Source organism: Canis lupus, chromosome X (assembly GCF_011100685.1).
Source record: "Canis lupus familiaris isolate Mischka breed German Shepherd chromosome X, alternate assembly UU_Cfam_GSD_1.0, whole genome shotgun sequence".
Lineage (NCBI taxonomy): Eukaryota > Metazoa > Chordata > Mammalia > Carnivora > Canidae > Canis > Canis lupus.
The window spans coordinates 106,310,208-106,438,539 of NC_049260.1; the positions used below are offsets into that span (position 1 = coordinate 106,310,208).

General features: G+C 40.1%; 2 protein-coding genes, 1 non-coding gene and 1 pseudogene across 13 annotated transcripts; 1 reads left to right on the top strand and 3 right to left on the bottom strand.

The window, feature by feature from the left end:
* Window positions 1–17,041: 17,041 nt before the first annotated feature.
* PABIR2 (PABIR family member 2) lies at window positions 17,042–37,343 on the bottom strand. The gene is given in 10 exon segments (NM_001313831.1): window positions 17,042–17,996; window positions 24,709–24,805; window positions 27,483–27,547; window positions 28,229–28,314; window positions 28,609–28,710; window positions 29,018–29,072; window positions 29,155–29,198; window positions 29,499–29,555; window positions 33,997–34,075; window positions 36,233–37,343. Coding segments are annotated over 10 exon segments (828 nt in total). The 5' UTR covers window positions 36,331–37,343; the 3' UTR covers window positions 17,042–17,851.
* Window positions 21,813–21,952, bottom strand: LOC119868675. Its single transcript, XR_005386647.1, has one exon. It is a non-coding gene; the product is annotated as a small nucleolar RNA U109 (small nucleolar RNA).
* Window positions 37,344–39,142: 1,799 nt separating the features above from the next.
* Window positions 39,143–117,137, top strand: LOC611751 (protein FAM122A-like). 11 transcript variants are annotated; one of them, XM_038588363.1, is made up of 14 exons: window positions 42,256–42,332; window positions 42,443–42,498; window positions 42,642–42,828; window positions 49,372–49,450; window positions 52,486–52,566; window positions 65,050–65,118; window positions 74,767–74,810; window positions 74,899–74,953; window positions 76,819–76,908; window positions 77,298–77,386; window positions 78,003–78,064; window positions 83,781–83,872; window positions 107,981–108,043; window positions 116,770–117,137. In XM_038588363.1, exons 2-14 carry the CDS (start codon window positions 42,489–42,491, stop codon window positions 116,785–116,787), a joined length of 939 nt encoding a protein of 312 aa, XP_038444291.1. In that variant the 5' UTR covers window positions 42,256–42,332; window positions 42,443–42,488; the 3' UTR covers window positions 116,788–117,137. The 11 variants fall into 11 exon arrangements, with proteins under 11 accessions (XP_038444286.1, XP_038444284.1, XP_038444290.1 ...); XM_038588358.1 differs by lacking the exons at window positions 42,256–42,332; window positions 42,443–42,498 and adding an exon at window positions 39,143–39,290 and having other exon boundaries at window positions 78,006–78,064; window positions 116,770–117,135; XM_038588356.1 differs by lacking the exons at window positions 42,256–42,332; window positions 42,443–42,498 and adding an exon at window positions 39,143–39,290 and having other exon boundaries at window positions 116,770–117,127.
* On the bottom strand, window positions 58,891–62,450 carry LOC102155645 (annotated as a pseudogene).
* Window positions 117,138–128,332: the final 11,195 nt, after the last annotated feature.

Below are 128,332 nucleotides of genomic sequence, written 5' to 3' on the forward strand. Positions count from 1 at the left end.
ATTTCCCCCACTCTTCAGCCCCTGGCAACCACCATTCTACTCTGTTCTATGAGTTTGACATTTTTTTTTAGATTTCACACATAAGTGATACCATGCCAGTATCTGTCTTGCTCTATCTCTTGACCAATGTTCCTGAAATGTAAATTCAAAATCCAAAATCCACAAGCGATGCTAAAGACACTGGGAAACCAGAGAAATTTACACTGGATAGATGTGGGTAGTCCCAAAACTCAGTGATCTTTGATAGTGACAAGGTCAAAGACAGTATTCACAGTGATTTGTACAAAGTTTTCTTATAAAAGAAAAACAAATTTAAAAGAGGGCATTCAGTTATATACAAGGTAATCAAAGTGGCAAAAATAATCTCTAAAGTGAGCATTTACTAGGCAATTTGGGTTAAAATGATATAAAAGGAATATTGTAAAAAAAAAAAAGGAAGATTGCTTGGGCCAGTATATCTGCTTTTCTTGCACTTGAAGAAAATTTATAGATGAAGAAACTGCTTTAAAAAAATAGAAAGAAAAAGGAAAGCCTCTTTTCCCACAGCCTTCTGCCAAACAGATTCTGTTGCTAGGTAAACATAAGCTACCAACAATTTATGTACCAATATATATAGCAAATTATAGCTGAGAGGAAGCTCGCTAGCTTATGAAACAGATGGTAGATTTGTGTCATGGCCCAAGAAAGAACAGGGCATTGCCACGATGAGCCATTGCAACTCTCTGAGAATTTCCTAGCTTAATAAACACTGACTTTTTATGTTGTGAAGTCGGATGAGAGTGGAATCCTGTAGAAGAGAAGGGAATAGGAAAGAATGGCAAAGATGATGCTGAGAGTTGGAATTATTGGGTTTTTATAAAAAGATTTTATTTATTTGAGAGCTGAGAGAGATTTTATTTATTTGAGAGCAGAGCAAGAGAGAGGGGAAGAGAGAGAAGCAGGTTCCTTGCTGAGCACGGAGCCCAATGAGGGGCTCCGATGCCAGGACCCCGGGATTATGACCTGAGCTGAAGACAGACACTTCACCAACTGAGCCACCCAGGCAACCCAGAATTACTGGTTTTAAACTTTGTGTTTAGGGATGCCTAGGTGGCTCAGCGGTTGAGCATCTGCCTTTGGCTCAGGGCATGATTCTAGGTTCCTGGATTGAGTCCTGCATCAGACTCCCTGCATGGAGCCTGCTTCTCCCTCTGCCTAGGTCTCTGCCTCTCTCTCTCTCTCTGTCTCTCATGGATAAATAAATAAAATCTTTTTTTTAAAAAAAAACTTTGTTTAAATACAGGATAACAGCAGAAAGGGAACCAACACAGCTTGCAATATATCCCTCAGACTTGCCATGTGGGTTGATGTCAAATTTCATAAAACCCAACTACATCAACCCTACTGCTCTAGTACTAGAACAAATTTAAGAAAGCCTGGTCAAACAACCAGGGGTGGGAACAAGAGAGTATAATCTTCTGTGAACTCTGTGACTAGAGAATATATCCATGCTTATGAAAATGTTGTAAAAAGAAATTCAGCAACTTAAGGCCCTTGCAGCTCACATTTCTCATCCAAACTAAACTGGTGTTTGTGTAATAAGCAACTGGTTCACAACTGGACTTCAACTGTTCACCATCATCTGGAACAAACTGCTGAACCACACTCAGATCCACACTGACATCTGCAGGTAACTGAAACAGGACTTCTATGAATTGATTTCTAGACACAGATTCTCAAACCATGCATCACTGTAGTGTGTCAACTCGTATAACCTAAATACCCTGAATGAGTATTTCTTTAAAAAATATTCACAATGTTTAAGCCTTTTGATAGCCTCAGATATTGTGTTTAGAGCCTGGACTCAATTAGGTAGGGAAAACCCACAAACTTAGAGCAATTTCTACCTGGGATATTTAGGGTGATTTTTATTTTCACTTTAAAATGTTCTATTTTCCATTGCTTTTCATTTATTCTCCAACAACGATAAAGTACATTTACAGTAAATTATCACTACCTCAATTTTAACTTCAAACCCTTCATTTGTTGTCCCAATTCAATTTGTATTCACATTCATCAAAACCTTAAAAAAAACAACAACCCTGCAGAGTGTTGTTTTACTGTCTTCAACTGCTGCTAAGCAGCGTGCTTATTTATATAGGCTAACAAAACTCTTAAATATGCACAAATAGATTTGTAACAGAGTCAAACTTCTCGTGTCTAATACATGTGATTTTTCACCTTTCAACTGAGCGAAATTTCCAAGTAACATTTATTGGATAAATCTATAATTACAATATTAGAGAAAATAGGATCTACTACCAAGAGGCTCCTTTTACAATAACTGTCTGGAGGAAAGACTGTTTTTCTGGGCTTGAAAAAATCAAGTGACTCATTCAAGATCTGAGGTCAAAATCAACATTTGAAGAAAGCCTCATTCTACGCGTGAAAAAATTAAGTGGAATAGAAAAACACAGGATTTCTAGTCATAGAGAAGAAAGTACAAGTGCTGAAGGCTCATTAGCAAATTCCATCAACATGCAATCCCCCTACTTAAAATTGTGCTGCATATCAAATGTTTATTGACGTATTTATTTTTGAGTGCCTGGGATGCATTTTCTTGAAGAACCGAAGTTATAGCTGTTCAAGTTCCCAAGTGAGCTCACAAAAGGAAAGCTAAAACACTGGAGGTTTACAGCAAAACTGTAGGGAGCAATTCTAGCAATGAGATCAAACAGATGTAGGAATGATCTTAGCAATAAATTACTCTCCAGTTTTCTTGTTTGGGTGCGTGAGAAAATAATTCTAGAAAGATAACAAAGCAGGACTTTTCCCAGCACTTTTAATTGTTAGCTCATTTCCCTTTCATGCTGACAACTCCTCTTTTTGATTTTATGCTGATGGGCCTTGCTTAACGCTTTACTTTTAGGTAACAAATGGACAAGAGATGGAAGTCTGGGAGAAAAAAATAAGAGAGAGATTTTGCTATAAAAGCCAGGTAGAGGGAACCTGGGTGGCTCAGTGGTTGCCCGTCTGCCTTCGGCTCAGGTTATGATCCTGGGGTCTGGGGATTGAGTTCCACATCAGGTTCCCCACATGGAGCCTGCTTCTCCCTCTGCCTGTGTCTCTTGCCTCTCTGTGTGTGTCTCTCATGAATAAAAAAATAAAATCTTAAAAAAAAAAAAAAAACGGGTAGAGGGACACCTGGGTGGCTCAGTGCTTGAGCGGTTTGCCTTCAGCTCAGGTCATGATCCTGGGGCCCTGGGATCAAGTGCTGCATCAGGCTCCCCACAGGCAGCCTGCTTCTCCCTCTGTCTATGTCTCTGCCTCTCTCTCTGTGTCTCTCATGAATAATTTTTTTTAAAGTAGGAATTGAAACAGAGTGGAGAGAAGGAACTAAAGAAACCATGAATGTTGCCTCCATCTGATTCACCCAGTCATTCATTTGACTATGAAGTGGCAGGACCCATAGTTCATTCAGTCAACTGTTCAGCTCTCTCCCCAAGGGAGCCACGTGGTCAAGTTGACTGCGTATTTTAAAGTTATATTTACATCTCCCTTTGCTATGCGTTAAATTGAATATCTTTTCATACATGTAAAGGTCATTTATTTATTCTGTGAACTGTGTATTCATGTTTTTACCCATTTTCCTTTTGGCATTTTTAGCACTGTATCCCCCCCCCCATGAAATTCCAGAGTTCTCTATGCATTGGGGAAATAGTATTCACATAGTATATGGTAGAGGTATTTTTCTCCCAGTTTTGTCATCTTGCTTTTGACTTTGCTTATGTGGTTTTGCCATGCAAAAGGTTTTTACTTTCATTTTTATGTAGTTATTTTCCATCTTTTTCATTACATCTGGATTTGGAATCCTATGTAGAAAGGCTTTCCTCATACCCAGGTTTTCTTCTAGTACTTGTATGGCTTTATTTTTTTATATTCATATCCAGTTGGAGTTTACTTCAGTATACAGTGTGAGGTGTGGAACCAAATTATCTATTTTATGTGGTTATCCAGTTATCCCAATAGCATTTATTAAAAAGTTCATCTTTGCCCCAGTGATTTGGGTATTATTATATATTAAATATATAATAACGATATATTCATTTAGATATAATATATGTTTTATATTTATTATATTATTAGATTATATATGGTATTTATGTATTTATTATATATTAAAATTACATATATACCTGTATCTACTTCTGGACCTTCTGCTTTATTTCATTGATCTGTCTGTTCATGTGCCAATACAATAATAGTAACAGGTTATAACACATTGAATACTAATTTAACAAAATAATTTGAAGTGATATGCAAAAAGAAGAGGGGCAGCTTTCTTTAACAGAATGCTAGCTAATAGATGTGGAAGGAATGACAAAAATAGGAAAACATCATTTTGTAGCCACCATGAAAAACTGACTCAGGGAACACCTGGGTGGCTCAGTTGATTAAGCATCTGAGTCTTGATTTCGGGTTTTTTTTTTTTTTTGTAAAGATTTTATTTATTCGTGAGAGACAGAGAGAGAGAGGCAGGCAGAGACAGAAGCCGAGGGAAAAGCATGTTCCAAGCAGGGAGCCCAATGTGGGACTTGATCCCGGGACCACAGGATCACACCCTGGCTAAAGGCAAATGCTCAATGGCTGAGCCACCCAGGCATCCCTTGATTTTGGTTCTGGTCATGATCTCAGGGTCTTAAGATCAAGTTCCATGTCGGGCTCCAAGCTCAGAGGGGAGTCTGCTTTTCTCTCTCTCTGCCCCTCCCTCTGTTAATGCTCTCTCTATATAATAAATAAATAAATCTTTAAAAAAATCTGGGGTCACCTGGGTGGCTCAGTGGTTGAGCGGCTGCCTTTCGCTCAGGTCGTGACCCCAGGGTCCTGGGATCAAGTTCTACATCAGGCTCCTCACAGGGAGCCTGCTTCTCCCTCTGCCTATGTCTCTGCCTCTCTCTCTGTGTCTCTCATGAATAAATAAATAAAATCTTTAAAAAAATAACCCTGAAAAAAAAATAACCCTGATTCAGATAGGCATCACTAGTGAATGCTAAAACTATTTGGTGAAAAGTCTTTGCAGAATAGGGAATGGGTATTATTCTGTACGTTAGTAAACTGAACACCAATAAAAAAAAAATAAAAAAATAAAAAAAAAAAAAAAAAAAAAAAGAATAGGGAATGTACATGATCACACCTAATTTAAAATGTCAATTTATTCATTACAAAGGGGAAAGAGTGCCCTTCCAGTGGAAGAATCTGGAGAACACTGCTTTGACCAACTGATCAAACTTGGCATCACTAGTGGACCAACCAATGTCACCTACCTCCTTATGTGGTGCAATAGGACTCACCTATATAGTATTCTTGCTTAAAACGTTTGTTTCACTAAATCTGATCATGAGGAAACAATCTGAAAAATCCAAATTACGAGACATTATGCAAAAATAACTGGCCCAGGCACTTCAAAATAAATATTTCATGAAAGATGAAAAAAGTGGGAGACTGTTCTGTATTAAGGAAAACTAAAGGGGCACCTGGCTGACTCAATCAGTAGGGCATAAGACTCTTGAACTTGGGATTGTGAGTTCAAGCCCCACAGTGGGTGTAAAATTATTTTTTTTTAAATTTAAATCTCGGGACACCTGGGTGGCTCATCGGTTGAGCCTTTGCCTTTGGCTCAGGGCGTGATCCTGGAGTCCTGGGATTGAGTCCCACATGGGGCTCCCAGCATGGAGCCTGCTTCTCCCTCTGCCTGTGTCTCTGCCTCTCTCTCTGTCTCTCATGAATAAGTAAATAAAATCTTTTAAAAATGTAAATAAATAAATAAATTTAAATCTTAAGAATAAAACAAAGTGACATGACAACTAGATGAATTTACGTGACCTTTGATCCTGAATTTTGGATTCTCAACTAAAAAAAGAAAAGCTCTAAAGGAGATTCTTGGGGCAATTTGAGCAATTTGAATATGGACTGCAAATTAAATAAAATTATCTTATTGATGTTAAATATCTTGGTTCTGCTAACAAAATTGTGATTATGTAAGCAAACATCTCTGTTTTTCGGCAATGCAGGATGGAAAAGTATCTGAAAAAGTGCCTTGATGGCTGTAACTTAATTTCAAATGGTTCACAAAAATATGTGTGTACATACTGGTGGGGGGAAGATGAGAGAAAGGAAGAGAAAAAGGACATGAGAGAGAACAAAGGTAGCAAAAGGTAAACAAATGTTTAATCTTTAAAAATCTTCTTTTAAAAAGATTTTATTTACTTTTTAAAAAAATATTTATTTATTTATTTATTTGTGACACAGAAAGAGAGAGGCAGAGACACAAGCAGAGGAAGAAGCAGGCTTCATGCAGGGAGCCTGATGTGGGACTCAATCCCAGATCCTGGGATCATGCCCTGAGCTAAAGACAGACGCTCAACCGCTGAGCCACTCAGGCGTCCTAAAAGATTTTATTCACTTATTTGACACAGAGAGAAGAGAGAGCATAAGCAAGGGGAGCGACAGAGGGAGAGGGAGGGAGAGAGAGAAGGAGAAGCAGACTCCCTGCTGAGCAGGGAACTTGATGAGGAGCTCGATCCCAGGGCCCTGAGACCACAACCTGACCCAAAGGCAGATGCTTAACTGACTGAGCCACCCAGGTGCCCTTAATCTTAAAAAAACTTAACGAAATGTTTAATTTTTGTGAAGGGTATATAGGTGTTCATTGAGCTATTCTTTCAACTTTTCTTTTTTTTTATTTTTATTTATTTATGATAGTCACACAGAGAGAGAGAGAGAGGCAGAGACATAGGCAGAAGGAGAAGTAGGCTCCATGCACCAGGAGCCCGATGTGGGATTCGATCCCAGGTCTCCAGGATCACGCCCTGGGCCAAAGGCAGGCGCTAAACCGCTGCGCCACCCAGGGATCCCTCTTTCAACTTTTCTATAGGCTTTACAACCTTTTTCTAAGTAAGAAGTTGAAGTATTTTTTAAAAGATCTATTTATTGGGATCCCCGGGTGGCTCAGCGGTTTAGTGCCTGCCTTCAGCCCAGGGTGTGATCCTGGAGTCCTAGGATCGAGTCCCACATCAGGCTCCCTGCATGGAGCCTGCTTCTCCCTCTGCCTGTGTCTCTCAGGAATAAATAAATAAAATCTTTTTAAAAAATCTATTTATTTAAGAGAGAGAATGAGAGTGTGGAGGGGAGGGGGAAAGGGAGAGAGAATCTTTTTTTTTTTGAGAATCTTTTTTTTTTTTTGAGAATCTTTTTTTTTTAAGATTTTATTTATTTATTCATGAGAGACACACAGAGAAAGCCACCCGAGCCACCCAGGTGTCCCATAGAGAGAGATAATCTTTTAAGCAGACTCCACGATGAACGTGGAGCTCCCCTCAGGGCTTGGTCTCAGGACCTGAGCCAAAACCAAGAGTTGGCCACTTAACCAACTATGCCACCCAGGTGCCCTGAAAAAAAAGTTTTAATTGAACTTGGCCATATCTATCAAAATCGCAAGTACACATACCCTTTGACTTAGTGGTTCCACTTCTAGGAATTTATCTGACATATGATCAGTATTATTCACTGCAGCATTGTTAAATAATAACGAGATTGGGAATAATCCAAATTTCCTCCAAAATGGAACCAGCAATGGGAAGCCTGGGTAGGCTCAGTGATTGAGCACCTGCCTTTGGCCCAGGGCATGGTCCTGGAGTCTCAGGATTGAGTCACACATCGGGCTCCCTGCATGGAGCCTGCTTCTCCCTCTGCCTATGTCTCTGCCTCTCTCTCTCTCTCTCTGTCTCTCATGAATAAATACATAAAATCTTTAAAACAAAATGGAACCAGCAAAATAAAATGGAATTAAAAAAAAAAAAAAACAGGGCCGCCTGGGTGGCTCAGTGGTTGAGCGTCTGCCTTTGGCTCAGGGCATGATCTCGGGGTTCCAGGATCAAATCCTGCATCAGGCTCCCTGCATAAGGGGAGCCTGCTTCTCCCTCTGCCCATGTCTCTGCCTCTCTTCCTGTGTCTCTAATGACTAAATAAAAATAAAATCTTAAGACAATAATAAAAATTAAAAATAGGGGATCCCTGGGTGGCTCAGCGGTTTAATGCCTGCCTTGGGCCCAGGGCGTGATCCTGGAGACCCGGAATCGAGTCCCACATCGGGCTCCCTGCATGGAGCCTGCTTCTCTCTCTCTCTCTGTCTCTCTCATGAATGAATAAATAAAATCTTTAAAAAAATTAAAAATAATTTTTAAAAAAACAACAAAGAAGCACTTTGAAGACTAATATGAAATAATCTTCAAAATATATGATATACTGTTAGGGAAAAAGAGTGTATCTACCTATAGCATTGTTTAATGGAATAAATGACCTTACCTCTTCCCTTCCCTAAACCCACATCCCTTGTAAGATGACTTTATAGCTCCTCACATCCCTGAATCTAGGCTAGCCTTGTGACTTGCCTTGATCAATTAAATTTAAGAAGTTATGGTGTGCAGGTCCAAGCCTAGGCTCCCAGAGGCCTTGTGTGCTTCTGTTCCTGGGAAAACATGGCACCACAATTAAGAGTAAGCTGGAAGGTGACAAGCGCTGTGGAATAGAGCTGAATTATCACAGCTAAGACCATTCTAGACCAACTGATCAACTGAGATCAGCTGAGCCTGGTCCTGAACAGTAGAACTTTCCAGCCTGCCCATAAACTCCTGAGAAAAAAACGAACAACTATTGTTATAAGGCACTATGGTTTGGGGGCTGGCAGTGGGGGAGGGAGAGAATACATAGTCATAGCTCATAAAAACAATGATATCGTCTGTGTAAAACTTTGGTAAAAAGAAAATACTGATATATTTGTTTGCATATGCAAACTCTGTAAGGATACATGAGAAACTGAAAACTGTTTTGGGGAAGATAAGCTAGGGTGGCTGGGGGATGAGGATGGGAGGGAGACATTTCACTGCTCTTTTGTACCTACAGAATTTTGAAACGTGAATGTATCTCCAATAAGTGAATAAATACATGAATAAAATCTAGTTTTTAAATTTTATCATCTGAAACAGAGAAAGAGAGCACAATCAGGGGGAGCAGCAGAGAAAGAGGGAAAAGCAGACTCCCCACTGAGCAGGGGGCCTAACGTGGGGCTGGCAGATGCTTACCTGAACAGAGCCACCCAGGTGCCCCTAAAATCTGTTTCTTTTACTCAAATCTTTCTAGAACCCTTAAATCATCTCTAGTGGGTAATGAGAACTCTCATACCCTACAGGAGAATTTATAAATTGGTAAAGTCTTGAAGGTATGGTTTTAAGCAGTGCCTATAAAATATGTAAATGCATATGCAATGCACAAGTTGTCTCTGGAAAAAACCCCACCAGAACCTGGTAACACTGGTTGTTTCTGAGGAAGGATCTTATGGAACTAGAGGTCAAAAGGAGAAGGAAGACTGACTTTTTTTCTATATGCCCTTTTTCCTATTTGAATTTTTTACACTGAACTTGTATTACCTTTACAAAAGGAAAATAATGAATAAAATGCACATACACTTTGACCCAACAATTTATCACTTCTAAAACTCTCTCCTGCAGAAATACTTACAGAAGCGAAAATAAATGTATGTTACTACTTATGTACACTAATAAATTATCAAGATCCTAAATGACCATCAATTAAGGATTAGATAAATTATGGAATGTTTGTACAAGGGAATAATATACGGTTGCTAAAAATGAACCCATAAACCATCACCCGGGTCAACATAGAACATTCCAGAACTCCTAAAGTACTCCCTAATGCCTACTTCAGCTATTCACCCTCTATGAATTATCACAAACAACATAGAACATTCCAGAACACTTAAAGCGCCCTCTAATGCCAATTCCAGCCATTTAACACTCTGTGAATTATCACAAACTGAGCAAACCCATTTAACCATCACCCATGTCACAGAAAATTCCAGAACTCTTGAAGCGCCCCCTAATGCTCACTTCTAGCCATTCAGTCTATGAATTATCACACACTGAATAAACCCATGTAACCATCACCCAAGTCACACAGAACATTCCAGAACATTCCACAGACCATCCAGTTTGTGCTCATTCATGAAGCAGTACCCTCTTTTGTATGTATGCTATAATAAAAATCTCTAAAGTATGCATGCTTATCTATTACAAGTACATTTCAAATGTATAAACAGATTAATTATGTATACAAATCAAACTATTAAATTACTGATAAGAAGGCTGCGGGGGAGGAGTTTATTTATTTTGCATACTTCTATGAGGTTTGAAATTTTTATAGTGAGTTTTTCATAACCGATCATTTTAAAACAAATAAAAAATAACGAAGTAAAATACACATACAAGAAAGAAAATAATTTTAAGTACTGCTGTGAGACATTAGTTTTGTCCTTGAGGAGAAACTACTCATCATTCAGGATTATAAATCCTAGAATTCTAGATCCACCACCTGCATCAGCCAGCGTCCCCCTCCTGCCACTCTTGACCCATAGGTCTTGGAGGGAGATAAATGCTTGAATAACAGGTTCAAAGAAACACTTCACCAGCCCAGGCTTTTACCTCAAACTCCAGTGTAGTCACTAGATGACTTGAAATTCTATACACCAGAAATTTCCTTTGCCCAAAGTAGACAGGCCTCAGTGACCAGAACCTTCTTTCTCTGAGGCTGACCTTCTGAGCTTAGCTTTGGAGCCCTAAATACTCTTCCAATCAGAAGACAGGTAAGGAAAGAAACTGAAGGAAAACCACACCTAGGAAAGGCAAGAAACCTTTTAGGGTAACTGAATAGTCTGAGTTTGCCCAGTACCTGCCTTGTTTTCGCACTGAAAGTCCCCAGGAAACATCTCAGTTCTGAGCAAACCAGGACCTAACATACCAGGCCTCACGTGCTCTTTAGGTTCCTTTTCCCTTAGCCCCAACCAAGTTCTCCGTCGACCCTCAAGGCGAGAGAGGGGTGTCTCCCCCTCAGAAGCTAAAGCAGGGGTGCCAGACTTATCTTACCACACCTCACAGGAGAAAAGCAGAATTAGAAGCCCAGAGAGAGAGAGAGAGGATCCGAGAGGCACCCAAGGAAAGCATTCCACACAGATTTAACAGCTTTTAACCTCTTCATAGCATCGGTTCCACACACCACAGTGACCCCAGGCTTTCCCTGGTTCTAAATTCTGATTCGGATTTTACTTCGAAGATTTGGGCCGTATCTAGGTGCTTTTACTCCTATGAACTCACTTTTTGTTCACGTTTTAAACAGACGAATTTTAAAATATTGTTTGTTCAATTTACGCCAGCAGAAAACTTCACATCACTATCAGAAATAGGAAATCGATACCATGTGCCACAAACAGAAGGTACATATGAGGTATTATACACTAATAAAAATTACCTAAAGGTGGTACTTCTGCTCCCAGGCTCCTCATGCAAGTTTTCCTCAGGAGTGTCTGGAACACAAGAAGCTTGAGGCTCCTCCTAGAGGTCAGACTGTGTGGTTAACACTTCCTCAGGGGTTGCTTCCCACTCTTTCTTCCTTTGGGCTCCCTCTACAGATCAGAGTGATTTTTAGTTCGGCTCCCTCTGTTGGTTAGAGCATGTGGTTACCTACTCACTGTTGGGCAAAATTTTATTGAGTAACTGTTATGTTGTGGACACAGTGCTAGCCACCAAGGGTACAGAAGAGAAAATGGGAGCGATTTGAAGTTGTAATTGAGCAAGAGTTGGAAGAAAAGGAATAAGTTGGATTTGAGTACAGACTGTGCTGCTTGTCTCCATTTCTTAAAAGCACCCACTCCCCCACCCCAGCTCCCTTTATTCCACCACATCAATTGGACTTTGCCCCTTCCACCTCACCAAAAGTATGTTAATGAGTCCCTAGGGGACCTAAAGATCAGACCCAATGGGACGTTTCTGGCCCTCATCTTAAGTAACCAGGGAGCCGACTCCTTCCTTAGCTCTGCTGACGGCATTAGCTTGTTTCTCCAGGTTTTTCTCCTACCTCTCTTGCCATCCCATTTCTCCTTCAGCCTGTCTCTTACATGTTGGCGCTTGTCAGGATTTTGTCCTTAACCCTCTTCTCCATGAATCTCGCTACTTTCCATCCACATGCATAGCTTCCACCTCCATAGTCTGACTCTCAAGTCCTAAAAACCGGATGTGGTCCCCGTTTCTCCAGCCTCATTTTCTTCTATTAGCAAATTACTTCCCTCCCATGATAGCACCTGTGCCCTATTTCCCTCTACCTGACTCCCACCAGCCCCCCGGTCTGTTCTCCAAGATTCAGCTTCATGTCACCTCTTCCAGGAAGCACTCCAGAAGTGCAGTCCAGGTTATATTAGGTGCTCTCCTTCTGTCTGCCCCTGCACTCAGTGCTTCACACACCAGCGCTTCCACTGCCTAGTGTAGCTCCCTTTACAGCACCAGGCTGGTCAACTTGAAGGCAGGAACATAATCTGCATAGTTTCCAGCCCAGGGCTCGGTAAGTAGTTGCAAAATTGATGAATATAAGAAATCCCTGAGCTGTGAATAATTCAACACACAGGAAGAGGAGCTTAGGGGTGGTAGCTGGGAGGGGTGCAAGCTAGGAATATTTAAAACCTGAGTATTTGAGCCCTTCTTCCCTTTGCCTTCTGTGGAGACAGCCAGGGCTGGTGGGACTGGAGGGACCTCAAGGTCAGCATCAGGAGATGGCTGGGGCTGGGGAGGAAGCCAGCGTGGCAGGGGCAGAAATCACTTACATACAGGGGAAATGAGCAGTCATGCTGAGGATAAAGGGAACCAGGTCTGTCACTATCAGAGAGCAGAGTTACAAATATGGATAGGGTGGATGCTAGAAGGAACCTTATGGTGTTGAACTGGAATCAGAGGTAGCTGTTTGAACTCATTTTTAATAGATGAACATATATATATATATGTGTGTGTGTGTGTGTGTGTGTGTGTACACACATCCACACATATTTTCTCTATGCTGAGAAAGCCTTTAAACCACAATGCCCTAATAGCAATGATTACACCTAGTGCCTACACCTTGGCTTTGAAATACCATTTTCCACTAAAAGGAATCGGGGCTTCTTATAGAAATGTCTGATCCCAAGGCAGGGGCAAGGAAAGTATGAATCTGGGTCATCTTAAGCCAGGTAGCAAAACAGTGCTCCAAAAACCCTGAGATTTGTCAAAAGGACACAGGAGCCTGCTTGGAGGGATTCTCAACTGTCCAAATCTGAGATGTGAATTATTAAAATAATGAAAATGATTTTTAAAAAGATTTTATTTATTTATTCACGAAAGCTACAGAGAGAGAGGCAGAGACACAGGCAGAGGGAGAAGCAGGCTCCATGCAGGGAGTGTGATGTGGGACTCCATCCCAGGACCCCGGGATCATGACCTGAGCCGAAGGCAGATGCTCAACCGCTGAGCAACCCAGGCATCCCTGAAAATGATTTTTAAGATTTTATTTATTTAGAAAGATAGCACACACATGTGTGAGTGGGGGGAGAGGGAGAATCTCCAGCAAACTCCACACGCAGTGTGGACCCCAACGTGAGGCTCAGTCTCACAACCCTGAGATCATAACCTGAGCTGAAAACCAAGAGTCGGCTGCTTAACCGACTGAGCCCCCCAGGTGCCCCAATAATGAACATGATTTAAAACCCACTGATGAAAATAGGAGTCCAGAAGTCCACACTGATGCAAATAAATGGTGAAGAGAAATGTTTAGTTAGAATGCCAACTAATAAATGTGGAAAAAATGATAGAATGAGTCACCATTAGGCGGCCATCCTACTACCATAAGGCACGAACACGAAAGATCAATGGATACTAAAACTGATGAGTGAAAGTGTGAGAAAACAGGATATTTATATACTGTCAAAGTATCTCCATACCAAATATTTTTATTAATTTCAAAGGCAAAACATTAACTGCACAGAAATCTGGCAGACACCACCTTAAGTGAAGGATCAAATTTACCATCACCAGTAAAAGGACAGTGACATCACGTGCCTCCCACAATAATACACAGAAGGCAGCATCGCTTCTGTGGTACTTCTGCCCAGAATGCATAACCTGAATTTTAATAACTAGGAAACAACAGTCAAACCTCAATCAAGGGACATTTTCCAAAATTGGCCATAACTTTTCAAAAAATATGAAAATCACCAAAGGCAAGGCTGGAGGTGCTTCAAGATTGTGGGAGGTCAAAGACACCTAATAACTACGTGTAACATATAATCTTGGGTTGATTCTTGGGTCAGAAGAAAAGACTTTTTTTTCTTTTTGGCTAAAAGAGCATGATTGGGACCACAGGCAACATTTGAATGGAGTCTATAGGTTAGATGGTCGTTGTTGTTTTTTTTTTAATTTTTTTTTATGATAGTCACAGAGAGCGAGAGAGAGGCAGAGACACAGGCAGAGGGAGAAGCAGGCTCCATGCATCGGGAGCCCGACGTGGGATTCGATCCCGGGTCTCCAGGATCGCGCCCTGGGCCAAAGGCAGGCGCCAAACCGCTGCGCCACCCAGGGATCCCCTAGATGGTCGTTTTGTATAGCAAAGGTGATTTCCTGATTTTGATAGTTCTAATGTGCCTGTGTAGAATGTCCCAGTCTTTAGGAAATGTGCACCGAAGCAGGTAAGGCACATAAAAGTAATGGGGTATCGTTTCAGTAACTGCTCCGTTGGTTCAGATGTGAATACTTAAGTACTTATTCACACCATATGGAAGAGAGGGAGAGAATGATAAAGTGAACGTGGTTAGGTGCTAACAATCAGGCAGCCCGGCTGAAGGATGCACAGGAATTCTCCCTGCTGTTCTTGCTATTTTTCTGTAAGTGTGAAATAACACCGGTTCATGTTTTTAAGAAACTGAAAAGAAAAATGAGTGTTTAGAACCTGAGTCATGCATAAAAGGCTTTAAAAAAATTTCTAACCTGTCAATCCCCCCATCTTCTTTCAAAACAACCAAGTCTTATGAATATGTAAAAAAAAACATGAAAAGAATAAAAAAGAAGTAAGAAATATGTGTGGCCTTGGCAAAAACTGTCTAAATTGTCCAATTATACAAAATGCTCATGAAGGTTTGACATTACATGGAGAGGTTCCTTTTTTTGTTTTGCGTAACAGACCAAACTTCAATAAGGTTATTCTTCTGTGTTCCCAATACATTTTACTCTGAACTTGACTGCAATTAGACACAGAGAACGCGATACTGGGACACGGAGGCAGAAAATAGTTCTTAGTGATGATAAAAGAGAGAGACTTGAAAAACTTTTATAGAATTTTATGCATGTGTACACACTTTATTAAATTTGCATTCTAAGATATACACAAGGTCAGCATTTCACAAAACTTCCTATTATTTATTCCAAAAAGCAGTTATCATGAAACAGAGTATGATTATATAAGTTAGTCAAGCAAAAAGAGTATCTATAGGATTTTCTTATCATATCATCTCTTGTACTTGCTTTCAAACAGAAGCCTGAAATAGGATATATTAGAATAGGAAGAGAGAATTTTAATTTATAATAATGACCACTTTTCAAATATTAGACTTTATATAAAAATAAAGGAGTACTGTCAACAAAGCTCATCTGAAGGTTAGCGTCTCTATCTTTTATTTATTCCAAAACAACCCCTGCATAAACTTAACTTTCTAGTCAATTTGAACAATAAAAATGAACCTCGGTTTAAACGATGAAGTGACTCATCTCATCTCCTAGTTCTTACACTATTGTAACAACTTCATTTTCCTGTCCCAATTCTCACCCACCACTGAATTTTAAAAGAAATTTAAATATCATCACATTTCCAAAGGTTGTTTCTTATGAGTCCTAAATTAGAGCCAAGAAATCATGGCCAGAAGTATCCCTTTAAGGCAAAGAAGACAGGAGGGCGAAGGTGGATAAATTATAAAGATGTAAGATAAAACCATCTCTTGGCATTATATAGGCAGAAACATCTGAATGTGGTTCTTTCACAAACAGAATAAACACACTGAATACCATCGAAGTGATTTTTCTTTAAAATGGCACACTAGAGAACACTCTTCATAATATATACATTGATATTAGGATTTAAAGTTTATGGACTTTTCACAGGTGAAAGCAACACAAAAAATAAAGCCATTAATGGCCATCGTGGTGGTTATTACAGTTTAAAATAAACACCACGTCTGATGCCAGAACAGAACTACTTACTGCAAGCTATGTGATGCTCTCTTGTAAGTCAAAGAGGACAGATTTCCCTTCAAGCTATACAGTATTACTACTCTGTTGAGTACCGTCAAAGCGCATCATCTTCCTTTAAAATTCAAGAATCTTTGCCTTCAAAGGACACAAAGGCAGTAGTTTTCATTTCTTACATTCATTTAAAAAGTGGAATATTATGATCCTAGCAGGCAAATTTGCATATTAAACACAGACAATCCAACTACGATGTCTGAACATTAAAAGATATCTATCACATCAGACATTTTTACACAGTTTTAAATAATAAATAACAATAGATTACACTCAGTTTTTTTAAATAGCTCTATCACGATTTTCCTCTTTTAAAAATTAAATAACTTATGGTACCTCAGACTTACTATCGTATACACTGTTCACAGCTCAAACAGCTTCTGAAAAGCAGAATGCACAGTAACATTGACTTTTTCAGCTCCTAAAAGTTTCCCCGATATTAAATGGCCCTTACTATGAGGCAGCACAGACAAGAACTGGATTCTGACTCTGATGGCAACATGATAACCAAAACACGGTCCGCAGCGGCACTCACTCACCACATTGACGAAACAAACAAATCCAATGACAAAAAAGTAATCAGAAAAAAAGCAGCAATCGAAACAGTATGTAGTGACCAGACACATAATCTACCCTACATTATGACATCCATCTTTACAGCACAACACTGTACCCCAAGGCACCTCAGGCCTCATAATATCACCCGAAACAAGCTGTCAAGCTCCATGTATGCTTTTCTACACAGTGCTTTGTGAGTAAATAACATTATTCATTCATTTGTAGATGCTCCACACATCTGGTCAAGGCAGGAATTTCTTCTCCTTGATAACACCACCTAGAAACATTAACAATATTTTATATATTCCTTCGGGCAACAAAAAGTTTGGGAAGAAAAATATCAACTGTGGTGGCTAAGGCCTAAGAACCTGTGGGTGAGTAATCCAGGCATCCTGTCAGTCCATTTACATTCTCTGCACTAAAATCAATCCTCACGTCATACACTCCAACAGCAAAGAAGCGGTATGGATAGTAATGAAAGCGACTATGTGTTTCTTCCCCTCTGTGAGAAATGGCAAGTAAGCAGCTCAAACAGGAAAGGGAAACAAAATAATGTACTTTAAGCTGATGCAGAAAAATAATAATTTAATATAATTGAAAGCAATCCATCTATTATTGTGAAATAAAGAGATTTGAAACTATGTAGTCAACAGAGAACAAAAAAAGGAAAAAAAAAACAAACCACAAATCTCTCAAGCAAGAGAATTTCTGATCAACTTTAGCTGTTGTGTCACTGCTGGGAAAAAGAACCTCTGTCGAAAATACACATCAGTGCTTTCCTTAAGCGTATAGATTCTAAAATAGGTGCTCTCTGAGGCACTGAGGAAAAAAAACATATGCTCTAAGCAATCAAAAATGAGTATTTGAGATTTAGTCACTAGAGCCAAAATGAGATCAGCAATAAGAGACATAAGTAAGATCACTACACTCGTAAAATTGAACTTTAGAGAAGAGAGATGCCAAAAAGTACGGCATTGAAATGGTTTAGGTCTGCCACACTTTAATCCTCATTATGGATCAAAGTTCTCTGCGTTCCTCACTGAATGTTTTATGTAGGAAACAGCAGTTAAAACACTGAATCAGAAATGGGTAAGTCACTTGGGTGAGAGATCATCCATCAAGATGAACGGAGAGCATGAATTGGAGCATGCTACTGGAGACTCTGCGGTTGTGCTGCCTTTAGCCAGTGAGTCTGAGGATAAGCCACTGCTGCTACTACTGCCATCCAAAATATCTGAACTGAGGACAAAGCAAAAAGAATTATAAGCAGATGCATCTATCAGGGTAAAGGTAAACATAACATGCAACGACATAGTTTCAAGAACTCACAAATCAGTAAGAGCATTTGTAAATAATAAAAAGCATAAGCAACAGCAATGAACTACATAATGTACTACTATATTTGGGTACCTGCAAAAACAAGGTCACAGAAATCCAAAGTAAGACATTCAAGTTCTGCTTCACTTTAGTGCTCTCTTGGAAGCACCAGAATGTCCAAAATACAGGAAGCATTCCTCTTGATGTGTCATGATTTTCGTGAGGGTGTTCCCTTACCTTCAGCTCAAGAGATTGCTATCCTGAGATTTATCTTCTTCCCTTCCCATCAGCCTTCGAGTAAGATGAATGGTTACTCATTGAGGTACCCTGGACTGTCTGAAGTATCCTACTAAGGACACTGCTTCACCATTCCTCTGCTCCAGAACACAGGCATTCAACTACTCTAAATTGGACTGCTTCCCCATTCCCAAGATGCTTTCAATTCAAACACATTTTTAAAAAATTTCTCCCTCTGCTGTTTGTCTTTTAAATTCTTCTAATTTGATGAATTTTGGACACAGTTTCCTTTTCTCTTGCTTTCAGAACACAAAGGTGTCCCTGATGTCTCTACAAGCCTCCAGTGACTATCCAGTTAGGCTGCTAAAAGGAATGTTCTATAGCCATGGACCCAATACTCTGACCCTCCACTTGCCTCTTTGATTCTCACAGCTAGCTTCTGCTCCCATCCTTCCACTCAAACTCCTTCTTTGGGCATCAGAGCCTCTAGAACCCAGCCCAGGGATGCCTTACCCATCTAGTCCAGGCTCTCAGGGCTGCCAACCCTCCATCCAGCCTGCTTCATAAACCTGGCTTCTTACTTCAGTGTTCACAATTAACAGCCTTCACAATTTCGCACCAGGTTGCCTTTCTGGCTCTGCGTCCCATCAATCCAACATACAAATTCTATGCTCACTATCTGGCCTGAATTCACTTTTTCACTCATTCATTTATTCTAATATTTACTGACTAACTGCCAAGTGCAGGAAGTATGCTAGATATTAGAAATACGATGGTGTCTAAGACAGACATGGTCCCTGCCCTCATGGAACTTATATTACAGTACAGGAGACAAGACATTTAAGTAATCGTGCTAATACATATGTAATTTGTGATCAAAGCAGTAAAAGCAAGATACAAAGGGCTCCGCGGGCATATAACATGAGTAATTCGATCTAATTTAGAGGAACACGTTCCCTCAAAGTGACACTTGAGCTGTCATCTGAAAGATGAGTAGGCATTAACTAGGTATGGTCTGGGAGGAAGCAAGGGTGGTTTTAGGAGCCAAAAGCAGGCTAGTGTGGCTGTAAGTACAGAGAGTGAGAACACAATGAGAGACAAAGCTTGAGAGGTAGTCAGGCAGTTTTAGGATTCACATAGACACACTTTTTAATTTTGAAGAGGGATACAAGTGTAGAATTGGAGAAGGAATAATGAATCAGGGAATATAGATTTTAGCTGAAGTCTGGTCACTAGCTCTTTCACAAAAGCCCAACCTGGTCTAATATGCTCTGAGGCTAAATGTTGGGAATCTTTCTTTTTTGGGGAGGAAGTCTTAAATATGATCACTTTTATGGATCTCCGAGTTAATATATTACCAGTGTTAAGCAACCCATGGTACATTTGGAAGTTTCTAGGCCTGATACCCTACCCTCCACCTCAATGGCATGTAACACCTTCCCCCCACTTCTCTGCTATTTTTCTATTGCCTGTGGATTGTTTTTAGGTGGAGGCAGAATACAAATAAGCTTCGGAAAAGTAAACATAAAAATGGAAACAGTACAGTCCACGGTACTCCCACTCTAAGCTCACTGCTGTGAAATGCATCATTAATAACAGCACTTTTAAGTAAGAAGTTTGGAAAATTTAGCTGGCACTGCTATATTTTCAACCCAATAGTAAAATACGTCTAAAATATGAATTATTCAAACTACTGAAAGAAAGTTACACAGATAATCTAAGGCATTGGAAAATCAAAAGACCTTTATATTTGCCTTTGGAACATATGTGATTTTTCCTCCTGCAGCATTTTGCCTAGACTAATATTAAAATGAATTTACTTTCCTAAAGCACATATTGGCCAGGCAGCCGAAGGACACGCTCTGTGCTACTTGGCAGGAAGAAACAGGCTTAGATTAAAATTTGGCCACCAAGCAGATAATCTGAATATAAATAAAGACTTTCTTATTCCAACCACCAGACTTATGGTGAGCCCTGGGTTAAAAGATTCCATTTGTAATAAGACCTGCTTGCTTAGGTGAATCCTGTATTCATTCAAAAACACAGAACATGGCTCATGAGAAGAAAGCTCCCATCTAACACTGTTGATTACCTTAAGAGAAATAAGAAATAAGCTAATAGAGAAATTACCAAGAAGTTACTGAGAAAAAATAATACAAATCTGAATATTTTGTTTCATATATTCCGTTTCAGGAACTTCTTTTCTATTATTAACTATGAACATATGAAAAATTTTGTTCATTAATGGTAAAATAGCATACTTACATTTAGGCTCCAGTGTAATTTAGATTCAGAACTTGGTAAACCATTAACCAGATATTTTCACTAAACTAAAATCTGTTAAATCTAGTTTCTGTTAATAAATCTGACACTACTATGCATGGTCATGGAAGCAGAGACTACCCACTGTCATAGATTACCTACTGTTAGTAAATCTGCATAAAGAAAAGATTTACATGATTTTTTTATTTATAGAGAGATCACTGAACAAAAGTGACTTTTATAGCATTCACTTGTCAACCTTCTACCAGGCCTTCTAAAAGCAACAAAGTATGGTCCAATTTGAGTTTATCTTTTTCCTTTCCTAGCTGAAACTCTAATGGAGGTGTGAATGGGCCTTAGATTAACGGCTGAGACCCAGACAGTGTGAGGAAAGCAAAGGACCTAGACAGTCCGAACTGGACGCAGGAGTACACAAATCAAAAATGAACTAATTCTAATTCATTCTGGCCACCGAGTATAGTGATGCAATATCTGAACTGCACAACCAAAAATACTTATGATTATTGAAGTAGTACCCTGTCTAAAAAAATAAGGATGCAAGTATAAGAGAATCATTAAAACATTCAAATGATAAAGTAACAACAGAATCAGGATGTCCAGTGTGACTCATGCTATTATTAAAGTGGTACCATCTGGTGCCACTTTATGCCTTGTCCAGTCAATAATCTGGGTTCCATCAGATTAGGAACAGGCAGGGAAATAGACTAGAAATTAGCCACAGCCCTATCAAGCCCTGAATAGATTCTGGTATAAGGTAAGACTACGGGGCATCCCCTGCCCCATGGTGTGGGCTAAACAGGCCCACGGGGTAAGTTTTCTGGCCTCAATCATCTTACCTTAGAAAGATGCAACATTATATTTCTGCATTTAACTCCTAAGTTTTTAAGATCACACATTTAAGTATAATCATTTCCAGTTACCTTGGGGACAGGAGTTTAAAAGTACCAGCACAGATGTCTAAGCTGCTCCCTTAAACACGTTCAAGGTATATGTATACAGTTCTATTAGTCAATAAATCACGATTAAATATTCTTTGTACACATCACATATTCCTGATTAAACTCTCTTGCCATGATACATATACCATTAAAAATAATGTGAAAATCACTAAGTGAAATCTAATGAAAAATGTTAAAATACAACTGTCAAGGTTAAATTAGCAGTCACACCAACACTACGATGCACTGGGCAAGAAATTTTTTGGGAGAACTTTTCCTTTTCCGTATGAGAAACAGACTATCACTTAATCTTCACTACATGGCTAGTGGCCCTCAGAACTCCTTTATTTCATATAGCAAGCCACAGATAATCTAGTTCCTCAGGGAACGAGGAGCATAACAAGAATTCCCAACATGCAAAAAGAATCAAAGCACCATGGAAAGGTGTAATTCCAAGCTATGATCAAATTCTTGAGGTTCAGAAGAACTAAATGCAGAATGACATAATTCCTGCCTTGTGGTTGACAAGGTTTCCCAGATTTGGCTGGCAAAGATCTCAAAGTTTTCATCTAGTAAAAAATATATAAAGAGCAGGCCTACTTTTTCCTTTGGGCAGTAGTTGGCACACTGGACACAAACCCCAAGTAGGTCCATACTCAAACTTCACGCTTAATTTACACTTCAAAGATGTCAGATTTGAAAGACCATTATCTAATATGTAAAGTTTAATTTAAAGTTTTAAAATCCATCTTTTCTTTGTAGAGTGGGGCAGGAACAAAGTATGACAATTTAAATGAGGAGATACCCTCTGCTAATGATCTGGTACCTCTTCTGCTCCCTAAAATGTATAAAAATGGTTTCCCTGGTTATCAAGTAGATCGCAATCCTTGGCAACAGAATCCAGAACACAGAGTCTCTGTCTCTGTCCTCATTTCTAAGAATACCGATGTCTGATCAATGAAACTGCATTACAGAGATAGAAAAAAAAAGTGTTTGCAATTTTCACATATCATGAGTAACTCATGTTTAGAATCTCTGCATTACAGACATAAATGTCAGCAATATTAGGATACAAAGTGTCCAAAAAGTCAGTGCAATTTTAAGTTTTAATATCCTCAGGAGTACAGATGCTATGAACTTACTGAAAACATCTTTTAAAGTTTAGTTACTCAAATACCTTTCACACTTAGTTTTGTGAATTTTGAGTAATAAATTTATTTTAACATACACTGTTATGTTGGCTTGTTATCACTCTATGACTAGCCATGAATAAAGCAAATCTTTCCAGTGTGAGGCAAACTTTTTTGTCTTTATGGATCAAAAAGTGCCCTTGATCACCAATGTGGATGTCCCCAGGGCTCTAATATCTAGTCACAGGTCTAAGGATAATGTGAGTAGTGACAACAGAAATAGGACCCTCACCGCAGCCACCATCGTTGACTACTCAAGTTTTGCTATTCAGAGGAATAAATGTCTGGACAAGGGGTAAAGATCCTTGGTAAATCCCGGACCCTCTCTTTCCTTTCTTTTTTTTAAGATTTATTTATTTATTTATGATAGACATAGAGAGAGAGAGGCAGAGACACAGGAGGAGGGAGAAGCAGCCTCCATGCCGGGAGCCTGACGTGGGACTCGATCCCAGGACTCCAGGATCATGCCCTGGGGCAAAGGCAGGTGCCAAACCACTGAGACACCCAGGGATCCCCTCTTTCCTTTCTTATTTATTTGTCTGAATCTGTTTTATGGCATCCTGTACAGTCTATGAAACTTTTTTTTTTTAAACCCACTTCACAATGTATGTTCTCAGCTTATCAAAAGTCTTCCCTATCTTTTCCCCAACTTGGTTACTTGGTTAGCAACTGGGTAAGCAAAGCTATTTTTAATGTCATGTGCCTATATTAAAACACACTTTACCATAAAAGTGATAGGCAGTTTCCACTAAGTATAGGGTTTCATCCACTAGTCCTCTTGACAAGCTTTAGAAGTTTTCTCTTTGCAATCATCTACATACCTGGAAAGGCACTCTATGCCAAAATTAGCACACTGAGCTACCAAGGACAGACATAGATGAGAGAGAAGAGAGACTGTGGGGCTGAAAATAGCTAGAATAATCTAAAAGGCATCTGTTCCAAGGTTAGAATAGTACTGATCAACGAGTCTAATACTAGAAGAATCTGTGACTTCTTGGTCAACTAGAAGTACAAGTTATCTTACACAAAACAATGAATATGTGATCTGGAAAGAAAGAATCTCTAATCCTTATATCTTATAAGTATTACTTACACAATTCTTCCATTTAGAGGGCACCATCCTTGTATTTTTAAAGTGAATGCACTTTTGGGCTTTTAAAAAAAGACCCTCACCTATAAAACTCAGGGAACAAAAAGTCCTGAAAGGCACTACACAATTGTGTCCAGAACATGGGTGCTCAGTGAGTTGATTAGAAATACAGACTGAAAGATTTCAAAATGTTACCTGGCCATTGCCACTATCCCTGCCCCTTCCTTCCAAAAGGTATGTGGGCATCCAAGTACTCAACTTCAGGCATATGAAAAGAAGGTAACTTTTGCACAAAAACATTGAAGGGCCTTAGATACCTAAACTCAGATAAGTAAGACTAAAAAAAAAATTATGTGACCAGACCACAGGAATCAGGAAGTGCTAGTATAAAAACAAAACCCTAGTTAGGACTGTGACAGAATATCCCAAAAACTTAAAAAAAAGTTTATAACAACAGAAAAGGTCATGCTTCAGAGGATGCCGGTACTCTCCGCTACATCCAAAGGATATAATACAAAATGCAGGCAGAGCAGCTACGATCAAGGCACATTTTCCACAGCAACCCAGAAACTCTTTCTCACACCATCCAGCTGTCACCACGCCCCTGCACCATTAGCACCTACTGAGAGAGGCTGACCTAACAGGAGCTAGGAAGGCAGATGAAGGTGCCAAAAACACACACACTTCTAAAGGTGTGCTCAGTGACTTTCAAATGATCTGCTTTCTTCCCCACGTTATCTGTACCTCCGTGGAGCTTTCCCCTCTAGAGAGCATGAATAAAAAATTGAATATTATATCAAATGATTCCAATATGCTTTTGATGTGGCTCTTTTTAAATAGATAATACCCTAACATCCTTTGGATTTGATTTCATTTTTTTTTATTTCATTTTTTACCATGAACTGAGATCAGACAGTTGAGCAGCCTCCGGAGACAGCATACTGGTAGTGCCTTGGAAGAGCCTCTTGGGCTGGCTTTCCGTCTCCATTTCACCTAAAACAGAAAGAGATGCTACTGTGAAATGATTTACAGATACAGGCATGGTGCTAAAATGGGATGATCTCTGTTTAAGGTTCAGAATAGAATACTTTGTCAAGCCATTACTTTGAAGTTGTTTTTTCTCATGCTTTAATACTTCCATATAACCTCAACCAAAAGTAAGCAGCCCTAAAAAAAAAAAAAAAGAAAGAAAAGAAAAGAAAAAGAAAACAAACAAAAAACGCTTTTTTATTTAGTATGCTACGGATATAGTCATGTTCTTTAATAGAAGAGCAGAACACTGACTGCATTGGGCAAAATGAATCAAGGCTTAGCACAGCAGAAATAAAAAATCCCCAAACAGCTGAAGCTCATAGTGAATAATGATTTATTCTAGAGAATTAGTTAAGATGATTGATTTTATATTATTTTAATACTGGAACATTTCCTGAGTTGAAGCCAAATGGGTTAAAAAGTATGTAGTCTAATAAATGGCGTATAAATAAAAGCTTGCTTTAGACTACTTAGTAAAAGTGAAGATTTTAAGAAGTTACTTTGAATGCCCTTCTGTAATTGAAAGCAATTATTAATCCATTCACAAAATTGGTGTTATACTGGCTACCTCAATCTTATAGATTGTCTCAGAACATCTATAAGGTAGCATAAAAACTTTGCATCCATTGAGTAACCACTTTGCCACCAGGAATGCAAAGACTCAAAGCCCTCAGACACAAAAAGCCCCTTTTCAAATAAGCTATGATCTAAAACACACAAATATCTTAGTTTTGAGGCTCCTCATCTGAGGAGCTTTAAAATGGAACATGAAAAAAAATAAAATAAAATGGAATATGAAATAAAATTTAATTCTTGGGCCTAACTAGATACTCCAATGGGAACTCAGTAACTGTGAACTTAAAGCTGTACAAGAGGGGATCCCTGGGTGGCTCAGCAATTTGGCGCCTCCCTTTGGCCCAAGGCGCAATCCTGGAGTCCTGGAATCGAGTCCCACGTCAGGCTCCTGGCATGGAGCCTGCTTCTCCCTCTCCCTGTGTCTCTGCCTCTCTCTCTCTCTATCATAAATAAATAAATAAATAAATAAATAAATAAATAAATAAATAAATAAATAAATAAATAAATAAATCTTTAAAAAAAAAAGAATAGTAAAAAAGCTGTACAAGAGGCTTGTGATGGAAAAAGATCAAGCAAGAACAAATGCAGCATTCATTTTTTCCCCTTCATATTATCAATTAATTCATATTATCTTTCTTCTGGAGCCATTCTGAAAATTATTAACTCAGGAACGGTTATATTTTTTATTTACTTTTGCCATGCTTTAATATGGAGCTTTTAAAAGCTACTGCCCAGCTTTCAACACCTCATCAGCAAAACACTTTAGCCCTTTTTATTAAAGAATTCCTCCATCTGCTGGTATATTTTGGAATAGCTTTTGAATGAACCAACCATACTAATTCCACCAATTTCCTGTAACATATCGAAAATTAATAATAACAATGATAATAATAGCTTTAGTTTCCAAGTGTTATTTTCACCTAACATCTCCTGAGAAGGTCCTTAAAACCTAAATAATTCCTTGCAGCATTAAGGTAAAAGGCTACTAGGTCATAAAACAAAATTTATTCACTAAATATAAACATCATCACCATATCGAAACCTATTTTCCAGAGCACACCAACTTTAAGTTATCTGAAATATTGTACTTTTTGAATCTGTGCATGGCACTGTCAGTGGAAAGTTTCCACCAAAGCTGCAAATACCTGTTTACCTAGTATTAGGAGAGGGACTGCTTTCCTGGCCGCAAAGGTGATTGGCACAAATACACCACTTACTAAATTGCTTTTTCAAAATTATTAAGACTCTTGTTTAGGGATGCCTGGGTGGCTCAGCAGTTGAGAGTCTGCCTTCGGCTCAGGGTGTGATCCCGGAGTCCAGGGATCGAGTTCCACATCAGACTTCCTGCATGAAGCCTGCTTCTCCCTCTACCTATGTCTCTGCCTCTCTGTGTGTGTCTTTCATTAATAAATAAATTAATTAATTAATTAAATCTTTTTTAAAAAGACTCTTGTTTAAAGTGACATCCAATGTTTACAATCATATGAGAATAGTCCCAGGAATAATGACTCAACCTATGTTAATTTTTTGTGCCTTTTTAAAGTAGACTCCATTCGGGGCCCTCACAGGCATCTAAAACTAGCACTGAGTGACACCATTTTAGTTTAGAACTCTGTGGTTCAAAACAATGTAACTAAGAGCACCCCCTTCATATCAAAAACCCTATGGACTCGAATATGAGGCAGCCTCTCTTTGTGAGGCATAATTTGGTGGTGGCTTATATCTGAGCATGCAGCATGTTTAGAAATGTATTTGCTAGGACATAAGCACAAACTTTTGCAACGTATTAGCTTGCATCTGCTTTCTATTCAGATCACTCAGAGGCAAAATTTTTGGAATATATATTGGTAATATGAATATATGAATAAGATTCAGTTAGGAAGTGTAAAAAACATAGTATCAGATAACTAAATCACAAAATTTAGAATCTGTAAAGCATACGTTGGGAAGAATATTTCACATTTCTTTAGAAAAAAGGAGTCATGCCTTGAGCTAATTTCAGACAAATTCTAATTTGTCATTTAAGCTCAACTAGGTTTAATATCAGAAGTGGGATGCTTACCTTTTCTTTTCAGGGGACCAAGAACACTGGGCCTGATACATTTGACTGGACTCTGACTCCTCTTGCTTTAAAGAACAAATAAACAGGAGAATGTGAAGTGCTTCTAAGATGCAAGATAAATGTTATAGCCCACCAAATAAAGCAATAAAATTGACAGTCGGCTTGGGGTGACTGGGTGATGGGCACTGAGGAGGGCACTTGACGGGATGAGCACTGGGTGTTATACTATATGTTGGCAAATCAAACTCCAATAAAAAAAATACAAAAAAAAATTGACGATTGGAAAATGCCCATGTTGTAATTTGAGGAACTGAAATGCCAAAATGAGATTTAACCTGGCATACAACAATCTGAAACAACATGGCGTTTGAAGCTATTTTTAAAAATCATTTTATAAAACAAGGTATCTACGATAGCTTTTTTTTTTTAAAGATAAACCTTATTAAAAATTTATTTGGATTTGACTGGTCTATAACCTTAAATTTTTTTCCCTTATCCTCAACAAAGGATATTTTTTGCGTGTGTGTGTGTGTGTTCATTCTCTGGCGCTGTCTCAAAAAATGTGTATCTGGTAAAACATCACTGATAGAATACAGGTGGTAGGTAGTATAGGATACTCACTGTGTTCAATTTTGCTGTCTGTTTGAAAATTTCCATAAGAAAATGTTGAGAAAAAAGCTCATCAGGAGAGACAAATTCAAAGTGTAGCATTTCAAACCACATTTTTGAAAAGTAGGTTTACTTACTTGGCAAAGCGTCTGGGACTAGGAACAGGACTTGGTGGCAGCCCACTGCTGCTCACAAACATTTGTAAGGATGGTGAAAAACATTGCTAGAAAAAACATATTTAATATTAAAATAGTTCTAGTGCTCCAGCTTTCAAAAGGTTCTCAAAATAAGAGAAACAAAATCCTTAAAACTGCTTAGCTATGTATATCTATATAGGTATACACACACACAAGAATATATACATATATTGATATACCATTTTTTCAAGTTATTATCACAGACTTCCATTAATTTTCCTTCCAGTCATGGATTCTTTACAAATGAAGCTGTGTGTGTGTACTTTAGAGCAAAGAGCTTGGAGTGTGAAAGAGAGTTAACATCTTATCAATGAGCCTACCTTTCCAAATCCTCTGGTGGGTGACGGTGCCGGAGAAACTGGAGTGAAGTCAATCCTTTTAGGAGAATATAGTTTCTCCGGCTTCTCAAAATCGCTGTCACTCTGTGAACATAAAACATATTTCCTCATAATTCACAATTCAGCACATCACAGCTCTTCTCTACTACTCAAACATGCCTACATTTTTAGGACAGAAATGTACAAACTCTAAAAAGTTGCAATCTCATATTCTGGTGGAAAAGCAGAGGTTAGAAATGAATACAAATTTGGACATGGGAAGGACAGGAAGGTATGAAAAAAATTAACAAAGCCAATGAACAACATAAAGGTTTCCAGAAAGTAAAAAAAAAAAAAAAAAAAAAAAAAAAAAAAAAAAAAAATTAAACAAGCAAACATGGGAGAACTTTACCAAGCTCAAGCTCTCATCCCATGATTGGCTTATCTGCATTGCTGTCTGCACTTCCCTAAAACAAACAAAAATGAAAGGCCATCAGTGCTCAGAATGAGACATACAACACCTAGGCCCTGTTCTTGTGAAACACTAACCGTTCGTGTGCTGTTTCCCTGTTCATCATATCCATGCCTTCCTCCTGCAAAGACAAACATGTGCTGAAAACAGTATCCACAGCCACATGGTTCTCTACTTCGAAGAAAATTTTCAAAGATTTTCCTGCCTTCTTTGGCAATATCACAGGGCGGCAGAACATTCTAAGATCATCATGCCTGCCACATATGCATTTCACCTGCACACTCAAAAGAATTTTTAGCTGTCTGTGGCCACCTAGAGTGGCAGCCTGACTCAGGTTTAATAGCTAAATCTTCAGAATGAAAATAAAATCAAAATGGACAATTGAAACAATTGTAGGTCTGGGCTAAGAAGTAAAATTTACCCTTTTGATCTGATGCAGTCGGCTACTAGGAACACGATTAGGGGAGGATGACAGCAACTGGAAAGGAAAAGTAAACATTTACTATTTACTGAATCACAAGGCAGCAGTTTGCTGTCAGCCCCAGTGTCTAACCTCCTCCCAGCTAAGATTTCATATTCTTTTCCAAGATGGAGCTCTTTAGACCACTTAACATTAACATACTAGAGGCGGGACATTCACCAGGTACACCAGGTATCCAACCTCAAAGCACCATCTGTCGCCAGACAGGCATTGAATTGACTTTAACACTTTTCCCAAATGAATGCAGGGCTATGTACATTTATGTTAAAAAAAAAAAGATTCCAGGCCTTGGAAATATCCATTAACCCTCACTTATCTAAAATAAGGAAATAGGTAAGAAGGGAAAGAAAAATCTGAGTTTAGTCATTTTAACACTGATGTACCCATGGAGGAAGACAGGCTAACAAGCCTGGCTTAGTAGTTTATCTATGATTAGGGTTGATTAAAAACACTTTAAAACTGTAATAAGAAAATTTTGCTTGTGTGATCTAAATCAATTCTAAAATGTGGTCACTACCACTATCACCGCAAACCCTTACTTACTAGTTAAGAAAATCAGTGTGGAAGGCAATGTGTATTTTTCAGGTAACTGTTGCTCTCCCTTAGATCATAATTTTTTGACAACACAAAGCTAAAATTATTTGGGGGCCAAATTATGTTCCTTCAAAATAATCCCAATCTGATCAAAAATGAAAGGTACAATTCATCTCAACAGCTCTTACAAGGTTCTAATATCCTTAATGTAAGCTATTTATTCCCTAATTAAATGCAAATAAATTTGTAATGCTATTTAGACCAAATAAGACAATGATCCTGTTACAAGAAGCCCTACCCTATTAAACATCTAAAAATCCTAATGTAGTAAGTAGTATAAAACAGTGATAAACTGCTAAGCTTTTTAGGCAAAAGCTATTTTGGGTTAAATTTTTAAAACTTATACAATGAAATATGATTTTGCCTCAAAGAGTATCTCTTTAGTACCCACCCTTTCTTTTTCCCTCTCCTATGCTCTGAAAACATAAAGACTTTATGACTAAAATCCTCTTTAAGTTTTTTTTCCACTAGAAAAGTAACACATGTTTACTGGTAAACTCTTAATTAGGCCATTTGAAAAACACTAAGCGGGGCGTCTGTGTGGCTCAGTTGGTTAGGTGGCCAAGGGGCCGACTCTTGGTTTCAGCTCAGGTCATGATCTTGGGGTCCTAGGATCAAGCCCCACATTGGGCTCCTCCACGTTCAGTGGGGATCTGTCTATGGATTCTCTCTCTCTCTCTCTCCTTCTACCCTTCCTCCTGCTGGCGCATGTGCACTCTCTCAAATAAATAAATAAATCTTTTAAAAAAAGAAAGAAAAACACTAAGCTACTAGGCAAGTAAATAAGGCAGAAAGACTAACGGTACCATGGAAGAGAGTATGGATGTGACCAGAGAACAAAAGAAACCCCAGCAGCAAAGAAATCTTCAGGAAAGTCAAAAACTGCAAAAAGCTGCTTGCAGAGAAAGTCAGAAATTTAGATGCTACATCTATATGATGTACAACTTGTCAATTTAGACAGAACTGGAGAGAAGACCCAAAAGGAGGACAGGGAGGAACAATGCAGTGTCTGGTATGGGAAACAAGTGTTAATGTGCAGGCTAAGAAAAAAGCCAAGCACTTGAAGGAGGGTGCTGATTAATGGTGTTCAGTAAAGCAAATAACTCAAGTGGGCTAAGAAAAGAGGACCCTGCCACTAGCAATGAAGTGGGCACTGGTGACTTTTGCAAGAACAGAGTTTTGTTTTTTTTTTTCAATATTTTATTATTTTTTTTTGAGAGAGTGTGAGCAGAGGGAGGAGCAGAGGGAGAGGGACAAGCAGACTCTGCGCTGAGCCTGACGTAAAGCTCGATTCCAGGACCCTGAGATCAGGACCTGAGCCAAAATCAAGAGTCAGAAGCTTAACCAACTGAGCCAGGTGCCCCTGCAAGAACAGTTTTTTAATAGCGTGGTGATAGAAGTAGTGAGATCACAAACTGGCTGAATAGTTGGCAAAGAATTAGGAGACAAGGAATGAGAGGCAGTGTGGTGTGGATTAAGCTTTGTGAAAGCTCAGAGGGGTGAAGGGAAAACAGGGAAAGAGAGATCTATGAAAAAAGACAAATTTGTGTTCCAGATATTAGATTTGTGAGTCAGAAGAAGGTGGGAGCAAAAAAGCTACGGAGGAAGGGACTAGAGAGGAGACAACACACCAAGCAAAGTGACAGGAGACTCAGAAAATCTAGGCACCATTAGGAGAAAGCACCACATGTGAAGGTAAAGACATTTTCAGGAGAAGAAAGCTGACATGTACACAAGAGGGCTGTTTGCCTTCTCTGTGAATGGAGAAGGGGCATCTGCCAGAAGTGAAAGGTGCATGAAGCTTGCAGAGTTATTATTTTTTTTAATTGGAATATTACTTTAGAGAACAGCAAGGAGCCAGTGGCATCTTGAACCCAAAATGCCCGGGAAGAATTTATCTCCTGGCCTTTCAAATGACCAATGCCTTGAAATTTCCCTACTTGTAGTGGTAAAGGCAACATTCTTCCCCTGGTCACTAAGATATAAAAGTTCAGTGCCCGGGAGTCCTCCTTCTCCCTGCATTTATGCCTGGTCAGTTGTCAAATCATGAAGAAATGACCTCTGCACATTTTCTTGTGCCAGTCTCCTCTCCATTTCATTCCACACCTTGCTTCTGGCAGGTTAGTATTAAGATTGATAGAGGACGCTGTGATCTAACATATATGGTATAATCAGTATGATGACAGAAGGACACAAGGGGTGTTGCGGAAGGCTTCCCCGAAGCAGGAAACTCAAAAGGAGAAGGGGACGGAGGGAAAGACAATGCAAGGGTGGGCAAAGAGCACGGAATCAACGTGGCCCCTCTGGCAAATGAGGTATTTCCGTGCAGACAGAGAAAAAGGTTTTGTCAGGGAGCAAGGAGAGGTGAGCCTAGACAGGGTCGATAGGAATCTTCGCTTCTTAGAAAAGGGCAAAGTCAAGCATAAAGAGGCAAATTCATTTTCCCTTCTTTGGTCAACTTACTGATATCAGGACACAGCTGTGTAACAAGTGGAAACATTTTTCACATACACAGTGAAATTAAGTTGTTTTCCAGTATCCTCAGGGAAGATAAAGTGAATCAAACCTCCAGATAGCTAACATTTCCCCCCCTTTAAGCATTCCTAGCCACTTCGGCTGGAAATCTTTTTTAAAAGTGATGTATTTTTTCCCCCTTTCTTAATGACACTGGCACATCTCTATTCTAATCCCAGCTCTGCCACTTACCAATCACGTGATTCTAAGCAAGTCACTTCTCTCAGCCGACACTTAGCTGCTGCCTCTTTTAACTGGGAAAAACATCTTTTGTCCTGCCTACTTCACAGGGGTTGCTATGAGAATGAAAAGTGTGAAAGGACTCTGTAACATGTAGAATACCATATAAGCAAAGGGACTAGTATAATTTAAGAAAGGTTAATGACCCAGGTACCTTTAAGAACATCAAGAATTCTACAGTTCTATGCCAGTGAGACCCTCAGGGTCTATTAACAGGCTCTTCGTCCTCATACTAAGCCGCAGACTAATTTTTAAAAAACCTCTGTCTGCTTTTCAGTTTTCCCCTCTCCTCCCTTGCTAGCAGCTATTAGTGTACCTTAAACCCGAATGCACCTCTGCTGATTTGCTGCTTCTCACATACTACCGAGTTGGAAGCTTATTATAATTATGCATAAATTTTAGATGATTCAGAGGTCAGAGAGGCTCCCTATAAATAATCTGATGAACCTTTATGCTCAGACTATGGAAATCAAGCACAGCCATTCAGAGGTCTGTTTGCTTACATCTCAGATGTCTTCCAGCGCACTGCAGCTACTGGATAAGTGGGCTCCACATGTGAAGTGCTACTATATAAAAAACCTCATCATCATTTCTCCCAATGCAACCAACTAATAAAGTGATCCCAACAGCTCTGGCTATATAAAACAGTCACTATTAGCAACTCTGCTGAGAACATAAATACGAGCATTTTAAAGGAGATCTTACTTTGGATAAATAGCACTGTCCAACAGATATGTGCCAGAGACAAATACTCTGCTACTGTCTTAATGATTTTTGCTTTCTAGAACAAATAAAGATCATTTTTCTCAGCTATATTTAGAGGTTAATCCTGACTTACCTCATAACCATGATGCAAGTAGTGACAAAAAACAACAATCTTTAGAAATACAAAGTCCCACAGCCAAGAAAAAACTTTAACCAGATCTCTTTTTTGCACCAAAAACTGAAAATGGCCACAGAATGAGCAAGACAGGTAAAATATTTTTTTCTTTTGTGAACAGAGGGGCATAGCACATCATCTTAAGAATGAACTACATTTGAAAGTGTTTTCCCCAATCCATACCACTAAAATACTTACTTCTATACTTACCAGGTTATGACGGCTCATAACTGTTGTACTATTCCTCCGAGTTCTAAATGTATAAGGTTGAAAGACCTGTGAAAGATCACTAAAAAATAAAAATAAAATTATTAGTGTCTTCTCATTTGAGATATCCATCAACTCTCTGATCAACAATGAAATCTTCCATGGTTCCTCATTTTGTACAATGAATAAGCTCCTCACTGACCTCTTCAGAGCTTCTGCTGTGGATCACAGGTTTGCCCAGATACTGATCTCCTCAGTGGTTGGGGGGCAAGCTAGGAGAGGTATGGGGCGGGGCTCCAAACTGGTTGCCTCCAGCTGCTTCTGGTCAGAGCTCACGCCCCCAAACCAGTTCCCACCAGACACCAGCAGCCTCATCTGTTTACACCAAAGGACCTAAACATACTACTGCTTTCTATGTGTGCCATGACCATGAGAAGAGCTGGGGAGCCTTGTGCTACAGTACAGGGCCCATCAGCACATCTCCCACTATAGCCCTAAATAAGTGTTCTACCTGTGAGTCTGCTGTACAACTAAATAAACATACCTGGAGTTTTTCTCAAGTTGCCTCTTCTGCTTTCACAATGTCCTACCTCCCACCACCATCAATCAAAATCCTTCCTCTCCTTGAGCACCCATTTCAATCCAATACCCTCTGTGAATGAAGCCTCTCTTCAGTCCACAAACCGAATGCAATCCTGCCCTCCTTTGAGTCCAAAGAGCACAATGCGAAATAAGATGCTTCTTGAGACATCGACTTTACCTCTTATTACAGAGAAGTGTGCGTGTGTTTTAAATTCCATGGTAGAGGTCTTTTGTTCCTTCTTGTATAACATCCCCGCAGTGCCTAGCAGAGTGCCGTGCCCATGATAAGAAGCCAAGAAAAATTTTCAGGACTGAATTGAATTGGGCTTCACTGGACCCATGAGATCACCTAATTCAGGTCTTAAGTTTCAAATGAAAAAACAGACACTTAGAATGGCTAAGTGACTCATTCATGATCACAGTTAGGGAGAGATATTGGGACTAGGTCTTGTCTCCTCACTCCTTCTGTCACATCATGCTACCCTGGCAAGTAATTACTTAAATCTCGATTCAAAAAACAGTGTTATTTCTATGACAGTCTAAATGCAGGTCAGCATGATCGCCCTAGTCCCTTGCAATTGCTTGCTTACCAGATTTAAAAAGACAACCCCAAAAGACCAATTTATTCCTATAGTATCAAAAATAAATGTAGAGCTGAGGACAGCCATTAAGAAAGCAAAGAGTCACCCCATCATTCCCTCAGTTTAAAAATTTAATACAAGAAAATGAGTAAATCCATTTTCCCCTCAAATACAGATATTATAATCAGTTTGATAGATAAAAATTACCTATTTCTCTGCCTTCACTGTGCTTGATTAATGATTTTGGCTAATTCTACTCCCATCCCCTTTTTTGGGCTAATTCCATTTCTACAAGGTCTCACAAATTAGCTCTCCACTAAGATGAATTGTCTACTTACAGGAGTGAAATGTAATAGGCTCAGGAGGTCTGCCAACCTAACCTTCACTATTGTAAGATTCTACCTTAAAATAGACCCTCTAGTGAGTATTCACGTGAAAATACAAGACCCTACCACTAAAATTCAAGGGTTGATTCTTTCCATTGTTTTCTAAAACCTGTATTTTCACTGACCTAAGCTAAGAGACACCTTTTGTTTTTTATTCACTGGTATGCATTCCAGGCAGTTTTAGGATCTGAAAACATTACGACAAATCCCAATCACTTAATGTGCCATGAACATGACACTTGTTACAAGTTATTAGATAAATTGTGATTTATTAAAGTAAATGCTCCGTTAATGCCAGGGTTCCTAAACTAAGCTTAGAAATAGCAGCTCTTAGAGACAGGTGTCAAGTTGCAAGTCTAGTTCCAGGGGCTTCAGGCTAACATTCAGTGGTGCAAATTAGGCAGGGCAAGCAACCTGTTACAAGATCCAGAAGCTTCTTGTAGATCCTTTCAGAGTGGGCCAAGAGAGCCCCAGGTAAAGAGGGTCCCATTTTTTCCACACTTCCCAGAGTCTGGGGTCAAACTTTCACTCCACCTTGGGACCCAAGTCACTGTCGAGCAAACAAGTCCCCATGCCCTTAATTTGGAAAACCCAGATGAGCACCAACTCTCACTTTAGGGAAGGAAGATTGCTTGCAGGGGGTCAAGGAGCCCCTGAACCCTGTACTTCATCGTTCCCAACCCGCCTCACCTGAGCCCATGGATCAGGGGAGCGCTGCTGGATCTCCTCAGGGTGCCCCCATCGGATGTGTCAGGCTCGAAGTCCAGCTCCATTTTCTCCTGAGCCATGTCGGAGACTTGCAGGCAGGCACAGCGGACAGTGCTCAGCTCCTGGTGCTTAGCTATGGACTCCCAAGACTCTCACTGCAGGACTGAGCTGCTGGGGACTGGCAGCTGGGGGCGGGGGCTAAGGGGCGGAGGCTTAGGGGCGGGGGCTAAGGGGCGGAGAAAAGCAGGAAAGGAGGAGGAGGGAAGGAGGATGAGGATGAGGAAGGGAGCTTGAGAGTGAGTGAGGGGAGGAGGAAGGGGGGCGGTAGTGGAGTGGGAGGTGGTGGAGGGTGACAGAATAAAGGAAGAGGGTGAAGGAAAAGAGAGGGATGGAAGGAAAAGAGCAAGAGATAGGGAAAGCGGATATATAGAAAAGCAGGAAAGCAGAGAGAGTAAAAGGAGGACAGGATCGGGAAAGGAAGATGAGGAAAGGAGGAGGACCGAGGGGGAAGAGGAGAGCAGGGTGGTGGGAAAAGAGGAATACGAGAGAGGGAAAGAAAAAGAGGTATGGGGAAGAGGAGGGAGGGAGGAGGCGGACGGAGGGAGAAGAGGATGGGGAGGAAACTAGGCAGCGGCGGAACTCATGTTGCTATCTTTTGGCCGACGACCTCAACCGGGGCCGGGCTACAAACACCGCAGCTGCCCAGGCAGCGCTAGTACCAAAAAGCTGACAGTTGGGCAGGGCCCGGCCGGGCGGCCTCGACGGCTCCAGTTCCCCATGCTGGGGGACCCGGTCCAGCCCCCCATGCTCTGGGACTCGGTCCCGGAGGATCCTCAGCCCTGTGAGGGGTGCTTATCCCCTCCCTACCCCCCCTCCCCGCCTGGAGGACAGGTGGGGGGTTCGGCCCTTCAGCCGCCGCCGCGGTGCCTCCTCTTCCTCTCTTGGGTTCTAATGGCCCGAGGGAACCCCTTGGGGCCAAGACCAAAATCTACAACCTGCCGCCTTTTCCGCCTCCCACGCTTCAGCAGCGGGAACCGCCGCGGGGCCAAGTCTTCCGCGTCCGGGCACCCATCGGGTCCTGCGCACGCGCCCGGCGGCCGCGCCAATGAGCCCGCGGGCACCGAGCATGCGTGGGAACCCCGCCCCGCAAACCTCCTCCAAAAGGGAGGAGCGTTTTCAGGGGGCCCGGCGCCTTCCTCTCTGGCATTGGCCCGGGGACCCTGGCGCCCGATTTTGAAAAGAACCAATAGTTTGGAGACAGTGGAGCATCGCCGTTCAGGAGGAGTTTGGGCCAATATTCAAGGGAAACAGAAACTTGTGGTTTCCATGTTTTTTCAATGCCAATTTATTTGCTCTGATCTCTGTGATCTCTGCCCATTTCTTAAATCCCTTGATTTTGTTTGGTGTTTGGAGGGGCTGATTTTTTTTTTCAGATAATCCGTTTGGATGCACTAAACAAAAGGGAAGTGAAAAAACAAAAGTAATGGTGTAAAAATAAAGAGAATCGAATAAGAGTTCATATAGCGAGTGGCAATCACCATCTTCATTTTACAAGCATTGTCAGCTTCAACGATATTAGGAAAAGTCCTGAAGAACAAGTAGCAGAACCAGAATTTTTTTTCCTTCCTAGGATTTACAGAGACCCTAACAATAGTCATTCAGCATGTGTGAGGCCTGGAATTACTTATTTTATTTAACAAATATCTACGTAGCAATTGCTGTGTGCTAGGCACCATTCTAAGAGCTTTAGAAATATTAACTCATTCAATCCTCGCTACTTGAATAACCATGGGATAAAGATGGTATTGTATTGTGTTAATCATACAGAGGGAGAAATACAGAAAATTTAATAGTCATGAAATTGGTTTCAAAATATAGCAAAAATAGAGCCACCTGGGTGGTTCAGTCCATTGGGCATCTGCCTTTGGCTCAGGTCATGATCCCTGGGTCCTGGGATTGAGCCCTGCGTGAAACTCCCTGCTCAGGGGGGTCTGCTGGTCCCTCTCCCTATGCCCTGCCCCTCTTCTCATGCTTGCACTTTCTCTCACATAAATAAATAATTTTTTTTAATTTAGCAAAAATAGGGATGCCTGGGTGGCTCAGTGGTTGAGCATCTGCCTTCAGCTCAGGGCATGATCCCGGAGTTCCGGGATTGAGTCCCCCACATTGGGTTCCCTGCATGGATCCTGCTTCTCCTCACTCTGCCTATGTTTCTGCCTCTGTGTGTGTGTGTCTCTCATAAATAAATTAAATGTTTTTTTTAATTTAGCAAAAATAATTTTACCTGCCTATTCAACTTAGTTGTCCCATATTAAACTTGCCAAATCCAATCATTTTATTCCTCAATGTTAATATTCACTGCTTGTAATATAGAGTTTTTAAAGCACTTTTAGATAGTTTCCTTTAAATTGCCTATATTTTTCTTCCAACTGGATTGGAAAAGCAAGCTCTGTTTTTGACCAATTTATGTAGCTCTTTTCATCTCAAGGTCTCAGCAACCCCCTCATCTGCTCAAAACAACATAGTACATTCTATTGTTCACAATAGCTACTAAACAATCATTTGTTGGCTACGTGTAGAATTCCTAACTCTGAGGAGTCAAATGATTTAGTAGAATCCCTAACTTTCAGGACCTTAACAATTAGGAGAAACTCAAAGACATGTTAGAAGATGGATGCAACCTTGACCATCATTTCCAGATTCTATTCATATCGTTCTTGCCTACCTAGTTTCTCTTACCCTTCATATAAATCTTTTGGGAGGTTTAGGGTATTTGTGGTTTGTGGGCTTGGGTTCAGCTTGCCTTTGATTTGCTTTTGTGATAAGGAAAATTTGCTTTAAAGTTGCCATGACGACTAGTAAACAACTGATTATGACATATTTGTGGGACACCTTTTATAAGTAAGAGGCCTGGCACAGATGGTAGCAGACTGGGACAAAGACAAGAGTAGCATAAGTGGCAAGGTAAAAGCAAACCAGCAATCTGAGATCATGGCATATTGCTACAGAACAGCAGAAGCTGATGATGACACACAGCTAGGTTGGTATAATAGTGCGTGAGTAGAAATGGGAAGAAGTAAAAATAATTTCTTTAAATGTTGTGTTTGCCCCTGTGGTATACAGAATTGTTTTTGTAGTACTTGTTCCTTTTGACATTCTAACTTGCATATGTACTCTGAGTTCCTGGCATTCAGCTACACTTAATTAAAGAATTCCTCTTTTTTGGCAATACCTGCAAACTTCCTGCCATCTTGAGCATGTTATCCATGTTATCGTTTCATATTACTACCTCTTTTCTTCAAAGTCTCACAGTTGCTCCTCCCTTGTCATTTTATTATCTATTTTCTTAGTGTTATTATACTTAGATTTTTAAAAATTTGTATCTGTGATGCTTAGGCATGATGAGATGATCTATTCATTCAATATATATCCACTAAACCTTATTACTTGCCACGAATATTAACAAACTCTTTGAGAAGTAAAATGAGCAGTAGACTGGAGCAAAGATCTACTTGTTTTCTGGTGTACCCCCTATTTCTCTGATATTTAGTTTGGCTTTGACCCCTGTTCTGTATTTAACCACTGCCATCTACGTTCGCCCTGACTTTATTCAGCTTTAACTACCATCTTTTGTAAACTTTCCAGGTATCCTGGGAACTTTAACAGTGATTTTTAGGAGATCTTGGTACCAGCTCAGATTCTACTGCTACCTAAATGTGCCATTAATCTCTCTGGAATTTTATCAACTGTAAAATAGAAGTAGATTTGCCTACTTTACAAAATAGCTGTGAATGACAGGTTTTTAAAACCTGCATTTATTCGTAAAATAATTTAATAAGTATTTATCAAGTGCTTATGAGTACAGAAATAGTATCTAGAGAAATATCCAGAGGCACCTCATCTGTCTTTTCACCTACATACAAGGGCAGAGTGGCTTTGCCATTTAGCAGTTATAATTTGAGTAACCCCTATGGGGTTCAGTTTCCTCCTTTAAAAAAAATGGGCATTGTGATGGTGCCTACCTCACAGAGTTACTGTAAGTATTAAATGCAATCACATATTTAAAGTGCTTAGGACAGTGCCTGGCATATAATTAAGTGCATGAAAAATGGTAGCTATTGTTAACCTGTCTTACATCAGGAAAGGAGACTCCAAATCATCCTCGTGTCTGGGATTTAGATAACCCAATTCTGCCTGATATAATTAAGCTTTTCTTATTCTATTCTCAGAATGAATGAGGAATGATTATGATCATTCATGTCATAACTTGTCATGAACTGTTTCAAGATAATCCCATTATTTTAAGTTCACCACTGATTAGCTGAGCAGGGTTCATGATTGAACCAATTGAGATAAGTATGTGAAGACATTTTTTAAACCGTTAAAGTGCTATACCATGTAATGATTATTTTAATTCATAACTCTCATTTCAGTAGTTTCGCTTACCTTCTCTGCCAGTCCTGTATATGGTTCCTAAAAGGTATGGTCTTACAAAATTATTAGTGTGGAGTTAGGATTTCAGTACTCAGCGTGGCTCATTAACTGGTGGTGAAAAATTCTAAAAGAGCAATTCTTAAAATGTTTGAGCCACGCAGCATTATTAAATGAAAACCCTGGGGCACCTGGGTGGCTCTGTGGTTGAGAGTCTGCCTTTGGTTCAGGTTGTGACTCCGGGGTCTGGGATCAAGTCCTGCATTGGGCTCCCCACAGGGAGCCTGCTTCTCCCTCTGCCTGTATCTCTGCCTTTCTCTCTCTGTGTTTCTCATGAATAAATAAAATATTTTTTTATCTATTTATGATAGTCACAGAGAGAGAGAGAGAGAGAGAGAGAGGCAGAGACACAGGCAGAGGGAGGAGCAGGCTCCATGCACCGGGAGCCCGATGTGGGATTCGATCCCGGGTCTCCAGGATCACGCCCTGGGCCAAAGACAGGCGCTAAACCGCTGCGCCACCCAGGGATCCTTTTTTTTTTTTTTTAAAGGAGGGATACCTGGGTGGCTCAATGGTTGGGCATCTGCCTTTGGCTCAGGGCCTGATCCCAGATTCCTGGAATCCAGTCTTGCATCTGGCTCCTTGCATGGAGCCTGCTTTTCCCTCTGCCTGTGTCTCTGCCTCTCTTTCTGTGTCTTTCATGAATAAATAAATAAAATCTTTAAAAAAAGGAAACCCTGATTTGGATGGATACTAAATTCTGAGATATTTAAGTAAATAAGCTTCTCTAACTCAAATCATTTTCTTAGACGAATAGCTTTGAGAAGCTAGATTTTATTTAGTGTAAAAATACAATTAAGGTTAAAAAACAATGAGGGGATCCCTGGGTGGCTCAGCGGTTTAGCGCGGGCCTTTAGCCCGGGGCGTGATCTTGGGAGTCCCGAGATGGAGTCCCACGTCGGGCTCCCTGCATGGAGCCGGCTTCTCCCTCTACCTGTGTCTCTCCCTTCCCTCTCTGTGTCTCTCATGAATAAGTAAATAAAATCTTAAAAAAAAAAAAAAAGACAATGAGATCACCTGGAAAACAATGATTCGTCTGCACGATTGGTTCAATTGGGTTAGCACCCTACCACAAGACACTTGGGGAACAGGTGGCAGGTTTTGGGTTTTGTTTTGTTTTTTTTTTCCCCAGACATATAGCATTTTTCTCAATTACAAATGTGTAGTATTGGCTATAACAGGATGGAAAAATTCATCGTGGGAGTTAAGCTTCTTGGCCTCAGTTAGAAGGGGATGACGGGCTAATCAAAACTGAGAAAATGGAGTATTAGATATAGCGCAGAAAGGACGGCACTCTCATACACCTTACTCCTCCCCACCCATTCTTTCCTAAATAACGGTGAGTGAAACCATCCCAGGGTTCACATAGGAGCAGAGGAACAACCACGGTGAATCGCCCCCGAGAAGAGACTAAGAGAGGACCTGGGTTGGAGTAAAAAGGTGACTCCTAAGACTGCGCGTGCCCCCCAGGCAAGGCTGACAAAGGGCGCCCCTATTGACTCTCATTGCTTGCGTAATAAGCATGCGTCAGCAGGCGGGACGGGACGCAGGCGCAGAGGGGCGGCACCCGACGGATTCTCGAAGGCGACAGGTTGTAGTTTTCGTTTTGGCCGGAAAGGCTTACCTGGGCTTTCCTTTGCTGAGAGAAATAGAGAACGATTCGCGGAGGTGACTAAGATAAATTCCTCATTTTCATTATAGACTTGGAAGTGGAGGATCTTCTCAGCGTTAGGAACCTCGAGCTTGGATGGTGGGAGGTTCGGAGTCAATCCTACCCCACTTAGTGCCCACTGGTATTAGGGATGGTAGGGCTGTCAAGGTGAGTACCTCACTCCTCTAAGAGGTTCCTCCTCTCTTCTCTTTTTCCCCTTTTCCTCTCTGCCTACATCTCCTCACCCAGTTGACTTGTCCTTATGTGAATGGGAGCCAGAAAACCTTGAGAACTTGGAATCAAAGAGTGGCTTCTTCTTCGACGTGGACATGGCACAAGAGAAAATGGAACTAGACTTGGAGCTGCTGCCAACTTCAGCCACCACAGACAACACGCTGAGAAGATCCAACAGCGCCCCTTTGATCAATGGGCTTGGGTGAGCAGGATTGAGATATTAGAGGAGGCAAGCTGGGGGTGGGTGGCAGGAGGTGGGGAAAGCTACTTCCAATAGCATTCCCATGCCTTTCTCCATCGAGGTTCTACAGGTATCTCCCTTGTTCCTGCTGTCCGGAGAGCTCACCCTCAGACTTGGGGGGAGTGGGATGGGCTGGCAGGAGGGAGAGCACACACCTACCCTGAGGTTGACACACATGTGAACCTGGACGTCCTCTTCTGACAGTCCACCAGGACCAAAAAGCAGCAACCTATTGGTGTGGAGCACAACTTTTCTAACTTCACCCTCTTACCCACTCCTTTGAAGAAACAGCATTCCCCACCCTCGCCTCCAGATCTTCTGTGATGACTGTAATTTTCTGTCATTCTCTTAGCTGCTTTGTCACCTCTGACCTTCACTTCCAGCAAATGGAAATGGTTACCAAGCGAATAAGCTCAGACCTTTTTTACACCTAGTTTTTATTTGAACAAAAAGTTTAGGTACCACAAAAACTTGACCCCATAAATTTTGCGTTCTCAATGGCCGATACTGTCCCCAACTTGGTTCTTGGGGGTGTGCGAAAAAATCTTGCTCTTTCTATATATAAGTCACAACTATACATAAACATTTTGTGAGACTTTTCAAGAGGGAGTAATTGGGGGCAGAGGGGAATGTTGAAAATGGCTCCTTAGAGGGCTGATAGTGAAAAGCATAAGATTTAGAAACACTGTCCTGATGATTAACTATTTTCTGGACGCATCCAAAAGTCTGGCATGACACATGCTTATAATTTCTTTACATAGAATTTGAAAGTAAGATCTTGGATCTCATATCCCAGGGTCATATAAAGTTTTATCAGTATTGTAAAAATGTTTGGAAAATGCACTCGCTCATTGTGTTAGTAACTTTGCTCCTTCCTTTTGCTAGCATCGTTCTAATTGATAGGTATAAATCACAATTGTTAGAAGTGAACACAGAGACCATATCTACCCTCCTTATTTAACATGAGGAAACCAAGGCCCGTAAGTCTCTACAGTGACATAGTAACAGAGCCAGGACTAGGAACCTGTGTCTCCTGATTCCTATGCTTAGTGGTTTGTCCACTACTAATCAACTTTTAGGCTTTTTTTAAGTCTTGTTTATTTATTTTACAGTGAGAGAAAGTGCAAGCATGGGTGGGGGGAGCAGAGGGAGAGGGAGAGAGGAACTCAGGCTCAGTGCTCAGCACGGAGCCTGACACCAGCTTGATCCCACAACCCTGAGATCACAACCTGAACCAAAACCAAGAGTCGGAGGCTTAACTGACTGCCCACCCAGGCATCCGTCAACTTCTAAGCTTATTAACTCTAACCAAATGCAGCTTTTTGGTCATTTGAGGAAAGAAGAATATACTGGACAAAATGAAATGCAAACTAAGATTAAACAGAAAATACATAATTTTTTAAAAATATTTTATTTATTCATGAGAGACACAGAGAGAGACAGAGACATAGGCAGAGGGAGAAGCAGTCACCTGAAGGGAGCCAGATCGAAACTCAATCCCAGGACCCTAGTTTTACACCATTCAGGGAGCCTGATGTGGGACTCGATCCCAGGACTCTGGGATCATGTTCCAAGCTGAAGGCAGATGCTCAACCACTGAGCCACCCAGGCGTCCCAATGTAATATTTTTTTAATAGGTAAAGAAATAAAGGGGCAGCACTGTACAAGTTGGACAGAAAACAAGAATATTCTATAAATTCAGGATTGACTCTAATCCTTTTGTATGAAAACATGAATTGTAAAAAAAAAAAAACATGAATTGTTGTGAACCCACGCTACTAGAAGAAAACACTTGGGGCAAATATTGGTTTTATTTGAAGCCTTTATGAAATGAAAAAAACACATTGCAAACAGTCCTAGAAGCAAGGAGAGTGATGGCTGTTATCCCTTCATGCTTTGTTTTGTTTGGCAAAGGACTTATTTTTTTTTATTTTTATCATATTAGAGCATATAGTTACAGTGTTGAATTCTATCACTTATGCTCCTGACACATGAAGTGAAATTGGTACAGAAAGGTAAGAGGCGATTGCATATTTACTTAGTAGGAGTTACAGATAAACTGCAAGGTGGGGCAGTCCCAGTGGCGCAGAGGTTTAGCGCTGCCTGCAGCCCGGGGCGTGATCCTGGGGATCTAGGATCGAGTCCCGCGTCGGGCTCCCTGCGTGGAGCCCGCTTCTCCCTCTGCCTGTGTCTCTGCCTCTCTCTCTGTGTCTCTATGAATAAATAAATAAAATATTAAAAAAAGAAAGAAAGAAACTGCAAGGTGGATCAGGTCAGACTCTTGTCTGTCAAAAAGAATAGCATCGAAGTGCTACATAATACGCCTGAGGGCAGGGAACTTGGCCAAATGATCTCCTGAGGGCAGATTTTGTGCTGTTGTGACCGGCTTACGATGTGGTCAGGGAAGCGAGAACAGTTTAGAGTAGAATTAGACTACGCCTTAGTTGAATTCATGCTCACCTCCATTCTCCTCGGTTGCATGTGTACACTGCTCACCTCCCTCACTTTCACTTATTTGAACCCCTAAAACTCGCCCCTTGCACTGATCACTAAATAATTGTTGCACTTCTGTCAAGTAATTTTCCAGTTCTGCTTGATGCTTGTATATAAACTCAATCTCTCTCGCACCCACACTTGCAGAATTTGTTCCTTAAATATCATCTTTAATACAAGTATTAACTGTTTAAAGGAGTTTCTGTACTGTTTTGTGCACATCTTGTATTAATAAAAATACCAATGTCAAAAGTTTTGAACCTCTTAGTTCTTTATACTCGTTAGCCCTCTGCTTAGCTGACTTCACTACTGGTGTCAATAACTTTATTTGAAGGTAGTAGTTTTTTTGTTTTTGTTTTTGTTTTTGTTTTTTACTTCTCTGGCCCTTAGGAGAATTAGAGAGTAAGTTCTGGGATTTCTGCCAGTGCCTTCCTGCTGTAAATACTCTAGCTTGACTCTGCATTTAAACTGCTTGAAAGTCAAACTACTTGGGCCAAATCCAGCCTGCCACTTGGTTTTGTAAATAAAGTTTTATTGGAACATAGCCAGGCCCATTTGCTTACCTATTGTCCACAGCCACTTTCCCACTACAGTGACAGATTTGAGTAGTTGCCACAGAGATTAGATGTCCCACAAAGCCCAAAATATTTGCTGTCTGGCCCTTTGCAGAAGAAGTTTGCCAACCATCTGGCTTATTAATTCTTACAACCCTGGAAGGAGAACAGTGGCCATAGAGAATGATTGCTTTGGGAATATAACTGGAATAAACATATTGTAGCTTAGATTTTTCGACAGAGCTACTTAAGGATCATTTAATGTGGACCATTGAACATATATCTAGTTATACTGCCTTCACTTTGTCTAAGTGGTAGCACTTAACTCAGTTGTAGATATCACCTAGGATTTTATGAATTCATGTTGAATCACTCCTACCAGTTGAAAATATATACTTCCTCATTATTCCTTTCAGTTATAGTCTTATTAAAATTGACAGACAAAAATTTAGGGGAAAATATAATTACCGGCTTTGAGAATTACTCCCCCCCGACCATACAAAAAAGTGGAAATATGCAACCCATTAGTGTCTCTCCAACATTCTTATAAGTTACTGCTAGAATATATTCCTGTTCTTAAAAAGGAAAATGACTGGGAAATGAGTAAAACTTAGACCCATATATACATATCCTCATAAAATATTGAGTTACTGCCTGTTATATATAAATGACCATGCTGCAAATATGTGTCTTGATTCAATAAGCTTTTAATTTAGTAGGGCAAATAAATAATCAGAGGACTTAAATATATGATAGGGTAAGATATATGCTTAAGGAGGGAAAGAAAGTGCTAGGGAGATTCGAAGAATTGAGTGAGAAATGAGAGCAGAGTTGGTGAGGGATAAGGAAAATGTTCTTAGGAGGCATATGAGATGGGTCCTGATGGATTGATAGGATGCAGACAGGAAGAGAGGAGCTGGAGAGCTGGGACAGCATTCCAAGTATATGGAACAAGCTTGGGTACAGAAAAACATAGGTGTGTTCCAGAGAGCTGGTCAACTCTGCCCGGGTCGCTGGCTCACAGATACTCATCTGCTGACCAGTGCTGACCCTAGGTGACATTTCCACCAATCCCTGTTTTTAAAAAAAGTGCAGAGTGGGGATCCCTGGGTTGCTCAGCGGTTTAGCGCCTGCCTTTGGCCCAGGGCGCAATCCTGGAGTCCCAGGATCGAGTCCCACGTCGGGCTCCCGGCATGGAGCCTGCTTCTCCCTCCTCCTGTGTCTCTGCCTCTCTCTCTCTCTCATAAATAAATAAATAAATAAATAAATAAATAAATAAATAAATCTTTCTTTAAAAATGCAGATAAATATGTTGTGATGTAGTTGGCCAATTGTCCTTTCCTGGGCTGTATTTTACCCTGTGAATATTATAATTTTTTAATATAGCAAAATGTCCTTTTATTTTATTTTATTTTGTTTTTCTAGTGGCTAAATTCTTTTTTTTTAATAAAATAATTTTTATTGGTGTTCAATTTACCGACATACAGAATAACACCCAGTGCTCATCCCGTCAAGTATCCCCCTCAGTGCCCATCACCCACTCACCCCCACCCCCCGCCCTCCTCCCCTTCCACCACCCATAGTTCGTTTCCCAGAGTTAGGAGTCTTTATGTTCTGTCTCCCTTTCTGATATTTCCCACACATTTCTTCTCCCTTCCCTTATATTCCCTTTCACTATTATTTATATTCCCCAAATGAATGAGAACATACACTGTTTGTCCTTCTCCGATTGACTTACTTCACTCAGCATAATACCCTCCAGTTCCATCCACGTTGTAAAATGTCCTTTTAAAAAATTTATTTGAGGGATCCCTGGGTGGCGCAGCGGTTTGGCGCCTGCCTTTGGCCCAGGGCACGATCCTGGAGACCCGGGATCGGATCCCACGTCGGGCTCCCGGTACATGGAGCCTGCTTCTCTCTGCCTGTGTCTCTGCCTCTCTTTCTCTCTCTGTGACTATCATAAATAAATAAAAATTTAAAAAAATATATTAAAAAATTTATTTGACAGAGCAAGCACAAGCAGCGGGAGCAGTAGGCAGAGACAGAGGGAGAAGTAGGGAGCCCAATGTGGGACTCGATCCCAGGACCCCAGGATCCTGACCTGAGCCAAAGGCAGATGCTTAACCAACTGAGCCACCCAGGCACACCTCCAAAATGTCCTTTTATAAATGAAATGATGATCTTGGTAGATGGTAGGATTTTTTTTAATGACCTTACTTGGGAAAAGAAAGATGGTTAGCAACTATATGTTTGTGCCAGGATTTTGTTGTGAAATTTTACTAGTCCATGAAATCCAAAAACCTAGAGCTAAATGGTGGAGGGCTTTGAATGTCATAGGAAAAAGAATGTAACTGAATCCAGCTCACAATGAAGAGAGTTACTGAAAGTTGTGAGCAGGAGAGCAACCTGTTCTTCAGGAGGGCGACTTGGCAGTCTGATACGTAGACTGCCGTAGAGATAAAAGCGAAATGAAAGGACGAATTAGACTATTGCAGAGTCTGTAGGAAAGTAAAAAGGCTTTGAATTGGTTTTTGGCAAGGAGCATGAAAAGAGTAAGATGGCAGTAAGAGAGACCTAGCACCTGATTGGATATGGGGGGAGAGGAGGAAGGAAGTTAAGGATGACTTCTTACCATCATCGGGGAAACCTGGATGAAAGGTACATGGGAACCTTCTGTATTTTTTGCAACGTCTTGTGAGTCTTAAACAGCTTCAAAATAGAAAGTTAAAATGAAAAGAAGACATCTTAAGGAAAAGACTTCTTCAGGGTCCCAAGCTCATATAGGGCTGAGACACCATCAAAGCTGAGGAAGACTAGCCCCCGCTTTAACAGACAACAGTTGCTTAGCTTTGGTCTGTTGTTGCCATGTGGAAATGTGGCCCAGTGTGGCCACAGCTTGCAAATTTTCAAAAGAAGCTAGAAATATGGAATCTAGATTATTTATGTGAAACTCTCAGTGTTTCGAGAGTGTGCAACTAACTTAAAATATTTTAATACTGAGTAGATCAAAACATATCTGTGAAAATCTCAGTTCTGTAACCTCTGCTATTTGATTATCGCTCTTGTTCATGTGAAAACTTTAGAGTTGAGAGGGAATTGGTACTACACACTGTAGCTTCAACCATAAACTTAAATCAGTTACAGGTTTGCACAGAAAATGATGCATTTCCAAGGTCATGATAAATTATTCTTGGTAGCATGATTAGTGGTAAAGTGGCATACTTGAGAATTCCTTCCCTTACACGGACGTTTGTTAGGCTTAGCCAACTGAGGCTTTGTGTGCATGTATGTGTGCATGCATGTGTGTGTGCATGTGTTTTAATTTCTCCATCTACACAGCTATCTCCACAAAGAATGCATTTACATTAATGGCATCGCTATTTAAGTAATTGAAATCTTATTTCTTTAAAAAAATTTTTTTCATTATGGATTTCAAATGTTTTCTTTTCCTTCATAGTGATAACTCACAGGTGTTCCAAGGTGACACATTAACAACTCGAAGAAATAGCACAACGTTTATGACACAACATTGTCCGGTAAGAAAATGCTTGTAGCAGCCTCACTGGCCAAGGCTTGTGCTATTGGTCTCAACTTGTGGTTCTCAAACTTGAGTATGCACCTGGAAGGCTTATTAAAACAGACTACTGATCCCCAACCCCAGAGTTTCTGATTCTGGAGATCTGGGGTAGGGCCTGAAAATTTGCCTTTCCAATAAGTTCCCAATTTGAGAAAAAGTGCTCTAAACATCACTGAAGGAAAAATAAACACATTGACTACAGTTATGATTGCTTTGCTGCAGCTGCAGCAGAATTAACTTTTAAATCCCATCTGGATTTAACATTGAGATTTGTTTTTATGTATAGGGCCATCTGGCTTCCAATTTTTAAAAGAACATTCTAATTTTGAGAGAAAAAATTGCAAGCTCTCCTAAGAGTAGTTTTTAGGCTTTTACTTAGACTTTTATCTCACATTCATCTTGAATTGAAAATAAAGTTTGTTTTTCATGGTGTTATAATGTAATCTCTAAATTATAACTCTTATCTACCAATTATCCTGTAAACATAGGAAATATGCTTATAGATCAGTAAACCAAAATGAACAAATGATTCACTCTATGAATCTTTTTATTGATGTGAAATTCATATAAGATACAGTTAACTATTTTAAAGTATATGATTCAGGGGCATTTAGTGCATTTACAATGTTGTTCAACTACCACCTCTCTCTTGTTTCAAAAAGCAGACATCTTGGGGCACCTGGGTGGCTCAATCTGTTGAGCATCTCATCTGACTCTTGATTTTGGCTCAGGTCACAATCTCAGGGTCGTGAGATCAAGCCCCATGTCAGCTCTGTGCTGGGCATGGAGCCTGCTTGAGATTCTCTCTCTACCTTCTCCACCCTCCCTCTAAAAAAAAAAAAAGAAAAAGAAAAAAAGAAAAGAAAAGAAAAGAAAAGAAAAGGAAAAAACACATCCCTGTTTGTTTTGTTCCCTACATGGAAAGCTTTCAGATTTTCATTATTGAGTATAATATTAGCTATAGGTTTTGGTAAATGCCCTTTATCATGTTAGGGAAGTTCCTTTCTATTCCTACTTGCTGAGTATTTTTATCATGAAAGCATGTTGAATTGTTTCAAATGCTTCCTGCATTAATTGAGATGATCATGTGTTTTTACCCCCTTTGTTCTGTTAATAAAATACATTACATTGATTTTCTTATATTGAACCACCTTCACATTCCTGGAATAAATCCCACTTGGTCCTATTGTATAATCCTTTTAATGTACTATTAGATTTGGCTTGCTATTATTTTGTTGAGAACTTTTCCATCCGTATTCATAAGGGACGTTGGTCTGTAGTTTTCTTATAGTATCTTTGCTGCCTTTGATATCAGGGTAATGCTATCTCATATAGAATATATTAGGAGGGATCCCTGGGTGGCGCAGCAGTTTGGCACCTGCCTTTGGCCCAGGGCGCAATCCTGGAGACCCGGGATTGAATCCCACGTCAGGCTCCCGGTGCATGGAGCCTGCTTCTCCCTCTGCCTGTGTCTCTGCCTCTCTCTCTCTCTCTCTCTCTCTGTGACTATCATAAATAAAAAAAGATAACCTCCAAGAAAAGTCCTTAAAAAAAAAGAATATATTAGGAAATGTTCCTCCTCTTCTATTTTTGGAAGAGTTTGAGCAGGATTGGTATTGATCCTTTAAATGTTTGGTGAAATTCACCAGTGAAACCATATCCAGTCCTAAACTTTTCTTTGTTGGGAGGATTTTGAAACAGATTCAGTCTCTATACTTGTTTACAGATCTGTTGAGATTTTCTCTTTTCTCTTGAGCTGATTTGGTAATTTGTGTGTTTTTTAGGAATTTGCCCATTTCTTCTAGATTATCCAATTTGTTGACATACAATTGTTCATAGATTTCTCTTACATGATTTTTAGTGAAATATTATAGCTTGGACCTCATTTTAAATTATTGCTTCCTAATCTTGAAACTGGATATTTTCTGTGGTGCCCGGGTAGCAAAGTCAGTTAAGTGTCCAACTCTTGGTGTCAAATCAGATTGTGATCTCATGGATCGTGGGATCAAGCCCTATGGTGGGCTCTGCACTCAGCACAGAGTCTGCTTGAGACTTTCCTTCCCTCTCCCTCTGCCTCTCCCCACTCCTTTCTCTTATTTTTAAAGAAATTATATATAAAAAAGAACCTGGATATTTTCTTCTTAGTAGAATGGTATCTAGTATAAATTCCACAAATGCAATATTTTACTGGGAAAAAATTAGAATTGTTCATTAAATAAATCTTTCTTCTTCTCTTCATTCACTCATTTACTCATTCACTTAACAATATTTATTGAGCACTTGTTTGTCTATCAAAGACCTGCATACCTAGTCATTCTTCTTTTCTACTCACCTAAGTCAACAAATATTTTTAAGAACCTCCTATGTATTAAGCTCTGATCTAGTTGCCAGAGAGATTTAACCTAGTAGGGGGGCTGAAGTAGGAATGACCTCCCTTAGTTGAGATCTTACTGATTTGTAGGAGTTAGCTAGCTTGGGATATGGATCATAGGGACAGGCAGTATTCCAGATTAAAAAAAATGTCATGTGTGAAGGCCTGGAAACTAAAGGGAGTATAGTGTGTCAAGAATAGAGCGTATAGAGAATTTGAAACAAGTGCATTCTGGCCAGGGTGGGAGTAAAGATGAAGTGATGAGGGCGCCTGGGTGGCTCAGTCGGATGGGTGTCTGCCTTTGGCTCAGGTCATAATCACTGGGTCCTGGGATCGAGCTCCACATTGGGCTCCCTGCTCATTGTGGTGTCTGCTTCTCCCTCTCCCTCTGCCCCTGCTTGTGCTTGCTGCTCTCTCTCTCTCTTGTGCACTCTCTCTCTCTCAAATAAATAAATAAAATCTTTAAAAAAATAAAAATTTAAAAATTATGAAGTGATGAGAGTTGGGATTGGAGATGTGGAGTAGTGTAAGATCTGTGGAAGTAGGGCCTTCCAAGTCATGCTAAAGATTTTTCACTTTAAAAAAAAAAAGAAAAAAAAGATTTTTCACTTTGTCCTCCTAAGGCCAATGTGAAGCCATTGAAGAATTCTAAATATGTGATTGACATGACCAGATTCACATCTTTGAGAGATGGCTGCAGAGTGGTAAGTAGATTGGGAGTAGACAAAGATGTGGGATAATTGTATAGGAGGCAAGTACAGTGACCCTGGCTACTGTGATGGCTGTGGCTGTGAAGAAGAGTGGAAGATTCATGAGATATTTGAAAGGTAGAATCAGTTGCTGATAGATTTGATGGAGGGCGGGTGATGGTGGTAGCAAAGAGGACTACTAGGCCTCTGGCTTGGGCAACTAATGGGTCCAGTGGGGCCACAGAAGAGGGGAAACTTTAGCAAAAACGTGGATAAAGAAGGGAAAACAAGTTTAGTGTTGGACATGTTCAGTTTGAAGTTCTCTATTTAAATTTTTTTTTATTTTTATTTATGATAGCCACAGAGAGAGAGAGGGGGGCAGAGACATAGGCAGAGGGAGAAGCAGGCTCCATGCACCCGGAGCCCGATGTGGGATTTGATCCCGGCTCTCCAGGATCGCGCCCTGGGCCAAAGGCAGGCACCAAACCGCTGCGCCACCCAGGGATCCCTCTCTGAGATCTCTAAATAGAAATGTTAGTTGTACTAGTTTGAAGCTCAGGATAGAGATCTGGGCTAGAAACACACATTTAGGCATTATCAATAGATCCTTATTTAAAGCTATGGGAATGAATGATATGATGTATGGAAAGAATATAAAAGGAGAAAAGAGGCTCTAGGAAACAGCTTTATTTTTTTAAAGATTTTATTTATTTATTTGACAGAGAGAGAGAGAGAGAGCATGACCTCATGAGCAGGGGGAGTGGCTGGCAAAGGGAGAGGGAGAAACTGACTCCCCATAGAGCAGGAAGCCCCATATGGGTCTTGATCCTTGGACCCCAGGATCATGCATGACCTGAGCCAAAGACAGCCACTTAACTGACTGCCACTTAGAAGCCCATAGGAAACAGCTTTAAAAGATCACCAGTAGTACCTTGAAAAAACAAGGAAAAGTATTAAGTCATACGCTATCTAGTGGTCAAACATGATAAAAACTGAAGGTGTCCTTTGAGTTACTAAAATGGAAATTATTCATGAATTTCTTATATTTGCAAGCAAGTTCCATGGAGAGAGGGGTGGGGTGAGATGAAGCCAGATTGGATTGGGTTGAAGAATGAATGCCTGAGAAGTGAGGACCTACAAGTGGCATCATACAGACTTAGCTTGGTTATTCACATGCACATTACTCTTTCTATGCCTTAGTTTCCTCCTCTGCAAAATGGGAATGTGACAGTGTCTGCCTCATAGGTTTGTTGAAGTGAGTACATTAATCAGTGTAAAATATCTCAACAAAAACTGGAAGAAAAAAGACTTAGAGCACATCGTACAGCAATGTGAATATACATGACACCGCCAAACTGGTACATTTAAACATTGTTAACATGGTAAATTTTATGTTATGTGTATTTTACCACAGTTTAAAGAAAGAAAAATGTGGGGCACTGGGTAGCTCAGACAGTTAAGTATCTTTTTTTTTCTTTTTAATTTTTATTTATTTATGATAGTCACACAGAGAGAGAGAGAGAGAGAGAGAGACACAGGCAGAGGGAGAAGCAGGCTCCATGCACCGGGAGCCCGACGTGGGATTCGATCCCAGGTCTCCAGGATCGCGCCTTGGGCCAAAGGCAGGCGCCAAACCGCTGCGCCACCCAGGGATCCCTACAGTTAAGTATCTGCCTTCAGCTCAGGTCATGATCCCAGGGTTCTGGAATCGAACCCTGCTTGGGGCTCCCTGGTCAGCTGGGAGCCTGCTTTTCCCTCTCCATCTTCCCCTCTCCGCTGCTTATTCTCTCTCTCTCTCAAATAAATAAAATCTTTTAAGAAATAAAGGAAAAAAAAAAGAAAAAAAAAAGAAATAAAGGAAAACTGCCTATAGCATATAAAAAGTTATCACTCTGCACAGCACTGACACATACTAAGTGCTTAATAAGTATTAGATGTTTTAATAGTAATAGTACATATAGAGAGCAAACATGTACCTGGCAATTTTTAAAATGCATAATCTTCCTTAGGCATTCTAGGCTCTTAATGTGCATAAGGTTCAATGTAATATAATGCATGTTTAAAACAATCATTTTACAGAATAGTCATGTTTCACATAACTGACATCATTCACACTTATTTGTTGATGGGAGTTTCAAGACTTATTGGTTTGGCTTGCTGTAACAGCATAATGTATACTTTTATTTTGCTCAAAGTATCACTTCACTATTGTAAGACTTATGTATATTGATACTTGCTTTCAGTATAAATAGGCTGAATTGTCTAGGAGAATGATGTGATAATTAGGATGTTTCCGCAGACGTAACAAAATCCTGGTATATTACATTACAAAATAGAAATATCATTCTTAGGACACTTGGGTGGCTCAGTGGTTGAGCCTTTGGCTCGGGGTGTGATCCCAGAGTCCCGGGATATAGTCCCACATTGGGCTCCCTGCATGGGGCCTGCTTCTCCCTCTGCCTGTGTCTCTGCCTCTCTGTCTGTGTCTCTCATGAATAAATAAAATCTTTTTAAAAAAGAAATATCATTCCTGAAAAAATACATGTATTGTTGAGTGATAACATGAATCCTAGGTGTAAGGGTCCTATCTCATACTACACTGTCCTTAAAATTGGTGCCGCAAGAACCTAGAGTAGCCAAATTCATAGAGACAGAAAGTGGAATGGTGGTTGCCGGGGTCTGGGGATGGTGGTGGAATGAGAGGGGGTTTAATGGGTATAGAGTTTTGGTTTTGCAAGATGAAAAGAGTTCTGGAGATTGGTTGCACAACAATATGAATATAGTTAACACCACTGAACTTTACACTTAAAATGGTTAAGTTGGCAAATTCTACGTGTATCTTATCTCAAGAATTTTCAAAATCAGGACTGCTTTTCATATATTTCAATGTAGGTAAAATGGTTTTAGAAAAAATTGCAGTGGTAGAGTGCATTGAAGAACCATGGATGCAATTTAACATGCAGATAAAAATGCACATTTCCAACCCTTGTAAAAATCTGTTCTCTCACAATTACTTTAATTAAGCTCCAATATTATCCTCTGTACTCTCAGAAAATCACTCCACCCCACTTCTGATGAGCAGAAACTCAAGGCCCTCCTCTGACGTGGGCACCATGCTTTCCCCCCATCTTATCCCTTCGCTGTATATCCAAAGAACTCTAGGGTTAGTGTACCTGTTCCCCACTCTTACACTAGGAATTCTCTTCCTGGCACCTCTGTTGAATTGGATGTGGCCACATTTCTTCTGTCTCCACTCCCTCCTACTCCAAGAAAAGCAGGAGAAATGTTTCGTCTTCTTGTCAGAAATGTTTGTGCTCTTCTTGAACAATTTTTCCCTTTTAATTTTATGGCTACTGATATTTTTCTGATTAGGTTTAGCTTTTCATGTGGCAGCTACAAACTAAATTTAATTTACAGCCCACCCAGTAGTGAGTGCATAATACATTCCTGGCCGTGCTTTATGCTCTGTCTTGCTAGCCTACATTTAATTCATGTTCAGGATCAGTCATTGCAGGAACTAGGCAGAGGCATTGATAAACATAGCATACAGCTCTTGTTCAGGATTTTCTAAGTGCTTTATCTCTAGTGACTACAGAAGCAATGGGTTAAAAATAGCAAACGTAGTAAAGTTAAAATTCTTTCCAAAGAATTTAATGTCTTTACAATATCAGTTTTCTGTGGTTTCTCTTTTAAATGGAACTGAGCTTGATCTTTCCTATCTTAATTCCTTCCTTGCAGATAATGCTTGGGAATTGCTTCGCCCACCATACTCCCCAACACCTTCTACTCCTCCCCACCCCCATGACCTTGTTCCTTGGTCCTGGCACTCTTGCTTCTTTCTAAGGACTCCCTCTCTCCACCTCCTACCTCCAGAGTGTGAAAGAAAGGCACAATGAGAAATTTACACAAAAGACATCCAGTGAAGTTTATTGACATATCAGAAATGCTTTGTTTCTATTTTAATACTTTGTTTCATGTAGAAAAATTATCTTAGGTAATTCCCTTGCAAACACCACCTATAATAGTTAACTTATGGGAGATTCTCTTCCAGAAGCCTTCTTTTCTCCAATTAAGTTTTCAAATCATTCCTAAAAAATGCCAGGTCCAATATTTAATCCATACATTGTGGCTTATGATTTTTTACCTCAAGGTCAAATCTTACCTTCCCCAGATGTTTCACACTACATTCCTGCTAATCTCATCAGTTTTAGTCAGGCAGTCTTCTCAGGATTTCCTAGATAAAGTTTTCCAATAGGAAATTCTAAGCCTTTACCTGAAACTAACCAGTTCCTTCTCATTCCTTAGATATCAATTAAAAATAATCTCTTCCAGGAAGTCTTTCATAGTTTAGGACATTTTGCCACACCATGCAATTCTCTTCTTTTTGTTTTTTATAACATGTCATCATAATACAGCTAACGTACCATAATTTCTTTATGTTGAGCATATGTACATATTTGAGTTCAGGTTAGCATGTCTTTCCAATTAGAGTATTTCACATTTTATACTGTGAACTTTCTGGGCATTCGAGAGAGAACAATATACGCATCAGTAGTATGAATTAAATGTATTAAAATTCTGTTTGTTCAAAGATGAATGTGTGTGTATACATATTTGATGGATCTTTTTAAGGGAAAACCTTTATTTTTCAGATTTGGTGCATGTCACTGTATATCAACTTCTCAGTGATCGATGCTAATAAAGAGAAGCATTGGGGGAGAATATCCAAAACTGTGGATAAATCACAATATTTTCTACTTGCTTTGGACTTTATAGTATGCTTTAAGAATGGGCATACAATTTTTTAAATTAGTCATAATATCTAATGTTGGAGAGAGAAGGAAATTGATATTCTCATACACTGCTAGAAAGTAAATTTGTATAAGTTTTCTGGAGGGCAATTTGGCAATGGGTATTAATAGCATTGTGACCAAGAAATTCCATCTCTATGAATTTATCCTAAAGAATTAATTAAGGATATATACAAAGATGAGCTTAAATCTTGTTGTCACAGCATTATTTAATGAGTGAGCAAAAAAAATGTGGCAACAATATAATGGTTAGGGAATAGGTTAAATGAATGAGTCTTCATTATCTGTGTTTGAATCCTGGTTCTAGCAATTACTAGTTGTATGAACTTGAACAACTTGCATAATTTCTCTGACCCTCAGTTTTCTAATCTTTAATATGGGGACAATAATAATGTTTACAGGGATCCCTGGGTGGCGCAGCGGTTTAGCGCCTGCCTTTGGCCCAGGGCGCGATCCTGGAGACCCAGGATCGAATCCCACGTCGGGCTCCCGGTGCATGGAGCCTGCTTCTCCCTCTGTCTTTGTCTCTGCCCCTCTCTCTCTCTCTCTCTCTCTGACTATCATAAATGTTTACAGCATGGGGTTGTTGTGAGAATTGAGACAGATAAAACATGCCTGGCACATAATGAGAGCTTCTTATTATGGTACATTCATATAATAAAATATTCATCCTTTAAAAATGGTGTTGCAGGGATCCCTGGGTGGCGCAGTGGTTTGGCGCCTGCCTTTGGCCCAGGGCGCGATCCTGGAGACCCGGGATCGAATCCCACGTCGGGCTCCCGGTGCATGGAGCCTGCTTCTCCCTCTGCCTGTGTCTCTGCCTCATTCTCTCTCTCTCTCTGTGACTATCACAAATAAATAAAAATTAAAAAAAAAATGGTGTTGCAGGTAGGATGCCTGGCTGGGTTAGTCTGTAGAGCATGTGGCTCTTGATCTCAGGGTTATGAGTTCAAGCCTCACATTGGGCATAGAGCCCACTTAAAATAAAAATTAAAAAATAAATAAAAATGGTGTTGCAGGTGAATTTTAACATGGAAAGATATGTGGAATGTATTGTTATTTTTGTTTTGTTTCTACAGTAAAAATTCAGTTTATTCATCTGTTTATAACACAGTACAGGGGTGCCTGGGTGGCTCAGTTGGTTAAGGGTCCTGGGATAGATTCCTGCCCTGGGCTCCCTGTTCAATGAGGAATCTGCTTGTCTCTCTCCCTCTACCCCTCCCCTTACTCTCTCACTCTCTCTCTCTCAAATAAAATATTTTTAAAAAATAACAATACACAAGAAGCAAAGTGTTTCACATCATAGGTTTCACTTCCAATTCCTTGAACTGTTCATTTTTTGGCTGAAAGGAGAGACTAGTGGGGAAAGCCAGGCAATGCCTAGGCTACTAAAATAAGGCTGGGGTGGGGGGCAACGCTAACATCATCCTCACAGGGATGGCCACAAGGGGCTGTTCCTTACAAGCTGATTTCCTAGAACTGGTAGCAGGAAGCACAGGAGCACCACTTCTAGATGCTCACACTTCATTCAGCTCCACCACACAGGCAGGCACAGCAACACCTTCTGGCAGTTGCCCTTCCTGGCTTCCTAGATGTGGTAGTGCAGAGACATGGCATACTTTCTCTTGAATTCAGACCTAACTTTTAACACGTACCTTTCCTTCACTGTGGGCAACCATGTTTCTCATCAGGACCTTATCACAAGCCTCCTTACCCTTCATGGAATCCTAAAGTCAGTCCACAAAATAGGGGAGCTTGTTCTGAACACATTGGACTAGGGTCAGAAAAGCTTTTTCCAGGTCTCTTTTGACCTCCTCCTTGATCATAAGGGCTATAGCTCTCGTACCTTTCAAATTCTTTCTGGATGTGATACACACTTACTCAGTCATGATGCTGATCCCCTTGGGAACATCAGTTCCTTTCCTCTTCACTTCAGCATTAGAGATCATAGTATCTAGGCTCAAACAGTTCATAATCAATGACAGAGCCATCCTCTGCACTTCTACCTTTGCAAGGGCAACTGTCAGCAGAACTCACAGGATGTGTTAGAAACAGTATCCTTCTCCAAATCAGTCTTGTACATTTCCTTGTAGACTGTTAATTTCCCCTAGCACCTAATTAGTCTTTGAGCAGATGATCTCAGTGAGGGAGTCCTCATCAGTCCTCAGCACCTTCATGGGGGAGGCTTTCAGCTCGGAAGCCTCATACTGAGCAGGTGTTTCAGTAGGCTCCAAATCGCCTTTTCCAGGTGGCCAGGCACGGCTGAATTCAGTGCCCATGCAAATTCCTTTTTGGTCCTTGTCTGGTAGGTGAAGGCAATATGCTATGTCCCCTCATTGCTGTGGTTGGTCAATATGTTGGTGACAGTGACTTCATCCACACCTTTAGTCTTGATGCCATTTCAATGTTGAAAGCATTCCACTTAGCATCAAAGTAGGTGTATATTTTGACTGACCTGTATGCATATAGGGGTGTAGAGTCATCACCTTCCAAGTGGAGTTTGCACAGAATTTCATGAACAACAACAAAAAAGAACAAAAACAAACAAACAAACAAACATAAAAAGAATTTCATGAACAGTGGACATTTTGATAGATGCTGGCCCATAAGCTGAAAGCTGCAAGCATCCTCAGATGCAGAGCCAGAATGTGTTAAATAATTTTAAAAAATGGGGGGATCCCTGGGTGGCACAGCGGTTTGGCGCCTGCCTTTGGCCCAGGGCGCAATCCTGGAGACCCGGGATCGAATCCTACATCGGGCTCCCGGTGCATGGAGCCTGCTTCTCCCTCTGCCTGTGTCTCTGCCTCTCTCTCTCTCTCTGTGACTATCATAAATAAATAAAAAATTTAAAAAAAATGGGGCTTCTAGGTGATTCAGTTGGTTGAGCATCTGACTCTTGGTTTTAGCTCAGATCATATTGTCAAGGTCATGAGATCAAGCCCCATGTCTGGCTCTGTGCTTAGCACAGAGTCTTCTTGAGAGATTCTCTCTCCCTCTCCTTCTCCCTCCCCTCCTCCCCCAACTTGTGCTCTCTCTCTCTCCCAAATAAATAAAATCTTTAAAAAATTATAAAGAAAAAAATAAACTGCAAATAGTATGTGCAGTAGGATCCAGGTCTGGAAAAATAAACACCGAGATATTATTACTATGGTCATCTCTGGGTGGTGGGTGTTGCTGTTTTTTTTTCCCATTAATTACGTTTTATGCTGTGCTGTATAATGAGAAAAAAGTGAGTCAGTTTCTGTTGAAAAAAAAAAAAGATCAGGATGAGTAGATGGAGTACAGAGGGTTTTTAGGGCAGTGGAACTACTCATGATACTGTAATGATGGATATGGATCATTATACATATATCCAAACCTATAGAATGTATAACATGAAGAGTGAACTCTAATGTAGACTATGAACTTTTTATGGTAATGACGTGTCAGTGTGGGTTCACCTCTTATAACAATTTACCACTTTTTAAATTTTATTTATTCATGAGAGACAGAGAGAGAGAGGCAGAGACATAGACAGGAGAAGCAGACTCCCCGAAGGGAGCCTGATGTGGGACTCAATCCCAGGACTGGGATCATGCCCTGAGCTAAAGGCTGAGCCACCCAGGCATCCCACAATTTACCACTTTTGTTCAGCTTTTGATAGTCAGGGGAGGCTCTGCTTATGTGAGAGCAGAGGAAATCTTTGTACCTTCCGCTCAAATTTGCTGTGAACCTAAAGCTGATCTAAAAAATAAAATCTATTAGGGATCCCTGGGTGGCACAGTGGTTTGGCGCCTGCCTTTGGCCCAGGGCGCAATCCTGGAGACCTGGGATCGAATCCCACATCGGGCTCCCGGTGCATGGAGCCTGCTTCTCCCTCTGCCTATGTCTCTGCCTCTCTCTCTCTCTCTCTCTCTCTGACTATCATAAATAAATAAAAAATAAATAAAATCTATTAAAAGTAAATTAATTAAAAGATCAGATGGGAAAATGAATGAAGAATGCAGGGTAGCAAGGAATAGATATCCAAGTCTTATAAAGCTACCATATATAATTCTAGTTGTTGTTTATATGTCATTAAACATTTAATTCTAGAAATATTTGATGATGATGGTGATAATGGTGGTAGTGGTAGTAATAGTTACTATTTACTGAGCGCATACTATGTGCCAGTGCTATGTGAAACATTACATGCATTATCACCATTATCACATTTCATACAAATAGACACTTGAAACTCTTGTTACATTGCATATAACACTTCCATATAGCAACAAATAATATGTCCAATATATCTCTTTTTATACAAGTTTATGGAGAAGAGTTTCCTGACTTTTGTGAGAAGGGTCAGCTAGTAGCCTTATTGATTTAAATTAGGAATTTTTATTTTAACTATATTTTTTAGAGAGAGAGAGCAGGAGGAGGGGCAGTGGCAGAGGGAGAGAGAGAATCCTAAACAGGCTTCATGCACAGCATGGAGCCAGACATGGACCCAATCTCACCACGCTGAGATTGTGACCTGAGCCAAAATCAAGAGTTGGATGCTTAACTGACTGAACCACCCATGCTCCTTGAATTAGGAATTTTCTTGAACTATCAACCCTAGAACGTGATTAGTACAGGCTAGTCTGAATTTCTGGCCAGTGAGCAGTCATTAGCTGTCTGATACCTCCTTCTTCATAGTCATCCTCTGGATAGAAACTGAACCAGGCTCAGGCCAATGAATATGGACTGTGTCTCTTCCAAAGTTAAATAGACAGTGCTATTAGGTATAATCTGCTCATCTGTGTATACCAAAGTAGATCATTTAGCCACAGTTCAAAAAAAAAATTTTAAGTGTGCCATTCAAGGCTTTCCAGTATCTTCACCCCCTCATCCTCAGAATCTTCTATCTCTGCAGAGATACCTTGCATTACACTCACACAGGACTAGCAACCTTTCCTAAAACGTGTTTCCTAAAATAACTTTCTTAAAACATGTTTCTTAAAACATACCTAGAACTTTCCTTTTTCTGTTGCTTATGCTGTCAAACTCTTCACCCTGCGAGGCCCAACTCACACTGCCACTTTATGCCTTACCTGTCTCCCATCTCCCACTCCCTGTGCCCATTCCCTTAATCTTTGCTTTTTATCCCCCACCCCACTTTGCCTCCATTTGACACTTATTTCCTTGTCTCTTATGTAATAATTTGCTCTCATGTCTGGACTGTAAGGTGTCTGTGGATAATAACTATGGCTTATTTTTTTAAAGATTTTATTTATTCATGAGAGACAGAGAGAGAGAGAGAGAGAGAGAGAGAGGCAGAGACACAGGCAGAGGGAGAAGCAGGCTCCATACAGGGAGCCCAACGTGGGACTCAATCTTGGGTCTCCAGGATCACACCCTGGTCTGAAGGCAGGCGCTAAACCGCTGAGCCACCCGGGCTGCCCGGCTTATTTTTCTTTTAATCTCCCTTTCCCCTCTGAGTAGAAACACAGTTCCTTAAACATAGTATGGGCCCAATAAATAAATATTGAAATACTTAAGAGTTAGCCCTATTTTTCTGACAGTGGCTTGTTATGATAAGTAATTATGGCTCATTGTCCAATATAATTTAGATGTAGTGAATTTTCAGTGATCCCCATATGAATTTTCTATTATTACTTCTATAACCTTGGCTTCTAGCAAATGATTAGAAAAAAAAAAACTGGTTTTAATGATTTCTTCAGCAAAATATAACTAGTGAGGGAAAATGCTCCTTAAAGAGTCATATGATACATTTAAAAATCTAATAAAAAAATTCAGACCAGTTACTTCATAAAAATACTTCTTTATCCAACACACCTTTTGAACACTCATTTCCCCACACACCAATTCACTCCTCTTACTGCCTTTCCTGGCTAGTACCCACCCATGGGTTTCAGCTAGGAACCTCAGACCAATCTGGAGCTCTTTGCACTCTATCTTACTTTTTTATTTTTTGTAAAAGATTGATTTTATTTATTTATTTATTTATTTATTTATTTATTTATTTATTTATTATCATGTTAGAGAGGAAGTGCACGTGAGCTTAGGGAAGAAGGGTTAGAGTGAGAGAGAATCTTAAGCCGACTCCACACTCAGGGCAGAGTCGGACGAAGGGCTTGATCCCATGACCTGAGATCATGACCTGAGCCAAAATCAAGAGTTGAATGCTAACTGACTGAGCCACCCAGGCACTCCTAAGGATTTTATTTTTAAATAATCTCTACTCCCAATGTGGGACTCGAACTTACAACTCTAAGATCAAAAGAGTCCCGTGCTCTACTGACTGAGCCAGCCAAGTGACCCTCTTCTCACTTTCTCATCATTTTTCTAGTCTTCCTCCTCCTCTTCCTCCCACCCTTTTTCATTCAGACTTTCATTATCTTTTACCTGGCCTTTGATCCTGCTTCTAGTCCCTCTTCCCTCCACCCTCAATTTGTTCTGTATATGGTGCTAGGGTTGCCTTTCTAAAAGAGATATGATCTTGTTTAAAATGCCTTTGAGTTTTAAGAACTCAGAAGGATCTATGCTTCAGGTTTCCTGTTGGGCTCAAAGGCTAATGTCCAAAATCCATAATCTGGTTTCAGCTAAATTTCCCCAAATTTGCTTCCTTTCATGCCCTATAGTATTTCAGCCACCCTGAATCTCTCTGTTTCCCAAACATGCCTCTGGCCGAGCATCTCTTCCCACTCCCTGAATACCTGCTTCCTCTTCTCTGTCTACTGAATTCCTACCTTCCTCTGTGAAGCCTTACCTAGGGACCCCAGGCAGAGGTATAGTCTCTGTGCTTTGACTTCCCACAGATCATAACGTGTTCTGGCACTGACGTATGGCCTAATTTTCCCTAGCTACACTTTGAATTTCTCAAGGACAGGAAAATGTTTTATTTCTCTTTGGATCCTCGGGGCCTAGCACAGTGGTTTACCTCATTAAATATTTCTGAATGCACAACTCAATGTGGTCTTAAGATAGTAAAAGTAAGATATGGTAGATTCATTATCTGGCATTTCAAGAATGAACCAGGATACAGGTAGAATGGATGAGTTCTAAAGGCAATTTTCAAGCCTTATTTTCACACTTAGCTTTAAATCCCCCCCCATTCTTTCATTTTCCTCTTGTGTGGGTCCTCATATGCTTTGAGATAAGACAAAAAAGGAGAAAGTAGTCTATATGACAAGTATTGGAACAAGCAAGAGTAAAATGTGCTGAAATACTTGAAAACTATTGCCTTAAGCCATTATATATTATGAAAGTGTGGTTTCCTCACCTGGGTTCTAAGATACTTGATGGGGTTATTTTGTTTCTTGTAAGAAAAAACTGGCAAGAAAAAATGAGGTGATTTTAAGATCCATTGCCTTGAGAAGAGGAAAGTAGAGATAAAATGTTCTCTTAATGTTCTGCCTGGCATCTCTTATATTAAGTTATTTTGTTCTATTATATATATGCTTTTGATTAGCATCATTCTCAGTCATGAGTCAATTGGATTTTTTATTATTTCTTTAATTTTAAACTTAACTAATACTGTTGCTAACATGCATTAGGCACTCAGATATTTTAGATAACTTTCAACATTGACTTAATTAATGTTTAGAAATAATTAATCAGAAGCATTAAAGCCAGCTTGACTTCAATTTATTTTTTTATTGAAGTATAATTAACATTCAATGTTATATTAGTTTCAAGTATTGACTTCTTTAAATTTCAGTTTTTGCCACCTCCTTCCATCCCCACTCCCATGTGTGGTTCCTTTGGTCACCTTCATCAAATCAAACAGGTAAAAAGACTTTCAAAACCAACAACTGGTAAAAAAAAGGGAAACCTTATTTTTCTTTTAAAAAAATGCCTGTTCAGTAATTCCAATTGAGATCACATGTGATTCTGTTTCTAATTCCAGGAATGGTTTTTCTAAAAGAAAAACAACTAAGGAGTCCTATATTGCTTTGAGTTATTACCTATTTTAATAAACTGATAGTTTCCAGAAAAACTGTATACTCTTCTACCTTAGTCTGGCCTCTTTCAGAGATCTCAAAGAAAAAAGAATATTAATTTAATTTGTAGGTTCGTAATGACCATAATTATTATGCTTTTTTAAACCATCAGATGGAGAAATTTTTTTTTGAGAAATTTTTTTTTGACAGATGAAATGGCCTGTATGCTATCATTTTGTGTTAATTTCTTAGTGATCTAAGGGACACTTTGTATCTCACTGGCTTATGTTCTGTGCTGGCGCGTATGTGTGCATGTGTGTGGGCGATTGCGCACACACGCATGTGTTTAATAGCAAACACCTAATACACAGTTAAACCTTTTAATTATCCAAAGATTAGCCACAGAACTCAAAAGATCAAATCACCAGTCTGCCACAGGTGGTGGGATTTTTCTGACCCAAGTACAAGCAGACTTTTGTTCAAGGGGGGCTTAACTGTTATGAAGCACCTATTATTCACTATAGTGCTATAATGGGTACTTTACAACTGTGCTCTCATTTTGTCTCACAACATAAGGTCAGAAACTAACGATGAGAGAAATTTAGTAACTTAACCAATGTCCAGAGGTAGTGAATGTCAGAGCCAGGTTTAGCCCCAAATTACTGGATTCCTTTCCAGCTACCCTTTCCCTGTTTCAGTGGTCTAAAGCCATAGTATCTCTTAAGACTGGTGTTTAGGACTCCAACTCCTACTTCCTTTCCCTCTCTCCCTCTCACACCATGGCTTCCCTAAAGTCCAGCCTGTCATCCAGTAGCAAAAATGTATGGTAAAAAGATGTTTTTCCTTTTCATTAGATAAAACATTCTTTAACTGTCTTTGTGACTATGGAGCTCTTTTAGAAGTTCTTAGTGAAAGAACCTAAAATTTGTAGGTAAGATGACCCCTGGTTTATCTGTGCAATTTGTTTTGTTGCTTCCTCTAAAAGAGATTAATACTTAAAAATTGATTACATGTTGTTATTTGATTATGAAGCTTGAAATCAAGATAAATTTAACTGGTCAGTAATATAAATTGTAAAGCAATCTATTTCCATAGTGACAGAATATATGTTATAAACATTTAAAATGAAACACAAGTAGAAAGTGAATTAAATGGGAAAATAGAAATAATATTAGCTTTCAATCTGGGCACTGATTGAATGGAAAAATCAAGACTTATTTTCAGCAGCTTAATGGTCTGATAGATATCTTAAATTGCATATTTCTTTATATGCATCTTTTTTTTGATAGAGACAAAGAGTGAGCAGGGAGGGTGCAGAGGAAGAGGGAGTGAAAAAGTCTCCAGCAGGCTCCATGCCCAGCGTAGAGCTCAATGCAAAGTTCTAGCTCATGACCCTGAGTTCACGACCTGAGCCAAAATCAAGAGTCGGATGCTTAACGACTGAGCCACCCAGGTGTCCCTCTTTATATGCATTCTTTAACCATGATTTTTTACTTTTGGCTATTGAGCTTATTAACCTTTTGGGCAGGAGGATGCCTGAAAGTAAATTTCTGATCTCTTTTTACCCATAAACATTCAGTATGAATCTCTGAGAGATTTCTTACATTATCACAATGCCATTATTACATCTAGCAAAATTAAGTTATTCTTTAATGTCATCTAATAACCAGTCCATGTTAAAATTCTTACTGTTCTCAAAATGTTTTTTTAGTGATTCAAACATGTTCCAACCATGATCTCTCAGATCTCTTGTTTTTTAAGATTTTATTTATTTATTTGAGAGAGTGAGAGAGAGAGCTCACGTACAAGCAGCAGGGGAGGGGCAGAGGGAGAAGCAGATGCTCCACTGAGCAGGGAGCCCTACATGGGGCTCAATCCCAGGACCCTAAGATCATGACCTGAGCCGAAGACAGCTGCTTATCCAACTGAGCCACCCAGGCGCCTCTCAGGTCTTTTATTTAAAACAGCCTTCCCCTCCTGTTTTTCTTCCATGCCACTTATTTATTGAAGAAACCAGGCCATTTATCCTGTAGACTGACCCATATTCTGATTCTGCTTCCATGTGGTATTTCATGTTTTTTTGTTCACTGCATTTCCTATAAACTGATTTGATTACATTTTCCTTTACTTTTAAATAAGCCCACAGCCCACGCAATATTAGGTTCTGGGTCAACATTTAAGTCAATGTATGGTTTAAGTTGCCCCTTCCCTTGCAGGCAGTTAATGAATAATTTCTTCTCAATTGGGGCTGCTAGGTGTTTTCTAGGTATTAGGGAGCTTGAGAAAATGAAGCTGGAAGTTAATGTTCTGTTCCCCCTTAGCTTTATTGATATGTAATTGACATACAACATCATTTAAGTGTAAGGTGCACAACATGATGATTTGATTTATGTACATATTGTAAGGTGATGACCATGGAAGTTAACTTTCTAAATACATAGCAATTCCTAAGTGTTCAGGAACTATTCCTTTTATGTATTTTCCTTTCCTAGTAACAATTGAGTTTATGTTTTTTTAAATTATAGGCTTTAGGACTTTATTTTTTTATTTTTTAAAGATTTATTTATTTATTTATGATAGACATAGAGAGAGAGAGAGGCAGAGACACAGGAGGAGGGAGAAGCAGGCTCCACACCGGGAGCCCGACGTGGGACTCAATTCCAGGACTCCAGGATCGTGCCCTGGGCCAAAGGCAGGCGCTAAACCGCTGAGCCACCCAGGGATCCCCTTGAGTTTATGTTTTAAGAGGTTTGAAAGCACTCAGCTTTTAGGTCCTTATCCCAGAGCCCTAAACATAAGTAACCACCCTGTCGAAATAGCTTGTGTATTAGTTTGCTAGGGCTGCCATAACAAAGTACCACAAACAGGGGGCTTAAACAACAGAAATTTAGTTTCTCACAGCTCTAGAGGCTGGAAGTCTGAAATCAAGGTGTTGGCAAGATTGATTTCTTCTGAGGGCTATGAGAGAAGTGTCTGTGTGTTCCAGGCCTCTGTCCTTGGCTTATAAATAGCCATCTTTACCTTCACATGATGTTTTCTCACATATGTCTGTCTCCAAATTTCTTTTTTATAAGGACATATTGGATTAGGGCCAACCTTCATAAACTTATCCTAACTTGATTACCTCTGCAAATACCCTATCTCCAAATAAAGTCACATTCTGACACACTAGGGATCAGGACTTCAACATACTGGATTTTTAGGTGGGGGGCACAATTCCAACCATAACAGTTTGTTCACAGTATATGGTCTTTAGCTTTACTTCTATTCCCTGACTTGTTAAATAGGATATAAAATCATTGATACCTAGAACGTAACTTTTTTCTGCAGTACCTTAAGTAGCATCAGTTAAATTATCTACTTACATGCTAGCCCTGTATTTCTAGCATCTCCTCCTTTTGTATCTTTGCAAATGTAAACTTTCCAATACATATTACGGTCGTTTTATCTTACCTGGCTTGGATAAATTAAACTGGGTTGAGACACAAATGTAAAGGAACTCTATGAAATGAAGCCATTTAAAACAAATGATGCCAGGGTGCCTGGGTGGCTCAGTCAGTGAAGCACTTGCCTTCAGCTCAGGTTATGATCCCAGGTTCCTGGGATTGAGTCCTACATCGGGCTCCCTGCTCAGTGGGGCATCTACTTCTCCCTCTACCCCTCTCCCCTACTTGTACACTCTCTTTCATGCTTGCATGCTCTCTCAAATAAATAAATAAAATCTTTTTTTAAACATTTTGCCAATTGCCAATTTCTTTTTTTTTTATTTTTTATTCATTTATGATAGTCAGAGAGAGAGAGAGAGAGGCAGAGACACAGGCAGAGGGAGAAGCAGGCTCCATGCATCGGGAGCCCGACGTGGGATTCGATCCCGGGTCTCCAGGATCGCGCCCTGGGCCAAAGGCAGGCGCCAAACCGCTGCGCCACCCAGGGATCCCTAAATAAATAAAATCTTAAAAAAATAAAACAGATAATGCCAGCTGGAGTGCAGGGCATGTTTTTGATAGGGACCATTTAGATACCACAGTTTGATAGGTTGTCTTATGGACTTTGCTATCATTTCTAGTCTAGAAAAGCAAGGACATTAGATTTCAGTGATATGTCTTTCAGTCTTCCTTGAAACCTACTAGTCTTATTTTATGAAAAGATGTTCTTTAAGGGAATAGCCTGGTTTATTTTAAAAGACATTTAATTTGATCTTAGTTTACAAACTGTTTCATTCTTTCAGCAAGCATTTGTTAAGCAGTGTGCTGGCGCTGGGCAACTAAAATCTTTCAGGCATGCTCACCTTCAGAGAGCACAAGTGTCTAACTTACCATTTCCATTTTTACCCTGGATCCTAAAGACCTGAAAGCTAAGTTTAGTGCTTAAGTGCAGCAACTCTCCTTAACCTGAATTTCTAGCATAGAGTACTCTTTGCCCCTTGACAGTTATGTGGCTCTTGACCTTTTATCCTTAACCATCTTATTTCATTATAAGCATCTCATATCCGTTTTGGAAATAGGCAAGATATAAGCAATAAGAGTTAACCTGCTTTTACTAACAACCCTCAAAATAGCTGATGTTGGCTAATGGTCTTTCAATGGGAGGAACAATAGGCAAAATCCTAACTTACTTTGGGAAAAATTACTCTTGTTGGTTGACTAAATTACAAAATACTTTGAGCCTCTCACTACAGGAAAACACCTACATAAGTATTAAATGGAAGAACTATACTAACCTCACATTTTGTTGAAAAGATTTACTGTTATTCCACTGTTTTAAAAGACTAGCTTCTTAAACATCCTTTCCCAATTTCCCTCATTTTCCATAATGACTTTAGAATAACTCAAAGCTCTAGATTCACCCTCAGTTCTTCCTTATTTTTCTACAGTATCCAATTAAGCATTGAATCCTGTTAATTCTTCCTTGACAACATCCTCTCTGTTCCCACTTCCTCTGTCCCTTGGGTCCAGATTACTATAATAATATTCTAAGAGATTTCCTATTTTTGCCAGTTTAATCCAACTTCTACAACCACCACTAAGATAACTTCTTGAAGACTTCATTTTCACCTTTTCCTCCCCTGTGCAAAATGTTAAAGTGGCTTCCCATTACCTATTGAATAAGAGTAAGAATAAGAGGGGTGCCTAGGTGGCTCAGTCAATAAAGCGTATGCCTTCGGCTCAAATCATGCCCAGCATCAGTCTCCTTGCTCAGCAGAGAGCCTACTTCTCTTCCTCCCCTCTTACTCTGACTGCCACTCCCCCTGCTTGTGCTCACTCTCTTGCTCTCTCTGTCAAATAAATAAAATCTTTAAAAGTAAGAATAAGAATAGCTCAGTTGTAGTAAGTACTTACTTACATAGGTTGCCAGGCACTGTGGAAAAGAAATTGTACACCTGCTTTGTTATCCTCAAGTCTTATCATCATCCTCATATGGACAAGGAGACCGAGGCTCAGGTTCAGTCACTTGCCTAGGGTTGCACAGGTAATAAGTTACGGAGCTGAGATTCAACCCAGTTCTGTTTGGCTCCAAAGCCCGGTCCTAACTAACTATGCTATTCTGCCCAAACTCTTAAAGCTCAAACCCTTCAGTTATTTAAGATCCTGGAAATCTGGCCCTATTTTCCCTCTCCAGTTTTCTCTCTCACGACTTCCTAGTACAAACTGTTTCAGTCAAGCTAGCCTCACTACCCTGAAACCAGCCACGTGCTTTCCTGCCTCTAAGCTTCTGTTCACATGGTTCCTTCTGCTTGGCATATCTTCCACCCTTGGCTTGCCAGATTTGAAACCACCTTCAAGGCCTAGGTCACATTTTAATTCACACAACACAAGCTTCTCTTCTATTCCAGACCACCCATAACATATATTGTTTATGTAGGCAATACTATTTAAACTCTTCGGATCATACGCTGCACCAATGCAAAATGTTTTAGCGCATCCTTCTAATACATGATGGGCATGTACTACCAAACTAGTATATAATATGAATCATTGAATATATGCAAAATACGAATATAAAAAGGATGAAATAGGGACGCCTGCGTGGCTCAGTGGCTGAGTGTCTGCCTTTGGCTCAGGTCGTGGTCCCAGGACCCTGGGATCAAGTCCCAAATCAGACTCTCCTACAGGGAGTCTGCTTCTCCTTCTCCCTATGTTTCTGCCCCTATCTCTGTGTCTCTCATGAATAAATAAATAAAATCTTTTTTTAAAGAATAAGATAAAGATAAAATTATGGTTTTAGAACGTTTTAAATATTTTATTAACTATAGGTCATTATTGAGAGTGAATATGAATTCATATTTCCAATAGTCCTCATGATTTAAAATTACTTTAACCAGCTCCTTGATAGAGATTAGCTCAGCATTGTGTTTTCACAAGCAGATGGCAGATGATGTGTGCTGTGCTAGGAGCTTCACCTTTGTCATTTCCCTGTCATTCGCTTAGACTTGTATTACAAATCTTCTGTCCAACATTTCTTTATAGAAATCTTGTTAAGATACTTGTCTATTTTGTGGAACTCTGTTTAATTAAAACTAAATAATATATCCATATGGCCATCTAACTTGGAATTAGTTATAATTTAACTAAAAGCCAAAATCACGCTGGTTTCTTGCAAGATCTTTGGACCCTCTGGGCTGAATGAGGGCACCTGTATCAATCTGTATACTATTAGCAAACTTTCATTTCTTACTATCTTAGATTTTAAAATATATAAATTGAATTTCTATGGTTTTCTTTTTGCTTCTCGGTGGATCATCTTGTATACTTCCTTGTATACTTCCTGGGATCATGCTTACTTTGGAGAACACCAAATTAATGTGTATAAAATTTGTCTCTCTAATATGATTCTAGGCCATTTAGGGAAAGCTCATCTGCTTATTTGATGTTCTCCATAATATTTATCACTATATTTGCCCAGCACTATCCTAGGTACTTTATTATGTGTGAAATATGTTTTTAAGAATGCCAGGATGAATTTTGACTGTGGGAGGGATGCCTGGGTAGCTCTGGGACTCCTGGGTGGCTCAGTGGTTGGGTGTCTGCCTTCGGCTCAGGTCGTGATCCCGGGTCCAAGGATCAAGTCCTGCATTGGGCTCCCTATGAGTAGCTTGCTTCTCCCTCTGCATGTGTCTCTGCCTCTCTCTGTGTGTCTCTCATGAATAAATTAATAAAATCTTAAGAAAAAATTTAAAAGATTAAAAATATATTTGTTCTTTTGTGTTTATTTCAATTAATATTATGTTTGCAGTATTAATCCATGCTGTAGCATGTATCAGAACTTCATTCCTTTTTATGGCCAAAAGATAACTCCATTTTTTAATCCATTCATCTAGTAACAAACACTTGGGTTGTTTCCACCTTTTGGCTGTTGTGAATAGTGCTACTATGAACACTGGTGTACAAGTACCTGTTTGAGTCCATTGTTAATACTTTCGGGTATATACATGGAACAGGATTGGTGGATCATATGGAAATTCAATATTGAACTTTTTAAGAAACCATCAAACTGTCTTCCACAGAGTCTGCACCATTTTACATTCCCACTAGCAACATATAAGAGTTATAATTTCTCCACATTCTCATCAACACTTGTTATTTTCCACATTTTTAAATAATAGCTTTCCTAACGAGTGTGAAGTATTAGCTCATTGTAGTTTTGAATTGTATTTCCCTAATGACGAATGTTGAACATCCTTTCATGAACTCATTGACCATTTGTTTATCTTAATATTTTTAAGTTAATTTATTTAGTTTAGAGAGGGAAAGAGCACCAGCACAGTGGGGAGGGGCAGAGGGAAAGGGAGAGAGAGTTTTCAAACAGACTCCACGCTGAGCATGGAGCCAGATGTGGGGCTTGATCCCACAACCCTGAGATCATGATGTGAGCCAAAATCAAGAGTCAAACGGTTTTAACAGACTGAGGCACCCAGGTACCCCTATCTTCTCCAATTTCATGATTGTCTTTACACTTTCTTGATAGTGTCTTTTGATGCACAAAAGTTTTAAATTTTTATGAAGTCCAATTTATCTATTTTTTTCTTATGTTAACTGCGCTTTTGGTATTATACCTGAAAAATCATTACTAAATCCAATTCATGAGGCTTTTGCCGTATATTTTCTTATAAGAGCTTTATAGTTTTAGGTCTTACCTTTAGGTCTTTTATCCATTTCAAGTATAGATGGTGTAAGGAAAGGATTCAACTTCATTCTTTCATATGTGGATGTTCAGTTTTCCCAGCACCATTTGCTGAAAAGACCATCTTTTACCCATTGAATGGTTTGGCACCCTTATCGAAAATCAATTGACCCTATGTGTGGGTGTTCATTTCTGGGCTCTCTATTCTATCCCATTGGTCTATATGTCTCTCCTTATGCCAGTACCACACTGTTTTGATGAGTAGCTTTATAGTAAGTTTTGAAATCAGGAAGTGTGAGTCCTCCAAGTTTATTCTTCTTTTTCAAGATTATTTTGGTTATTCAGGGTCCCTTGAGATTCCATGTGAATTTTGTTTTTTTTTTTTTTTTCATGTGAATTTTAGGATGTTTTTCTACTTCTGCAAAAAATGCCACTGGGATTTTGATGAGGGTTGCATTGCATCTGAAGATCACTTTGGGTACTATTGCCATCTCAAAAATACTAAGTTTTCCAATCCATGAACATCAGATATCTTTGTATATGTGGGTTATTTTTTAAATAACTATTTATATGAGAAGTAATATTTGCATTTATTTTTTAAAAAGCTCAAACAATGTGGTAAAGTACAAAGAAAGAAAGAGGGGCACCTGGGTAACTCAGTGTTTGAGCATCTGCCTTCAGCTCAGGTCATGATCCCAGGGTCCTGGGATTGAGTCCTGCATCAGGCTCCCATAGGGAGCCTCCTTTTCCCTCTGCCTGTGTCTCTGCCTTTATCTCTGTGTCTCTCATGAATAAATAAATAAAATCTTAAAAAAAAAACAAATTACTCTAAATCTCACTACTCATTGATAAGTACTGTGAACTTTTTGGTGAACATCCTTTTGAACACCTCTTGTTTGTAATTTTACATAAATAGCATCTGAGCTTTTTTCTACTTAATATGTAATACATGTTTTTCTTTGTCAATGACTAGATTTAAATCATGTTCGCACCATCATTTACTTAAACAAACCGATACTGATAGACATTTAGTTTGCTTTGGACTGTGAGTGATATTTATTAATATCACAGTATTAATGGTAGGAAAAATAGTATAATAATGAATGATGTTTACTCTTTTAAATGAAGAAAGCTATGAAGTTCTTCATCTGAAAAGTTTCTGCATATTTGATGTACTGTACTGCATTAGTAATAGACCTTTGGTGTAGAAGTTGCAACAATGAAAAGTAGAGAACTACACAATTGTTTAAAGATTTGTTTATACTCCAGCTCTTCTGTAGCCCAGTAAATAATAATAAAAGTACAACCAAATGAAATAATTTTGTAAAGCCATAGGATCTGATATTCATTTATTCTTACATTCTGCCTTTCAGGAAGAAGGTATGGATTTAATAAATAGAGAAGCAATGCATGAATGGTGAGTAGTGTACTTTGAATTACCATTCTGAGCATCTCTATATTCAGTCATATCTTTTCTTCCAGTACTGATGTCTCTTCTTTTGCAGGAAGGTACAAACTGCAATACAGATAAATCGGTCTTGGGAAGCAAGTTTGAACCTGGTATGATATTAACACTTCAATTTTATAGAAAATTTGAAATTTTTACTGATTTTTCAGTGTTGGCCTTACCTAGTTTTGTTGTAATTTCTATAAATGTAAGCTCTCATTTGAAACTTAAATTTATATGCCTCGTAAGTAATTTTTGATTTCTCCTAAGAAACAGTTGATGACTTATTCATAAAAATAACTGACATCATTTGAAAGTGAGGTTCAAAGTAAATAGTTGTCTAATACAAAACTGTCATTGTTGTGGATCAGCTTTGTCTCTGTCCTGGTGAATCTAAGAAAAGTTCAGCTCTGCTGGTCACATTGCTTAGATGACAAAACAATAAATGATTTCACTCTTTCCTACAGAATTTATTAACTAGATATTAGGGTTTTAAACCACAGACAATGGTTTTCCTGGATAAATACTACATTTTTATGCCTGTAATGCATGTACTCCCACTAAAATTTTAACATACCATTTTTAATTTGAACATATTTGGAATTTAGTTACATCCCCTGCTAGCATCTTTAATGTTTCTGTACACATTATGATTACTTAGTTGTGGAAGTTGAATGATGTTTAGGTTTTTTTTCCATGGACATCTCAGATAATGATAGAATTGAGCTGAAATTTGCATAGAAGAGGTTCATCTTTCAGTTTGGGGAGTTATTAGATTAGGAAATGGGTCATCAGCAAAAACAGTACCATCTTATTTTCCTTTGAGCCCTGAGTGTATTAGATGGACATCTATCCCTGATTTAGGAGTAGGTCCCGAAGAATGAGTAGATAACCTCTGGAGCCTATCCCTTTTCATGTTTGGTGCTAATACAATTTATATATACTGTTTGATTCTCTTAACTGACCCAATTTTAACTATTCAGGTATTGGCACGAGTGAGTGAACCTATTATTGTGTTAGGAAAACGAAGAGAATATGCAACATAATTTTACTGTGTCTCGGAAAATAAAGAGCATATTTTAAAGTCCTGAATTATGCAGTACTGATTTTATCCACATAAAATCTATCAACAGTTTTTATATAGCTGCAGTAATTTTTGCTGTTACATTTGTTTTTTTTTTAATATATTTTTTTCAATTTTTATTTATTTATGATAGTCACAGAGAGAGAGAGAGAGAGGCAGAGACACAGGCAGAGGGAGAAGCAGGCTCCATGCACCGGGAGCCCAATGTGGGACTTGATCCGGGTCTCCAGGATCACGCCCTGGGCCAAAGGCAGGCGCCAAACCGCTGCGCCACCCAGGGATCCCTGCTGTTACATTTGTATCTTAGTTCTAACCAAATCCTTTTTGATTGTTTCCTTGACTTAATATTGTAGTTTTCAATAACAGAGCACAGGTCCAATGCAAAGAGAAAAACTTTATTTTTTTTAATTTTTTATTTATTTATGATAGTCACAGAGAGAGAGAGAGAGAGAAGCAGAGACATAGGCAGAGGGAGAAGCAGGCTCCATGCACCGGGAGCCTGATGTGGGATTCGATCCCGGGTCTCCAGGATCGTGCCCTGGGCCAAAGGCAGGCGCCAAACCGCTGTGCCACCCAGGGATCCCGCAAAGAGAAAAACTTTAAATTAGGATTTGTATATATATGGTAAGTATCACACAATATCAAGTACTCACATTCTAGACTTTTTGGGGACACTAGGCAAGCTCTTAGACTTGCCATGGAGCTCTCTTTGCCAAAAAGAGAAAATGAAGTGAATCTTGGGTCCCCTGCTTGCTTCAGGACGATGTGAGCTTCTCATCATGGTACAACCATGACTCAATAAAGATTCCCTTCCCCATGCAGCAGTTCTCTCCCTAAGTATGTGATAGGTAAGCAATTGGTGCTACAATTGTACACTGCTTTCTGCTGACACAGAGTGACGGTGATTTAGAGAAACCATCTTCAAAGTGCATCGATTTAATTCCAGTATCCCCAGCAACTTCTCCTACCAGGGGAATTGGGAAGGTAAGAACGGAGAGCCTAAGAAATTGTGTCCCTTGAAATATTTAGAAAATATTAATGCTTCACCACACACATTTTGGGGGGATATATTTTGTCATAGTACATCTGATTCTAAAGGACATTTTCCCTTCCTTTTAATTTCTTGAACTATTATTAACATGTAACAAGTCACCAGCTTTTAAGTATATAATTTGATTAATTTTGGTATGTGTACAATCCTGTAACCATAACCATAATCAACATATAGAATAGTTCCCACACTCTAAACAATGTCCTCGTGATCTTTTGCACGTGATATCCTCCTCCCCACCCCCCGCCCATCCTAGGAAACCACTGATCTGTTTTCTGAGAAGAGTGGTGGTTTTAAAACCTCTGTTCTAATTTGATTTTAGCAATGTTTGCCTCCATCGTTACAAACTTGTGTGGGTTGCACCACTTTGCCTCCAAGTCCTATTCCTAATCCTACACAACGATTTACAGTGTAAGTTCATGTTATATGAAAATACCAAATTGCTTATAAAATTAGAATTAAAAAAAATAAAATAAAATAAGAATTTTAGGAACTTAAAAGAAATTATAGCTCCATGTTCTGTGACAACCAAAGAAGTCATGTTTTTAGCTAAATTAAAATGTCATTGTTTTATTATTTTGTATGTTAAAAAGAATCAAGTGACTAAGAACATGTAAGAACATATGAACATTCGAAGAATCAGTAATTCATTAGCCCTGTTTGAACACAGTCTTCCTCTCCAAGCTTGGTAATAAGGATAAGAGCTAATTCTTGAATATAAACAACTGTACCTGATCATTTACCTATGATTTTCACCTTGAATCAAGGCATGTCACAACCAGAACTGTAGATCTTTCTAGTTTTTTTCCCTCACAATTTCAGAAAATCCTGAATCCTTATAAATTACAAGACAGTTTGCTATCCTGAGCATTCCTGTTTTTAACCTAGATTTAGAGAAAAGCAATAAAACGATGTAATACTACACAGTCTTTTTCTAGTGTATGTCCTTAGATCTATTATAATAAAATAGTCATAGCTGATTTTGTTCAAATTTTTTCTTGTAATGATTGTGATGATTTTATTTTAGAAGAAGTCAAAGCCCCAACAACACTATTAGACCAAGTATCTGTGGACCTTTAAAAAGAAAAGGTACTTTTATCTACCAGCAAAAACAAATATAACTTCGAATTATTTTTATAAAATATCATATAAAATCAAAGTGTTATAAGAAATTAATTTTAAAGGATTTATTTAAAATGTTTGATAAAGGGATCCCTGGGTGGCGCAGCGGTTTAGCGCCTGCCTTTGGCCCAGGGCGCGATCCTGGAGACCCGGGATCGAATCCCACGTCGGGCTCCCAGTGCATGGAGCCTGCTTCTCCCTCTGCCTGTGTCTCTGCCTCTCTCTCTCTCTCTCTCTCTCTCTCTGACTATCATAAATAAATAAAAATTTAAAAAAATGTTTGATAAAAAAATAAAATGTTTGATAAGTTACTAGATGCCTTTCATTTTATTTAAACAAAACTGTGTAAAGACAACTTTAAAAGCTATAAAGTGCCATATAAATGTGAATTGAGAAATTTAAGTTTAGTCATCTATTATGATTTTCATTATAAAATTCACGAAGCTAGCTGCCTTAAATACTTTCTGAAACAAGATAAATGAGTGAATGAACAAACAGAATGAATCAGTCCTAGTATTCCACTGAATCTTGACCCCTGCCTGGCCTGCTGCCACACCTACTTATTGGCATCATATGAATAAGTTGACACAAATCAGATCCACTTAGCAAAAATATATGCTAAGGTGTGTGTTCTCTGATGTTTCACTTATTTATGGGGGTTAATTTGGTCGAATATATGGAAAATGACCCACCTACCCAGTAATAAAAAGGTGTTGAAAAAAAACAGAACTTTTTTTTTTAACTCCCATAGCCCTGGATCTCATTTCTCAAACCTGCCTCACTAAGCTAGGTTGTTCTTACTTTTTCGTTAATACCACTACTGAGTTAGTTAAACTTAGTACAAAAGTGCAGAAGGGGAGGTGAGGGGGTAGGCTAACTGGGTGACAGGCATTAAGGAGAGCACATGATGAGATGTGCACTGGGTATTATATGTTGGCAAATTGAATTTAAATAGAAAGAAAGAAAGAAAGAAAGAAAGAAAGAAAGAAAGAAAGAAAGAAAGAAAGAAGAAGAAGAAAGAAAGAAAAGAAGGAAAAGAAATAAGAAGAAGGAAGAAAGAAAGGAAGGAAGGAGGAAGTGTTGAGGAAGGAAGAAACGCCAGATACCCAAAAGCAAAAGCCCAATCCCTCCCCTACTTACTGCCCGGCATTCCTCCCTTCCGCCCCTGCCTCCCTCCTTCCCCTCCTTCCCGTCCCTTCCCTCCCTCCCTTCCGAAAGGAAAGGAAAGGAAAGGAAAGGAAAGGGAAAAAAAGGAAAGAAAAGGCAAGGCAAGGCAACAGTGGCACATGGGTGGCTCAGTCGGTTGGGCATCTGTCTTTGGCTCAGGTCATGATCCTGGGGTCCTGGGATTGAGCCCCACATCGAACTCCCTGCTCAATGGGGAGTCTGCTTCTCTCTCTCTCTCTGCCCCTCACCCTGCTTGTGCTCTCTCTTGTTCTCTCTCTCAAATAAATAAATAAATAAAATCTTTAAAAAAAAGAAAAAAGCTTAGTACAAAGTTTATAATAGGGAAGGAGTAACTTGGGTGGCTCAGTTAGTTACGTGTCAGCCTTTGGTTCAGGTCATGATCCCAGGGTCCTGGGATGGAGCCCTGCATTGGGCTCCCTGCTTGGTGGGGCTTCTGCTTCTCCCTCTTCCTCTGCTCCTCCTCCCCGCTTGTGCATTCTTTCTCTCTTTTAAGTAAATAAATATATCTTTAAAAAACTAAGGAGGGAAAATGGATAGGAAAGAAGGTTAAACTTTTAAGATGTGTATTTGTGAAAAACCCATTAAGATAGGAAAGAAGAAGGAGAAGAAAAAAGAGGAAGGAAAAGGAGAAGAATAGGAGAAGGGGAAGAAGGAACTATAGGGAAAGAAATTAAAATCGAAATGTACTTTAATCTTGCTTGTATTTTGGATTTTTTTATTGGAGTTCAATTTGCCAACATATAGCATATCACCTGGTGCTCATCCCATCAAGTGCCCACCTCAGTGCTCATCACCCAGTCACGCCAACCCCTGCCCACCTCCCTTTCCACTACCCCTTGTTCGTTTCCCAGAGTTAGGAGTCTCTCATGTTCTGTCACCCTCGCTGATATTTTCACTCATTTTCTCTCCTTTCCCCTTATTCCCTTTCACTATTTTTTATATTCCCCAAATGAATGAGACCATATAATGTTTGTCCTTCTCTGATTGACTTACTTCATTCAGCATAATACCCTCCAGTTCCATCCACGTTGAAGCAAATGGTGGGTATTTGTCGTTTCTAATGGCTGAGTAATATTCCATTGTATACATAGACCACATCTTCTCTATCCATTCATCTTTCGATGGACACCGAGACTCCTTCCACAGTTTGGCTATTATGGACATTGCTGCTATAAACATTGGGGTGCAGGTGTTTCAACATTTCACTGCATCTGTTTCTTTGGGGTATTTTGGATTAATTAATGGCAATTGTCCTAACAACACATCTAACTCAGCTTGTACTTACTATATTCTAAGACTAAGACTAGATCAATTCAGGAAAACACTCTTTCAAACAAAGCATTGTTTTATGATGATAGATCAATGACCTAGCTTAAGGGACTTTTCTCTGTGCTGTGAAGTTAAGAACTCCTGTTGACAAAACATTTACATATGCTAATAGTTTGGGGCACCTGGATGGCTCAGTGGTTGAGCATCTGCCTTTGGCTCAGGTCCTGATCCTGGGGTCCTGGGATTTAGTCTGGCATCAGGCTCCCCTCCAGGGAGCCTGCTTCTCCCTCTGCCAATGTCTCTGCCTCTCTATCTGTGTCTCTCATGAATAAATAAATAAATAAATAAATAAATAAATAAATAAACTAATAGTGTAAGAGCTGTTAGAAAGTTGGGGTCACTTGAGTATTTAAAATAAAATATGCGGGGATCCCTGGGTGGCGCAGCGGTTTGGCGCCTGCCTTTGGCCCAGGGCGCGATCCTGGAGACTCGGGATCGAATCCCACATCGGGCTCCTGGTGCATGGAGCCTGCTTCTCCCTCTGCCTGTGTCTCTGCGCCTCTCTCTCTCTCTCTCTCTCTCTGTGACTATCATAAATAAATAAATTAATTAATTAAAAAAAAAACTTCAAAAAAAAATAAAATAAAATATGCTTAGTGACACCTGGCTGACTCAGTTGACGGAGTATGTGACTGTTGATCTTGGGGTTGTGAGTTTAAGCCCCATGTTGGTGTAGAGATTACTTAAAAATAAAATCTTTAAAATCAGTGAAATAAAATATGCTTAAATTGAAGACAGTGTTTTACTAAATTAAAATAATTCTCCTTTTGGGGTGTCTGGGTAGTTCAGTCAGTTCAGTATCCACTTCTTGATTTCCGCTCAGGTCATGGTCTCAAGGTCTTAAGATTGAAGACGTCATTGGACTCCATGCTCAGCACAGAGTCTGCTTTTCTTTTTCCCTTTCCCTCTGCCTCTCTCCCTACTTGCTCATGCTCTCTCACTCCCTCTCTCTCTAAAATAAATAAATAAATCTTTAAAAAAACAAATAAAATAATTCTCTAAGACATTTATGCATAAAATGTTTTATGACATTGAAAATTCCTGGAATTTTCTTAGAATTTATTATTTTAAAAATTGTTTTTATATTAAAATTTTGACATAATACACTGTTTCTACTCAGTATTTTGGTGGATGTGGCATGTCTCACACGACCATCTTGTACCTGGTTTTCAGGTGCTCTGGAGGCTGACCGCCTCTTTTCTTTGAATTATCCCTAAGAATGCCAAAGCAAATTCTGTATCTACTACATAGTCTATAGTCTATATTTTAAGTCAGACTTTTCCAAGCATAGTCTATATTTTAAGTCAGACTTTTCCAAGCATAGCCTGTATAAGTTTGGTCAGAATTCATCTGGAGTTTTAAATACAGTAAGAGATTAAACAGAAATTTAATTTCATTTATCTATTTGGAAATATGAATATCCACTGGGAAATAATAAATGATATCTTATTTGGAGCCTATTAATACGAATGAAATGTGGGGGGAAGAGGTATAAAAAATCCGAAGAGGTCCTGGGCGGGGGAGAAAAAAGAACGAGGACTATAAAATGGGAGAGAGTGTGAGATAGCAGTTAGAATCTCCAAGCACAAGAAGGTACATTGTATAATGATAAGCTGCATTTACTTCCACTAGAAATAGGCAAGGGCAAATAGGGCCTCAAGTGGAAATTCTAAGAAATCTGCAGAAAATCAGACAGCTATAAAGAGCATTTTACCAGTAATGATGGTTTCAGCAAAGAAGATTTCAATTTTTTTATATGATGAATTTGTCTTGATTTGTCTGGCTTTTAATTTAAACCCAAAAAGAAAGGTGAATAGTTTTTCTATAATGATGTAATTTTAATCTGGCATGAGACAAGATACCCAGACCTCTTTGGAGCTTTATGAGCCATGATTATACTCCTAAGGAAGGTCTGTAGAATTTCTAATGAGATATATATATATATATATAAAAATATATAGATTTTTAAAATCTTTAAATATATATTTAAAGATATATGCATATTTAAAGATTTTTAAAATTTATTTGAGAGAGAGAGAGAGATCGCGGAGCAGGGGAGGAGAGGAAGAGGAAGGCAATCTCTAGCATACTCTGTGCCAAGCACAGAGCCCCTCAAGGGGCTTGATACAACAACCCTGAGGTCGTGACCTAAGCTGAAACCAAGAGGCCAATGCTTAATAGGCTGAGCCACCCAGGCGCCCCAGGATATTTTTTAAACTTTTAAAATTTTACTTAAAAATTTTCTTAAAGATTTTATTTATTTATTTGAGAGAGAAAGCGTGGCAGAGGAAGAGGGAGAAGCAGGCTCCCCGCTGAGCGGGAAGCCTGACACCGGGCCCTATCCCAGGACCCTGAGCTGAGGACGGAGGCTTAACCAACTGAGCCACCCAGGTGCCCCTATTTTATTTTATTTTTAAGTAAATTCTATGCCCAACATTGGGTTTGTGCTTATGACCAAGAGTCACGTGCTCTACCAATTGAGCCAGCCAGGCACCCCTATTCCTAGGGATATTTTTTAATGAGTAGGTGGTCTTAATGTTCCACCTTATTAGTTATGGGCTTGAACATCAGTTTTCTCTCATCCAGATGGTGTAACAGTGTACAGATTTTAGCATTTACTTTGAGGTAACGATTATAGCAATGCAGTTTTTGAGGTTAGATATGTCTCCTTAATCTTTAAAAATATGTTTATTTTGTTCATTGTATGCTATAAAAGAATTGGTCTATTTAGTTAATTGTATATGCTTGGCAAAATAAAGATAGCAACAACCTAAACATTTAAAATAAGGAATGAGATTAAATTATTGTGTGGCCTTACTACATAGCTCTATAAAATCATGTTGAAGAATTTAGTTAATAATATGAAGAAATTATAATCATTAAAAACAAAAAGTAGATTGCATATCAGTATTATATATGATACAAATCCAATTTTGTTTAAAAACAATCATGTAAAAAAATAAATAAATAAAAACAGTCATGTATACACACATTTAGGAATTACTGAAATGTGATTATCTCTGGATAGTGGGAATATAAAACTTTTTCCTTTATGTTTTTATGTATCTTATAAATTATTTGCAATGAGCAAGTTTTACTTTTGCAATTAAAAGCAAACGCATGTTAGATAAAACATATCTATTTTGACCTACTTTTTTTGTCATAGGTGAAATATTTGAAGATCAGCCAAAGAGGAGTTTCTATGGCACAACCAACGTGGTTTCTTCTGATACTACCCAACAGTCTGATATGAATGTGGTGAGTATTAACATGAGGTTTTAAACATTCACTAGCCATTTTTCACTTGGTTTTTAAATCTATTCTTACTATTGTATATATTCAGAAGTATTATTAAATATTTTTAGAAGTTATAAAAAAATCCCAAATGAATGCTATTAACTTAAGTTCTTCTCCCTAACATTTATGTGTGACATTAATATATGCTGGATACATTTTTATTTTTTATTTTTTTTATTTTTTTATTTATTTATTTATTTATTTTTATTTTATTTTATTTTTTTTTGGTTTTTTTTTTAATTTATTTTTTATTGGTGTTCAATTTACTAACATACAGAATAACCCCCAGTGCCCGTCACCCATTCACTCCCACCCCCCGCCCTCCTCCCCTTCCACCACCCCTAGTTCGTTTCCCAGAGTTAGCAGTCTTTACGTTCTGTCTCCCTTTCTGATATTTCCCACACATTTCTTCCCCCTTCCCTTATATTCCCTTTCACTATTATTTATATTCCCCAAATGAATGAGAACATATAATGTTTGTCCTTCTCTGACTGGCTTACTTCACTTTTATTTTTTTAAAAAGATTTTATTTATTTATTCATGAGAGAGAGAGAGGCAGAGACTCAAGCAGAGGGAGAAGCAGGCTCCATGCAGGGAGCCTGATGTGGGACTCGATCCCAGGGCTCAAGGATCACACCCTGCCCCAAAGGCAGGCACTAAACCACTGAGCCACCCAGGGATCCCTGGATACATTTTTAGAAGTGGCGTCTTGGCATTTGATTAAGAGGTATTAGAGAAGAGGTGCCTGAGCAGCTCACTTAGTTAAGTGTCCAACTCTGGGTTTTGGCTCAGGTCATGATCTCAGGTCATGAGATCAAGCCCCTTGTCCAGAGTGGGAGGTGCTCTGCACTCAGCATGGAGTCTGTTTGATATCCCCTTCCCTTTCCCTCTCTTTCTGCTCCTCTACCCTGTTTCTGTCTCTGTCTCTCTCAAATAAATAAAATATTTTAAAAGATGTATTAGAGAAATATATAAAAATACAAGCTTGGAAAAAAGTCATCTTCTGCCCATCCTTTCTTCCTTGGATTTTTGTATGCTTTGTTAGGCTGATCATATTATTGAAAAGCGTGCCAAGAAAGCATGTTTTAATAATCAAGATGGGAAATACAGTGAATGGGGTTTTATTTAATTTTACTGTTGGCTTTGTTTTACTGCTCTTGTGAAATTGCTCTTGTAACTAGTGCCAGTTCTTTGCTTCATATATTTTGTGTTTATTTGTAGACAAAGCAGAGTGCACAGAGATCTTTTGAATTCTGTTATGGACAACTGGCACTTTCTTCTCCAATCTTCAGATATTCTTGATAGAAACATTAGCAATACAGTATCTTCTTGTAATTTATCAGTTAGAATCAACACTGTCACAATCTTCCATATCATCTTCTGATTCCGTTCTCCATTTGTTTTAGTAGATGAACTTTCAACTAAGTGATTCACCCATCCCAAGACTTTCTCACCAGTGGAGAAACACATTTGTTACTCTCTCTCTCTCTCTCTCTCTCTGTCTCTCTCTCTCTCTCTGTCTCTCTCTCTCTCACACACACACACACACACAAGTTAGAGCAACTATTTATTACCTTATTTTCTCAAGTTTCTAAAATTCTGTTTATCTATAGAATTTGCATATCTAATTCCTCTGTATGCCCTTAAAAGCAATATAGTGATACTTTCAAAGATGTTTTCCAAATAAGAACTATATTGAAGATAAACCGTATATCTTCAAGCTGCTAGTGTGTAGACACATGCTGCACCTTGATTTTTAAAGACATAATTGAGAACTCTATTTATTTACATGAATAAGTAGATAAAATTATACATTCTGATGAAATATAATTGTTCCATTTAATAAATAAGTGAAATAATGTTTAGAATTATGTTGCTGAATGCCCATGCTAGTTCTTTTTTTCCCCCATGCTAGTTCTTTTTTTTCCCCCATGCTAGTTCTTTTTTTATTTATTTTTTAATTTATTTGTGATAGTCACACAGAGAGAGAGAGGCAAAGACACAGGCAGAGGGAGAAGCAGGCTCCATGCACCGGGAGCCCAACATGGGACTCAATCCCAGGTCTCCAGGACCACGCCCTGGGCCAAAGACAGGCGCCAAACCACTGCACCACCCAGGGATCCCTCCCCATGCTAGTCCTTAATGATATTTTCATAATTGCTAGTTTCCTCTTGGTAGGGAAAAATTACCTATCTTAGAGTAGTTTTTAAAACTGAGCTAGTTATACTATACAAGGATACAAGGATTGCCCATTTTGCACGTGAATCCTTGGATGTTTAATTTGTTGGGAAGGAATAGGTAGGGGAAATAAGATGAAAAGGCTAATTGAATAGCAAGAAAATAATATGTAATTGGGCTTCACTCAATTTCTACTGAACCTGATTATCCCTGATCAGTTTTGTATTCTAATTAAGTGTGGGGAAAAAAGTCACTATTGATAAGTTGTGGTCCTTTACATTTCTATGAATTACTTTTTATTCATCATCATGACTACTGATTTGATTAAATAAGGCTTAGTATGTTAGGGTTTTTCTGCAAGAATCATATACTTCCAGTTGTTCCCTAAGGGCTACAAATGTTTGTTTAAACCCCAATTTTCTATTCAAAAGTCTGAAGGGTTTCTGAATAAGAAAAATTATGTGTTAAAATTTTAAAATCTAAAGTGCGTGCTTTAATTGAGGATAACATTAACATTTTGAAAAATAGAAATGTATCCTCATGCAATGAAGTTCAGAATTAGTTTAAATTTCCTCAGTTAATTAAATACGAATGGCTATGTAAAATATTTATTAAAAGTTTTTCCTTGTCATTAGAAATAATCAGAATGACGGAAAATCTGATACAGGTATGCCCCACGTGGGAAAAAGATTGTCACACCAAGTATCGTTGACAGGGCACCTGGGTGGCTCAGTTGGTTAAGCGTCTGCCTTCAGCTCAGGTCATGATCCCAGAGTCCTGGGGTCGAGCCCTGCGCCCTGCGTTGTGCTCCCTGCTCCCACTGAGGCAGGGAGCCTGCTTCTCCTTCTCCCTCTCCCTCTCCCTCTGCCTCTCCCTCTGCTGGTGCGCTCTCTCTCTCTCTCTCTCTCTCTTTCGCTCACACGCCCTCTCTCCCAAACAAATAAATAAAATCTTTTTAAAAAAGAATGGTTTGACAGTGGCCCCAGTGGAATTGATTAGCATGGCTAGATATGTGGGGGAAGATTCTGTTCACCTATGAATAAATGAATATTTATGAGATGACTGGGATCATGATGGTCTTTGGAAACTAGGACAGTATTCTGCAAGTTAACTAAGGACAAGTGAACTATCAATATTGCCTTTGTAACTAAGCTTCTATACTTGCCAGACCCTTAGTGGACCAATTGTGAGCATATACACAGGCCCTCATGGGATGAGATGTGATTGCAGTAATGTCCCTTGCTGAAATTGTACATCATTGACAAAGTGTCCTCATGTATTACTGACACTTCAGCAAAGAAAAAAAAAAGTTTTGTGAAATATTCAGGTACAAAGACCAAGGATGGAGAAAGTGAACAATGGGTGCAGAACTACTACTGAGTTGTATAAGGAGCTTTTACTCAATAAATCTTGGTAACGTTGACAATCTGAATGCATTTATTTCAACTCAGACAATTCATTTCATTCTACTCAGTTAGTGTTTATTGTTTTGGTTATACTCCAGGATGCCACAGCTTAGTATGGTATGCTCAGAATCAAGGACTTTGTAGTTGGTTTTCCAGTCTGCTGACATTTGAGCTTTTGTATTGGGAGGATCTGTTTCTTAAATGATTTTCCATTTCTTTTTTTTTTTTTTGATTTTCCATTTCTTAAGTGGCTTTTAGTAGTTCTTTTACATGATATTTTTTGTAGCTGATTTTTTTTGTTTCAATTTTTTAAAAAAGATTTTATTTATTTGTTTGAGAGTGAGCAAGAGAGAAAGCAGAAGCAGGGGCAGAGGGAGAGGGAGAAGCAGGCTCCCCACTGAGCAGAGAGTCTAATGTGGGGCTTGATCCCAGGACCCTGAGATCATGACCTGAGCTTAAGGCAGCTGCTTAACCAACTGAGCCACCTAGGTCCCCCATTGGTTCAAATTTTTATTTAAATTCTAGTTAACATACAGTATAATGTTAGTTTCAGGAGTAGAATTTGGTGATGCATCACTTACATTTAACACCCAGTGCTCATCACAACAAGTGCTCTCTTTTTTTTAAGATTTTATTTATTTTTTCATGAGAGACACAGAAAGAGACAGACATAGGCAGAGGGAGAAGCAGACTCCCTCTGGGGAGCCCAATGCAGGACTTGATCCCAGGATTCCAGGATCATGACCTGAGCCAAAGGCAGACACTCAACCACTGAGCTACCCAGGTGCCCCAACAAGTGCCCTCCTTAATGCCCATCACCTATTTAGCCCATCTCTGACCCACCTCCTCTCCACCAACTCTCACTTTGTTCTCTATTGTTAAGAGTCTGTTTTATGGTATATCTCTCTCTCTTTTCCCTTATGTTCATCTGTTTTGTTTCTTAAATTCCACATATGAATGACATCATATGGTATTTACCTTTCTCTGACTTTTTTTTAAAGATTTTATGTATTCATTCATGAGAGAAAGAGAGTGAGAGCGAGGCAGAGAAACAGGCAGAGGGAGAAGCAGGCTCCCCACAAGGAGCCCGACACGGGACTCAATCCCAGACCCTGGGATCACACCCTGAGCCAGAGGCAGACACTCAACTGCTGAGCCACCCAGGTGTCCCTTTCTCTGACTAACTTGCTTCACTTAGCATAATATACTCTAGCTCCATCTATGTCCTTGCAAATGGCTGAGTAATATTTCATTATATGTATGTATGTATGCATACACACCAGACACACCGCATCTTTATCTATTCATCAGTTGAGGGACATTTTGACTCTTTCTATATTTTGGCTATTGCTGATAATGCTGCTGTAAACATCGGGGTGTATGTGCCCTTTGAAAGAGTATTTTTGTATCCTCTGGGTAAATACCTAGTAGTACAATTGCTGGGCAGGGAAATACATATCAAAACTATAATGAGATATCACCTCACACTTGTCAGAGTGGTTGATTATTTTTTAGTTATGGTAAGACTATATTTGTCATCCTAAATATGCCAAGGAATCATCATTTCAATTTTCATAGTAAAAGACATGTATTAGTTTTCTAGGGCTACCATAACAAAGTACCACAAACTGGATAGACTAATCAAAATAGATTATCTCACAGTTCTGGAGACTAAAAGCCTAAGATCAGGTGTCATCAGAGTTGGTTCTTTCTGGAGGCTCTGAGGGAGAATTTGTTAATGTCTCTCTCCTAGCTTCTGGTGGTTGTTGGAAATCCCTTACAGACATATCACTCCAGTCTCTGGCTCTGTCATCATATGGGCTTCTCCTTGTGTTCCTGTGTTTTCATGTGGTTATTATAAAGACACCAGTCATTGGATTTAGGGCCCAAGCAAATCCATTATGACTTCATCTTAGCTTGATTATGTCTGCAAAGACCTCATTTCCATTTAAGATCACATTTGCAGATACTGGTGGTTAGGACTTCAACATCTTTTAGGGTACACAATTCAACCCACAGTAGGATACTTTAGGAATTTTTATTTTGCTTGGTTCATTTTTCTTAAGTTAATTTTTTAAACTATCTATTTTATAACCCATTTTTTTAAAAAATATGAGAATAAGAGGTGACCATATTGAATATATAACATATGTTATAAATGTTTATAATATTTATATGTCATAAATATATGCTTATTAATAAATGTATCTGTATGTTTATATACAGACATATTAGTTTTCACACTGTCAATAAAAGGATAAATGAAAATGGAAGTATGTTTTTAAAATATTTTCAAGGCATCATTGTTAAGCCTTAAAAATGTATTTATGTTCAGTCAAATATTCCTGTTTTACTTATACTGTTATAAAAGACCAGCACTCCAGATTCATCCTAACATGAAGACTCACTGTAGTAGTAATTAAGATTCTCAGGTCAGGGGAAGAATATGGCTCTGAAGATTTATAATGACTAAATCAACCAATCAAGCTTGTTATTTCAAGCATATTCAATTAAGTATCTAATGAATACTTTCTCTGTACAGGAAACTATACTTAAAATTGTAGTATATATGAAGATAAGTGAAATACCATCTCTGTCTTCAAGCAGGATAACATAAGTACAAAAATAATACTGATACCAGGCAGTGTAAGATGACTACAGATACACACATATGAAAGAACCTCTGAACTATGAAAGTAGGAAAGAAAGACAACATTGAGATGATAGGATTTTAGAAGCCTTTTAGTCTACCTCTCAATGCAGAAATCCTTTTAAGAGTTCCAGACAAATGATCTTTTAGCCTTAGTTTGAAATCTTGTAGTAATGAACTGACTCTTCTCACATGACAGTTCATTCTGCTGTTGGACAACTCTCACTATCAGAAAGCTCTTATGTTAAAAGGGGGGATGGGGTGAGAATTTGTATCTAGGTGGCCTGTTTCATTGGCTCTTTAGAACTGAGACAAATCAAATGAGCTATTAAAAGCAGATGAGTTAAGATTCTAATTCTGCATTAATCTTTGTCCCTGCTCCTTGAGTTATTACTACTCCCACTACAGGATATATTTAATCTCATCTCCTAAATGAATTTTTAAAATTCACCTAGAAGCAACTATATATAAATATCTATGATGAAAATGCATATATGGTACTTTGGATATCTATGGAGAAAACTAATTACAATTTGCCTCAAGTGTTTTTAAATATTTTAGATCTTAAAAGTTGAGCTTGAAAAATCTATCATATAGGTAGGCTTCACTGTCAGATAGTTTAAATTGTGCATTTAGAAAAGGCCAAAGAACAATAAATACTCTGGCAAAAAGGTAGTTGGTTTCCCTTAAGTTCCATGGTATCTCACAGATTTCTTACAATGTGGTTCTTAACCCAAGAGTAAATGAGATTTCTTTTTATAAATGTCTATAGTGTATGGGTGGAGAGAGTCATCTATCATATAGGAATCTTGGAAACTTGTTCAACTTTCTTTTTTTTAAGATTTTTAAAATTTATTCATTCGTGAGAGACACACAGAGAGAGGCAGAGGCACAGGCAGAGAGAGAAGCAGGCTCCATGCAGGGAGCCAGACGTGGGACTTGATCCCAGAACTCCAAGATCATGCCCTGGGCTGAAAGCAGGTGCAAAACCACTGAGCCACCCAGACGTTCCTCAACTTTCTTAATAGTGGGAAATTTAATGACCATGGCCTCTCAGAAGAAATGCATTAAATTAATGCAGTTATTATCAGAACAATAACTTATATATACATGCAATTGGCAATCTCTGTGGCATCACTGATAGCAAAGTAAACTGTAACCTAACTATATCAACCTCTTAGAAGAGTGACCAGGCTACATTATGAGTGCAGAAGTCAGGAGATCTGACTTGTGGCTCTAACTCTGTCACTCTCTCTGTGTGACTTGCAGCAGGTCACTTCACCGATCTGGGCTTCAGATTTCCAATCTGTAAAATAGAGTTGAACTAGGTATTTACAAGGTTCTTTCTGCCTCTTAAAATTTTATTGATTCTGTTAAAGCATCTGCCTTCATCTTTGCTACTATAACAGTGTAAATCATGGTGACACTAGACTTCAGAAGACTTTAAGAAAATATTTAGGAAATTAGAGGGCTTTATGCCAAATATTTTTATTCTTTCTGGAAACAAGAAATTCATTTTGTTCAGCCTCATCAATAGTTTCCTCTCTTCTATGAATTATGCATGTTTTATGATGAAATGTGGAAAGCTAATTTCCCCCTGGTTTCTTGTTTTGTGTGGATAAATGGTCCTCTCAGGATTTCCATATTAATAACAAGTTCCCACTGACAAAGCATGCACAATAAAATCTTCTTTCTAGTAACTACAGCTTGAGACAAAACAAAATAAAGATACATTTGGTATGTTTGCTTCAGAGAAGCAAAGGAGACAGAGCAAAAAAGCTACATCAACTATAAAAACTTGGTCACAATTCACATTCGCACTTAACTAGTACTAAAAAGCTAACGACCAGCAAAATAGTTTTTCTTTTTCCTTGTTAATTATTATATGGCTGTAAGAAAAACCCTCTAACTTCAGTTTAGTTGATTTCATGGCCTGGCTTTCATGCTAGGTAACTCTCTACTGAACATAAACAAAAAAGAACACACTTGAAAGTCGCCAACAGCTGGTTTGTGACATTGTGCTAAGGAAGGAAATATTTTGAAATTACATTATCCTGTGGAGGAACCTAATTATACTTTCCATTTTTAGCCCAACTCTTAAGAGGGGGTGGGGTTAGTTTGCTTCCTCAACTAGACTTATATTAAGCTCTGCAGTACTTTACATTGAGTCCTATTCTTAGGTAATCTTTTCATAAGTGTGAAGCCTTTGGAAAGGCAGTTGCTGAGGCTAGTGTGTTGGGGCTATCAAGGCAAGTTCAGCTAAAACTCTCTTAAACTTTAACTGGAATACATTCCCATGCCATATGGATGAGCAGAGATTTAAAATTTGTTTGTAGTATACATGGCTATTGAGAGTTTGGTGAAAGTGGTGTTTGAATTCACTGTGGTGGGTTCTTAATGTCCTTTCAGAGGAAGTTTGTATCAGAAACCTTCATAATGTGCACATCTTTTGATATAGCAATTCTAGAAATTTTTCTTAGGGAAAAATATGGGACAGGTTGGAAAGGATGTTTACTGTAATGTTATTTGGAGCTGTGAAAAATGTAATGTTTTCAACAAATGGTGCTAGGGTAAGTAAATATCCACATGACTGATAATGAAGTTGAACTCCTACCTCACACCATATAGAAAAATTAACTCAAAAATAGATCAACAACCTAAATATTAAGAGCTAAAATCATTAAATTCTTAGGGGAAAAACAGGGGTAAATCTTTATGACCTTGGATTTGGCAGTGGATTCTTAGATATATCACTAAAAACATGAGCAACAAAAGAAAAAAATAGGTAAGTTGAACTTTATCAAAATTGAGAACTTCTGTGCATGAAAGGACATTAATAAGGCAGTGAAAAAGATAACCTATAGAGTGACAAAAATATTTATAAATCATATCTGATGAGTTTAATCTAGAATATGTGAAAAAGTTTTATAACTCAGCCACAGGGATGCCTGGGTGACTCAGCGGTTGAGCATCTGCCTTCAGTTCAGGGCATTATCCTGGGGTCCTGGAATCAAGTCCCACATTGGGCTTCCTGCATGGGGTCTGCTTCTCCCTCTGCCTATGTCTCTGCCTCTCTCTCTGTGTGTCTCTCATGAATAAATAAATAAATAAAACCTTAAAAAAATAACTCAGCCACAAAAAGACAACCCAACTAAAATATGGGCAAAGGACTTTATGAATAGGCATGTCTCCAAAGAAGATATACATATGGCCAATAAGCACATGAAAAGATGTTCCACATCTTTAGTCATCAGGGAAATGCAAATCAAAACCACAGAGAGCTATCACTTCATACCCACTAGGTTGGCTAGAATCAAAAAGATAATAACAAGTATTGGTGAGGATGTGGAGAAATAGAGGACCCTTGTACATTGCTGGTTGGAATATAAAATAATGCAGTGACTGTGGGAAGTTCCTCAAAATATTAAACATAGAATTATCATAAGATCCAGCAGTTCCATTCCTTGAAAACTAGGCCTCAAATAGATACTTGTGTGCTAGCGTTCCTTGTGGCATTAATTACAATAGCCAAACGGTAGCAACAACCCAAGTGTCCATCACCAGACGAATGGATAAAAATGTGTTCTATACATACAATGGGATTTGTTCATCTATAAAAAGGAATGATGTTCTGGTACATACTACCACATAGATGAAACTTGGAAACAGTATGCTAAGTGAAATAAGCCAGACACAAAAGGACAAATATTGCATGACTCCACTTATATGAGATACTTAAAATAGACAAATTCATAGAGACATACAGTGGATTACAGGTTACCAGGGGCTGGCGGAAGGGGAATGGAGAGTTATTCTTTAATGCTCATATAGCGCTTCTGCTTGGGATGATGAAAAGGTTTTGGAACTAGATAGTGAGGATGGTTACATGTTGTGAGTGTAATCAATGCCATAGAATTGCATACTTAAAAGTGATTCAAATGGCAAGTTCTATGTAAAAAACAAAAGCCCTAGTATTTAACATGAATAGATCAATTAAGCCATCATTTCTCAGGATGTTTTATAAAATGTGAATAAGTGTCCTGAAGAATGAAAGAAAGGGAAGGCCATGGGGGAGGGGGCAATCTATGGTCAAGTAAGTTTAGGAAAATGAGTTAAAATCATTTCTTAAACATTGTGAAAGCCCAAGAAAAGAGATATGGTATGAAGCATTTTTAAACTGTTTAACTTAAGTTCTTGTTTTTGAGGGTCATCTTGTGGGAGTATGTTATGTAGACCCTTTGGAAAACACTGGGTTAAACAAATAAGAGTACATTCGTTCCATGGAAATCTGTGTACCCATTAAGAATGATGACACGGTCATATATCACTTGACATGGAAAGATGTTTATACTATATTGTTGAGTAAAAAAGCAGTGTGATTAATGGGATTTCATTTTTGTTTTTAAAAAGTATATGTATATATTTTATACAGATATATAAAAGAAAAAAGTTTGTAAGGCTGTATGCCAAATGCTTAAGTTTCTGGGTGGTGGGAAGATGGATGATTTTGTTTTCATTTGTTTTTCTCTTTGCTTGTCTGTATTTTCATATTTTTCCATATGGAATATTGGTTACTTGTATAATCAAGAAATAATAGAAGTTAAAATAAATATTTTTTAGAAACCTATGGGCAATTATTAATTATATGAGGGAGAGGGTGAGAGGATCAGTACTCCCTTACCGCTTATTGGGCACTTCACTTCTACTTAAACTTTCACTAAAGGATAGTGAAAGGGCCTTTCAACTATTAGGAAGTAATACTAATTCAAAAATGCTTACTGATTTTTTTTTTGCTTCCTGATATTGAACCAAAATCTACTTTCCATCATTTGGTCCTAATTTGTCATAGGGAATGCCATAAAATAAACAAAATCCATCTCCTAGTAACAAGCATCGGTAAGGACGTGGAGAAATAGAGGACCTTTGTACGTTGCTGGTTAGAATGTAAAATAAAGCAATGTCTGTGGGAAACATTTTGGCAGTTCCTCAGAATATTAAACATAGAATTATTACATGATCCAAGAATTGCACTCTTTGAAAACCAGGACTCAAACAGATACTTTATACTAATATTCCTTGCAGGATTATTCACAACAGCCAAAAGGTGACAACAACCCAAGTATCTATCACCAGATATTTGGCAACAGCAATCATCATTTTACTCTAAGTTTCCACTCTAGTCTTTATGTGATGGTTCCCAGACCTTATTCATCCTAGCTATTGGCCTCTGAACATTTTCCAGTTTGTCAATATCCTTCAAGTGTGGTACCCAGAAATGACCACAACACTCCACACATTTCTTCTCACATATCGTTATCAGTTCCTTAAGAAATTTGGTATTTGATTTCTCTAATTAAAAAGTAATTTCAGAATACTTCCCAATTCAGTGTGACTGTACTCAGAATTCTATAAGATTATATATGAGAGATACTCAATTAGCTATTTTCCCATCTTTTAGTTTCCTTTTTTTAAAGATTTTTATTTATTTATTCATGAGAGACACACAGAGAGAAAGAGGCAGAGACACAGGCAGAGGGAGAAGCAGGCTCCATGCAGGGAGCCAGACGTGTGACTCAATCCCGGGTCTCTAGGATCAGGCCTGGGCTGAAGGCAGCGCTAAACCGCTGAGCCACCCAGGCTGCCCCCATCTTTTAGTTTCTAAGCTACGTAGCTAAATAAAATATTCCAGTTCAGTTCCTCATCCAGTCTCCTGCATTTATTAAAATATTAGTAGAACTCTTTTTATAAAGCACTGAAAAGAGCATGGGAAGAGCTTTCATACTGTTGGGGAAGGCAGAAGAGTCTCTGCAGTCTGGCCAAGGAATGTGAAGAACCTCTTGTCCTATACCATTTTCTACTGTTTTTCCAAGCCATTGGTTCCAGTTTTGGGAGGTCAAGCTGCATCCAGATTGACTGGCCTCTCTATTAAGAGGCACCTAACAAGATGACAATGACAAGCCAGGGTTCGTGGTGATGTAGAATATCATTTCTTGTCCTTTATCTAATCCCAGTTCCCCTAACCAACCTAGTCTATGCATGGGTCTTCTTTCCAGCCTAAAGAATCCTTTGCCTTTTATCCCTTTTGCCATGCCTCCCACATGGTGGGCACTATTTAAAAGATCCTGGTAAACTGTATATAGCAGCCCATTGCCTTCTACCAGGCATATGTGCCTGTATACTTGTTTTGTTTGTTGGTTGGTTTTTTGTTTTGGTTAGTGGAAGGGAAGCTTTATTGAGGCCACAGGGTCTTGGCGCTTGGGCAGAAGGCTGCCCTGCAAAGTACACCAGCCAGCAGAGGGGCCTTATTTGACCTTCATGGGGCACAGGTTGTTGGTGTGGCCTCACTTTTTCTTGGCAACAGTTGACAGCACCGGGGTGCAGACAAGAATAACTCTTGGGGCAGATCCCCTTGTCGCAGTTGTATTTCTGAGCCAGCTGGTGGAGGGCAGGCCTGATGATGCCACCCCACAGGCGAAGCACCAAGTGCACTCTGTCTGGCTATTGTAACCCGAGAGAGTATGGCCGTCCTCTAGCTGTTTGCCTTCAAAAATCACACTGCTGCTGGTCAGGTGGGATGCCTCTTTGTCTGGGATTTTGGCTGTGACATTCTTAATGATGTCATAGGGCTCGACCTTGAGGGTGATCGTCTTGCCCATCAGAGTCTTCACAAAGATCTGCATTTCTGTGTCCTCAAGACTGCCGCCACCACCCCACTCGCCCACCTTGTTCTGTGTGCTTCATTTTTTCAGGAGAGTAGTTTCTTCATTGTAGGGACTGCATTTTGGGGCATAGTTTACATAGGATGTTTAATACATGTACTTGCTAAGCAGAAGTAACTTTAAATTAGCTTCTGGGGGCACCTGGCTGGCTTAGTTCGGTGACTTTTGATCTTAGTGGTGTGAGTTTGAGCCCCACATTAGGCATAGAGATTTTAAAAATCATAAAATATATTTTGGGGCACCTGGGTGGCTCAGTTGATTAAGCATTTGCCTTTGGCTCAGGTCATGATCTCAGGGTCCTGGGATGGAGCCCCACGTCAGGCTTCTCAGCAGGGAACCTGCTTCTCCCTCTCCCTCTGCCCCTCCCTGCTTGTGTGTGCTCTCTCTCTCTCACTCTCAAATAAAATTTATTTTTAAATCATAAAGTATTTTAAAAAGTCTTCACATATTGAAGTTTTCCATTTACACTAATTCTTAAAATATACTTTATTGAGTTATAATTTACATGCTTATCACAGATTGCACCCATTTTAAGCTTATGTTCAAGATACAGACCACTTCCATTGCCACAGAGAATGCCCCTTTGTAGTTAATCTCCACCCCCACTGCTGGCTTCAGGCTGTCACTGATCTCCTTTTCGTTATCACTATAGATTAGATTCTCTTTTATAAAATTTCATATACATATATAATCTTATAATATGTACTCTTTTGTGTCCACTGGTTTTGCTTAGAATGTCCTTGAGAGGAACCCCGGGTGGCTCAGCGGTTTAGTGCCGCCTTCAGCTCAGGGCCTGATCCTGGAGACCCAGGATGGAGTCCCGAGTTGGGATCCCTGCAGGGGGCCTGCTTCTCTCTCTGCCTGTGTCTCTGCCTCTCTCTGTATCTCTCATGAATAAATAAATAAAATATTAAAAAAAGAATGTCCTTGAGATTCATCCATGCTGCTTCCTGTATCAGTAGTTCATTATTTTTATTGCTAAATCATATTTCATTGTATGTATAAGGCACAATTTGTCCATTCACCTTTTGATGCACACTTAAATTGTTTCCAATGGGGAGGCCATTACAAATAAAGCTACTATGAATATTTGTGTTGTAACTTTTGTATGGATGTATATTTTAATATCTCTTGAGTAAATACCTAGTAGAATTGCTATATTATAATGACGAGTGCATGTTTAGCTTTATTAAGAAATTGTCAGCCTGTTTTCCAAAGTGATTTCACCATTTTATATTCCCACCAGCAATGCATATTCACGTAAGTAGTTCATGTGTGTGGTTCATTTAAACAGTGTTTTCATTTTGAGATCCTGCTTTTCTAAAGGATTTGTTGTGTTAAAGTTGCTTAAGATAGGAAAGCCATCAGTGAAAATAAGGAAATTATTTAAATATGGTTTTTTTATAATAAATTTATTTTTTATTTGCTGTTCAATTTACCAACATACAGAATAACACCCAGTGCTCATCCCGTCAAGTGCCCCCCTCAGTGCCCATCACCCATTCACCCCCACCCCCCGCCCTCCTCCCCTTCCAACACCCCTAGTTCATTTCCCAGAGTTAGCAGTCTTTACGTTCTGTCTCCCTTTCTGATATTTCCCACACATTTCTTCTCCCTTCCCTTATATTCCCTTTCACTATTATTTATATTCCCCAAATGAATGAGAACATATACTGTTTGTCCTTCTCCGATTGACTTACTTCACTCAGCATAATACCCTCCAGTTCCATCCACGTTGAAGCAAATGGTGGGTATTTGTCGTTTCTAATGGCTGAGTAATTTAAATATGTTTATTTAAAAATATTAACCGGATTATATTTGTTTTCAAAGAATTTACTTATAGATCTTGGGTTTTGTGATTTGGCCAAATATGATTATTCATTACTGTTTAAAATGATCAGCTAAAGGGCATACATCCTTCAAAAGATAATCCCATTTGATTTAGAAAATAAACTGACCTGACTTTCTCCAGAGTTTTCTAAAATTCTTAGAAATATCTTCATATGACTTCCTACTTCTTTTATTTAACTTCAAGATAAATTCATAAATAAATTATATTCAGAGAGAAACTATGGCATGCTAAGCACCCAGTAACGTAGTAAATGTGTATTGGCCTCCCAACCTCCCTCACTTACTGGCAAGAGAAGAGTCTGACTTTATAAATGTTTTCCAGTGTCCTGCTGCGGGTTATCTGGAAAGCTATGAAACATGGTATCAGCCTTTGGATCTTGGCGACAAGAAAGGAATTTTTTAAAAAATAAAACAACACATTAGATGTACTTGGTCTGTTTCACCTTGCCTAAGATTCAAAGGTTTATATAGAGCACATGTTACCAAGCAACAGGCTTCGCTAATCTCACTTTAGCAAATAGGAACTCCAGTGTAAGTGCCAGGGTTGTTTGGGTCTTGTCTGGCACTCCTCAAATGCTGGGCAAGGGGAAGGAAGCCATTCATGTACTAGAAAATGTGGTGCCACATTCACCAGACTGTCGACTAAAGGATTTTGATATCTCCTTTTCTACATTGTGAAATCAGGAGTAGTGTGCTTGCCTCTAGAGATTTCTATCCAATGATAGATGGTCTGATCTGCACAAAACAGATTTAATGACATTTTCCTCTGTGATACAGGACCTGCATTAACACATCACATTTGTGGGCTATTTGGGGTCATCCAGCAACACCTGCTCTGCACCAGATAATTGACCCCTTCTGCTCCTAGCTTTTTTGTTTCCATGAGAAACTTTTCTTTCATCTCCAATTTTCTCTAAGCCATTTAAAAATATATTTATTCTGCACAAGAGTTCATCTCTCCTTTATAAATCAAATATTGAAGAATTGCACTGATGCTCACATTCCAGGGTTACCACCTTATACTCATCTTTTCTTGGTTGTAAGCCTTTCAAGGAGCCTGGATTCATCTGTGTGGCTTTGTGGAATTATTATTCAATGGTAACTGAAACCAGGGAAAGACATCTCTGGTTCAAATTCTTCGATTGCATGGCTCAGAGTCCCATATTGTTTCCTATGAACGAAATGGCTTTTTTTAGAAATGAAGCACACTCCTCAGGAAGTTTGAATAACAGGAGTATGCTTTGAAAGATGAAGCAGGTTAAGAGAACCTAGGCAGAGTGTCTCTACCAATGTGTTATTTATTGTATTTGTACTCTGCTTGTTTCCCCAAAGGACTTGAAGTAGAGACATTTGAAGTTGATACAGTCTGTCTCCATTTCTTCCCACCTTGCTTTCTGCTGCCCGTATCTCCCCAGCTGTCGGTGCCAGCCTCCCCTCCACTTGTGTCTGCCCAGGTTTGCCCTCTTCCAGAAGGGTCTAGGGTCAATGCTCCAGAAGCTCATCTTCTTCCCTCTTCTAATCAAAACCCTCATCCTATGTGGAGAAAAAGGAACCCTCACACACTGTTGGTGGAGATGCAAACTCAGGCAGCCACTGTGGAAAACAGTATAGAGGTTCTCAAAAAATTAAAGATAGAGCTAGCCTATGATCCAATACTTCCGCTACTGGGTCTTTACCCAAAGAAATAAAAAAACACTAATTCAAAGGGATATATGCACCCCTATGTTTATAGCAGCTTTATTTACAATAGCCAAGATATGGGAACAACCCAAGTGTCCATTGATAAATGAATGGATAAACACACACAGAAATATTACTCAGTTATAAAAAAAGAATGAAGCCTTGCCATTTGCAACGACATGGATGGATCTAGCGGGTATAATGCTAAGTGAAATAAGTCAGAAAAAAAAATAAGTCAGAGAAAGACAAATACCATAGGATTTCACTCAGATGTGGAATTTAAGAAGCAAAATAAATGAACAAAGAAAACAAGAGACAAACCAAGAAACAGACTCTTAACTCTAGAGAACAAACTGGTGGTTCCCAGAGAGGAGTGGGGGGGGGGGTGGGGGAAAGAAGTGATGGGGATGAAGGAGGGCACTTGTGATAAGGAGCACCTGGATGCATGGAAGTGCTGGATCACTCTATTGTACATCTGAAACTCATATAACAGCATATACTGACCATTACTGGAATAAAAAAGCAAATCTCCCATACTAACAAGTCTGAAATCAATGTTGATATTCTGATTAATATTCTTCACAGGAAATTTAAAGTGACCAATGAAGTTAATCCTGTAGAGGGTTGTTTGTGTTTTCAAGCAGCAATTTAGTTCTAATCTCAGTCGTTGGAATTGAGGGGGCAGTGGTCAGGGGATGATGTAGCTGGGAGCTCTGGCCCTTTCCTGTCCCCTCTCCAACCTCCCCCTAGCACAATGAAGACTGGGCAGAAGCCAGGGACCTTCTCTCCTCTATCCCCACTATTGTCCCCATTTGTTTAGGAGCAAGCTGAGACTTGGGAGGGCTACTCAGCATCCAAGTTTCATCCTGGGGACAATAGTGACACCTATAGCACAGAGTTATTGTGAAGCCACAATTCTCTGCTGTCTGCAATACACTGAGCTACCTGGCAAATCCAAAGCATGCGATATTAAAAGTGCTTGTTGTGATTGTTCTTATTTACCAGCTGGCGTCTGAAAGGAAAGGAAGAGGCCAACCCTAGGTATCTCCCAGTCTCCCTTTGTAGACATTTGTGGCATGCCATACTGTGTTTCCACTTATACTGGTATTATAAAGCTTCCTTTAAAATAACTTTGAGGGATCCCTGGGTGGCGCAGCGGTTTGGCGCCTGCCTTTGGCCCAGGGCGGGATCCTGGAGACCCAGGATCGAATCCCACGTCAGGCTCCCGGTGCATGGAGCCTGCTTCTCCCTCTGCCTATGTCTCTGCCTCTCTCTCTCTCTCTCTCTCTCTCTGTGACTATCATAAATAAATAAAAATAAAAAAAAATTTATAAAAAAAATAAAATAAAATAAAATAAAATAACTTTGAGTGGGAAGAAGTAAGTTGATTCAAGCAGAATCATTAGGTATCTTGATGGTGGTATGTGGATGTGGCAGAGATGGTGGTGAGTAAGGTCAAACTCTGTAGTGGTGTGGCCACTCTAATACTGTAGTGAGAAATATTAATATTAATTATTATTGTTACTACCCCCCCAACTCCCAGCACTCCTGATCCCTCCAGCCTGATCTACTTTTTCTTTTTACTATAGGACTCATCACCTTCTTTTTTTTTTAAGATTTTATTTATTTATTTTTTGACATAGAGCACAAGTAGGGGGAGCAGCAAGATGAGGGAGAGGGAGAAGCAGGGAACTGGACACAAGACTCGATCCCAGGACCCTGGGATCATGACCTGAGCCAAAGGCACACGCTTAACCGACCAAGCCACCCTGGCGCCCCAGGACTTACCACCTTCTAACATTTTCTGTAGTTTACTCATTATCTTTATTGTTTATCTCTCTTTGCTGGCACGTAAGCTCCTCCAGGGCAGGAATCTTTTTCTGGTTTTGTTTAAGTGAACACAGTACCTAAAACAGCACATGGCCTGTTGGAGACCATCACTAAATACTTGATGACTGATGAAATGAATGACCATGGCATTCTCCGTCCTTTATAATCTGGTTCCACTGTTTTCTGACCTCACCTCTTGTCATCCTCCTCTCTGTGTTACTGATGCCAGCAGTATCCTGTGCACGCCATTTGTTCCTCCATCTCTGTGCGTTACTTACATTCTTTCCTCTGCCCTGAATAAATAATCATGGATCTATACAAAGATTTGGTTTTAAAAATGTTCATCACTGTCTGAGTTTGTATCGGTGAAAAATTTGAAACAGACTCAATATCCATCAATCAGAGTTAAGTTCGAGAAATCATGATTACTCCCACTTCATGGAGGACAATTTGGTACCATCTATCAAAATTACAAAAATTACATATGCGCATAGCCTTTGAATGAGCAATTCTGCTTTTAGGAGTTTATCCCACAGCTATACTTGCTCATATACCAAATGAATGCATGTTGGTGACTCACTGCGGTGCTTTCGTCACTCCTATTAGACACAACAATGACAGAGCTCATTGAATTATTATGTGGAACTATATTTATTGACGTGGGAAGATCATAATAGCTGGCATTAATTCAGGCACTGTGATAAGCGTTTTTATATATTTTTATCTCATTTAATCCTTATAACAGCCCTGTGAGGTAGTTACTATAATAGTCCTCATTTACACAGGAGGAAATGGATTCAGGGAAGTGAATTTACTTATCCAGGGTCAGACAACTAATAAGTAGCAAAGCTGAGATGTTTGAAATATTATGATGACAAAACAATATGTACACTGTGATCCACTTTTGTAAGAAAAAATGCATATAGATAAATGTATAGATGTGCATATAAAAAGCTTGGAAAGATATATATGTGATTTCTCTTTTCTTCTTTTTGCTTATAATTTTCTGATTTTTCTGTTAAATTTGGGGGCTGACTTGACAGGAGGAAGTGCTGCCAGGAGGCATGAATTACTTGTGTAAATTTAAAGATGCCTACATTTCAAAAGTTTGGTGGTAGTGTGGAATAGTGACACGGATTTGTGGGAAGTGTTTCTAGAGTGAGAGGAGAAACACCAGCGGGAAGGGAGAGCTTTCCCAGAGGCAAAGAGGATGGCTCCTGGCGCCAAGTGCCAGAGTCCGGCGAGAGAACCTAGCGTCAAGGGCACGGGCGGAAGAGGCAACCTTAAGGAGGAAGTCCCTGGTCCCCATAAAGCTGAAGGGTTGGGGACAAGCAGGCATAGGGGAAAAGGCAGAAAACTGGAGGAGGGCAAGGAAAAGAGGGAGAAGTGGGGGAGTGTCTGCCCAATGACCTGTATCCTATCACTGAAATCCAGAGCCGGCCCTCTACTGAAGGGTTGGGCCGAGGGGGCCAGGTAGGGGATCTGAGGAGAGGGAGAGCGTTTGGAACAATCACGGAGAGAAATTTGATACAGATACATAAAAGGACTGCCTCGCAGCCCTTGGGGCCCTGCAGAGGCTGGCCGGCTGGCTTTGTAGCGGAGCCAACTTCATGACCTTCTCCAGCAATAGCTAGCAGCCTGGGAGTGGGGGGTGGAGGGAATGGATGGTGGGATTTTCATAGGGCTGCAGATTGGCAGGGCAGGTGCTGCAGAAGGTCACTGGGAGAGTGAGTCCAGGGGTCAGAGCTAGATGGCTGGATGGCTGGTTGTGGGGCTGACTCGGAAGGAAGAAGGGGTGCCAGCAGACTCCTGAAGGTGTCTGGGAAAGGAGGAGGGAGGAAGGACAGGCTGGGGGCCGAGAGTACAGAGGGAGACCCATAGGAAGCTGAGGGCAGAGTGGCGTTTCTGGGTCTGAGATGGCAAAGCCTCTCCTGTGGCGCCCTGGGAGGAAGTGGGAAGCACAGCAAGGAAAGCAGGAGGATAAAAGGGCAAGAAGAGGGGTGTTCCTGTGGCCCAGTGGTTGAGCCTCTGCCTTCAGCTCAGTTCATGATCTTGGGGTTCTGAGATCGAGCCCCATGTCAGGCTCCCCGCAGGGAACCTGCTTCTCCCTCTCCCCCCACCCCTGCTCGCGCTCTCTTGCCTGCGCTCTCTCTCTCTGCCTCATGAATAAGATCTTTTAAAAAAGAGGGTGAGGAGAGCGTTAAAATAACACCTAGCTGATGGAGGGCAGTTTGGCAGTATCTATCAAAAGTACAAATGCGTGTTCCCTATCATCCAGCAATTCAGTTTTGAGGAGTTTCTTATCCGATACACTTACTTGCTTTTGTGCAAGATGGATGTGTAAGGGGAGCCACTGCAGCATTGTCTGTAACAGTCACAGATTTTGGAAGCAGCCTAAAAGTCCGTCCATAGTGCATTAGTCACTTGAATCATGGTTCATAAAATGGAATGCTAGGTAGCTGGAAAAAGGAGGACGTTTCTCTTATTAAGTGGAAGAAGCAAGGTACAGATCCGTGGGGATAGTTCACAGTCTATTTGCTGACGCATACGTAAAACATCTCCAGAAGCATACATAAAAACTGTTCATGTAGGTTGCCTCTGAGGAGGGACAGCTGTTGGCTGGGTGATAGGATGTGTTTGGAAAGCAACTTTTCACTCGTCCTTTTGTTTTGTGGCTTTTTTTTTTCTTTATGGAAGTGTAATTGACAAAAATTGTGTATATTTAAGGTATACAAAGTGATGTACCTTTTGAAGCTTGAGCCATGTGGATATATTACTTACTAAGAGAATAAAGTAATTAACTAAAAACATTATATGTAGACATACATATATCTATGTATAATTTGGATCTCTTTTCTAGATATTAATTCATTAAAATAAAAGCACAACAAAAACTCCCACTGGAGAGTTTGTTTCAAACCAGTCCGTTTGCAGGGTAATGGGTGGGAATTTTGGATGCGATGAAATTGACCATGTGTCAAAATAATTGCTGAGCCTGGGCAACGAGTATATTGGGGGTTCATTTTCATCTGAACCATGAGATTGCCACTTTGGTTGGGTAAAAAATGGTCACACTGCAGCCATTTCATGCAGGTTAAGCTAATGCTGTTCTCATTATTTTTTGTGAATTTTCCATAATATAAAAGTTTTCAAAGAACGGAAAACAAATGAGCTCCCACCAGGTTCTTGCTAGGAATATTCATATTCTTTCTCATCCCAGCCCTTATATCTTGTAATTGAGTGGAAATTCCCATTCCCCCACCGACTTCTGAAACAGCAGTACTGCCTCCCTGATTCCTTTTATTCTGAGACCCAGTACTATTCTCAGGGTTTTTTCTGTTAACAACCTGTTGTGTGTTAATTGGGTACCACCTTCCCCTTATTGCTGGTCAAGCTCATTGTGTTCTCAAAAAAATCACTTCTTTAGTTTCTTAAGATCATTTGACGTTCTCTTCCTGCCTCACAGTCTATTAATAGCAAGCCTAACTAATTTGGGGCCATGCCCTTATCCAGGTGACGTATATTTATCAATCTGGAGGCTGATGACTCTGGGACACTCAGTATACAGCACCGCAAAGTTCATCCTATGCCATCAGTAAGCCCACTTATGTTCAACCTTTCAGTCTTAAGTTATTTTGCTTATGTCTGCACTACTTCTGTTACCTCAGGAGCTATGGGGACTTTGGCCTGGCCCCCAGCACCTGCTAATCCATGCCTTGTTGTCTGTCTTCGGGAGTCAGGTGGCTTCCCCTTGCTGCCTGCAGGCCTGGGCATCTTCCCGATGTCCCAAGATCTGTCATTCAGCTCTGCTTGCATATCCCACCGGCACCCCAGACTTAATTAGTTCCCCCAGCTTGAGGCCTCCTGTCTACTTCCTCCGGCCCCCTTCCCCAGGCAGTCTGCCCTTAGCCTACCTTCCTTCCTTGTGCTCTCAAAGCTTTTCTTTATCATGCTGGAATGTGCTGGTCTCCTTTTGTGTCCTGTCCATCCCAGACTGTGAGCTCCTGAGCTAAGGATCAAGATCATGCCTTATGCTCCCTTGAATATCTCACACTGAGCACAGCATCGGGCACACAGTTACATGCTCAAAATAATACATTTTTACAATTTTAATTTTCAATACTTTTGATGTACAGAAAATTGTACCCAAAAATAGGAAAAAGAACTTTCACATGCCCTTTATCAAGATTCATCTGTTGTTAGCATCTTGTTAAATTGACCATTCTCCCTAAACACACACACACACACACACACACACACATTTTTGTGTGTGAAGCATTTGAGAGTGAGTTGTAGACATCATATCCCTTTGCCTCCAGTACTTCAATACGTATTTCCTAAGAACAGGGGCATTCTGTTAGATAAACAAAGTAGAGTTGGCAAATCAAGAAATATAACACTGATACGGCATACTAGCATATAATCTTCAGGTCATTTTCGAATTTTGCTAATTGTCCCAAGAATATCCTTCATAGCTATTTTTCTTCTGGTCCATGATGCAGTTTAGAATCACACATTGTATTCAGTGGTCATGTTTCTTAACTCTCTCAAGTGTCCTTCAGTCTAGAACAGCTCCCAACCTTTCTTTGTCTTTCATGACATAAACCTTTTAGAAGAGTACAGGCCAGTTATTTTGTAGAATATTCCCCAGTTGAGGTTTGCCTGATGTGTCCTCATGATGAGAGGTTATGTATTTCTGGCAGGCGTAAAACATAAAAAGGCATACAATGATTGTTGTTGATGTTAACTTTAAATAATTAGTTAAATGCCCGCCATGTTTTTCCACTATAAAGATATGACTTTTCATGGGGCGTCTGGGTGGCTCAGTTGGTTAAGATTCCAACTCATGGTTTCAGCTCAGGTCATGATCTCAGGATCTTGAGATCAAGCCCCATGTTGGGCTCTGTGCTGGGGGTGGAACCTGCTTAAGATTCTCTCTCTCTGCCCACCTCCCTCTCTAAAAAAAAAAAAAAGATAAGACCTTTCTTTTCATATTTAATAACTAATGTATAAGTAAATACTTTGAGACTATGTAAATAACATGTTTCTCATAAAACTTTAACTCTCTAGTTTTAGGATCCATTGATGACTCTTGCCTGAATCAGTTTTTACTATGGTGGTTGCCAGATAGTAATTTTCAAAATAACATCTATTCATTGGTTAAATTAATTGCTTATTTGTCCTACAGAAGGGATGCCTCCTTTGCTAGGACAGCAGCCTCTGATTGGCTGCACGAGTGAAGTCTAGGTAGAGACAAGCTGGCAGTGCTTGGAAACCTTAAATGAGGCCGATTTTCCTCTAAGCCCCGCTGGCTTTTATCAGAACCTAAAATGGACCCCATGGCCTTCCCAAGATGGTCTCTCCATGCTGAAGGCCAACAGCAGCTGCCTGCTCGGTCAGGCCTATGCCTACAGGACCCATGCCTGCCTATTCTTCATATTTTCCATCAAACTTGAGGGCAGAGAGGTAGTAAAGGTAGGGAGCACGCTTGCCTTCCATTTTGACTTATTTGAAAAACATAAAACAGAACTCAGGATTCCACTCAACCTCTTCTGCCATTCTGGTGGCCCACATTTTTAGGCCCTGGGATCAAGGTATCATTTTCACGTGGGTTCTTTTAGAAAAGGTAAGTCACCATGACTACATGGAGAGTGGAGCTGTGTTTTGTTTGGGGACTGTATTCGTTTCCTAGGACTTCTGTAACATATTACCACAAGCAGGGTGGCTTAAAACATTAAGATTTTTTTTCTCACAGTTCCAGAAGCTAGAGCTTGAAATCAAGGTGTGGCAGGGGCATGCTTCCTCGGAAGCATCTAGGGTAAGATCCTTCCTTGCCTCTTCCAGCTTCTGGTAGCCTCAGGCGTTTCCTGGCTTTTGCCTGCACGGCTTCAATCTCTGCCTCCATCTTCCTCTAGCATCTTCCCTCTGCATCTGTGTGTGTGTCTTCCGATGACATTCTCTCTGTGTCTGTATCAGTGTTCAAAGTTCCTTCTTCTTATAAAGGACATTAGTCATGTTGGAATAAGGCCCACCGTAATGACCTCATCTTAACATCTTACATCTGCAAACACCCTATTTCCATAAGGTCACATTCATAGGTACCCAGGGTTAAGGCTTCAACATATGTTTTGGGGGGACCTGATTCAACCCATAACAAGAACCATGCCTGAAATCCGACCCATTTGAGAACAGGTAGTGGAGTGCTATTCACTATAATGCTTCAGCCCAGTCTAACAGAGCTCTCTGTCCTTCATGCTCACTCTGGTCTTGGCTTGCCAACAGGTAAGGAAGGAAAATAAGATAGGCAGATGATCCTTAGCCCCCTTGAAATAGACTTTTTTAAAAAAAGATTTTATTTATTTGAGAGAGAGAGGGAGCACAAGTGGGGGTGAGGGGCAGAAGGAGAGGGAGAGAGAGAGAGGAGCAAGATGGCGGAGGAGTAGGGTCTCCAAATCACCAGTCTCCACCAAACTACCTAGAAAACCTTCAAATTATCCTGAAAATCTATGAATTCGGCCTGAGATTTAAAGAGAGACCAGCTGGAATGCAACAGTGAGAAGAGTTCGCGCATCTATCAAGGTAGGAAGACGGGGAAAAAGAAATAAAGAAACAAAGGCCTCCAAGGGGGAGGGGCCCCGCGAGGAGCCGGGCTGAGGCCGGGGCGAGTGTCCCCAGGACAGGAGAGCCCCGTCCCGGAGACGCAGGAGCTGCACCGACCTTCCCGGGCGGAAAGGGGCTCGCGGGGAGGTGGAGCAGGACCCAGGAGGGCGGGGATGCGCTCGGGCTCCCGGGGACACTAACAGAGCAACTGCGCGCCCAGGAGAGTGCGCCGAGCTCCCTAAGGGCTGCAGCGCGCACGGCGGGACCCGGCGGGACCCGGAGCAGCTGAAGGGGCTCGGGCGGCGGCTCCGCGGAGGGGGCTGCGCGGCCCCGGGAGCAGCTCGGAGGGGCTCGGGCGGCGGCTCCGCGGAGGGGGCTGCGCGGTTCCAGGAGCAGCTCGGAGGGGCTCGGGCGGCGGCTCCGCGGAGGGGGCTGCGCGGCCCGGGAGCGCGAATCCACCAGCGCAGGCTCCGGAGCACAGGGCGCCGGGACACAGCCCAGGATCCCGCCTCCCCCGGGACAGGCAGAGGCCGGGAGGGCCCAGGACAGCAAGGACGCTCCTGCCCCAGCTGAGCAGATCAGCGGCCCCGCCCCGGAGCCTCCAGGCCCTGCAGACGGAGTTCCTGCCGGAGCTGAATCCAGGTTTCCAGAGCTGCCCCGCCACTGGGGCTGATCCTCCTGCGGCCTCACGGGGTAAACAACCCCCACCGAGCCCTGCACCAGGCAGGGGCACAGCAGCTCCCCCAACTGCTAACACCTGAAAATCAGCACAACAGGCCCCTCCCCCAGAAGACCAGCTAGACGGACAACTTCCAGGAGAAGCCAAGGGACTTAAAGTACACAGAATCAGAAGATACTCCCCGGTGGTTCTTTTTTTTTTGTTTTGTTTTGTTTTGTTTTGTTTTTGTTTTTGTTTTTGTTTTGTTTTGCTTTTTGATTTGTTTCCTTCCCCCACCCCCTTTTTTTCTCCTTTCTTTTTCTTTCTCTTTTTCTTCTTTTTTTTTTCTCGTTTTTTTTCTTTTCTTCCCTTTTTTTTTCTCTTTCTCTTTTCTTTCCTTCTTTCTTTCCTCTCTTTTTCTCTTTTTCCCAATACAATTTGCTTTTGGCCACTCTGCACTGAGCAAAATGACTAGAAGGAAAACCTCACCTCAAAAGAAAGAATCAGAAACAGCCCTCTCTCCCACAGAGTTACAAAATCTGGATTACAATTCAATGTCAGAAAGCCAATTCAGAAGCACTATTATACAGCTACTGGTGGCTCTAGAAAAAAGTATAAAGGACTCAAGAGACTTCATGACTGCAGAATTTAGAGCTAATCAGGCAGAAATTAAAAATCAATTGAATGAGATGCAATCCAAACTAGAAGTCCTAACGACGAGGGTTAACGAGGTGGAAGAACGAGTGAGTGACATAGAAGACAAGTTGATAGCAAAGAGGGAAACTGAGGAAAAAAGAGACAAACAATTAAAAGACCATGAAGATAGATTAAGGGAAATAAACGACAGCCTGAGGAAGAAAAACCTACGTTTAATTGGGGTTCCCGAGGGCGCCGAAAGGGACAGAGGGCCAGAATATGTATTTGAACAAATTCTAGCTGAAAACTTTCCTAATCTGGGAAGGGAAACAGGCATTCAGATCCAGGAAATAGAGAGATCCCCCCCTAAAATCAATAAAAACCGTTCAACACCTCGACATTTAATTGTGAAGCTTGCAAATTCCAAAGATAAGGAGAAGATCCTTAAAGCAGCAAGAGACAAGAAATCCCTGACTTTTATGGGGAGGAGTATTAGGGTAACAGCAGACCTCTCCACAGAGACCTGGCAGGCCAGAAAGGGCTGGCAGGATATATTCAGGGTCCTAAAGGAGAAGAACATGCAACCAAGAATACTTTATCCAGCAAGGCTCTCATTCAAAATGGAAGGAGAGATAAAGAGCTTCCAAGACAGGCAGCAACTAAAAGAATATGTGACCTCCAAACCAGCTCTGCAAGAAATTTTAAGGGGGACTCTTAAAATTCCCCTTTAAGAAGAAGTTCAGTGGAACAGTCCACAAAAACAAAGACTGAATAGATATCATGATGACACTAAACTCATATCTCTCAATAGTAACTCTGAACGTGAACGGGCTTAATGACCCCATCAAAAGGCGCAGGGTTTCAGACTGGATAAAAAAGCAGGACCCATCTATTTGCTGTCTACAAGAGACTCATTTTAGACAGAAGGACACCTACAGCCTGAAAATAAAAGGTTGGAGAACCATTTACCATTCGAATGGTCCTCAAAAGAAAGCAGGGGTAGCCATCCTTATATCAGATAAACTAAAATTTACCCCAAAGACTGTAGTGAGAGATGAAGAGGGACACTATATCATACTTAAAGGATCTATTCAACAAGAGGACTTAACAATCCTCAATATATATGCTCCGAATGTGGGAGCTGCCAAATATATAAATCAATTATTAACCAAAGTGAAGAAATACTTAGATAATAATACACTTATACTTGGTGACTTCAATCTAGCTCTTTCTATACTCGATAGGTCTTCTAAGCAAAACATCTCCAAAGAAACGAGAGCTTTAAATGATACACTGGACCAGATGGATTTCACAGATATCTACAGAACTTTACATCCAAACTCAACCGAATACACATTCTTCTCAAGCGCACATGGAACTTTCTCCAGAATAGACCACATATTGGGTCACAAATCGGGTCTGAACCGATACCAAAAGATTGGGATTGTCCCCTGCATATTCTCGGACCATAATGCCTTGAAATTAGAACTAAATCACAACAAGAAGTTTGGAAGGACCTCAAACACATGGAGGTTAAGGACCATCCTGCTAAAAGATAAAAGGGTCAACCAGGAAATTAAGGATGAATTAAAAAGATTCATGGAAACTAATGAGAATGAAGATACAACCGTTCAAAATCTTTGGGATGCAGCAAAAGCAGTCCTAAGGGGGAAATACATCGCAATACAAGCATCCATTCAAAAACTGGAAAGAACTCAAATACAAAAGCTAACCTTACACATAAAGGAGCTAGAGAAAAAACAGCAAATAGATCCTACACCCAAGAGAAGAAGGGAGTTAACAAAGATTCGAGCAGAACTCAACGAAATCGAGACCAGAAGAACTGTGGAACAGATCAACAGAACCAGGAGTTGGTTCTTTGAAAGAATTAATAAGATAGATAAACCATTAGCCAGCCTTATTAAAAAGAAGAGAGAGAAGACTCAAATTAATAAAATCATGAATGAGAAAGGAGAGATCACTACCAACACCAAGGAAATACAAACGATTTTAAAAACATATTATGAACAGCTATACGCCAATAAATTAAGCAATCTAGAAGAAATGGACGCATTCCTGGAAAGCCACAAACTACCAAAACTGGAACAGGAAGAAATAGAAAACCTGAACAGGCCAATAACCAGGGAGGAAATTGAAGCAGTCATCAAAAACCTCCCAAGACACAAGAGTCCAGGGCCAGATGGCTTCCCAGGAGAATTTTATCAAACGTTTAAAGAAGAAATCATACCTATTCTCCTAAAGCTGTTTGGAAAGATAGAAAGAGATAGAGTACTTCCAAATTCGTTCTATGAAGCCAGCATCACCTTAATTCCAAAGCCAGACAAAGACCCCGCCAAAAAGGAGAATTACAGACCAATATCCCTGATGAACATGGATGCAAAAATTCTCAACAAGATACTGGCCAATAGGATCCAACAGTACATTAAGAAAATTATTCACCATGACCAAGTAGGATTTATCCCTGGGACACAAGGCTGGTTCAACACCCGTAAAACAATCAATGTGATTCATCATATCAGCAAGAGAAAAACCAAGAACCATATGATCCTCTCATTGGATGCAGAGAAAGCATTTGACAAAATACAGCATCCATTCCTGATCAAAACTCTTCAGAGTGTAGGGATAGAGGGAACATTCCTCGACATCTTAAAAGCCATCTACGAAAAGCCCACAGCAAATATCATTCTCAATGGGGAAGCACTGGGAGCCTTTCCCCTAAGATCAGGAACAAGACAGGGATGTCCACTCTCACCACTGCTATTCAACATAGTACTGGAAGTCCTAGCCTCAGCAATCAGACAACAAAAAGACATTAAAGGCATTCAAATTGGCAAAGAAGAAGTCAAACTCTCCCTCTTCGCCGATGACATGATACTGTACATAGAAAACCCAAAAGTCTCCACCCCAAGATTGCTAGAACTCATACAGCAATTCGGTAGCGTGGCAGGATACAAAATCAATGCCCAGAAGTCAGTGGCATTTCTATACACTAACAATGAGACTGAAGAAAGAGAAATTAAGGAGTCAATCCCATTTACAATTGCACCCAAAAGCATAAGATACCTAGGAATAAACCTCACCAAAGATGTAAAGGATCTATACCCTCAAAACTATAGAACACTTCTGAAAGAAATTGAGGAAGACACAAAGAGATGGAAAAATATTCCATGCTCATGGATTGGCAGAATTAATATTGTGAAAATGTCAATGTTACCCAGGGCAATATACACGTTTAATGCAATCCCTATCAAAATACCATGGACTTTCTTCAGAGAGTTAGAACAAATTATTTTAAGATTTGTGTGGAATCAGAAAAGACCCCGAATAGCCAGGGGAATTTTAAAAAAGAAAACCATATCTGGGGGCATCACAATGCCAGATTTCAGGTTGTACTACAAAGCTGTGGTCATCAAGACAGTGTGGTACTGGCACAAAAACAGACACATAGATCAGTGGAACAGAATAGAGAATCCAGAAGTGGACCCTGAACTTTATGGGCAACTAATATTCGATAAAGGAGGAAAGACTATCCATTGGAAGAAAGACAGTCTCTTCAATAAATGGTGCTGGGAAAATTGGACATCCACATGCAGAAGAATGAAACTAGACCACTCTCTTTCACCATACACAAAGATAAACTCAAAATGGATGAAAGATCTAAATGTGAGACAAGATTCCATCAAAATCCTAGAGAAGAACACAGGCAACACCCTTTTTGAACTCGGCCACAGTAACTTCTTGCAAGATACATCCCCGAAGGCAAAAGAAACAAAAGCAAAAATGAACTATTGGGACTTCATCAAGATAAGAAGCTTTTGCACAGCAAAGGATACAGTCAACAAAACTCAAAGACAACCTACAGAATGGGAGAAGATATTTGCAAATGACATATCGGATAAAGGGCTAGTTTCCAAGATCTATAAAGAACTTATTAAACTCAACACCAAAGAAACAAACAATCCAATCATGAAATGGGCAAAAGACATGAACAGAAATCTCACAGAGGAAGACATAGACATGGCCAACATGCATATGAGAAAATGCTCTGCATCACTTGCCATCAGGGAAATACAAATGAAAACTACAATGAGATACCACCTCACACCAGTGAGAATGGGGAAAATTAACAAGGCAGGAAACAACAAATGTTGGAGAGGATGCGGAGAAAAGGGAACCCTCTTACACTGTTGGTGGGAATGTGAACTGGTGCAGCCACTCTGGAAAACTGTGTGGAGGTTCCTCAAAGAGTTAAAAATATACCTGCCCTACGACCCAGCAATTGCACTGTTGGGGATTTACCCCAAAGATACAAATGCAATGAAACGCCGGGACACCTGCACCCCGATGTTTCTAGCAGCAATGGCCACGATAGCCAAACTGTGGAAGGAGCCTCGGTGTCCAACGAAAGATGAATGGATAAAGAAGATGTGGTTTATGTATACAATGGAATATTACTCAGCTATTAGAAATGACAAATACCCACCATTTGCTTCAACGTGGATGGAACTGGAGGGTATTATGCTGAGTGAAGTAAGTCAGTCAGAGAAGGACAAACATTATATGTTCTCATTCATTTGGGGAATATAAATAATAGTGAAAGGGAAAATAAGGGAAGGGAGAAGAAATGTGTGGGAAATATCAGAAAGGGAGACAGAACATAAAGACTGCTAACTCTGGGAAACGAACTAGGGGTGGTAGAAGGGGAGGAGGGCGGGGGGTGGGAGTGAATGGGTGACGGGCACTGGGTGTTATTCTGTATGTTAGTAAATTGAACACCAATAAAAAAATAAATTAAAAAAAAAAAAAAAAAAGAAGGAGAGGGAGAGGGAGAAGCAGATTCCCCGCTGACCAGGGAGCCTGATGTGGGGCTTGACCCCAGGACCCTGAGATCATGACCTGAACTGAAGGCAGATGCTTAACTGACTAAGCCACCCAGGCACCCCTTGAAATAGACTTTGGACATAATTTTCAAATGATCACAAGCTATTCACATGGCCATTACATAGAGGACAACAGTAGAGGACATTAACAGTCTGCCAGACTCTGGCCCCTGCACTCCTTCCTAGACTTCTCATTTGTTACCATTTGACAAATGGGGAGCATGAGACCCAGAGAGATGAAGTGACTTCACAAAAGTCACACAGCTGCTGATAGTAAATTTTGTACAGGGCAGGATCATGGCAGGCACTCAGTAAATATTTGTTGCCTGAATGAGTGAATGAATGACTAGATCTGAGACAGTATCTCTGGTCTTCATTTCCTGATCCATTCCTCTTCCCCTCATTAAAAATGACTGCAGACTAAGGTGTGGTCCCAAGACAATGGAGTATAGAAGTGACTGGGTCAATTTCAAATTCTTTTGCTATACTTAAGAACCTTCTGAATTCTCTGGTAAGGAGCATGTCAGTCTAGTTGATTTCTTTTCTTCATCCACTTCTGATGAACTGATCAAGATGCTATTTTGTCAAAATACTTGAGCAATGGCTTTAATTTTACCTGAGCTACATAATTGTCTAAAAATTATATTTTTTTATATTTTAAACTATAAATTATGAAATTATATTTGCACTAAAGGCAGGCCTTAGCACATAGACAGTTTTTACTGAAATGATATATCAAGGAAGTAAAGAATTCAGCATGTTACCTTCATATCTTTGAAACAGAATATTGATATTACCTTGTGCCCATTTCTGGGTCTCCATCTGGATCACTGAGGTAGCCAGGAAAGTTCCATTCAACTTAGCCAACAAGGGCTCATTAACACTGTGCTATGTGCCCAACCATATGCTAGGTGCTAGGGTCAGGGACGGGGAAGAAGAGAAGGAAGCTCTCCTAAAGAGATTCCAGGCTAGTGAAACATGTGCCATCCCCATGGGAAACAGCAAAGAGAAGTTGACACTTGCTAAGCACCTGTTAGGGGCCAGTCACTTGACAAACCCTGTAAGGCAGGTATTATCCCTATTTAACAGATGAGCAAACTGAGGATCAGAGAGGTTTAAGATAACTCACCCAAGATCACATAGCTAGTAAGTTATGGAACTAGGATTTGAACCCAGCAGCCCTGGGACTCAACATAAGAGAATAAGATGAGACAGCTTATAGTCAAGCATTTGGTTGCATGGGCCAGATGAGATGCACGCAAGAAGTTTTAGTGAGCTGTGTGGAATCTAGGAAGGCCAAGATGGGGCCTCTGGGAGAGAGAGTGTGTCAGGAAACTGACAGCCTGCAGCAGGTGCTCTCATGCCAAGTCCCTTTATAACCTGCCTATTACAACCACCTGTTCCCACTGAAGGGCTCAGGCTCTGTCCATCTCCTCTTCTGGTCTATTTGGGAAAGTAGGGAGAAGAGGCTGGGTCACATTTCTACCTTCAACACAAACTACCCCCTGTCCAAGGCTAGCTGAACTGTTACTGTTCCAAGTCCCTGACCTCCTGGGGCAGTTTCTCCATGCTTGTCAACCCAGAAGCATAGCTCCCTCAAAACTGAAAGGAGCCTCTCATTTGAGAACCACGAGACCCCACACCCCCCTGGCCTTCCCTCTCCCTCCTTTCCTACCCTTCTGCTTTTGTTCACAGAGAAGGCATGAAAGGAATTTAACATGTTTCTGCTTTTTTTTTTTTCCATGGCAGGGAGAAGAGCTGGCCTAGTCAGATATAGAATCTTCCCAGTCTGCTCAAGCCATTACCACCAATCAAAGAGCCTCCATTTGAAACATCAGATCTGTAGAGTAAAATAAAAGAAGGGCACATTAATTCTCTGACTTTTTTTCCCCCAATGAAGAAAAGGAAAAGTTATTTCTTAAGTCTGTAGTTCTAATTCTCAACAGTCAAGGAGTTATGGTGTATGGGGCTGGCCTTCTCTCAAAAGAAAAATGGGATACATGAAAGTTTTTCTAGGTCACTTAAAAATGCAGAAGTGTACTCATATTTTTTAGAATTTTTATTTTTAAAGATTTTAGTTTTTTGAGACAGAGAGAGAGAGAACAGAAATGGGGAGGAGGGGCAGAGAGAGAAGGAGAAGCAGACTCCCCGATGACTAGGGAGCCCAATCTGAGGCTCGATCCCAGGACCCTGAGATCATGACCTGAGCCAAAGGCAGGCATTTAACCGACTGAGCCACCCAGGAGCCCCTAGACTTTCTATTTTGAAATAAGGATAGATTCACAGGTCATTGCCCTTCACCCAATCTCCCATAATGATTACATCACATGTAATTATAGTACCATAGAAAGCCCAGAAAATTGACATAGGTAGAATGCATGTATATAGTTGTATTTTTTATTACATGTGTAGATTTGTGTGACCCCCCACCCCAATCAAGATAAAAAGCTATTCTGTCACCACAAAGATCTCCCTGGTGTATCCCTCTATAGTCACACTCCCCTGCCCCTTACCCTACCCCCCACCGTCCCTAATCTGTGGCAACCATTAATTTGTTCTCCCATCTCTATAACCTTGTACTTTAAACACTACAGTTCCCTTAAGAAAATGGACTGGCATCTCCAGTTTTCCTTTTGCTTGAAGGAATTTCACAGAATTCTCCCGCCCCATTTTCCACCCTGTGCACAAACTCCCCCTATAGTTCTTCCAGGCATCCATCCACCCACTACAAGGTGCAAACCAGAAGTTTCTCTGGGATCTTGAAGTGTGTGATATAAATATTTAGAGCAAGGACATCGTTTCCTCCTACAAACTTACAATTATCAGTTTTCAGGGTAAGTTTAAACTCTTATCCTTAGATTAAATATTATGAAAGGCTCTCTTTCTCTCATGTGCTGATTTTCCCATATGTTCTATCCCAAGCTAGCATCTCCTTTTTCCATTCTTTTACCTAGTGAGAGGGATGAGATGCAGGAGGCCCGGAAGGCTCACAGAAAATTCCAGAAATCCCTTCCTTAACTATAGATTAAATAGTCTGGCCTCCAGCAGTTGGGGCCTTTCAAATATAATTGGTGCCTGTGTGGAATTTATTTCCCAGGCTGACTGTGATTGTTATCTCCATGACATCTACGAGTCATTCCTGGGGAGATAAAATCCAAACTGGAGCCCAGCTGCCCTGGAGCCCAACTCCCCAGGACTCACCGGTGGTGGGTAAGAGAGCTTTACAGGGCATTCTATAGCCTGCCACGTCAGAAAATAATGACTCAAAATCAGGCTAAGACCAGAAGGGGCTAGCAGAAGTCAACCCATGAGGGTTCAATGGCTGAGATTAATCTGGATCCCTCACCTCTTCTCCCCTGGACTGTTGAAATCTGTCCACTTTTCACAAACTGAACTTCTTTCAACAAAGAGCAGCTAGTTCTCGACTGGAGAGCAGCACATGCACAGAGCCAGACTCAGACCCCGTAGGACGTGCTCTTTGAAAAAATGACTTCAAGGATAGAGACGCCTGATTTGGGGCTAGGAGACACTGCAAGCTAATGAACACCCTCCTTCTTGAGATATGGCTAACAGTACCCCAGCCCCCCCCCCACTCAGAAAGTGGGGGATTCCTGCCTTCGAGAAGACTCTGCACTTCTCCTTAGATGGGGAAGAGTATGAGCAGTGAGGGAGAGAAAGCGAAACCACAGCTTGCTGTGTGCCCACCACTCCCCGCCCAAGGGCCATTGCTCTGCGTCCCCATCACGGGTTCCTGCCCGAAGGCTGAAGGCCTGCAGGATGCATGGTGAATGCCGCTACTCACAGCTCCCGGTTTTCCCCTTGCACCAAATAACCTGTGTGTGTGATTTGTCATTTCCAAAGTGAAAACGTATCTCTAGCTGCTTTAATAATCCCAACACATGGGACGCCTGGGTGGCTCAGTGGTTGAGCCTCTGCCTTTGGCTTGGGTTGTGATCCCTGGGTCCTGGGATCAAGTCCTGCGACGGGCTCCCTGCAGGGGGCCTGCTTCTCCCTCTGCCTGTGTCTGCCTCTCTCTGTGTGTCTCTCATGAATAAATAAATAAAATCTTTAAAAACAATAATAATCCCTTGAGCAGCCCCGGTGGCGCAGCAGTTTAGCGCCGCCTGCAGCCCGGGGTGTGATCCTGGAGACCCCGGATTGAGTCCCGCGTCGGACTCCCTGCGTGGAGTCTGCTTCTTTCTCTGCCTGTGTCTCTGCCTCTCTTTCGCTCTCTCTGAATAAATAAATCTTTAAAAATAATAATAATCATCATCATCATCATCCCAACACGTGCTTAGTTGCTTTGGTTTTTTTAGGGGGTAATTTCTGTGGCTCCTCTCCGGCTATTTCTTCAACCTGTGGCAGATGCACAGCCCCCAGGGCCCATTCATGGTTGGGAATCTGCTCATGGCTCTGCCCATTGCTAGCTGGACACCTCCTGGTGGAGAGCAGGTAACTTCCACCCTCCTGACCTCAGTTTCCTCATCTGCAAAGGACAGATAAATAATGGCCGCTCTCCTAACCTGATGAAGGAGGTCATGTAGATAAACACATTAGCAGCATCTTTGTGCAAGTTTCAGAGGGAAAATGTAGTGATTGAAACATTCCAATACAGTTTTAACGTTTTAAAATGTTCTTATGGTTTAAAAAAACATTATTGGATCCTTGGGTGGCGCAGCGGTTTAGCGCCTGCCTTTGGCCCAGGTCACGATCCTGGAGACCCGGGATCGAATCCCACGTCGGGCTCCCGGTGCATGGAGCCTGCTTCTCCCTCTGCCTGTGTCTCTGCTTCTCTCTCTCTCTGTCTATCATGAATAAATAAATAAAATCTTTTAAAAAAATTTAAAAAATTATTTTTTTTTGTAATTCAAATGGTTACTTTTCTTTATTTTTTCTTACCAAGTTTTTCATTTTAATTCCAGCATAGTTAATGTACGGTGTTCTATGAGTGTCAGGTGTACAATATAGTGATTTGACAGGTCTATACGGGACTCCGTGTGCATCATAATAAGTGTGCTCTTTAATTCCCATTGCCTATTCTACCCATCCCCCCCCTCCCCTCTGGTAACCTATTGGTTTGTCCTCTAGAGTTAAGAATCTGTTTCTTTGTTTCCCTCTCTCATTTTTTCCTTTGCTCATTTGTTTCTCAGATTCCACATATCAGTGAAATCCCATGGTATTTGTCTTTCTCTGATTGACTTATTTCACTTGGCGTTATACTCGCTAGCTCCATCCATGTTGGTACAAATGGCAAGATTTCATCCTTCTTATGGGTAATATTCCATTGTATATATCTACCACATCTTTATCGATTCATCTGTCAATGGATCCTTGGGCTGCTTCTGTAATGTAGCTATTGTAAATAATGGTGCCATAAGCATAGGGGTGCCTGTATCCCCTTGAATTAGTGTTTTTGTATTTTGGGGGGAAATACCCAGGAGTTTGACTACTCTATCATAGAGTAGTTCATATCATATCATAACTATCATATCATAGTTCTATTTTTAATTTTTTGAGGAACCTCCATACTGTTTCCCAGAGTGGCTGCATCAGTTTGCATTCCCATCAGTAGTACACAAGGGTTCCTTTTTCTCCACATCCTCAGCAACACTTGTTGTTTTTTATGTTTTTTATTTTAGCCATTCTGACCTGTATGAGGTGATATCTCATTGTGGTTATGATTTGTATTTCCCTGATGATGAGTGATGTGGAACAACTTTTCATGTGCCTGTTGACCATCTGTAGGTCTTCTGAGAAATATCTTTCCACGTCTTGCCCATTTTTAATTGGATTATTTGTTTCTTGGGGTGTTGAGTTGTATAAGTTCTTTATATATTTTTAAGACTACCCCTTTATCAGATATGTCATTTGCAAATATTTTCTCCCATTTAGTATGTTGTATTTTAGTTTTGTTCATTGTTTGCTTCACTGAGCAGAAGCCTTTTATTTTGACGTAGTCCCAATACTTTATTTTTGTTTTTATTTCCCTTGCCTCAGGAGACCCATTCTAGAAGGATGCTGCTACAACCAATGTCAGACAAAATTACTATTCGTGCTTTCTTCTAGGATTTCTATGACTTCATGTCCCACGTTTAGTTTATTTTTGTGTGTGGTAGAAGGAAGGGGTCCAATTTCATCCTGTCCAGTTTTCCCAACACCATTTGTTGAAGAGACTGTTTTTCCCCATTGCATATTCTTTCCTCCTTTGTCAAAGATTAATTGACTATATAATTATGGGTTTATTTCTGGGTTTTCTGTTATATTAATCTATATGTCTGTTTTTGTGTCAGTGCTATACTGTTTTGATGACTAGAGCTTTGTAATATACCTTGAAGTCTGGAATTGTGATACCTCCAGTTTTTTTCTTTTTCAAGGTTGCTTTGGATATTTGGGGTCTTTTTTTGGGAGATTTTCCCCTAAGGTCAGGAACAAGACAAGGATGTGCACTCTCACCACTTTTATTCAACATAGTACTGGAAATCCTAGCCACAGCAGTCAAACAACAAAAAGAAATAAAAGGCATCCAAATTGGTAAGGAAGAAGTAAAACTTACTATTTGCAGATGACATGATACTATATATAGAAACCCCTAAAGACTTCACCAAATACTGTAACTAATAAATGAATTTAGTAATGTCACAGGATACAAAACCAATGTACTGTTGCATTTCTATATACTAATAATGAAGCAGCAGAAATAGAAATTACCAAAACAATCCCATTTACAATTGCACCAAAAATAATCAAATACCTTGGATTAAACTTAACCAATGAGGTAAAAGAACTATGCTCTGAAAACTATAAAACACTGGTGAAAGAAATTGAAGAGGACCCAAAGAAATGGAAAGACATTCCTTGCTCATGGATTGGAAGAACAAATATTGTTAAAATGTCCCCAAAAAAAATGTCTCTACTACCCAAAGCAACCTACACATTTAATGCAATCCCTATCAAAATGCCAGCAGTGGGATCCCTGGGTGGCGCAGCAGTTTGGCGCCTGCCTTTGGCCCAGGGTACGGTCCTGGAGACCCTGGATCGAGTCCCACATCAGGCTCCCTGCATGGGGCCTGCTTCTCCCTCTGCCTGTGTCTCTGCCTCTCTCTCTCTCTGTGTGTGTGTGTGTGACTATCATGAATAAATAAATAAAATCTTTAAAATAAAAAAAAATTTAAAAAACCAAAATGCCAGCAGCATTTTCACAGAGCTAGAACAAACAATCCTAAAGTTTGTGTGGAACCACAAAGATCCCGAATAGCCAAAGCAATCTTGAAATAGAAAAACATTCTTATTTTAAAGATTATTTATTTCAGAGAGAGAAAGAGAAAGAACGAGTAGGGGGAGGGGCAGAAGGAGAGGGAGAAGCACACTCCCCACTGAGCAGAGAGCCTGCCTCTGGGCTCAATCCTAGGACCCTGGGATTGTGACTTGAGCCACTGACTGAGCCATCCAGGTGCCCCTAGGAAAACATTCTTTTTTTTTAAGATTTATTTATTTATTCATGAGAGACACACAGAAGCAGAGACACAGGCAGAGGGAGAAGCAGGCTTGCCACAGGGAGCCTAATGGGGGACTCAATCCAGGATCCCAGGATCACGCCCCAAGCTGAAGGCAGATACCCAACTGTTGAGCCACCCAGGCGTCCCTAGAAAAGCATTCTTAAAATAACTCTCATTCTTATCTATTTTACCTGAGGCCAGGATTTTTGGCCTATTTGGACTCAATTCTTACTATTCATTATATTTTTTAGCATGAGGGTGAGGTTGGCCATAAAATATTACGAAATTGTAAGGATGTGGGATTAAAAAAAAAAAGTGTGGGATAGAGTGATCCAAACACTAGGAATTTGATCTCGTGCACAAAGACAGTTAACTTTGTTGAGCCAGTTGGTTGTAAAATGCCAAGTCAATCAGAATAACTCCTGTGGTGTCTATCAGCAGGCCAGTTTGTATGCCTCTTCACCTGGTCTTTTTTTTTTTTTTTTTTTTGTGAGGGCAGATTGCCCTGAACCGGATCCCTGGGGCTCTGAGCTGAGAACTTCATCAGGTTCCTGCTACTGGCTAATTAATCATCAAATCAACTCATTGCAAAACCAAGTAGTCATGCTGATCCATTAATGCAGGTCTCCAGAGTCAATAGGACAGCAGAAAGAGAAGAAAATGGCCTAATCTCCTCCCAGGATTACAGGGGAGAAGCTCCCAAGATCTGATGAGTCCCTGCTAAACTGGGGGTATGATCCAGGATTATGCTTTTTCTACCTTTTCCTGTAATATTCCTTTGAAAACGCTACTCAGAAAACAGAAGGACCTGTGGCATTGCCCAGCAGTGCTCAGCATGGAAAGGTCCCTTCTCTACGTAAGCAGTGCTCTTGCCCAGAGCTATAGGCTCAGACCACCCAGCTGCGTGGAAAGTGAAATCGCGGTCAACCATCTACCCTTTCTGGCCAGGTGATGTCAAAGCGGTATGGTTGATTTTTAAAATGCGTTGCCCAGCTCTTCGGATCTGTAACATCTTCCCTTCGTTCCAGGAGAGCCTGTGGTTGCAGTTTGGTTCATATTTGGGTCGACGGTCACTGTCAAGAGGGAGTTACTCTGATAATTGCTCCAGTTTTTTTTTTCCTGAAATAATTGAGCTGTCTACCTGATGCCATAATAATGGATTGAAAAGTGAAAAGGTCTTTCAGTGGAGTAAGTGATTGCTTGTGTGATAGCAGACGGTGTGGTTTTCTGTTGCTGTTGTTGCCGAGGTGGCTGGTTGTTTTATGTTGTGTAAATACATACTATCTCTTTTTTTTTCTTTTTGTTACTGAGTTGCCCCAAAAGTGAGCTTCCTAGTGGGGTGGCTGCATGGTATAAGTGATAAAATTATCAACTCTGAAGCCAGACGGATCTAAATGTATTATCTGTGAGATCTCAGGAAGGCCAAATCATATACCTGAGCCTCAGTTATCTCATCTGTAAATTGGGCAAGTTTATATCTGCTTTGAAGTGTTGTTGCAGGATTGTTAGGAGGCTATTTTAAGTGTCCACCCTGGGTCAGGCAGTCAGTATTTCTTAACTTGTAATGTACACACAGATCACGCAGGGATCTTGTTCAACTGCTGCCTCTGATTCAGTGGGTCTGGGGTGGGGTGGGAGGTTCTTCATCGCCAGTAAGCTCCCAGGTGATGCCCATGCTGCTGGTCCACGGACCATACTCTGAGTTGCAAGTATGTCGTTTGCAAAGTGCCCAGCACAGTTAGTAATTAATACATGATCATCCCCCAAATAATTCAACCAGTTCACTTAAAAATTACTGAGATGAAATTTCCTCAAAATATCCTCTTTCCTTAAATGTAATACTGGTCTGCCTGTAGCTATGTTCCCATAGCCTTTTCAAGATGGCTCTTTGAGATTGGCCATGGTTGGTACTTTCTGAAGGCTGGGAATAGGTACATGGGAGGGGTTCATTATAACTATTCTCTCTTCCTCTGTACATGTTTAACATTTTCCAAAATACATTTTTTAAATTAGAAAACCCCAGTGGAAGATTTTTAGGGCAGATAGTGTTCTGTATGATACTGCAATGGTGGATCATGTCACTATACGTTTGTCCAGACCCACAGGATATACACCAAGAGTGAACTCCAATGTAAACAATGGACTTTGGGTGATAATGACCTGTCAGTGGAGGTTCGGCCATTGTAACAAATCCACAGCTGGGGGATACAGAGAGGGGAGAGGCTTATGCATGTGTTGGGGGGGAAAGGGGTATATGGAACTCTCAGTACTTTCTGTTTATGTTTGCCGTGCACCCAGAACTGTTCTAAAAAATAAAGTCTATTAAGAAAAACCACACAAACAAACAAACACCTGTTTCCTAACAGCCTGAGAACAGTGGGAGACAGGTTACCTAGTACAGTGATTACCTCCCAAAGCATGTTCATTAGAAGAGAAAAAGCTTTCATTTCGATTCTGCAAATAAATCCATTCCCAACCTTGCCGTCTGTGACCTATGATTGTATAAAAGTAATTGACCCATCCACCCCAGGATTTAGCACAGTTTTTCCCTTACCATTAGCACGGTTCACACTTCATTTTATCACAACGCTTTGCACGTTGTTTTTCTCTGCCGTGCTGGACTAAAACCCATCCACATCCTCATAAAATCATTTATTCTTTTCACTTTGTTGAATCAGGGCTTTCCTCCACCTACCTGGATCACATCCTGATCTGCCTGGCTTGTGTGTTCATTAAGCCAGTGATTCACAAAGCAATTGCCAAGCTAATTGGAAAATGCATTTAGTGAGCCGGACATTCCCCATCATCATCTTCCTTGAACTGGGCCCAGTTTTTATTAGCTACTGAGCTGATTGACATAGCTCAGGATGGGTGTCATCAAACATTTGGACATCTTTTGATTAACCAAGTGACAGGGGCAAGTCAGAAAGAAACAAAATGAACACAGTAAGGACATGGCCAGCTTGAGCTTAGTCTGTTTGCAATTCTTTTTTTCTCTTGGTTATATAAAGCCTCTCTAAACCACTGTCCTAATCGATTCCTCTCTTTTCCGTGTATGGCTTACTTAAAGGGTCTTTGATGTGGTAACTGGACGAAGCTTCATCCCAATGGCCTGTAGCTGGGTCAACCCTTTGTTATTCTGTTTGGTATTTAATCCTGGAGAGTTATGTTCTGCTCTGGTATGTTGTTTATCACTTCCAGATTATAGGTGTAGCAAATATTTTCCTAATGAAATAATCACTAACTTGGCCTTCTCCTGCTGGGATAACACAACCAGGCTCTGCAGAGTTCTCCATCTGAATCTTCTAGTGGGACTGCGGGCTTCTAATTCCACCCCACTCCCTCCAATGTCCTTTGGGTCCATTTTAAATTGTTCCCTTTAATTGTCTTCTCTCCAAATGTCAGGGCTTTCGGTGCTACTGGCAATCCTCAATCTTTTCCATAATAATAAAGTTTTGAAATGTCAGCGTTCTGTTTCTGTGTGCATGCCGAAACCCGTAGGTGTGTCGCCTTGGCAGCTGCCCTGTCATCTTTGCGCTCCAGTGTTCTGGGAAGGAAAATATCCAGGAGAGACGCTCGTCTCCAGAATCCTTCCTAGAAACCCAAAACTTGACATGCTGACTTCATCCAGCTCCTTTTGAAGTTTACTTGGGTGGCAGGGCTGTGCAGGCCTCACCATCTCGAGGTGACAGAAACACCTGCAGCGACAGATAATTACAGCGCTCACCAGGCCTCTGGCGGTGCATTTCCTGTTTGCGGGCTGCTTGCAGCATGAATCGTGTTTGCTTGCGCGGTGACAACCCCTTCTCTACCTGGTTCCCGATTAAACTTTGTAATACCCGTGGCAGACCGCATTGGGTCCCCGCTCATCACCGCACGGAGGATGCTTTGTTCGTGGCAGACGGGAAATAAGGGCAACAGCCTCCCGGTCTCCAAGAGCACCCTAGAAACAGTTTGAAGACAACCTGCCCCCCCCTCGTGGCATGCTCACCCTGGGCCTCTTGTGAATCCAGCTCCTCTCTGTATCCGACCCAGGCCCACCCCTGAAAAGTCAGCTCCGACCCCTCCCAGCCCCTGCGGCCCCAGGCGGGGTGTGCCACCCGGGTCCCAGCTGTCCGAGGCGCATCGCTCCCGCCCTTGCCCCGTGCCACCACCCCGACGTGGCCTGCAGATCGGGCGCCGCAGACACGCTGTCCGCTGTCCGATCATTCACCGGTCACCCAGTTCTTGGCGAATACAGCCCGTCCAAAAGTGACAGGTCTCCAAGGAAAGGGAAGGATGTTATGCAGTTGAATGAAGGAATCTCTAACAGGGAAGACCCAACTGCTCGGTGACTCTGGGAATCTACTTCAGAAACTCCTTTGGCCCTTTTACAAAACTGGGAAATCACACACTACAGAAAGGAGAAAAGCTGCCTGGGAGAGACACTGCTTACGAATTTAGGCTTTGGTACGAAATCCTGCTACTGAGTCATCGAGAAAAAAACCCTTCCATGAGGATAAAGGAATAAATTCTCCCATACTGTTATCTAGCACCTTTATGGTGGTTTTTTGTTTTTGTTTTTTTTTGCATTTAAACTGTTGATCCATTTAGAGTTTATCCTGGTAGCATGCATCAGTGCAACCTCAATTTTTTCTAGATGGCTGTCCAGTTGTTCTCATGCCATTTACTGACCAGTATTTCTGTTTTTCTGTTGTGAGAGGACACCTCTAGCATATAATACATTCCTAGATGCTTTTGGGTCTATTTCTGTACTTCCAATTCTTTTCCATTAGTCTATTCATGGGCCAATGCCACAGAATTACTGGGATTATATAAATGTTTTAATGTCTGGAAGAATTTCTCCCATTAATCTTCTTTTTAAGAGTTTTCCTGGCTGTGCCTATCTCCATATGCATCTAGAATCAACTTGTCTAAATTAAGAAGAGATACCAAAACCTCCTGGTATTATTGGAACCATATTAAATTGATATAACTTAGAAACAAGGGAGGGGCACCTGGGAGACTCAGACCACTGAGCATCTGACTTGATCTCAGCTCAGCTCGTGATCTCAGGGTTCTGGGTTCAAACCCCGTTGTTGGGCTCCAAACCCAGCAAGGAGCCTAACTTAAAAAAAAAAAAAACTATTAAGGGATGCCTGGGTGGCTCAGCGGTTGGGCATCTACCTTTGGCCCAGGGCATGATCCCAGGGTCTGGGATCAAGTTCCGCATTGTGCTCCTTGCAGGGAGCCTGCTTCTCTCTCAACCTGTGTCTTTGCCTTGCTCTGTTACGTCTCTCATGAATAAATAAATAAACTCTTTTTTAAAAAACTGTTTAAAAAGAAACAAGGTAAGTTCTAATGATGTCAAAACTGTATATACAAGAATAAGATGTCTTCCCATTTTTTTTTTGCTATTGTAATGGATTATTCTGTTTGATCTTTAAACTGGTGTCTGTATGTATATGTTTTTAAGATTTTATTTATTTATTTATGATAGTCACACAGAGAGAGACAGAGAGGCAGAGACACAGGCAGAAGGAGAAGCAGGCTCCATGCACCAGGAGCCCGACGTGGGATTCGATCCCGGGTCTCCAGGATCACACCCTGGGCCAAAGGCAGGCGCCAAACCGCTGCGCCACCCAGGGATCCCTGTATGTATATGTTTAAATATGATTTGTAACCTTGCAATGGTCTGGGGTTTTCTAGGATTCAAAATCCAGAAGCCATAAAAGATTCATAAATTTAACTACCCCAGATTAAGTTTTATGTGGTAAAAATAACATAAGCAAAAAGAAAAATGAGAAACTAGAAAGAAATATTTGCAACTCATATTA

What these genes read in the sequence shown, in the direction of transcription:
- LOC611751 (XM_038588356.1), top strand. Translation starts at nt 39,170, where the DNA reads ATGGTAGCAGACTGGGACAAAGACAAGAGTAGCATAAGTGGCAAGGTA. An exon ending in CCTTTGATCAATGGGCTTGG is followed by an intron (nt 42,829 to 49,371) that starts GTGAGCAGGATT and finishes TTTCCTTCATAG; the next exon opens with TGATAACTCACAGGTGTTCC. An exon ending in CCTACACAACGATTTACAGT is followed by an intron (nt 77,387 to 78,002) that starts GTAAGTTCATGT and finishes ATTTTATTTTAG; the next exon opens with AAGAAGTCAAAGCCCCAACA.